Genomic DNA, 144,179 nt, shown 5'->3' on the forward strand with positions numbered 1-144,179 from the left:
ATTGGAGGGAGCATGGTAGACTTACCAGAGGATACATTCTTCATGAAAACTGACACTTCTTACTTGGCAGCAACTAAGAACTACTGACAGCTCCTTGGCTAGGGGTGGAAGTATGTGTCTCTCTTCATGATGGGATTTGGTCTTGCATGGGTCTTATGCATGTTGCAACAACTGTGAGGAGTACATATGTGAATCTCCCCTGCTGTGTCCAGAAGACACTGTTTTCTGTACTTGATCACAACCTCTGTCTCTTACACTCTTTCTACTCCCTCTTTCAAACTGATCCCAGAGCCTTTGAAGGAGGGGGTGTACTGTATGCCATATTTACGGATGAACATTCTGTAGTTTCTTATTCTCTGCATCTTGGTCAGTTGTAGGGTCTCTGTGTTGATAGTCATCTACTACAAAGAGAGCTTTTCTGATAAGGGTTTAGTGCTGCCTTACTCTATGGGTATAATGATAAGTCACTAGTTGTTAGTTTAATACAATGCTTATTTACTAGAATAATAGTAGTAGGTTCCCTCCTAGGGTCAATGATCTGTCTAGCCATAGACTCTTGGTCTGATAATGGTGCAAGGCTTGGAAAACATATGATGAAAAAATAATGAAAATGTATATATTTACACAAGGGAATATTGAACTTTAATAAATGAAATTATGAAATTTCCAGGTAAATAGATGGAGTTGGAGACAATAATTTTGAATAAGGTAACCCAAACAAAAAAGATAAACATTATTTTAACTCATTTGTGGTTGTTATCTTTGAAGCTTTAGATAAATCTAAAATGCCTATAGAGGTCAGAAAATGACTAAGTGGTAATGAGGAGGGACTTTCAAGAGAGGGGAGATAGAATACACTAATCTAAAGGTTTAAAAGGGAATTCTATACACATACATACAGAAAGTATTACTTCCAAGAGTTATTTACTAGGAAGTTCCCAAATACCTCCTACACATTACAGGTTGTTGCCAATATGCATGGTTACTGTCCATCACTTGATGGTAAAAGCCCTTTGTTGAAAACCCCACATATTAGAGACATATGAAGAAATTGAGCTGGTACTGACCTGGAAGCTTTCAGAGTGATGAAAGGTGCTGTATGTGCTACTGGAAGAAAAAAGTAATCATCAACCAACCCAGCTGTGAGCCTTGCAAGTTATACTAATGAGTAGCCTGGCAGGATATTACCCACTGGTACAATAGTGGCATCAATCTTATGGATCAACCAACCACTTTCTGATTGAATTTAAGGCACACTAAAAAAGATAGAATCCTTTTTTTCTTAACAGCTGGAAAATGTTGTGCTGAATATTGTATGATATTTTCATTGTCTATTCATCAGTTGATATTTCTAGGCTGTTTCCATTCCCTGGCTCTTGTGAATAAAGCAGCAATGAACATGGATGGGCAGGTATTTCTATAGTGGAATACAGAGTCATTTGGGAATATGCCCAAGAGTGGTAGAGCCTGATTATGTAGTAGATTTATTTCTAACTTTTAGAGGCACTGCCACACTGATTTCCATAGTGGCTGATCAGTTTTCACTCCCACCAGCTTATTTATTTATTTATTTTAGCCCACTGAGTCCAATTAGTGTTGCTCATATGTTAATGAGTATAGTGTTATCCACTGAGGCATGACCAAACCACCAGTTGTTACCACTATAAGGAAAAGTAACACTGTCCCCCAGCATAGCACCCCTGCCCAATTTCTACTTAGGTTGTTTGATTTCTTGACATCTGGGTTTGTTTGTTTGTTTGTTTGTTTGTTTGTTTGTTTGTTTGTTTTTCCTTTGTACATTCCAGACACTAACCTTTTGTCAGATGTATGGCTGGTAAATATTTTTCCCCAATTATACGGGCTATATCTTCACTTCAATGGTAGTATTCTTTGCTGGACAATATGTTTTAGTTTCACAAGGTCCCATTTAATATTGTTGGTCTTAATACCTGAGCTAAAATGTTCCTGTTCAGAAAGTGCTTTGCTGGGGCTGGAGTGATGGCTTAGTGGTTAAGGACACTTGTTGCCCTATCTCCACTCCTCCCACCCCCACCCCCACTGCAACTCCTCTCTCCCCCAGATCTACTCCTCCTCCATTTCACTTTTTAAAAAAAGAGCAGGCTTCCAGGGATATCCACTGAACATGCCATAACAAGTTACAACAAGGCTAGGCACAAACCCTCATATCAAGACTAGATGAGGTGACAAAGTAGGAGGAAAAGGGTCCCAAGAACAGGCAAAAGAGTCAGAGACACACCCAACTCACATTGTAGGGGTCACACAAGAACACCCAGCTAATAACCATAACACCTATGCAGAGTTCTAGCTCAGACACATACGAGGTCCATGCTTGTCTTTTCAGTCTGTGAACCCCTATGAGTCGCACTTAGTTGATTCTGTAAGCCATGTTTTCATGGTGTCCTCGACCCCTCTGGCTCCTAGAATCCTTCCTCCCCCTCTTCTATGGGGTTCCTTCGGCTCTGCCAGACTATGGGTCTGTATCTGCTCTCATCAGTTGCTAGATGATGCCTCTCTGATGACAACTGGGCTAGGCACTGATCTATGAATATAGCAGGATATCATAAGGAATCATTTCATTGACTTTTTTTTTTCCAGTAGTATAGTAGTATTTGGTTCTGTTCTGGGTCTCCAGGCTGACCAGCCTCTGGTTCCTGGCCATCCACACAGTGTTAGGCATTAGCTCCCTCTTGTGGTGTGGGCCTTAAGTTGTATCAGTTCTTGGTTGGCCACTCCCACAAGTTCTATGCCCCAATTATTCCAGCACATCTTTCAGGTGGGATGTCCTAGTCCCACTGCTGGGAGCCTTGCCTGGTTACAGAAGATGGCCAGTTCGGGCTTTGTATCCCCCATTACTGGAGACTTCACTAGGGTCACTCTCCTAGATTTGAGGGAATTTCCACTGCACCAGGTTTCAACATTGACCCCCAGTTCCAGTCGTCTCTCCCAGTAGACTCTCCCTCCACACCCCCCACCATGAGCCATCTTGTTCCCATACCCACCAGCCCCCAGTCCACCTGCAAAATCTATTCTATTTCCCTTCCCAGGGAGATCTATGTGTTCCTTTCTTGAACCTTCATTTTTACTTAGCCCCTTTGGGTCTGTGGATTGTATCATGATTACCCTTTTCAATAATACCTTTAAGTATTAATGTCCAATCAAAAGTTACAGCTGGCTGGGCAGTGGTGGTGCATGCCTTTAATCCCAGCACTTGGGAGGCAGAGCCAGGAAGATCTCTGTGAGTTCGAGGCCAGCCTGGTCTACAGAGCGAGATCCAGGACAGGCACCAAAACTACACAGAGAAACCCAGTCTTGAAAAAACAAACAAAAAAGCTAGAGCTGGCTGAATGGATTAGGAAACAGAATCCATCATTCTCTTGTCTATAAGAAACTCAGCTTTAAAGACAGACACTACTTTACAGGATGGAAACTGTATCCCAAGCATATGGGTCTAGGTAGCAAACTCAGTTGCCATCCTAACAGCTGGCAAAATAGATTTCAAGCCACTCCTGATCAGAAGAGATCAAGAAAAGCATTTCTTTCTAACCATGGGAACAATTAACCAAGAAGACATTGCTATCCTAAACATGTATGCACCAAATGCTGGTGCACCCATGTGCTAGTTAGTTTTTTTGTCACCTTGAAACAAGCTAGTCATTTGGGAAGAGGGGCTCTCAACTGAGAAAATACCTGCATAAGGTTAGCTGTAGGCAAGTCTGTAGGGTGTTATCTTGATTAGTGATGGGTGTGGAAGGGTCCATGTAATTTGGGGCAGTGCCACCCCTGGCCAGGTGGTTCTGGGTGGCAAAAGAAAGCAGGATGAACAAGACATGAGAACCAAGCCAGTAAGCAGCACTCCTCCATGGCCTGTGCTTCAGTTCCTGCCTCCAGATTCCTGCCCTGGCTTTCTTTGATGATTGACTGTGTTGTGGATATCTAATAAAAATAAACCCTTTTCTTCCCATTTTTTTCGTTACAACAATAGAAACCCTAAATAAGACAACCCAGGTTCATGAAAAGCATAGTTACTGGAATTAAAGAAATAGATGAAGATAAATTCATCAATAGCAGGTGATTTCAATGCTCCATTTTCTCTAGTAAACAGGTCATCTGGAGAAAGAACAGAGAAACATCATAATTGCATGACATCATTAATCAAACGGACCTAATATAGACATAGAATATTCCACCCAAACACCAAAGAACATAAATTCTACTCAGCAGACCACTGAAGCATCTATAAAATAGATGACATCCTAGGACACTAAATGTCAAAGAAAAAAATGAAGAAAGAAATTTAAAAATTTCTGTAAGTATGTGAAAATGAAAACACAACACAACAAAACCTCTGGGACACATTAAAAGAGTTCTACAAGGTAAATTAATAGCTTTAAGTTGTTACATTAAAAAATCAGAAGGAACACAAAAAAAGAAATTAATGATGCAACTCAAGAATTTAGAAAAAAGAATAAATCTAGCTTAATTCTAGCATATGGCAAGAAATAATAAACATCAGAGCAGATTAACAACTAGAAGCAAAACAATGCAAAGAGTCAATGAATGTAAGAGCCAGTTCTTTGAGAAGATAAACGAAATACACCCAATAACCAGGACCTAAATAAACAGAATCAGAAACGAACAGGGAAACATTACAACAGACACCAAAGAAAGAAGGGAATCCTTTAAAAATCTGTACTCTACAAAGTTGAAAACTATAGAAAAAGATTTTAGATTTACATTTTAGATTCATTCAAACCACCAAAGTTAAACTAAATAGACCCATAACAAATAAGAAAATTGAACCAGAAATAAAAAAGTCTTCCAGCCCAAAAAAGGAAAGAAAGAAAAAAGAAAAAGCAAGAAAAAAGCCCAGGCCTAGATGGATTCACAGCAAAATTTCAGCAGACTTTCTGAAATATATAGCCAATACTTCTTATTCAAAAGAAAGGAAGAGGAGGAGGAGGAGGAAGAGGAAGAAGAGGAGGAGGAGGAGAAGGAGGGGGAGAAGAAGAAGAAGAAGAAGAAGAAGAAGAAGAAGAAGAAGAAGAAGAAGAAGAAGAAGAAGAAGAAGAAGAAACTGGAGAAACACTTCTGAAATCTTGCTTCGAAGCCAGAAGCCAATATTACTTTACACACACACACACACACACACACACACACACACACACGCATGCACACACACGCATGCACATGCAGCCACAAAAGGAAGGAAGGGAGGGAGGAAGAGAGAGAAAGACAGACAGAAAGAGAAAGAGAGAGAGAGAAGGAAACAAAGAAACAAAGAAAACTGCAGGCCACTGTCCCGTGTCCCAGTGAACATAAATGCAAGAATACTTAGTAAAACACATGAAAATGAAATACAAGCATACATAAAAAAGATCATCTACCATGATAATTGGTTTGTCCTGGAGATACAGGGATGGTTCAACATGCATAAGTTAATTAATGTAAGAAATCATATAAATGGACTTAAAGATAAAAATCACATGATCTTCTCAATAGATTCAGAAGAAGCCTTTGACAAAAAATGCAACAGACCTTCATGATAAAAATCTCAGAGAGAGTTGGACTGGGGAGAACATACCTCAAAACAATATATGACAAAATCACAGACAACATTACCTTAAATGGAGAAAAACTCAAAGCAATCAATCTCATTAAAACTAGGAACAAAATAGAGATGAACACTCTCCCTATTCCTTTACATTATAGTGTTTAAAGCACAACAGAATGAAATTAATGGGATACAAATAGAAAAAGAAGTTAAATTATCCCTATTTGTTGATGGTATGATATTATACATAAGAGATCCAAAAAATATCCACCAATATCTTATAGAAACAATTAAAATTTAGCATAGTGGCAGGATACAAAATCAACTTATAAAAATGAATAACCTTTCTATAAAATACCAACAACAAACTGAGAAAGGGATCATGTACACATTCCCATTCACAATGGCCTCAAATAAAATATCTAGAAATAAACCTAACCAAGGAGGTGAAAGATCTCTACAATGAAAACCTTAAATCTCTGAAGAAAAAAGATCAAAGAAGACACTAGAAGATGGAAAGACCTCTCATGATCATAGATTTTAGTAAAAGTAATATTGCAAAAATGATCATTCTACCAAAAGCAATTTTCAGATTCCATGCAGTCTCAATCAAAATATCCCCAATCTTCTTCAGAGAAATAGAAAAACACATTCTAAAATACATATGTAACCACAAAAGATTCAAGAGAGCCAACATAATCCTGAGCAAAAAGAACAATGATGGAGGGATTATCATTCCAGATTTCAAGGCACATTATAGAGCTATAGTTCTAAAAACAGCAGTAGGGGGGCTAGAGAGATGGCTCAGAGGTTAAGAGTACTGGCTGCTCTCCCAGAGGTCCTGAGTTCAATTCTCAGCAACCACATGGTGGCTCACAACCATCTGTAATGAGATCTGGTGCCCTTTTCTGGCCTGCAGGCATCCTCACAGGCAGAACATTGCATACATAATAAATAAATCTAAAATAAATAAAATCCCACATCTTTAAAAAAAATGCCTTAAAAAAAACAGCAGTAGGCTGGTGTAAAACAGACCAATGGAACAAAACAGAGTATGCTCAACTACAGCTGCCTATGCCTGATAAACTTGCCAAGAACATACATACACCAAAGAAATGAGCATCTTTAACAAATGATGCTGGGAAAACTGGATGTCAAGAGAAGAATGGAGCCAGCACCAGCCATGGTGTCTTATGCTGTTGCAGGAAATTTGTTTGTATTGTTGCTCCCATACCGTCAAGGGAGTTAAATCTTGATTTGGAGGTGGAGTTCACATTCAGCTGGCAGAAATAAACCATAGAGTTTTCTGATTGACTCAGAGGATGATAGACACAGGGAGGAATAAGAAGGGGCTAGAAAAGATTTGGGGACCCTTTTTCAATCTGGGAAGGTGGAGAGGAAGGTCAGCTGATCATTTCTCCTTGCTCTGTGGATCATGTTTATACCCTCCTAATATTTGACTCCTGAGCTTTATTTATTAATAAAACAATAAAAGTAGCCACTATAACATGCCTTTAATCCCAGCACTTGAGGGGCAGAGGCAAGTGGGTCTCTGTGGGTTCAAGGCCATCCTGGTCTACAGAATGAGTTCCAGGATAGCCAAGGCTACACTATAAGACCTTGTCTCAAAAAAAAAAAAAAAAAAAAAAAAAAAGAAAGAAACCAACCAAACAAACAAACAAAACCCCTGAAAATTAACTCCAAATGGTTCAAAGGCCTTAACATGGAACCTGAAATGGTTAGAAGTAATCAGCCAGTACTCTACAAAATTCAGGTTTAGTAAAGAACTTTCTGAATAGGACTCCATTTTCCCAGGAATCAAGGCCAATGGTCAAGTGGAACTTGATACAACTAAAAAGCTTCTGCACAGCTAAGGAAAAAAAAATCAAGTGATGAGGAAGCTCAGAGAATAGGAGAGAATCTTTGCCAGGTACATATCTGAAAGGAGATAATATCCAGCATATTTAAAGACCAGAAAACACAGGGGCTGAAGAGATGGCTCAGCGGATAAGAGCACTGGCTGTTCTTCCAGAGGACCTGGGTTCAATTCCCAGCATCCACATGGCAGCTCACAATTGGCTGTAACTGGAGTTTGAATCCACCTTGGGCCACATAATGAGATCCTATGTCTTCTGGGAATGGTAGCAGACATCTTTAATCCCAGAAGGCAGAGGTAGGAGGGTCCCTGTGAGTTCAAGGACAGCCTGGTCTATCTATACAGTGATCCAGGCAGCCATGGTTATATAGACCCTATAAAAGGGATTATTTTATTGCCACTAATCTCATAACCCTTTGGTTTTATTTTGATTCTTTAAAACTCTTAAGATATAAATATTATCTAAAAATCTATAAGATTATATATATACATATGATATATATACATACATATATAACCTTCTATTTTGATATTAGTGGTCATACAGAGTACTAATTAATTCTAGAAATACGCTTCATCTAGCTTCCTGTACATGTTTTTGGGTTTGAGTCTGAGGCAGGTAACTAGAACTAAGTTTGTGTACCCTCGATGTATTTAACAAATTGTGGTCCTTTAACCTCTCAGCGATCTGCTGCATATAATATTTAAAATGTTTAAGTTTTCTTCAGTGAACTGAGGTCTCGAAGAAGATGATAGGACCCTGCAATGATGAATCCATCTGGATGGTGGTAATGCCACTCAGCTGACAAACATCACCCAAAGATCAGCTTTGGACTACAAACTGCTCAGGACAACTTTAAAGCAGTTAGCTCCAATGGACTCATAGGGTACTCCATCCAGGACTTCAGATAAGCCCTGCATTTTGCTATCACACACAGACTGGGCAACAAATGATACAGCTAGCTCTCCCAAGGCTTGACCATTATCCCAATTTTCTCAGGGTCCACTAAAGATGCCATTGCCCCCAGACAACAGGCAGTGACTGTAAGAACATAACCCCACATTCCTAAGAGGTGGGGTAGGCGGATTTTGGTCATTCAGTGGGTTATGGATGTTTGTCATCATTTAAGGGGATTAGTTGCAAATTGTTATTGGTTATGATCAGGGAGGAAATTAAGCAAAGGAACTTAGATTTAGGGATCTCTTTCTGAAAAGAAAAAAGGGAAGATATAGAAATGATAGGCTAAAAGGGTAGATTACTGAATGTACTTTAAGACTAAAAAGCAACTACTAATCTCAAAATTTTACACTGGTATGCATTTTTATATATTGATATAAATTTAAGGCTATTTTTGTGGCAACATATTGTAAGGTATTGTACCTATGCAAATCATTTAAAATTGTAATGTAAAGTTCTAGTCCTTGAAAGCTACTATTACAAACTATTTAGGATAATTAAGATTGTAGCTAGAGTTTTCCTGCCTGGCCCACAGTCAGGACAAATCTCTGTCACCCGCCAGTCCCACAGCCGTCAGACCCGACCAAGTAAACACAGAGACTTATATTGCTTACAAACTGTATGGCTGTGGCAGGCTTCTTGCTAACTGTTCTTATAGCTTAAATTAATCCATTTCCACAAATTTATACCTTGCCATGTGGCTCGTGGCTTACCAGCATCTTCACATGATGCTGCTTGTCCTGGCGGCGGCTGGCAGTGACTCCTTCTGCCTTTTCTCCTCTCTGTTAGTCCCGCCTATACTTCCTGCCTAGCTACTGGCCAATCAGTGTTTTATTTATTGACCAATCAGAACAACACATTTGCCATACAGAACATCCCACAGCATTAAGATAACAATCAAACTTTTTAGTAAGGGTTTAGATGTAGACACAAATAAGCTTTATTTAGCCTCATGTATTTTAGATAGGTGGCTTTCAAACATTTCAGTGATCTACAGAATATGGCATTTAAGATGCTTTAACAACACAGGGCTTTTCATGACAGTGAAATATGTCTGTTCCTAGCAGCACCAATCTACTTCAAGAAAAGGATGATGGGCATCAAAGAACCTCCTTATGGAGTTTGCTTTAAATGTAACAAAACTAGCCATTGGACAAGAAACTGCCCTTGCCTCAACTCCTGACAGTATGCTGTCCAAATTGGACAAGCAGGACACAAAGAGGTTGACTGCTGAACTTCGCCAAGACAAGGTAGAAGAGCCCTTCAAAATTACTGCTTCACAGAAAAAAATCTATCAGATATTGTAGGCCTGTAGGTCTAAGAAGGATGCCCCAACATTGCAGAGAAAACTTGGATGACTGTCCAGGCAGCCATCTGTCTTTGTTATTTCTATAGTTTTGGAAGTTGTTTGCTCTGTACTTCCTGTTTACTCAGGAAATATTTTATCCTTCTTGGGTCTCTGATGGTGTTTGAAGACTAGATAGTTATATCATCTTCTTTGTTACTAAATTCAGAAAAGAAACTTACAAAAGAGGCATAAAGTTTGTAAGGTTGAGAAACATAAAAGCTTAAGTTGTTTAAGAAAATGTTTTAAGGCCTAAAAAGATATTTTTATATTGGTAATATAAGTTATGATAGAAAATGGTTTAAGTATAAAACTTTGGACTCACCAAGATAGGATATATAAGAGAGTATTTTCTCCCAATTTGCCAAATACAAATAAACTAGACATTGTGAATATAATTCTTACCTGATAATTGTTCTCATTGTATATAGTTTCAGTTAAGAGTTAAAACTTTTCCTTTTAGCCGGGCGGTGGTGGCACACGCCTTTAATCCCAGCACTCAGGAGGCAGAGCCAGGCGGATCTCTGTGAGTTCGAGGCCAGCCTGGGCTACCAAGTGAGTTCCAGGAAAGGCACAAAGCTACACAAAGAAACCCTGTCTCGAAAAAACCAAAAAAAAACAAAAAAAAAAAAAAACTTTTCCTTTTTATTTAGCCAATACCTGATCATTGTTCTTATTGTATATAGTTTCACCATACTAGAGTCAAATTCTTTCTTTTTTATTTAGATAATACATGGTAATTCTTCTTATTGTATATAGTTGTACTCCATTAGAGTTAAAAATCTTTCCTTTTTATTTAGACAAAAATGGGAAAATGTTATGCAATATTTGATTGCACTGTGACACTCTGAGACTGTGTTAATAAAATTAATCTTGGATCAGGGGCAGAGCCAGTGACTAGTTGAAAAGTATCAGCCATAGAGAGTATGGAGGACCCAGGGAGATGGATAGTGAGGCACAGCAAAAAGTAGGGAGGGATTTAGAGATTCCTGGTCCTTTTTTGTTCTTGGATGTGGGGAGAGGCATGTTTGCTGAATCTCCAGTAAAAAAGGAAAGGTCAGCTGGTTGCTTCTCTACTGCTTCTTTGATCTATCACGTTTTCACCCCAATATCTGACTACTGAGTTTTTATTGGTAATAGAACAACTTAGATAAAAACAAGAGCAAAAATTAATAAAGTGAAACAAAGAAACCAATACTAAGAATCAATGAAACTAAGAGTTGTTCTTTAAGTAGATAAACAAAATCACACAAAAAAGGACAGGCATGACTCAAATTGACAGAATCAGAAATGAACAAGAAAACATCACGAAAAGTAGAGTTTTCCCATCCTGGAAGCTACTTCCAAATTACCACACAGAGGCTTATATTAACTGTAAATGCTTGGCAAATAGCTCAGGCTTGTTACCAGATAACTCTTATACTGAAATTAACCCATAACTCTTATTTATCTTTAGCCACATGGCTTGGCACCTTTTCTCACTATGATATTCTCATCTTGCTTTTCTGCATTTGCCAGCAAATCTCTGACTCCACCTTTCCTACTCCTAGAATTCTCCTAGTCTGGCTCTTGCACTCAATCTCTTTCTGCTCAGCCATTGGCCAATCAGCTTTTTATAAGCAAATGAGAGTAATACACATTCATAGTGTACAAAAAGATTGTTCCCCAGCACATTACAACAGACACCAAAGATTCAGAATGTTATAAAATAAAACTATTCCTATACTTTAAAAACATGTACTCCATTAAATTGGTGTAGTGGTATTTTCTCCGCCCATGACCTTAGGCTATATGGCCCAAAGGAGGCAGTGCTTCCTGCCATTGTACATGACCTCTTATAAGGAGTTGGAGAAGGGTCACATGCCCCTTCTCCCTGCTCCTGCCTGTGAGGTGGATTCACACCCAGTCAAATCAGGGGATGACTTCTGCTGTCTACTCTGTTCTGTAATTGTGAGTGTATTTCCTCAATTTATATCTTAATAAATTCTCTTACCCATTTAATAGATTCCTGTGAATTGATCGTAATAAGTGGCACCCACATGACAAAAAGACCCCACACTCCCTGTAGCTTCTGCCCATAGCCTCTGCAGCAGCCATGACAGTTTGGCTCAGAGGCTTTGTGTGCTTGCTGCATGTCAGCCTTGCTAGCACCCTGGGGCGACTCGGTTCCAACCACATGAATCTGAACCCCTCGTGTCCCCGCTGGGGCTGCTTGCCTGACCAAACCCTAACGCATGCAGGTGAGGGCTGGTGAGTTTATCCACACTGCAGAACTTGTTCAGCCTCAAGCCCCCAGGAAGGTCCTGAACCCTGCTCAGGTGACCAGCTGCATACAGCAGTCCTGTGGGGAGCCTGTAGACCAGGCAGCTCACATAGCATGTGAGTCAATCACTCTCTGGCCAGGCAACTCACAAGGCAGCAGCTCTTGTAACCACTGCCAGAAGCACATGTGTTCTTCAGCAGATAGAGCACCAGAGACAGGTGCCTGCACTAGGTGCCTTTCTAGTTCTGTGCTTTTAGGGGCCGGATCAGATCACAGTTCCCTGCCTGTTTAGAGATTACCAGCAGACTGTTGTTCCTTTACTTTTAAAATTGTTCACTGTAGCAGCTACCAATTCCAGGACACCCTGGGATGCCACCCTTGAGAGTGTGTGCAGCCACCTGCCCACTGGCTTCTATCACTCTGGCTAGTGCCGTTACCAGACCTATAGCATCAACCAGGCAAGTGGCTCCTGCCAGGTGTGTGACTGTGCCTGAGCACTTCCAGGTTATTGGTGTATTGCATCATTATACACAAACTGTTGTGGTGCCAGAAACTCAACCTATTGATCAGGGGTTGCCGGGGTAAGTGCTTAATTCACAGGAGCCATTCAGGGACCTGAGTCATCTTGCACCAGACCTGTTTTGGTGCTACACCTGTGACACCTACTGGCCAAGCAACAATACTACACCCCCAAAAATACCATCACAAGAACTGATATACCAGCAATCAAGGACTTCATCCAAGTTAAGAGTACTTGATACTTTTACACCTTAAAACTGATTAATAAATAAACAAATTAATAAGTTTCTTTACAAATTTTGAGTATTTCTCAAAACATGGTGGAAAATATCACATCATAAAAATTTAAAAACTTTTTTGCTTATATAATGAATGAATTTTTACAGGACATATATGACCTTCCTGGGATGTACATGGTATACACCATTTTAGCATTTAGCATAGTAATTCACATAGCATTGAAAAACTGGTTTAATAATTACAACAAAGATAAGTAATTATTGGAATTGATACAGGCTTCACAAGGTAGCAATGAAGACGTAACTAAAAAGATTCTTTCTCTGGAAACTACTAACCAGGCTTTACAAGGTAGCAATGAAGACTTAAAAAGATTCTTTGTTTGGAATCTGCTAAATTACTACAAGAACTTCAGTTAATTAATAATAAATGTACAACCAGATTTGATTCTATTGATAATAAATATGAATAATTAATGGATAAAACAACTCTCCAGAGTAATGTTGCCACTATTCAGATACTTTATGAGGAAGAAAGATTATCATTAACTGATAAACTAAGGGATATGGAATCATGTGTTTCAGAAGAACATAAAAGGTTGCATGATTTCATGAAATCTCTGAAATCCCTTACAACAGAGGAGGTTCACTCACTGCAAGCAACCCTAGATGCTCGGTTGCAAGTTCTGGAAGAAACTCTCAGAAAAGATGACAAGGGACCTAATAGGCAGAAGGGCAAGGCCATACAAGTCAAACATCTCCAGATGGCTCTCATACAATGGCTTATCCTGTCTTCATCCATGAGAGGCCAGCAGATGATAGACATCCTGAGCTATATGTAGAATATATGTTGCAACCTATTCCTATGAGAGATTTAAAAAACATTAAGGAAGCGGTAGTCACCTATGGTATACACTCAACATATGTAAAACATGATAAATATGTGATCTTCCACAAATAGAATCATACCAGATGACTGGAATCAGTTAATCTCAGCTGTTCTAAATATAGCCAGCAGTTACAGTGGAAAAGCTGGTTGAGAGAGGAAGCAAGAAGCCTGGAACAGCAGAGTAAGATCAGAGGTTTTAAGATCTCCCAAGATCAAATTCTTGGTGAAGGACATTTCATTGATAGAAATGTACAAGCTACTTATGAGTAGCATGAAATATCCTTATGCTGTACAGCAGCTCTAAACGCTTGGAAAAAATTCCAGAACCAGGAAAACCAACAGAGCTATACACAAAAACTTTCCAAGGTCCACAAGAACCACTTATTGATTTTTTTTTTACAAAGGCTGACCACAGTTATAAAAAAGGCAATGTCAGACAAAGAACTAAGACAAGTATTAACTGAATCCTTGGTATTTAATAACACTAAAGCAGGATACAAAAGAATACTTACTCCAATAAAGGTCAGGTCAGCACTTCTGGGAGAACGGATTCAATCTATAAATGGTGTTGAGTCTCTTAACTATGGTAATGAGGCTTGGATAGGAGAGGCAATTTCCAGAGGCAGAAGGAGACCTCGAGGTACCAAATGTTTTAACTGTGGTACACTAGGTCACATGAGCAAAAACTGCGCATGGGATCCTCCTAGAAGTAATACTTCTGCTAGAAATAACCCAAACAGGAGATCCTAACCTTCTGGATTATGCAGAAGATGTGGCAAAGGATGACGTTGGATCAATGAATGTAGATCAACAATAGATATGCAAGGCAATCTTTTACCGGCAGGAAACACCTCAGGGGGCCTTTCACAGGCCCCCAAACCAAACGTAGTCCAAACATTTCCAGCCACTGTGGAGGAAATTCCTCTCCAGGACAATTAAATAACCCAGCATTTAATGCAAAGAACAATACTGCACTGAATGATAGAACAGCTCTGATAGATGAATCAAAAATTCCTAAGAACACAATAAAACGAATATTTTGGCAGACTTCCATAAAGGAACAAAGACCAAAGCTTAGACTTCAATTAATGGCATTGTTCTAGAGGGCCTTTTAGACACAGGTACAGATTTGACTGTAGTTACACCAAGATCATGGCATTCAAATTGGCCTCTTCAAGAGGTAGATGTCCAATTTCTAGGGACTGGAATCCTATTAAAGGTAAAACAAAGTTTGAGATGGGTTGATTGCATAGGGCCAGAAAGAGAGAGGAAGCCTGAGGCCATATGTGGCAAATGTAGCTGTGAATCTTTAGGACCCAGATCTATTAAAGAGGTGGAATACCCATATTAAAATTCCTACAATCTCAGAAAGGGAATACAGACCAATGCATGTTTCTAGGAATAATATTATAACATACTATAAAAAAACAGCCAACAACCATTCAAGCTGTACATAAACAGAGCACAACTGCTACTGAACTCTCAGAAGTACCAACAGCCTACCTTTAAAATGGCTAACTGATAAACCTGTCTGGGTTAGACAATGGACTTTGACAAAAGAGAAGCTACAAACTGTAGAACAGCTGGTTCAAGTGCAGTTAAATGCTCGACACATTGAAGAAACTACCAGCCCTTGGATTCACCTGTATTTGTCTGGTAACTGGAGAATGCTGACAGATCTGAGAGCTATTAATAAAACAAATTAGCCTATGGGTTCTCTACGGGATGCCATTGCCCTCCCTGCTACCCAAAGAATGGTCTATTATAGTTATTGATTTAAAAGACTGGGGTTTTTTTTACCATATCTCTACAAGAAGAGGATAGAGAAAAATTTGCCTTCACAGTACCTAATTATAATAATTCCCAGCCAGTCAAGAGGTATCAATGGAAGGTCCTCCCACAGGGAACGTTAAATAGCCCTACCCTGTACCAATATTTTGTGCAAAACCATAGGAAATAATTCATGTAAAATTTCCACAATCCATAATTTATCATTATATGGATGATATCTTCTTATTAGCTGATCCAAAGTTAGGTACCTTAGAAAGCATATTTGAAGAAGTAAAGAAAGTTTTGCCTCACTGGAGACGACAAATTCCTCCTGAAAAATTTAAAGAGATTCTATTAATTACTTAGAATATAAGATAGTTACAAAAAATTAGACCCCAAAAGGTACAACTCAGAAGAGTTTGTGGACTCTTAATGATGTTCAAAAATTGTTAGGAAGCATTTCCAACTTACAGGCTATAATTGGAATACCTAAAGATAGACTAGTAAATTTAGCTAATATCCTAAAAGGGGACAAGGACTTAAATAGTCCAAAAGAATTATCAGCCAAAGCTGAGAAGAAATTCACTCTAGTAGAAAAGAAAATACAAGAAGCACATGCAGATCATGTGAATCCAGAACTTAAGTGCATTCTGGTCATACTCCCCTCCAGACATTCCCCCACAGGGATTTTGATGCAGAGGGAAGATATTATATTGGAATGGATATTCCTACCACGTAAACCAAATAAGAAGTTAAAGACATGTGGAAAAGATCTCTGATTTGATTCTAAAAGGAAAATGAAGACTTCTCCAGTTGACAGGAATGGACCCAGAAGAAATTGTAGTACCTTTAACTAATGAGGAAATTTCCTCATTATGGAAAGACAATAAATACTGGCAAAGAGCCTGCAGTAATATTTTGGAAGAGATTAATAACTGTTATCCCAAAAGCATGAGAATAGACTTCAGAAAAGAGAATTGAATAGGTCCTTCCTCACATTGTAAGACAAAAGACAATTTGTGGAGTCCTCACATTCTATACTGATGCAAATAAATCAGGGAAAGCAGGATACAAATCAGGAGACTTAAGTAAAGTGGTACAAAGTCCATACAACTCTGTACAAAAGGCAGAACTGTATGCCATTCTTATGGTACTGATGGACTTCACAGAACCCCTCAATATAGTCACTGACTCTCAATATGCAGAGAGAGTTGTTTTACATATTGAAACTGCTGAATTTATTCCTGATAATACAGAATTAACTTCATTATTCATACAATTACAGGAAATCATCAGAAATAGGGAACATCATATATACATCACATATCAGATCCCATACATGTCTGCCAGAACCTCTAGCACAAGGTAATAATGAGTCTGATCAGTTACTAATAGGTGATGTAGTAGAAGCCTCAGAATTTCATAAGAAACACCACACAAATAGCAAGGGTTTGAAGGATTTCTCCAACACTTGGCAACAAGCCAAGAAAATTGTTAAAAAAAAAAAAAAAAAGTCCTACTTGTTCCTTCTATACCCAAACTCCATTACCTGCAGGAAGCAACACAGAAGGTATACAAAGAAATGATGGATGTGTTTTGGCAGATGGACGTGTTTCATTTTGCAGAACTTGGAAGATTAAAATATATACACCATACCATTGACACCTATTCAGGATTTCAATGGACAACACCTATGAGTTCTGAAAAGGCTGATTCTGTGATTATACAACTATTAGAAGTTATGACCATCATGGGAATACCTGTACAAATTAAGACTGACAATGCTCCAGCATATGTCTCCAATAAAATGAGACAGTTTTTTGCTTATTACAATATAAAGCATGTTACAGGTATACCACACAATCCCACAGGCCAAGCAGTCATAGTGTTAGTTATTTGGCGGCGCTCTTACCCTGCAAGGAAATGTCACAAAACATGACAGAATCCACTAACAAGAGTTTTATTAATATAAGAGAGAATCAGGAGTGCTCAGGCCTGTTGAAGGGACACGTGCATAAAGAAGGAAGCCGGGAATATGGCGCCAGCTTATAAAGGCTGGGTCGCGCATGCATACACAGGTTCATGTGGCTACTCCACACATGCGCATAGATCACATGGTTGCATTGCACGCTTTATGCAACTATGCAAAGACATGGGGTCCTGGTCACGCGAGATGTTTTGACTCGGAAATGGCTATTTTGACCCAGAACTGGCTAGGTGGAAGTGTCTAAGGCCGCCGGACATGTGCAACCATGCCCAACCGTGGGGGCGTGTTGTGAATCTATCACATAGAAATATCCAATTGAACTTTAAAGATGTCAGGGACAAGAACAGAATCTCTAGTTAATGGAAAAATACAGACTCCCAATAAGACAGGGAACTAGATCATCTTACAGTCAGGTTGCCTAGCAACAGGACATTGAGTCAGAGCCCTTGACCTTTTCACCCTGTAAAGATCCTATACAAACATCCTGTTAGCTTGCCCCACCTTATGCAGATGACAGCTTCTTGCTCCCCCCACCCTGCAGGAACTATATAAACCCTCCCGGAGAAAAATAAAGTTGCACCTTGATCAGAATCTTGACTTGGTGTATTTCCTTTGTGTCTCCTGTCCCTACTCCGTCCTTAGGGTGGTCGAGTACCCGTTGAAGCCCTGCTGGCCGGGACATAAAGGATATGCTAAATAAACAGCAACAGTTAACAATGACTAGAGCCCGAAGGAGGTGGTGCTTCCTGCCATTGTGCATAACCTCTTATAAGGAGTTGGAGAAGGATCAAATGCCCTTTCTCCCCACTCCTGCCAGTGAGGTGGATTCACTTCCAGTCAGATCAGAGGCGACTTCTGCTGTCTACTCCATTCTGCAATTGTGAGTGTATTTCCTCAATTTATATCTTAATAAATTCTGTTACCCATTTAATAGACTCACATGGACTGATCATAATAAGTTGGGAAATCTAAAAGAAATGGACGAATTTCTGGATTTATCCAAACTACTAAAGTTAATCTAAGAAGAGATCAACAACTTAAATGGACCCATATCAAAGGAAAAGATTGAAACAAGAATAAAAAAGTCTTCCAACTATAAACCCATCCAGGCCCAGATGGATTCACCGAAGAATTCTGTCATACTTTCAAAGAAGATCTAAAGCTGATACTCTTAGAATATTTAAAAAGTGAAAGAAAGAAAGAGAGAAAGAAAGAAAGAAAGAAAGAAAGAAAGAAAGAAAGGAAGGAAGGAAGGAAGGAAGGAAGGAAGGAAGGAAGGAAGGAGAAAGAAAGAAAGGAAGGAAGGAAGGAAGGAAGGAAGGAAGGAAGGAAGGAAGAAAGAAAGGGAGGAAGGAGGGAAGGAATGAAGGAAGCAATGGAGTACTTCCAAACTCTTTCTATGAAGCCACTATTACTCTAACACCAAAACCAGGTAACAATACAACAAAAAATAAAAACCACAAACCAATATCCCTGATGAATATAAATGAAAAAATATTCAATAAAATGGTAGCAAACCAAACATAAGCACACATCACAAAGATCATCCATCACAATCAAGTTTGTTTTGTCCTGGAAATGCAGAGTTTGAAATGCAACATACTTACATCAATAAATATAATAAGTCAGATAAATGGATTTAAGAAAAAATCACATGATCATCCCAACAGATGCAGAAAAAACCTTTGACAAATCCAACATACTTCCATGATAAAAGTCCTCGAGAGAGAAGGACTGGAGGGAACATATGTCAGCATAATCAAGGCTATACATGACAAACATCATTCTAAATGAAGAAAACTTGGAGCCATCTCATTACAATAAAAAAATGAGAGGGCTGTCCACTATCCCATTCCTTTTCAAAATAGTTCTCAAAGCACTAGCTGGAACAATAAGGCAAGAGAAAGAAAGTAAAGGGATAGTAATAATAAAAAGAAGTCAAATTATCCCTATTTGCAGATGACTTAATATTATTCATAAGAGATCCCAAACATTTCATAAGAAAACTTCTAGAAACAATTAACAATTTCAGCAAAGTGACAGGGCACAAAACCAATATACAAAAAAATCAGGAGCTTTTCTATACACCAACAACAAATACACTGAGAAAGAGATAATGGACATACTACCATTGTCAATATCCTCAAAGAAAATAAATTATGTAGGAATAAACCTAAGGAGATAAAAGACTTCTACAATAAAAATGTTAAGTCTCTGAAGAGACTGAAGACATTAGAAAATGGAAAGGCATCCTTTGTTCATGGAATGGTAGAATTAATATTATGAAAATTATCATCCTATCAAAAACAATTATAGATTCAGTATAATCCCAATCAAAATACCCACAACACTTTTCACAGAAATAGAAAAAAATATCCTAAAACTCATATGGAACCAGAAAATATCTCAGATAGCCAAAGAACAACATTTGAGGGATTGCCAATTCAGATTTCAGGATACATATTACAGAGCTATAGTTGTAAGGCCCTTGAGGCAGAAGCTGTTAGGCCCTTCACCACCATCACTACCACCACCACCACCACTCCCCCCACACAGACTTCTCTAATGGCCATATCAACCATTCCCAGACCCTTGAGGCCAGTGAGTGGCTAGGTTCTGCCCCTAGACTACTTTAACAGCTCAAACCTCAGTTTCCAGCCCCTTAAGGTAGGAGAGTGGCCAGGCCTGGCCCTAAGAAAAAAGCCCAAGATCAGGCCACAAAATCTCTCCAATCCCAGGCCACCCTGGACAGCTCCACCCTCCAAGAAACTCTTTTATATAAAGCCTGCCTCCTGCTCAGTTCTTTGCTGCTTCTCTTCCAAGTAGAGGTAGACATCCTCTTGTGTCTTTCCCAATAAATCGCTTCTGTGAGGTCTGTTGTGTGGTGTGGCTTTGTAGTATTCCTTGGCTCATGACTGCCAGAATATCTTTCCCTGCCGAGCTGTAACCCACAGTAGTAATAAAAACAATAGGGTACTGGCATAAAAACAGACATGGAGATCAATGGAATAAAACAGACCCAAATATGAATACTCACAACTTCAGTCATATGATATTTTACAAGGAGGCCAAAAACATACACTGGAGAAAAGACAGTATCTTCACAAATAGTGCTGGGAGAACTGGGTGGTGTCCATATGTACAAGAATGAAATTAGACCTGTATCTATCACCTTGCACAAAAATTAGATCCAAGTGGATCAAAGACCTCATTTTGAAACCAGAAATGCTAAAAAGCTAAAAGAAAAAATAGGCAGTACCCTACAGGATATAGGCTCAGGAAAGGAGTTTCTGAATAGGACTCTATTTGCCCAATAATTGAGACCAACAACTGACAAGTGGAACCTCATAAAACTAGAAAGCTTTTGATGAAGAACCAAAGAATAGAAGAGAATCTTTGTCAGCTATACATTTGACAGAGGATTAATATCCAGAATATACAAAACACTAAAAATCAGGAGTCAAGAAATGAATGATTTTTTTAAAAAAATAGGCTAGGGATCTGAACAGAGTTCTCAAAAGAAGAACCAAAAATGGCTAAGAAATACATCAAAAAGTGTTCATTACTCTTAGCAGTTAGGGGAATGTAAATTAAAACAACTTTGAGATTTCATCTTGACACAGCCAGAATGACAAAAGATTGAAAAAAAAAATTCCAAACTAGTAACAAATACTAGGTAGATGTAGAGAAAAGAAACCTTAATTCACCATCACTGGGAATGCAAACTGGTGCAGCCACTCTGGAAACCATATTCCTCAAACCAAAACCCTCAAAGAGCTGGGAAAAAACCATATGACCAGCTATACTACTTCTTTGCATATGGCCAAAGGACTCCACAGACATCCTACTCCACAGATACTTAACAAATAGTCACTGCCACACTATACAATACCTAGCAAATAAAAACAACATAAGTATCTTTCTGATGAATGGATAGTGAAAATGTAGTACATATACACAATGGAATACTATTCAGCTATAAGAAAATAAAATAAAGAAATTTACAGGTAAATAGATAAAATTAGAAAATATATTGATTCAAGTGACCCTGCTTATTTTATAAAGCCTCAGAGAATATTATTTTGTATTTACCTACAATTATATATAATACATAAAGGTGTAGTGAACACACACACACATGCACACACACACACACACATGCACGCACGCACGCACGCGCGCACACACACACACACACACCTCTTAAATGAAGTTATGCCACCTGGGCTGACAATACTCCTCATAAGAGCCATGAACTAACTATTTAACAAAACCCCCAGCATCCGGCATAAGAAACCTCCATTATAGTTGTTGGCCAGGGTAGTCTAAGTGACTCCTAAGTTAACAGGTTATTGTTGTTTCCCTTGGTTGCCTCTCAGAGATTGAAGGTAGATCTCCATGGCTGAAGACACCAGATACTTATGACAAAGAACTTAGATGATATGAATGGTATATAACCTGAAAGCTTTCTTCCTGTAGTCTTGCTTCCATAAAACCATAAAGTAGGCTGGAGAGATGGCTCAGAGGTTAAGAGCACTGGCTTCTCTTCTTGATGTTCTGAGTTCAATTCCCAGCAACCACATGGTGGCTCACAACCATCTATAGTGAGAGCTGGTGCCCTCTTCTGGCCTGCAGGCATACATGCAAGCAGAACACTGTATACATAATAAATAAATAAATCTTAAAAAAAAAAAACAAAAACACAAAGTACTATGCACACTGTCAAGGGAGGGAAGCAATCTGTAATCCTACCCAGCTGTGATGCCTATGAAAAACAGTAACGAACAGCATCGTAAGACATCCCTAAGGATGCAATAGTGGTACTCATCTGAGTTGTAACCAATAGCTGTCTAATTGAACTTAAGGCCTGTTCAGCAAGAGGAAATGAGCCAGCTACTTAGGGATAGTGTGTGGGTGGTTTTGTGTGTCAACTTGATACAAGCTAGAGTCATGAGAGGAAGGGGCCTCAGCTGAGGAAATGCCTCCTTGAGATCCAGCTGTAAAGCACGTTCTCATTTAGTGATTAATGGGGTAGGGCCCAGCCCACAGTGAGTGGTGCCATCCCTGGGCTGCTGGTCCTGGATTCTATAAAAAGGTGGGCTGAGCAAGACATGGGAAGCAAGCCAGTAAGCAGTATCCTCCGTGGCCTCTGCATCACCTCCTACATCCGGGATCCTGCCCTCTTTGAGTTCCTGTCCTGAGTTCCTTCCTGACTTCCCTCAGTGGTAAACAGCAATCTGAAATGTAAGCCTAATAAACCCTTTCCTCCCCAACTTGCTTTTTGGTCATGGTGTTTCATCACAGCAATAGAAATCCTAACTAAGACAGATAGCAATGTCATGGATCTTAGAGGAGAACCTACTACTGCCACTTTACTAGACCTGTATAATTTCTAAATGAATTGTTATCCTTATAACTGCAGATAAGTATAGCTCTCAACCTTCACCAAAGATGCTTCTCTTTGGAACAGACAGAGATAGTTACAGAAAACCATAGCTGGTTAAAATAAAGAGAACAACTGATCATGAATACACCTATTAACACAATTCCTACATCTCAGGCTCAGGACACTTCTAGGATGAGGGGGAAGAAAGACTGTAAGAACCAGAGGACCAGGAAGTCTGCTGTCAAATTGTAGCTCCTAGAAATGACAGGGAAGCATCACTTCTGATACTTCAACAATATGGCTACCTAAACAAGACCTGAACAAGAACACCACCAATCGGCATGCTAATGTGAAAGGAAGAAATCTTATGAGCCATCCCTAGACAAAGAAGAGTAGCCCATAGAGTAGCTCCCTCAATGAATATACAACAGTCTTAATTACTGTTCTACTGCTGTGAAAAGACACCATGACCAAGGCAATTCCCATAAAAGAAAACATTTAACTGGGAACCTGCTTACCTTTTGGACCGTTAGTCCATGATCATCACGGTGGGAAGCAGACAGGCATGGTGCTGTAGCAGTAGCTGAGAACTTTATATCCTATCTGCAGGTAGAAAGGGGCAGGGGAAGTGGGTCCCTGTTCCCAATCAGCTGTTGTGCTCCAGAGGTCTCAGGATGAGGAGCAGGGGAGCAGAGTCTAGGGGAGTGAGGGGTATTGAAGTAACAGGGTTAGCTTACATAGTTTGAGTCAGGGTGGAGGGATGACAAAGGAACAAGAAAGGAAATGCACCTAATTTGCATATGCAGACATGATTGAAGGCAGGTCAATGTTAATGATGCACCAAAACAAATACCAAAGCACATGGAAGGAAGTACTACAGTGCAGCAGGGCCTTTCCAAGCATATCAGTTAGGTTAGCAGACTGCCAGTCACATGGTTTTTGGTGAGCCAGTTCTCTGGTGGTGAAACAGCTTAACTGACTCTAACATGACATGGCCTTTGTCTCCATGGAGTTGAGTGGGTCCAGGCCTAATTTGAGTAGAGAGTGGCCCCACTCCTGCCATGTTCTCTGAGAGATGTCCAGGTATGGACAATGCTCTACTATCCCCCATCTGTCCTGGGAGACCACAGGGGGACAAAGAGAAAGACAGAGACACCAGGAATCACCAAGAATGGAGGACATTTTCAGCCAAGTCACAGGCTACTAAATTAACACACAGAGATCAGTAGCCTTCCTGCATACCAAGGACAAAGATAGTGAGAGGAAATCAGGGCAACAAATACATTCACAAGAGGGGAAAGCAAAACAACAACCACCCTTAGAAAAACTCTAACTAAGGATGTGAAAGATCTCCACAATGAAAACTTGAAAACGCTGAAGAGACAGAAACAGTTTGTACGCACAGACTGGCAGGGCTGACGTGGTGAAAATGGCCATCCTGTGAAGGCCAACTACAAATTTAGTGCCCTCCCAATCAAAATGCTACTTCAATTCCTCACAGAAACAGAATTTACATGGAAGGGCAAAAGACCCCACAAAGCCAAAGCAATAATGAGCAAAAACAACATAGCAAGAGGCGTCATAATGGCTGATTTCAATATACTACAGAGTCACTAATAGAAACAGCATGAAACTGGTACAACAACAGATTAACGCAATAGACAAGGAAGTACAGCTACAGCCACCTGGCTTTTTACAAAGATGTCAAAATACACATTGGAGGATAGAATCTTAACCAAGGGTATTGGGAAAACTGTATCGACATAAAACCAGATCCTTACCACTCACCGCATACAAAACTCAACTCCAAATGGGTCAAGGACCTTAGCATAATATCTGGAAGTATAGAACTGCGAGAGCAGAAACAGGGAGTATTCAAGACATAGCCATATGGGCCAGCAAGATGGCTCAGTAGGCAAGGGTAAGCTCAGCAGTTAAGTGACAACCTGCGTTGGTTCCTCAGGACCCACGTGGTGGAAGAAGAGAGCTGACTCCCATAAAGAGCTGACTCCTGTAAATTACCCTCTAGCCTCTAGACATTCACCATGGTATACGTAAGTTCTCTCTCTCTCTCTCTCTCTCTCTCTCTCTCTCACACACACACACACACACACACACACACACACACACATTTTTTTTTTTGGTTTAAGATATAGCTATAGATAAGGACTTTCTGAATTACACATGAAATAAAGTCAAGAATTTACAAATGGGACCTTCAGAAATTAAAAGGCTTCTACACAGCAAAAACAAACAAACAAAAAAAACCTGTCAAGCAAGTGAAGAGGCAGCCTAGAGAATGGGAGAAAATATTTTCCAGTTATACATCTGATAGATTAGTATCCAGAAGACACAAACAAATTCAAGAAACTAAACACCAAAAAAACAACTCACACAAATAAATGAAGGCAGAAAAGAAGGAAGGAGGGAGGGAAGGAAGGAAGGAAGGAAGGAAGGAAGGAAGGAAGGAAGGAAGGAAGGGAGAGAGGGAGGGAGGGAAGAAAGGAGGGAGGGAAGGAAGACAGACTATGGTTAGGGTTGGAGAGAAAAGGCAATGAAGCACACTTGTTACTCTCATAGAAGAGACAGGTTCACCTCCCAGCACCTACATGGCGGCTCACAACCATCTGTAACTCAGGTTTTAGGGGATCTAACACCCTCTTGTGACTTTTGAAGGCACCAAGCACACACATCCATACACAAAAATAATTTTTAAGGCCTATGAAACTGAACAGAAATTTCTCAAAAGAAATACAAATGGCCAGTGAACATCATCATTAGACATCAGGGAAATGCTATTAAAAATAAACTATTTTGAGCTGGGCGGTGGTAGCACATGACTTTAATTCCAGTATTTAGGAGGCAGAGGAAGGAGAATCTCTATGAATTCGAGGACATCCTGTCTACAAAGTGAGTTCCAGGACAGCCAAGGCTACACAGAGAAACCCTGTCTCAACAAAACAAAACAACAAAACAAAAACAAAAACAAACTATTATTTTGAAATTTCACCTCATCCCAATCAGAACCAGTATCAAGAAAATAAATGCAAATTCACAGCTGGTGGGGGTGTAAATTTGTGCAGCCACTATGGAAATCAACATGGAAGGTCATCAAATACTAGAAATTGATCTGTCACATTATCCAGCTGTACCACTCCTGGACTCGTATCCAAAGGACTTTTTTTTTTTTTTTTTTTTTGGTTTTTCGAGACAAGGTTTCTCTGTGTAGTTTTAGTACCTGTCCTGGATCTCACTCTGTAGACCAGGCTGGCCTCGAACTCACAGAGATCCACCTAGCTCGGCCTCCCGAGTGCTGAGCTTAAAGGGGTGCGACACCACCGCCCGGCCCAAGGGCCTTTATATCCTACTAGAGCAGTAGTTTTCACCTAGGAGTCACGACACCTTTGGGGGCAAGTGACCCTTTCACAGGGGTCACCTAAGAGTATTCTGCATATCAGATATTTATAATGATTCATGTAATGTAAAATTAGTTATGAAGTAGCAAAATTACAGTTATGAAGTAACAACAAAAATAATTTTATGGTTGGGTGCCACCACAACATAAGGAACTATATTAAAGATTGCAGCATTAGGAAGGCTGAGAACCACTGTACTAGAAACAGTGGCACATCTATGGTCATTGTGCTCTATTCACAATAGCCAGGAAATGTAAGCCTAGATATAACCAATCTAATGAGTAGAAAATGAAAATACGCTACATCTATTTATTTACTTTTATTGAGTCATAAAGTAAAATAAAACTATGAAATTTGCAGGCAAATGGACAAACAAAAGAAATTATACTGAGATATCCCAGGCTCCAAAGAACAAATGCCCTCAAGTTCTCTCTCATATGTGGACCCGCCTGAGCATCAAACTCTTAGATTTGTGTGTTTAGCTTTGAATGTCTGCACAAGTAAGGAAAACAGGAAGGGTCCCTGAAAGGGCAGAGTAAGAAGCTTTAATTGGGGGCTAGAATACATGTTCATGTGATATTAAAGTAGAGGGAGGTATAATGGTGGTTAATGGTTTAAGTGAGAATGGGGGTAGGAGAATGAGAGTTAACTAAAACTAAAGATGAAAGGAGAAGGCTTATGGAAACCCATTACTTTGCAAACTAACTTAGAGATATTTTAAATTTTATATACATGTGTGTACATATATAATTAAATATATACACATAAATATATATATATAATTTTAAAAAGGAACCTCAAGTGGTACCTTGCATGTGTGAACAATGCTGTTCCCCGAAGACATGATTATTAAATGAAAATCTTAGTGCCAGACATGCAATGCTTCCCTGCAAGTTATTTGTCGGGGGGCCGAGGCACCCTAAACAACATAGGCTACCGCCACTGCTCTTGCCCACCACAGCTGGATGATAACACCCTACTGATGAACACACAACACACTTTGTTTCCAAGATAGAATAATTAAGCTGGAACTGACCTGAAAATTTCCTCCTTAGTGGCTAGCTTCTACAATGCTGGAGTGCTTGCCCCTGGGGGAAGGCAAGGGGTGTTTAAAAAAATGGACTTACCCAGCAATGGACCCTGCATGCTACAATACCAACCTGCCAGGCAAGGAGTGCCTACCGTGCAATAATGACATGACTGTTAAGGTGTTAACCATTTCCAGATCAGGTTTCAGGCTTGCTACTACTATAAGCCTTGTTAGAAGCTCATAGCTACGGAAGTAGTAAGTCCTAGGTGTAAAACTACTACTGTTGTTTTGCTAAATGACACACTAGCAAGTGCCTTCCAAATATTTGTGTTTATACCCAAAGTAGCACTGCACAGAAGCTTCTTTTTTTTTTTTTTTTTTTTTTTTTTTTTAATGGTTTTTCAAGACAGGGTTTCTCCATGTAGTTTTGGTGCCTGTCCTGGATCTCACTCTATAGACCAGGCTGGCCTCAAACTCACAGAGATCCACCTGCCTCTGCTTCCCAAGTGCTGGGATTAAAGGCATGCACCACCACCACCGCCCGGCCAGAAACTTCTTTTTATGGTGGAAAAAATAACGCAAATTTGTAAGTGGTCAAAGTGCCAAGACATGTCTATCAACTTCCCACCTCATCCCCCTCACCCCAAGGCTCAGGGAGCATTGCAAAAAAAGGGGGCCAGGAGAATACAGTAGTTGGAGGATGTGAAGCACTGTCTTTTGAATGTGACTGGGAAATGCACTCGTGAACTCCCATCAACTGCTAGTACATAAGATGATTAAGCCAGTCAGCAATTCCAGCATGGTGCAGGTCTCATGAGGTCCCACTCCTAGCTGAGGAGCTGTTGGCAGTTGATGGCTGCTGGGGAATGGGGACTTTTCTTCTAGGGTGTGGGCACTAGTAAGTTACCCTTGCTCTAGTGTATTGTTCCATACCCATAAACATGCAGGCAGCACTTACCACTCAGTGGGTTAACGGGAAAAAAAAAAAAAAAAAAAAAAAGAGAGAACATGAAGAGGAGGAAGTAGATATCTGTGTGTGCTTAAGATATATTGTATAGTTGTATGAAATCCCCAAAGCATAATTTTAAAAAATTCTTAAAAATAAAATCAGAGGAGCACATGGTGGAAGAGGCCTGTAATCCTAACACTGAGGAAGAAGATGCAGAAGGTCACAAGATTGAAGCCATCTTGTGCTATAGAAGGAAAACCTATCTAAAGAAAGACAAAAGTTGGAGCATAATTCTTTTTAGTATGGGAAATTTAGATTTCCAAGATCAGGTCATCAAAAGGTATTGTGGTATCCCCCTTGTTCTTTCTGGGGTTTGTCCTGGAGAGGCCAGCTGCCATGTTAAAAGGATTCTTAATGCCTGTGGAAAGGGCCATGGGACAGGAACTAAAACCTCCCGCTAACAGTCATGTGAGTGCACTCAGAAGTCAGTCATAACCAAATCTTCGGAGGACAGACTGCTGCCAAAAATGTGATAAAACATGCTGACCTAGAACCCAAGCTAAGCTGTCCCCAAATTTCTAATCCAGACTACCATGACCTACCAGCTAAGGTCATGACAAGGGGAGGCAAGGAAATAAAGGAAGGCCAGACAGAAACAGGTACAGGAAAGCTACCAGCCCAAGCAACCCCCAGCCTCATAGTCATGACTAGGTGCAGTACAGGGAGAGGAGGCAGTCTCTGCAAGTGAAAGACAGACACCAAGGAGGAGGAGGATGCAGGTGGCAACTGTCCACACACACTCAGATTGTAGGGGAAAGCTTTGCTAGCCCTCATGAGACTCACTCAGGTAAGGTTTACCATGCTCGTGGGGATGAGGCACTGCAGTCCTGGGCATTGGGGTCCCTATGTAAACAATCCATATTCACTCAGGACTTCACTCACTCAGGCCTTCCTCCACTCCCTACACTGGACAATAGTGACGTGGGTGTTTTTAGGCAGTTTCAGGAGTATCTTTTACACAATGATTAACTACACAGGGAAAGAGCCTTTAGAGATGTTATGGTAACTCATCATGCCCTAAAAAAAGCAGGTGTGCTTGAAAAAGGCGATTAGCTGTAAATGTTTGAAATAACAGATGGTACCTCGTTCACTAAGTACTTAAAACTAGAGTTAAATAAGAGAATTCCATAAGTATACATGGCACGCCACAGGTAATCTACTAGAGTTCCCTTCATCAATTGTACAAAAAGCAAGAAAGACCCAAAATTGTTAACAGCAACTTTATTATTTCACTGATGAAAAAGTTGTAATTGTGATGCATTTCACATAAATTTACAATAGTGGAGGTTATACATAAATTACATTAAGTCACAAAATTTCTATTTTATAGAATCAAATTACTTTGATGTGTCCAGTTGACGACATAGTTCTTAATGGATAGCTGAGTCCAAATATGCAAAATATAGCTTCTGCTTTTGACCATGGTGCTTTAAAATTCTTCAACATGCATTAATATATTCTAGTTGTAGGGATATATTACACATAGGCTTTATCTTGCATTCAGGGAAAGCCCAAGCTGAATTTCACACACGGTACTCCTGTCCTTTAAAGTAATCTCAAATAGGACCAGAGAACAAATAAACAAGTATGTTTGGGTTAGTACTCCCCATTAATAAAGAAAATACACAATCAACAATGCAACAAAATAAAATAAGGAAAGAGAGCTCCATTAGTAGCCAGGTTAAGTGGGTTTTGTTTTCAATTTTCACAGATCACAATAAGTTTAAAGAGCAGATCAGTCATGCTACTTGGGGTGATCAGACAGACTTAAACAATTATGAAGTGAGTTAAGGTCCTCAAGGTGTCTGGAGGTGCTGGGTAAACACATCACAGGTAAGGAATGGGAAACCTACCTCAGCATTTCTGAAAGGCACAATCTATGGAAGGGAGACCTAGTAAAGCCCTTTCTGGTGGGTAGAAAGGAGGAGTTGCTGAGCTGTCTTCTTTTAAAGGATGAGACCTTCATAGATTGGCCCCTCAGACTCTGGTGATTCCCGCCTTGAGCGTAAATGCTCCAACGTGTTATGAAAATGCTTGTTAATTTGCTCTGTTTCTTCACTGGACTCAAGATTTGGGAGATCTTCTCGAATCTTTTGAATAAGTTGGTTCAAGACCTGAATTGTTACCTACAAAAAGAATAATTGTGTAGCAGGCATGTGTCACAAAAAACAACTTAGGAGCACTGTTGTGAGGAACTTGTATTACTTTCATCAAATACCTGAATAATTATGAAAAAGATATGAGGATATGATTCCAAGTTTAAGCAACAACTATGAGCTATTCATTCAAGACAGAATGAGAATTTAAAAAATTCAAAATACAGAGTAACATCAACTGGCAAAAGAACAGAAATCAAAATTGTATTTAACCTAAAAATCTTAATGAATACTATAATGCTACAAATAGACAATGCCTTTAGGACTGACGCTGAAAGGCTACATGATGATAAATGAAGCTTACTTAGTAATGTATACTTGGTATTTTTTTACTTGCACAGTCTGTGCAGACAGAAAAAGATTCTGGAGAATGGAAGAAGGTCGCAGGTAAACTAAGCAAAGTCAAACTTTCATAAATTAAACAAAGTATCAAATCTGTAGAAAGAGAGAGCTATTTCACTTACCGCATCATTTTCTTTCTCATAGAAATAGATGTACCTGTTCAGGATCTCTATAAAGAGCTGAACTTGTAGTGAGGGGTCCATGCACTGATTTGCTATTTTTAGAGCCTTCTTTAGGCACTCCATGACCCTTTTGCCTCCATGAAGCTACAATAAAGGGCAGGAAAATATGGAACGGATTAATAAGGAGAACCGTCCCATTTTCTCACCATCAAAGAAACACAATGCTTTAAGACTCTTTTATGCTGTAATTGGACACAACAAAATGAAACCCTAAAACAAAGCAGACAACTATATATTTAAAAACAAAACTGGTGCCAGGTATTGTGGCACATACCTAACTTTAACCCCAGCATTCAGGAAGCAAAGGCAGGTAGATGGGTCTCTGTGAGTTCAAGGCCAGCCTGTCTACAGAGTGAGCTCCAGAACAGCCAAAGCTACATACGGAGATCCCCATCTCAAAACAAAAAAAAAAAAACCCAAAGAAATGCTAACTAATGGTAAACAAGTTGCTGTAACCACATCCTTAAAGTAGACTCTACCACAGGTGAGATGCTGACATCACTACCCATTCATTTCCTCTATACAGCAATTGTCAATGCCAGATTTCCAAGCACCCAATGTTTCACTTCCAAAGCACAAGGCCAAGCGACCAATTCCCGTTACCAGTTCTGTCTTGTAACAGCCAGGTGAAACCTTACCTCCTCCCCGTTTTTGTCTGTGTTTCGGCCAGACCAAAAGAGATGTGCACATGTGCTCACAGCTCGGCCTTGATCTGGTTTCTTCAGAAGTTTTGATGCAGCAAGTGCACACTGAGTTCTCAAGGGCTCATGATTCTCTTCACTGAAGCACTTCATCCTCTCAAAAGTACCAATGATCAAGGTGATAGCAGCCAGCTGTGCTTTAGAATCGCTGATTTCATCCTCATAGAGAGAAAATGCCTGACCACATAGAACAAAGAATATTCAGGGAGCATCCATCAACAGGAGCATTTTCCAAAATTCTTCAGAACAAACCCACTCTGTGAGATGGCCTATGGACATTCACACCAGGGCATGCTTTACGTTCTGGTGAAGCGGCATAAGCTGCAGCCAAGATGGAAGACAGCTAACAGGTTACAATTAAGAAGCCTATTCCAACTTTGTTGAGCTCAGACTTGCCAACTAAACTAACCACAAGAACTTCTGTCCATGAAACATTTTCTACAGGGACAACATAACTACTGTAAGAAAGACTTCCACATGGTCAGATAATGTTAATTACATATTGAAAGGTTAAGAGTGCCAGGCATGGTGGAGCATGCCTTTAATCCCAGCAGTCAGGAGGCAGAGGCAGGTGGGTCTCTCTGAGTTCCAGATCAGCCTGGTCTACAGAGTGAGACCTTGTCCAAAAAAAAAAAAAAGTAAACCAGGAACACCAAGTGCATTACCTCAAAAATAACAGACAGTGACTGAACCCAACCAACTGGACCAAACAAGCCATGAAGGAAAACAGCTCACCTGGGACATAAATTCATACGCCACTGTTTCATGATTTTCAAAGCCAATTTCCCCAGCAGCTAGTGCTCCTTGAAGAAAAAGTCTCAGTGGTAATTCAGCCAGCTCTGCTTTGATCAAAGCACTAATAGTCTGGTGAGCAAATGAAAAAATCTTCTGGCATTTCTTTTCCCACTTGTCATCCTAAAACAGAAAAAACAATCACATCAAGTTCAAGATTAATTTGTTCATTATACTGAAAAATTCTAATGGAGCCTCTAAGCAAAAGCCCTGAAGTTAAGTCCAGTTTTATGTCCTTTTTCTTCTCTCTCATTTATGGAACACACAAGTAAACCAAGCAGGACGTCTCCTTAAAAACTAAACCCAATGCTGGGTGGTGGTGGCGCACGCCTTTAATCCCAGCACTCGGGAGGCAGAGGCAGGCAGATCTCTGTGAGTTTGAGGCCAGCCTGGGCTACAGAGCGAGATCCAGAACAGGCACCAAAACTACACAGAGAAACCCTGTCTCAAAGAAAAAAAAAAAAAAAAAAAACTAAACCCATCTAAAGCTGCTGCTTCTCTAATTTATAGAGATCTAACATTTATTTTTTGATCAGAAAAGAAACACATCCCTAAGTTGAGGAAAATACACAAAAGAAGCTGAAAACAAAATCATCCCTGGTAGCACAGTTGCTAATATCTTCCTGTCCATTTTTCTGTGTAAATATAATGGAGATATCTGTGTAGTTTTGTGTTGTTTGCTTTAAAGGAGATCACTGAAAAAAAGTTAAAATTTGGCTCATACTATAATTTGTATGTAACTTCTTGTCAAAACAAGTTTCCTCATAATACTAAGTTATTTAATAATATTTTAACAGGAAATTATTCTATCAACTCATTTATAGTTCTAATTGGTTATAATGATCCCCTTTAAAAGCATCTTTAAAAACATAATGAATGGTCAGTATACACAAAGCTTTAAGACCCTAATTATGTGCCCACTGCTATGAAGAAAGGTACAAACACTTGCCACACAAGCCAGACAGCCTGAGCTCAACCCTGGAACTCCTGTAAGGTAGAGGGAGAAAACCAATTTCATAGACTCATCCTTCACCCCCTGACATGCACACCATACATGAGGGTTTCTCAACCCATCATACACACACTAATAAAAAATGTAACTAAGTTTAAAAAAATTCCCTGATTATTTCCTTAGTGTAAAATCTTATAAGAGGAATTACTGTGTTTTAACACTATAGTTACACATTGGCAGTTTACTAAAAATATTTTACCACTATTCCATTCTCAATATAACATTGCCATTGCTGAAAATTATTTTTCTTTTCCCTTTGCTACTCTAATTTCTAGAAAGTTCTAAATACCACTGTTACACCATCCAAACTTCTGTAAAACCATTAAGTTCTCTTTACTTTTAAAAGATGACAGTCTTGTTACAAAGATCAAATGTATAATCCAAGTACATAGTCCTTGTTACAATATAAATACTCGTTGCTATTTCGGGAGTGTGTCTCAAATCCTTGTTTCCCTCTTTTTTTTGTTGGTCTCCCAATTTTTTCATCTGATAACACTCGGTAGAATTTGTCAGCCACTGGTCTACTACTAACAGTTTTTGATTAGACATGTGAGGTCCTAAGTATTATCTTTTGCTAACAGGTTTATTTTACTCAGCATACTGTCTTCCAGGACCACCTATGTTATCACAAATGGCAGGGTTTCTTTTATTTTAGGGCTGAATAATGTTCCAGTATATTTATGCACACATATGTATGCGCACACACACTGTATTTTCATTATTCATCATTGATGTGTTTGGCCATTCATGGCCACTGTAAATAATGCTGCAATGAACATGGGAGTGTAGATTTCTCGTCAACAAAAACTGATTTCATCTCCTTTGGATATTTATCCAATAATGGTACTCTGGGATTGTATTAAAGTTCTATTAGAGGGGATGAGTTGCTGGAAAGCAAACTGCATACCTGGGACATGCTAAGTATGCCCTCTACTAATTTTTGGAGTAGTCCCATATTGTTTTCTACAGTGGCTGTACTACCTTATATTCTCACCAACTGTGTTCCCTTTTCACCACACATGAGTTTTTTGTTTGTTTGTTTGTCTGTGATGCCAAAGACTAATCCTAAAGCCTTGTACATGGAGAGCAGATAATCTATCAATGGGGCTACATTCCCAGCCATTCTCCTGTCTCTTTGATAATAGCCCACTAAAGATGAGTCATATATCACTGTACTTTTTATTCGCACTTCCTTCATGATTAATAATATTCAGCATTTCAGTGACCCATCTGCCATCTGTATGTACTCCTTGAAAAAAATTTGTACTCAGATCCTTTGTCCATTTTTGTTTATTTGTTGTTTTGGAGACAGGGTTCTATTCTACAGCCCAGGCTGGCATCCTTCCCATTTTTAAATCAAGTTATTTATTTTCTTACTGTTGAACTGAGTTCCTCATTCTTTTTTAATGGGGTGTTTTAAAGATTTATTTTTATTTTATGTGTGTGAGTGCTTTGCTTGCATGAATGTTAAGTATACTATGTGCATGCTTGGTGCTCACAGAGGTCAAAAGAGGGAGCTAGATAACTCAAAACTGGAGTTAAAGATAGCTGTAATCCCCCACGTGGGTGCTAGGAATCAAATCCAGGTCCTCTACAAGAGCAACAAACTCTTAACCACTGAACCGTCTCTCCAGTTCAGGGTTCCTTATTTTGGATCTAGCCCCCTGTCAAATGTATGGTTTACAAACTTTTGTTACCACTCTGTACACTATCTCATTACACTGTTCATTCTTTGCTATGCAAACTTTTTAGTTCTATATAACCCATTTGTCTATCTTTGCTTTTGTTGCCTATGCTCTTAGTACTCTCACCTGAAAAAACAAACAAACAAACAAACAAAATCAATGACAAGACCAACGTTTGGTTTCTTAATCCATTTTGAGGGGTTTTTTTTTTTGTCATGATGTAAGATAAAGATCTAATTCTATTCCATTAAGAGTGGACATCCAATTTTCCTATCCCATTTATTAAAGACAGTCTTTTTTGTTGGAGCCCACTAGGTTTCCTAGTGGCTGTACCCAGCAGAACTGCATAAGAGGTTGATTGGACCACGGGCCTGGGGACCAGGTGACTGTAACTAGCAAGGGGGAGGTCTTTTGCTCCACCCCTTGGCATTGTTATAAATAGACCTTTGGAATAAAGCTCTGGGCTGGTGGATAAGGATCTAGGTCCACCTGAGTCTATCCTGTGTTTTCTCTCTCTCTATATATATATATATATATTTCTAACTAAGTCTCTTATTCCTCAATCCTCAAGTGTTCCTGGGTAAGTAAGTATGGGGGCTGCTCTCCCACAGATGGCACCAGGAACAGGAACCAGGGACTTGGGGAAAGGATTGTAGTGGGCGTTGCGAGTGTAGGCATGCCGATAAGGAATTGAAAAATGAAGGCAATGGTATTTTATTCTCGAGTGTATAGGCTAGGCGGTGAAGGAAATCCTGCAACGCTGCAGCATTAGGATCTCTTTCGATCTCTCTCTCTCTCTCTCTCTCTCTCTCTCTCTCTCTCTCTCTCTCTCCTATTTATAAAAAATAAGGAAGGTAGAATGTAATATAGTGCAGGAATAAATTTAGAGTTAGGTAGGAAACAGAAATATAATGTAGGAATATAGAAAAGAAAAAGCTTAGGGTAGAGTAGGATAAGATAAGCCTAACTGGGGCTATGAACACGAAATCCTGGAGAAAAATCTATCTTCTTTGAGCTTTACGGGCAGAGAAAAGCTCTTCTTTGAGCTTCTTGGATAGAAAAAAGATTCCTATGGAAGCTTCTGGCCTAGGGACAGTTAAAATGCTAAAAAAGCAGCAGAGGAAAGAGATTTCCCCTGAGAAAAGCTCTTCTTTGAGCTTCTTGGGTAGAAAAAAGATTCCTATGGAAGCTTTTGGCCTGGGGACAGTTAAAATGCTAAAAAAGCAGCAGAGGAAAGAGATTTCCCCTGCAGCGGGTGCGGAGGGAAACAAAAATCCTCTGCTCCGTCAGCAGTGCAACACCTTACCCTCAGAATTAGTTTCCTCTGGGCCATGAAGCCAAAAGTGTAGAGAACGGAGTTTTGGGAAAGCTTGGTAATCTTTCTTTCTTTTGGGAAAAACTTACTCTCTTTAAAAGGCCTTTCAGAACTTTCTCAGTTTAAAACTTAGTTTCACCTGGATGAAAAAAATCCCAAGGCAAGGGCCTGATGAAGCAGGAAAGCCAAGCGTCAGAGACACTATCTGGGGAAGGAGCCTGCCAGCCAGGACAGGACAGGGAGCTATCCAGGGGAGAAGTTTTCTTTTCTCTCAGAGAAAGTATCTTTTTGAGGAAAAGCTTCTGTTTTGATGACTCCCGGTGAGATGACAGAGTGTTCCCCTAAGAGGTGGTTGCCTTTGGCGATAAACTCTGCTGAGCTGGTGGACAAATGGAAGCAAAACCACACAGAAACTGGGTCAGATAAAAGATCTAATTAGAGAGATATACCTGTTAAACGGTAGCCCTATAGAGAGTTTGCTAAGAGATTCTTCCTAATTTAAGAGTAAGAAGTAACATATCTCTTTTAGATGTTTGCTAAGTAGATATTTGAAAAGTCAGTCAGAGAAATACAGGCTTAGAATATATAGTCCTTAGGTTTAAGGATATGGTGAAAAAAGTACTTTAGACTAGGTTTTCCCAACCTGGGACTCGAGAGCAATGTCCATGGAGGATTGCGGACTTGGCAGCTCCAGAAACCACCAATAATAGCAAGAAGCAGCTCCAGAAACTGCTAGCTTCAGAAAGGAGCAGCAGAAAGGAGTGTCCACTGCTGAGACCTGTAGACAGTCATAGCTTCTCAAGCAGCAGACACCAAGAGCCAGCGAAAGCAGAGCCAGCAAGTAGCGGCGAGGGTCCACAGGCTTTCGGCTGTGAAGCTAAGCCACGAGAGAGGCTAACGACAAGCAGCAGTTTGGAAAACTCTGTAGAGATGCCGCGCTGCAGGAAAGGTGAACAGCAAGATTCTGCAACCTCTGATTGCAGAATCAATACACCGATACACCGCGGGAAAGGCAATGGTGGAGAGAGCCCAGCGGTTTACATCACCTCGGGAAAGTGAACAGTGGAGATGGCAGAGACCAGACTGCTTCCAGGACCAGAGAACGGTGTTAGTGCGGGACAAACAACTGAGACATGCGGAACGAACTGCCGAGTGCTCCCAGCTCAACAGCCAGCCTTGAGGGGAACTGCTGAGCCTGACTGCGGCCCGAGCTCCCAGCAGCGAGGCAGCCGTACAACTGGACAACGTAACAGCCTATGGAGGATTCCCGGCTTGCTGAGCACTTGGACCGTCAGCAGTGCAGGTAATGGAGCTTGCTCCCAAAGCCAGGGCTGCCGTGGGAAGGCCACAGTTTCAGCTCATGGCAGCTGAAGGAGCCTTGAGCTCTCGTGGCTATGAGGTGAAGCTCTCTAGCCTGTTCTGGGACTGGTTACGGAAGACTGCAAAGTGCAGCAGCAGCTGAAAGCGAAAGTTTCAGAGAGACTTGCTTGAACTGAAAAGTCTTGGTTATGGAACTTTTCGTATTTGGAACTGTTTGCTTCAGTCATTACGATTCTGACAGCTATACACAGACTGAAGGGCAGCTGACAAGCCAGGTCTACGAGTGCTCAAAGGAACTTTTAGGAATGGCACCAGAACTCTTTTTGAACTTTTGAATTGAAGAAATAAAACAGACAGTAATGATTTCATTACAATGAGACAGTTTGAATTTACTTATGCATATAGACTCTATCAACAGTGATGACTTACAGACTGCTTATGGAACTGTTTATGTAAAAATGGAACTGTTTAAATAGAGAAGTTTGGTGGGTTTTTTTTTTTTGTTTTTTTTTTTTTAAGGAAAGGGGGAGTGTTAATATTCCTCAGTAAATATTTAATTTAAAAAATATTTTTGTGGCCGGGCGGTGGTGGCACACGCCTTTAATCCAGCACTTGGGAGGCAGAGCCAGGCAGATCTCTGTTGAGTTCGAAGCCAGCCTGGGCTACCAAGTGAGTTCCAGGAAAATGTGCAAAGCTACACAGAGAAACCCTGTCTCGAAAGACCAAAAAAAAAAAAAAAAAAAAAAAAAAACAAAAAACTGTTACTTGAGTGAATTAATGTTATCTTTTGTATAGTTCTAAATTGTAGGTTGAGAGTAGGTTTGCAGGTTGAGAGTAGGGTTGTAGAAATTATTATCTTAACCTATTGATATTGATATACCAAGGTTTGCTGAAGTTAAGAAAGTATTTAAGATGTATACATCAGAAGTTTATGTTAGCAAGAAATATTAAGAGTTTGTTTTAAGATGTAAGATTGAGAAAATTTTAACTATGCATAGCAATATTTATATCAGAATTATGTTAACCTGTTTGTCTTTAAGATTGATGCAGTTGCATCAAGAGTTTTTCTTTTAAAATATAAAAAAGAGGGACCTGTTGGAGCCCACTAGGTTTCTTAGTGGCTGTACCCAGCAGAACTGTATAAGAGGTTGATTGGACCACAGGCCTGGGGACCAGGTGACTGTAACTAGCAAGGGGGAGGTCTTTTGCTCCACCCCTTGGCATTGCTATAAATACACCTTTGGAATAAAGCTCTGGGCCCATTTGGATAAGGATCCAGGCCCACCTGTGTTTTCTCTCTATATATATTTCTAACTAAGTCTCTTTCCCCCAATCCTCAAGAGTTCCTGGGGTAAATAATAGTGGGAGCTGGTCTCCCACACTTTCCCCCTATGTTTCTGGCATGGTGATCAGGATTAAGAGAAGCTGATCCACTAGCTGGGCCATGGTGGTGCATGCCTTTAATTCCAACACTCCAGAGGCAGAGGTAGGCAGATCTGAGTTCGAGGCCAGCCTGGTCTACAGAGAGAAATCTTGTCTTGAAAAAGCCAAAAACAAAAAAACAATAAGCTGATCACACACTTGGTTTTCTGGATCACTCCTCAGCTCCACTGGTCTATTTGGATGTATTTCTATTAGTATTATATCGCTTTGATCATTATAGCTTCATAAACGACCACTTTTATTAATAGTGATAAATACCTAGTCATAAATGCAGAAAAATAGAATAGAAACTATCCTAACAAAAACCCAGTATGCAAGCTGGTAAGAATGTTAAGGGGGAAAAAAAACTTGTTTTAGAAATTATCAGAAAAACGGGCTGGAGAGATGGCTCAGCGGTTAAGAGCACTGACTGCTCTTCCAGAGGTCCTGAGTTCAATTCCCAGCAACCACATGGTGGCTCACCACCATCTGTAATGAGATCTGGTGCCCTCTTCTGGCTTGCAGTCATACATGCTGTATACATAATAAATAAATAAATCTTTTAAAAAAAAAAAAAAAAGAAAGAAATTATCAGAAAATTAATTTTACTGAGTTTTATTCCTTAACATAAACTTGGATGTTCCAACTTTCATGTATATGAGACTGAGGTATTTTCTTTAAAATTATACCATTGAAGACAAGCCACGATTCTGCTTTAGAAAGAAATGAACTCACAAGGAAGCTGCACACAATTCATAATATTATTCAGTTGCAGGCTTTTTGAAAGTGATTAAGCAACAGTAGACCCCTCACTGGGCACAGTTAACCTGGTTCAGAACCTAAGAAGTTGTTTTAGCATCAATCTGAATTGCCTGAGTCACATAATTCCTAGTGTTGTTATGTATGCGATTCCTCAGCCAGTGTCTGGTTTACCAGTGTCAGGACAGCAAAGAGTGAGTAATGAATGAACCAGGAGTTCCTGAAATGGGGTCTGATATCATTATCACTTATTTCTGTGTGTGCTTGGGCTTTCTACAACTTAGAAGATACAGGAAGGAAAAAGCAAAGAATATAGTGATATATTTCAAAGTAAACCCACCACTTGAGAATTCTCTTTGTATCGAAAAGCCAGCTGGTAAGCTGCAAATACCAAAGGTGGCAGTGTGAAGCGAATCCGTTGATTTCCACCAGCTCCAAAGTGTTTTCGTGCTGTATTCAAAATCTGACAAAGAAAAAAATTTAAACATTATTTTTTCCATACTAGGATCAGTTTATTACAAAATTACATGGGAGCTCTAAACCTTGCTGTTACTGTTTTGTGACAGACCAGCCTTTATAGAGATAAACACTTCCTACATTAACCACTCTAAAATACTAACCCATTTTATATATGGGTAAGCTAGAAGCTTACACAGGTTGTATAACTAGCTTAGGTAACTAGTCAATGCAGTCTCATACACATGTGTACAAACTATACTGTGTTAATAAGAACGTAGGCTGATGAAGCATATCAGACTTACATGTAAAAGTAGATCCTAGTACTCTCTACTCTATTGCTGCTGTGCAGCAATCTGTTGAAACATTCCACTCTGGAGGGAAGTTCCTATGATTTAGCAAGTAAATAATTTTACAAGTCCCAGATAACTGCAACTTACAAGACTAACAAGGCCCCTCCCAAAGATTGTGGAAGTAGTAAACCATGCTGCTGGAGGAGACTGACCAGCAGGGCTGTGCTGTGGGATGGTCTGTATGTCAAGTGTGTTGCTGATTGGTCAGTAAATAAATCACTGATTGGCCATTGGCTAGGCAGGAAGTATAGGCGGGACAAGGAAAAGAATTCTGGGAGGTGGAAGGCGGAGAGGGAGACACTGCCAGCCGCCATGAGGACAAGGAAGATGTAAGGTACCAGTAAGCCATTAGCCATGTGGCAAAGTAAAGATTAATAGAAATGGGCTAAATATAAGAGTAAGAGCTAGACAATAACAGGCCTGAGCTAATGGCCAAGCAGTTTAAATAATGTAAGAGTCTGTGTGTTTATTTTATAAGTGGGCTCTGGGACTGGTGGGACTTGGTGGCGGGAGCTGGAGAAAAATTCTCCAGCTACAGGGCTGCCTGGAGGAGCTTCTCCAACCTGCAAGGCACCTGCAAGCCACACAGAGCTCCAGGACTGCAGCTTTGGTAAGTTGTCATCAGCACTGGAGTGGGATTTTCAGTTATGCCATGCCTTTGAGACAGCCTATTCCTGTGAGTAACCCCACCCTCCCACTGCCCATACTCCTGTACGTAATCCCAATAAACTCATTGGAGCCGGGCGGTGGTGGCGGCGCACGCCTTTAATCCCAGCACTCGGGAGGCAGAGCCAGGCGGATCTCTGTGAGTTCGAGGCCAGCCTGGACTACCAAGTGAGTCCCAGGAAAGGCGCAAAGCTACACAGAGAAACCCTGCCTCGAAAAACCAAAAAAAAAAAAACAAAAAAACCAATAAACTCATTGGTTGGCCAAATTGGACAATGGTATAATCATTATCTGGGTTTCTCATTTGTTCCCTAGAGGAGTGAACAGATGTCTCCCAGGGAGATGTATCATACAACTGCCCTCCTCTTAGCCCAATTTCACTTGAAAAATGAGGTGGCATACTCCTGTAACTCTTGAAAAGATTAAATGACACATCATTTCAACTGTGTCATCAATACCTTGCACAAGGTATGTGCCCAAAAAATATTGGCCACTATGGGAATAAAACAGCTGTGGGGTGTGTGGGGATGTGTGTGTGTTTGTGTGTGTATTACCAGTAGTAGAAGAATCACTCCCCAAAGCCAAGGCCCTAAACTGGCTCATAGCTCCAGAAAGCCAGCTATTTGGGGACTGCAGAAGCAAAATAGCTGCCTCAGACACCCTGTGGTTGCAGGAAGAGATAACAGAACCTACAGCCTAAAACACAGGTTTATCTAAGGAAAACAGTTAACTTCCCCATTCTGCCTTCCCTATCCTGAGCTTAAAAAAACCCAGCCCCAGCTTAAAGCATGTAATCTGCATTCTCTTGAACTCTGATCACTGAGTGACTGGGTCCTATGCCCCATTTATGGCCAGAATTAGAGAAACCACCGTCTGGCATTAAATAAAGCCTGTTATACCTGTTGGAGGTTGTCTAAATTCTGGTCCTTTAGTTTTTCCTATAAACTTAATTCTTATTTATCTTTACAGGTAGATCAAACTTTCCAAGCCATTTAAATTAGGAAAAATACCAATATACTTTAAAAATCCATCTTGTGAAACAGATGGCTCAGAAAAAAACAGAAAGCCAAAGGACTGGGCGGATGGTTCAGTCAGTAAAACGCTTCCTGCATAAGCTTGAGGACCTGAGTTCAGATCCCCAACATCTAAGGATAAAAGGCCAGGTGTGCCCATGAGACTACAATCCCAGCACTGGGAAGGCAGAAGAAGCTCCATGGAGTTCACTAGCTGGTCGTCATAGCCAAATAGGTAAGCTCTAAGTTCGGTGAGGAACCTAGCCTAGAAAAATAAAGTGGAGAGCACCTGAGGAAGACACCTGATGCTGACCTCTGACCCCAGATGCACCTACACGCACAAACATAAACACGCAAATACACACACTGAAGATAACCAAAGAATTCATGAGATAAACATCTAAATATGTAAAACACAATATGTAATATATTTGGGTCTTTATATGGAAACACACAAGCATTAACAGTCACAAATCCTAACTATCACATGTGGCAGCAATAGAAAATCAAAGCAACCTCCCTCCTTCTCTCTCTCCCTCCCCCCCTCCTCTCCCTCTCCCTCCTCTCCCTCTCCTCCCTCTCCTCCCTCTCCCTCTCCTCCCCCTCCCCCTCTCCCTCTTTCTCTCACCCCTCCCACCGCCCCACACACACACACACACACACACACACACACACACACACACACACGGGAAAGGGGAACCACTTAAAATACTTCAGCATTCACATACTGTACTGATCACAGTGCTCAGAGTGTAACACGGTGCTTAGAACATCTGTCCCTAAGCCAAATCAAAAACTACCATGCTACTAACAGAAATCACCCTCTTCACATCAATCATGCACCATCAGATGTCAATATACCTACTTAGATCACATTTAAATCTTCATAAAGTTTAACTGAGGACTATGACAAAAGAGAAAGTTTCTTCTAATTATAAAAAAATAATATTAAGGGGAAAGCATACTAAATTTTAAAGGTTTTCATACATTTTCATCTGACAAATACATCTATCAGACTTTATGTCTCATGAAGTATATTATCAAAAGCAACTAAACATTCTAAAAGCAACATGTGGTTGAAAAAGAAACAGAACACAGAATAATTATGGAATATCCAACTAAAAGAAGGCAAACTTTTCTGCAATTCTCAGGTTTTCAAAAGAAGCCAGAATGGCTTGTTCCTCAAGAGCTCCAATAGTTTAGTTACTCATTTACATACAAGTAAAATCCCAGCTGGGCATGGTGGTACATAACTAAAATCCCAGCACTCAGGAAGCTAAGGCAGAAGGATCATGATTTAGAGGCCAACTTGGCTACATTAAGATATAAATAGAACTAAATAAGTAATTTTTTTTAATTCCATGGAGGCCATGAATTTTAACTTAGCAAGTTTTTCAATTGTGGAGACCCAAAAAGGTTTCCTAGGGAGAACTTACTCAGGGTTCGAGAATCTGAGCTTGCTTTACTCAGCAGGGGATGATTTGACCATGGGAGTGGTTACCAGCTGTTTGGAAGGGTCTACACTTGGCTGTGCGGTGTGCTTTATGCTTTGATCTAGCAAGGCTGAGGTCTTTTGCCCCATCCCTTGGCATTGTTATAAAAAGCCCTTTTGAATAAACGGAAAAGGCCGCTGGGTATAGACCCAGGTCCTTCCAAAGCTATCCTGTGTTTCTGTCTTTCTCCTCTTCAGTATCTTTCTATCTATTATTTTCTTATTCATCTCTCCTCCTCATAAGAACCCTGGAAAAGGTAGGAGCTGGCCTCCCACGTTCAACACCTTAAACTAAGACCAAAAAGGGCATTAAAGCATTTTAAACACTTCTCTGCTCATTATGAGTGATGAAAGGTTATAGTAAGAGATAACCATACCAAGTACTGCTGATCGGGATCATCAGACCGTAGAAGATGAATGAATCGACCAACGAGGCTCTGTTCATCAGCAAAATCTTCTGGATCAGGGTCTTCCACAGGTTGATCTGGCTGATCCTGAATCAACGTTGACACCAAATTCATTATGGAATCTACCTGCAACATAGGAAATAGAAAATATTAGTGTGAAACCATCAACAAAAAAGGTAACCGTTTCTAAGTGTATACACTGAACAGTAAAATAATTCAGTTGTTTGTAAGAAGTTGTTATGAACAGTCTGGGCCAGCTGTGAACCCTTGAAGCTACAGTAACAACCAGTCTGTTGGCAAGGTTAGCCCATTGATACAATATTGGAATAAATGTTATGGGAACAACCAAGGGCTTGCTACTTGGACTTAAAGTTTGTTCCACAGAGTGGAATTCATGCCTGGTACTGTAAACCTGGCAAAGGATTAGGAAGTAAGAAGCCTAGGGAAGAACCTATTACTACTATTTTGCTAAATAGATGTAGTATCAAACTGCCTTCTAAATACTTATCCTTATTATAGCTCTTACTCTCTCATTAAAGACATTTCTTGCCGGGCAGTGGTGGCGCACGCCTTTAATCCCAGCAGTCGGGAGGCAGAGGCAGGTGGATCTCTGTGAGTTCGAGGCCGGCCTGGACTACAGAGTGAGTTCCAGGAAAGGCACAGAGAAACCCTGTCTCGAAAAACAAAACAAAAACAAAAACAAAAACAAAAAAAAAAAGACATTTCTTTTTGCAGTGGTTAACAGTTAATACAAACTCAAAGGGTAGAAAATAAATGACTATGGAGTATTAAGCCCTAAACAGGATATCTCTATCACACCTCCTCCCCTACAAGGCTCAGGGAGCACTGAAGAAGGGACAAAAGACTGTAAGAACCAGAGGCCAAGGAGAGACTGCTACAAAATAGCATCTTCTCACAGCAGCTGTGACTGCCCACACAGGATCAAGCTAGTCAGCATTCATCCTGGATAGGAAGGAGGCTCCCAAGGATCCACCCCTAGCTGAGGAGCTATTGGCAAATGCTGGCTGAGAAGGAGGGAAAGTCACTTTCTTTGGGGTATGGCCACTGGCAAGTTGCTCATACTCCAGATGATCCTCCACCCATGCACATACAGGCAGCGGTGATTGAACTCAGTGAGTTAAAAAAAAAAAAAAGAGAGGACATAAAACTGGGAGGAGGTAGAGGGGTTGTTCCAGAGGCACTGAAAAGAAATAGGTCAATGTATACATTTATGGATGAAAGTTTGAAAAGAGATATGCCAAATGCTAATCAACTGTAGTTATTTTAGTGAAATCAGAGGTGTTTAATAATTCTTTTATTAATTCTATGTACATCTCTAGTTTTTTAACTTCTATAACAAATAAGCTATTTATGGTTTTTATTAATACATTACCTCCCCCATTTAGTGTCTAGCACTCACTATCTAAACCCTAAAAACCATATCCTCTATTTCTCTAAAATATTGTGTCTGTATTCTTACCTGGTCCTGAGAGACGATTTCTGTATTATAATCCAGAACATTACTAAGCACATAACAGCTCATGCTCTTTCTGGACTCGTAGTCAAAGTATTCAAAGAGTGGGTGGAAATGTTTTAGCTTTAAGACTGTTAAGATATTGTTGTAAGTATCAACAGGTATCTTCAGAAGTCTCGTAAGTTCCTTTGAAACTGCACTACTGGTAGCAATACTATGAAGAGAAAACAGCAACCCTTCCATGAATAATATTGACCTTGTATACAGACACATAGCACTTGTTTCACATATTTAAAAAAAAAATCTTCATTTAGTCAGGTGGTAATGGTGCACACCTTTAATCCCAGCACTCCAGAGGCAGAGGCAGGCGGATCTCTGTGAGTTTGAGGCCAGCCTGGGCTACAGAGCAAGTTCCAGGACAGCCAGGGCTACACAGTAAAACCCTGTCTCAAAAAAACTACAACCAAACAACAAAACAAACAAAAATTTCATTTACACATTAAAAGAAATAGGTCAAGTGAATTGAGAAAATGAGCAATACATTCAATCTCTTCTATTTCAAAATGACCTCCTCTCAAGATAAATACAGCCAGGACTGGTGGCCCACTCTGTAATTCTAGCATTCAGGAGGATAATGGAAGTTCTAAGCTAGCCTGAACTACACAGTAAGATTGCATCTTAAAACAAAAAAATAAAAACAAAACAAATCAAAAAGAGGATAAAGATGCCTATTTAAATATACTATACTTCTTTATCCACTGCAGTTCTATTGATAATAGTTTCCAATTCATGAGCAGGAGTTTGTAAAAGGACAATTAAGGCAATTGTCTACAATTTGGTGTTTCTCAGAAAATTGTTTTAAGGGCGGCAGTGGTGCACACTTTTAATCCCAGGACTTGGGAGGCAGAGCCAGGCAGATCTCTCTGAGTTTGAGGCCAGCCTGGTCTACAGAGCAAGATCCAGGACAGACACCAAAACTACACAGAGAAATTCTGTCTCAAAAAAACAAAAACAAAAAACAAGAAAGAAAGAAAACTGTTTTAAGTGATTCTGTGGTCCCTCAGAGAGCCAAGTATTTTGCATTTATGAGTAAAGTAAGTACGAGAAAAACCCATGCAAAAACCATCCAAAAGAAAGATCTGTATGTGGTGACTCCAGGAGAACAAGTTGAATTTAAGGTAGCATCTTATAAAGGAGCATTCTCTGGAGGCTGAGACATATTTTAACATTTACAAGACCTTTAGACAGTGGGATTTCCAGCTACTTTATTAACTTTTACTTTAAAGCTCATTTTCTAGGGGTAGTGGGAATAAAGACACATCACTTAATTTTCTCTCATACATATTGTTAAAGATCTGTACTGTTTTTCAGATCGCAAGAATATGGGAATGACTTAAAAACAAAACATAATAAAAGGGAGTAAAAGGGAAAGAAATTTTCCTGATGTAGCTGAACCAATGGGTGGGAAATAGAAAAGAAAGAAATTGTACATTAGCACCCCAAAAATACAAATAACTTACAGAAAAGAAGGAAGCCTACCTAAGGGACTCAAGAGACAACTTTTGGGGAAAAGGTAACAGCATCAAACTTGCCCAAAGTGGTCCCTGTAAGGTACCACAGGTCTAGGGCAGTAAGAATGAGGAAGCATCCAGCAGGAAACATTATTCTTTCCCTAACAGTATCAAAACCAAAGTTCAAATAAGAAAAATATTTCAATCAATTTGTTACACTTCAAATATATACTTATGTTTCTAATTTTTCAGCCTAAATTTACATATGCCCTTGTTTTTCACAACTTACTCAACTATAGAAAACCTTTTTCTTTTTTGGGGGGGAAAATACTGTTTGATATTGTTTCCCTACTAGTTTAAAAACTGGCTCACTCCTGAGGCTGAACAGAGAGCTTAACAGGTAAGACCACTGGCTGTTCTTAAAGAAGACCCAGGTTCAGTTCCCAACATCCACATGGTGGCTCATAACTATCTGTAACTTCCGTTTCAGGGGGATCCAACCCCCTCCTTCTGGCCTCTGCAGGCACCAGGTACACACATGGAACACATACATCTATACACATAGAATAAAACAGTAAAGACAAAACAAAACAAAAACTAGTTCATTCATATATAGGAAGGATCTGAATGGGAGACACTGAACTTTGAAGACTGCCTGCAAACCACATGGGCCACTACTTCACTACAGTATAAAACCAAGTAAGTAGCTAACAAAACTCCCTACCCTGTTTAGCACCACACAGGACAATCTCAGCACATACTTCAAACAAGACAAATGCTAACATTTCAAAGAAGAACTGACAAAGAAAAACAAACCCAAGACAAAAATAGTGCCAAGAATTTTTTCAAAGTTGTAACACTGGGGCTTAGCAGGTACAGGCACTTGCCACCAAGGCTACCAACCCACGTTCTGCCTACAGAACCGGCCTGAAAGAAGAGAGAAACAACTGCAGCGGGTCCATCCCCCGCCCCACGTCCACAAGTGGCATTTTCTACCCCTCCCCCGAAAGAAATGCAATTTAATTTCGACTTACTGTTCAAGGTTAAGCTTATTGAATATCTCCACAGTTGTTTCAAGAACTTTATCAACATAGTCCACACGATCAGGGTAACATTTCATAGCAAGATTAATGAGAGAGACTTGCAAAGATACAACATCCTCTGATGGCATGTCTTGTCTGGACTGCAATGTTTAAAAAGTCATATAATTTACAATTACAAAAAGATATACCAATAGAATCTCAAAGTTGAGAACTTAGAGAAAATGCTATACAAACCTGTATTACTGTAGCCACCTGTTGTGAAAATATGTCAAAAAGTTTAATCTCAGCTGGAATTCCAGGTCCATCTTCACGATGAGCAAATAAAGCTAATCTAAAAAACAACAACAACAACAACAAAAACACATTAATTTTGAGCAGTGGGATCATTTTTTCCTTATTGCTTTTCTGTATTTTCTGAGTTGATTTCTCTTAAAACATATATAAGAATGATTTTTAAAACAAGAGCTACAATGTATGAATCATTTTTTTTTCAATCCCTTAACTAAAGTTTTGTTAATGATGCCTTATTCCACTGGCAGTCTGATGTTTACTTATTTATCCAGTTTATGTAGCACAGCCTAGTCTAGAATTCATGGTACTCCTGCCTCTACTTCCTAAATGCTAGGGTTACAGGCATGTGCTACCACACCCAGATTAAATAAATGATCTTTAAGGGCTGTAGAGACAGCTCAGTGGTAAGAGTGCTTACTTACTATTCTTGTAGAGAACTCAAGTTCAGTTCCCAGCACCTATATGGAACCACTAGAAATAATAAAATTAATGTTCATAACCTACATAAGATATTCAAAATTATATCTATTACATTATCTGTCAAGGTCAGAACTGCATCTACATTTTGTTACGCAGAAAAAAACAGACTGGGATTGCTAAATGATATTATTCCTACAAAGGAAAATATGGCTAACCAGCTTTAAGAGTGGGCACAGTAAGCATGCAATGTATACTATTCAGGATAATATGGAGACCTCTGCTATATTAATTCTTTTTTTTTTTTTTTTTTTTTTTTTGGTTTTTCGAGACAGGGTTTCTCTGTGTAGCTTTGCGCCTTTCCTGGAACTCACTTGGTAGCCCAGGCTGGCCTTGAACTCACAGAGATCCGCCTAGCTCTGCCTCCCGAGTGCTGGGATTAAAGGCGTGCGCCACCACCGCCCGGCTATATTAATTCTTAGACCTTAATTAGTTAGCTTAAAAATAACAAAAAATGAAAATGTTTGCTGAAATGTTTGGTGTTATTTTTAGTGTCATAATATACGCCCACAAGCAAGATAAATTATGTATTATTGCTGGGCAGTGGTAGTGCACGCCATTAATTCCAGCACTTGGGAGGCAGAGCCAGGCAGATCTCTGTGAGTTCAAGGCCAGCCTGGTCTACAGAGTGAGTTCCAGGACAGCTAAGACTGTTATACAGAGAAACCTTGTCTTGGGATAAAAGAAAAAAAAAAAAGTTATTATTTATCATGTGGCAGGGCTAACAAGCATTAACTACAGACAATATCAAAAGCCAAGTTATACATACATACATACACACACATTTAAAAACATTTTATTTTTAAAATCTGGGTATAGATGTGTACTTGTAAATGCAAGTGTCTATGGAATCCGAAAGTGAGTGTCAGGTGTCTTAGAACTATAGTCACAGGCAATTGTGAGCCACCCAATGTGGGTGCTGGGAACTGAACTCGGGTCATCTTCAAGAGTAATATGCGCTCTTAACTACTGTTCTATCTTCAATTTTTATATTTTTTATGAACTAAGACCACCAATTGCTAAAATACCCAAAGGGGATTTACTAAAATGTGATTCTTAAAAACTCTTCCTTACGAAAATGTGATAGCAGAATGATTATTTGAGCATTCTTAATCATTCATATGTTGTTGCTACTTTAAAAAACAAAATCAAGTAAGTTACTACTCAAAGATAATTTTAAAATTTTGTTCTTCAATGGACTTTGGATTCATAAGATTCAAGGAAAGGTCTATACAATAATGTTTACATATCAGTTAAACAAATTAAAGATACTCATTGTAAACCAGATATGGTGGCTCTTGTCTAATCACAGCACTTGAATTAGACAAGAGAATCAGAAATTCAAGGTCATCCTCAAGTACACAGTAAGTGTGAGGCAGCCTGGGCCACATCAAAAAACTTAAAAAAACAGCACCTCCATACACCTTCAAACAAAAAGTTAAGTCTGCACACCTAAGTCAGGCAAACACTAACAAGATAGTAAAAGCTAAATTACTTATAGCAAAATCACATTAAAGTAACAAAAAGCACAATAAAAACAATTCACGAAAATGTTGTAAATTACTTATTTCCATTTCAGAGCATTTACCTTCCAGTGCTCAAGGGTCTTACCTGTCAATTAAAGCAATGATTATGTTCTTCACATTTACATTTTGGTGTAACTCAGCACAAGCTCTAAGAAAAGGATTCAAAGTCTGGAGATGGAACTCATCAGGAAAAACCTAAAAAAATTAGATAATGCTATATCGATACAGGAAAAAAAATACTTCACAAAATATTCTGATCTTATGAATGGTATATAGTCATTATTTATAGAAAAAATAATCCAATCTTAGATAAAATCAAACCCAGAAATATTCCATTACCAGCATACAACTAAATTAAATCTACTGAGACCTAGAAAACTCAGGATTATTTTCCTACATTTTTGAGAAACAAAACAAAACAAATTGTTAGTACAAAGACCAAGTTTGAAAATGGAAATTTCTGAAGGAAATTTTTTTATTCAGGAGAAGTTTCTTTTAAGTTTTCTGAGACATGGTCTAGGCACACTGTCAAGCTGGCCTTGAACTCAGGGCTCCATCCCTGTAAGCAGCTAACACTACAGGAGTGGGCCTCCACTTGGGCCTACAATTCTTCCCCCAATGAAAATTAATAATCCTTTTAAGAAATGAATATTCTTACTTACCTGAATAATACACTCCATGAGATATTCTTGAGCCAAAGCATCTCTACAATTCACAACTTGCTCTAAAATGCCTGTTAAAACAATCTGAAAATCAAACAAAAAACCCATGTAAGCTAAAAATCATTTTGAAAATCCCAAATTACTCTTCTAGTAACACACTGAACTTGCAAACTGTATTTTACATTGCTCTCATCTGTACTTTAATGCTCAACTTTAAAAACTAGTTTATTTTTAAATATAAAAAATTGGTTATATAAAAAATAAGATTTTTTTAAAGTTTGTGCTTTTTTGTGTGTATCCTAACAAGTCTTCATGCAATCCCAGATGATGAAGATTTCCCTTGTGCTCTCTTCAAGAACTTTTAGATTGTATAAAAGTCTCTGATCAACTTTTCTAGAGTTTCTATAGTGTGAGCAAATGGCTCAAGACTTAAGTGTCTTTGTTTACACATATTAAGTGTATATTCAATTGTTCCGGAATCATTTATTTTTTGGGTTTTTTTTTTTTTTTGAGACAAGGTTTCTGTGTAGTTTTGGTGCCTGTCCTGGATCTTGCTCTGTAGACCAGGCTGGCCTCGAACTCACAGAGATCCTCCTGGCTCTGCCTTCTGAGTGCTGGGATTAAAGGTGTGCGCCACCACCGCCCAGCCCAGAGTCATTTATTAAGAAGGTTGTCCTGGCAGTCATAGCAGCATATGCCTTTAATCCCAACACTCAGGAGGCAGATCTCTGTGAGTTTGAGGCCATCCTGGTCTACATAGTAAGCTCCAGGACAGCCAGGGCTACAGAGAGACCAACCCTGCCTTAAAAAACCAATATGTAAATAGTAAATAATAAGAAGGCTGCTGTTGAACCTTCATAAAAGTTAACTGGAGTGCAGGACTAAAGATGTAGATCAGTTGGCACAGTGAATTTCTAGCATGCATAAATCCCTGGATTTGATAACACAGCACCACAGGGACCAAATGTGATGGTAATCCCAACACTCAAGTACACTTAGGAGGGTCAGAAGTTCAAGGCCATCCTTGACCACATAGTGACTGGAGGACAGTCTGAACTACTTAAGATTGTCAGGGGACAGGGAGAGAGAAAAAGAAAAGAGGTCAATATGTGAAATCTATAATGGACTATCTAATCCAGGGATTGACAAATCTAACTGCCTGCCTATATTCTGGGGGTTTTGTTTGTATTTTTGTTGTTATGGCTCCAAATCCAGAACCTTGAGCATGTTAAATAACAGCCATACCACTGAGCTATACTCTAAAATTTCAATGAGACCAAGCCCCGCCCTACTCATTTTCTTAAATGTTTTGGCTGCTTTTGGCCTATAGCCATCTAGTTTACTATTTATAACTAATAACTTTCAAAGCTCGAAAGTACTATCTAACCTTTCACAGGAAAAGCTTTCTGGGAGCTGTTAAAATCACTGACTGCTCTTCCAGAGAACCTGGGTTTGATCCCCAGCACCCACATGGTGACTCTCAACCATCTCTAACTCCAGCTCCAGGGGTTTTGACACCCCCTTTGGCTTCCTTGGGCACAGACACACATGAGGCACACAGACATACATGCAGGTAAAAAATCCACACATGAATTTTTAAAGTTTAGAAAAGTTTGCTGATCCCTACTTTACTGCCCTTCAGTGACTTGTGTCTGTCCCTTCTGTCACTTTTCTTCTATGGATCTCTCCAGTGGAATGTGTCAATACCACAAACTACCTCCACACTTCAGTCAAAAGGCATTTAGGTCCTTTGTCCTATGCTTTCAAAACTGCTATAGGTCTTAGAGGTTCTCTGCTCTTTCTCACATATTTTAAAACTAGTTTGTTGACTTTTAAAACAAATAAACAGAGAGGTAGGTATGACTGAGATTGCATTAAATCTATAGTTGGATTTAAGAAAAACTGCTACCTTGACAATACTGAATCTTCAACCCATACATGTAGTACTTTTAAGTAGGTCTTTCTAAGTAAAACAGTTAAAAATATTTTTCAATCTAACACTTAACAAAAATATTCTTAAGATAAGATTTCAGTTTATATTGCTGCACACTGTAAGAAAAGGTGACAAGGAGAAAGGTAAGGACCTGTTTGTAACGTTCCACATTTACACCTTCCAACTGACTGAGGCGCACCAAATTTGTCCCCACTAAAATCCTCAGTTCCTGTCGCTCTCGTTCTCTTTTTTCTCTGTCTCGACTATGTCCTTGGTGTTGCATTCGCACCCAGAGTTTGTTCATCTCTGCAAAGTTGAGTAGTACAAAATCCATGGAATCGCTGATATCACCAGTTGTTTCCTCACTGCCAAGAAAAAGTGAGAAAAATCTTTATACATGCCAGGATCGATTTACTACTCCTCCATTCATTTCCTCATTCCTGCAAATACTCCTGCTTCAAAAAGCCAATTTCAACTTCATTTCATTGGCTTAGTGTTAAATTTCAAGAACAGATTCTAGCATAAAAAATAAATACTAGGAGGGGAACACAATACATTTGAAGAGCACAAATCACTTTCCATGACTCCCTATTCTGAGCTTGTTGAACTTGATCTTACAGCAACTCACTCACTAAAATACAAAAAGATGTGCTCAGTTTTTGGCAGTGCACACTCTAAAAGTAGCATAGTACAGAGGTTAGCATGGCCCCTGCAAAGACAAGCAAATCTGTGGAGCATCCCATATTTTTAAGGGAGCATTACAAGGCTTAACTTGGTGCTGGCAGCTTATGTTACTCTTTAGCGACTGCATTTCTTAGAAAGAAATCAAACATGAGTGGTGACATAAATCCACTGAAGAGGGGTCAGTATAGAGGGCACTGCACTCCTGAACATGACTGCTTCTCAGCTCCCACCATAGAGAATTCAACTACAGTGGGGGGGGGGGGGCGCCGCGGGCGCGCACGCCTTTAATCCTAGCACTTAGGAGGCAGAGGCAGGAGGATCTCCTTGAGTTAAGAGGCCAGCCTGGTCTACAGAGTTCCAGGACACCCAAGGCTACACAGAAAAACTATTGGAAAAGAAACAAAAAAACTCACACCCAGACAGAACCAATGTCCAATAAAAGCTAACTGGTTAAAAATATAAATAAAAATAAATAAAACACAAAAAGACCCAAAAATTTGACATTTAGGGTATACTAATAACTGCCGTTTTATTGTTGAATATTTTGGCTTCAAATGAAATACAAGCTTTATGAAGAAAGACACCATAACCTTATTTTCCTGCATTTTCCAAGACAGGGAACTTCGTTTTCAAATATTTACTGACTGCCTAATATTTAAAATTCAGAGTCTATTTATTTATTTATTTTTGGTTTTTCGAGACAAGGTTTCTCTGTATAGCTTTGTGCCTTTCCTGGAACTCACTCTGTCACCCAGGCTGGCCTCGAACTCACAGAGATCTACCTGCCTCTGCCTCCTGATTGCTGGTATTAAAGGCATGCACCACCACTGCCTGGCCAGACTCAATTTATAATAAAGCAAAAATAGCAGCATCCTCTCTGTATATCATTAAATCTTTTCTGTAGGGTTTTACTTTGCTGTCACACATTGCTTTTATTATTATTATTATTATTATTATTATTATTAAAAGTAAATGATCCTTGGCATGGTGACATATACCTGTAATATGGGCATTTGGGAGGCAAAGGCAAGAAGATTACATGCTCAAGGCAAGCATGTATTATATAGTGAGAATCTGTTTCCAAATAAAGAACGGAAAGGGTGTGAGGTGGTTCAGAGGGTAGAGGCACTTGTCATGCAAGCCTAGTGGTTTGAATTGGGTTCCCCAGAACTCATGTTAAAGGTAGAAAGAAAGAACCAACCCCATAAAGTTATTCTCTGACCTCCGTCCGCACACCATGGCGCACATTCCCACACACACACATCATTACACACACAGTAACATATTGTTTAAGGGACTGAGGCAGACACTAAAAACTACTGATTTGTCTTAGAAATTTAAAAAAACAGATAAACTGTAAATAAAAGGAACTTATTGGTTCTTCAATCCAGGGACCCATCACATAAAAAGTTCACTACACCTAGCTGACTATCTGCCATTGCTGTGAGAAAAAAGTGTCATGGATTTTAAAGCTACAATAGAGACCACAAAAGAAACAGAGGTATCCATAAATTATTATTTTTAAATAGTTAACACCTTTAAAAGTCATACTTACAAAGATTATATAATGTAATGGGTAAATATTATAAACTATGTTAGATGCCTGTAATCCCACCACTTAAGAGACCAGCCTGGGCTACATAGTGAGAACCAGCTACTCAAGGATACATAGCAAAATCCTGTGTCAAGACAAAATAAATATTAAATTTAAAAAAGCAGATTCTAGCCAGGTGGTGGTGGCGCACAACTTTAATCCCAGCACTTGGAAGGCAAAGCCAGGCAGATCCCTGTGAGTTCAAGGCCAACCGCAGAGCAAGATCCAGGACAGGCACCAAAACTACACAGAGAAACCGTGTCTTGAAAAACCAAAAAAAAAAAAAAAAAAAAAAAAAAAAGCAGGTTCCAAATATATATTTGAATATGAGTACATTTTGCCTCATACCATACATACTGAATTAGTTCTATATCTCAATGAAAATCTAGATACAAAAATGCTATATTCTTACTTCTGTATAGTTTTCTACAATTTTTGGATATTTTATTATGGGGGAAAAAACAACAACAACACTACAACTAAACCAAGATTACTTACTCTGTTGGCTCTCCTTCATCGGGTAAAATGTTTCTAGTACACTGAAGAAGATAATTTCGAAGAAACAAACCCCTCAATGGATGCTGCACACCACGGCACATTTCTACCAAATCTTTCAAAATATCTTTCCTGGATTGAGGAAATGATTTGACATATACAACTCCAACTGTGATCAACAGATAACTAGGAGAGGTAAGAAAACATATTGATTAGAGACAATATTTGAAAACTTGATTGTCCAAATATACTACACACATTATTAAATAATCAAGACAGAACCTATGTTGTCTTCAACAGTACTGTTTATGGAGAGAAAATCATCTGACTTTTAATGTAACTACTAAAAATATTTGAAAAAAAATAGTATCACTGACTGATCCCAGTGGTCAGTCCATGAAGAATATAACCCAAGATACCTAGTTGATAACTGAAAGTGAAGCTAATGTGTATCATTATTTTCCCCTGTACAGACACACTTATGACTTTATTAGTCACGGTGACAAGCCACAGTGACTAACACGACAGCTATGCAGTATGTTTATTACAAAAGGTAACTTCAGTGAATACCCCTCCTCTAGCTTACTATGCTGCACACACCATTCTGGCAATGATGTGAGATGACACATGACTATGGACTGAGAGTGGAGTAGGTGAGTGAAGCTGAGGTAGCACTGGCTAGCTCAGCAGCACAGTTGTTCCAACAAGATAGCTCCTAAGTGACTAAAGGGTGGATAACATACACTGTGCTCAACAAGGGATGATTTGCACCCCAAGTGAACAATGAAAAGTTTTAGCAGGCTACTTAGAATAGTGCACAATTTTAAACTAAATTACTTCTAGGATTTTCCTATTTGATATTCTTAGACTATGGTAACCATGGTTGCTTGTGAGAACTACTACTGATTTTTTTTTCTTTTTTGATTCTCCCATACACACACCCGCTCTTTCCCACTATGTAGCTCCAGCAGACTTGGATACTTGCTATGTAAACCAGGCTGCCTTTCAACTTCCAACAATGCCTCTGCCTCCAAGCACTGGATTTACAAGCATATGCCATCATGTCTGTCTTTTTAATAAAGCCAATGTTAGCTAGTCATGGTATTTCACACCTATATTCCCAGCATCTGGGAGACTGAGCCAGAAGGATCATGAATTCAAGGTTAATGAGATGCTGTCTAAAAAAAAAGACATTTCCAAAAAGAAAAAAAAGATACTACTTAAGGCAAGAAATGCAAAGATGCGTATTCAACAGTAACTGTTCATCAGATGAGACTTCACTGACTACTATACTGCCCAACACAAAGCCTCAAAAGTGTAGATATAAAAGACCTTAATTACTTACAGCCTTGGAATAATGTTTCCAGCATACTGTACAAGTTCATAGAGATCTGCCACTTTTCTTCCTTTAGCAAACTCATCAGTCAGATAGACCTCCAAGTAGTGCAGTTCATCAGAAATAGCCATATCTTTTAATTATGATTAAGGATTAAGAATAAAGGTAAATCAATAAAAAACAACTCCACAACTACTTGTCGGAATTATTAAAACTATTGGGCAGGGCTAATGATGTAGCTCAGCAGTGCTAACATTTACCTCACAAGGAAAACCTTGTGTTCAATTCCCACCACCGTCAAACACAGTAAAATGCACACACTTCTGGACTCCTGGCATCGAGGTACATGCCTATAATCCCAGCTACTCATGAGGTTACAGCTACAGGATCACGAGTTCAAAAAAAACCCACTGGGAAGGTATTTTACGTTCAGGCTTGCAATAAGAATAAATGTTTAAAAGGAAGATAGAATTTCAGTTGGCTTTTATTACTTTAAAATAAAGATTTGCTGGGCTGTAGAGATGGTTCAGCAGCTTAAAACACCTGTTGCTCTTGCAGAGGACTGGGTTCAATTCCCAGTACCCACATGATGGCTCACAACCATACCTAACTCCAGTTCCAGGGAATCGAATACCCTCTTCGGACCACCCTGGGTACTAGCATGCATGTGATGCACATACATACATATTGGCAAATAGTCATACACATAAAAAATAAATTTAAAAAAATTTCAAGCTGGTGTAGTAGCACATGTCTGAAACCAGCACTCAGGCAGGAGGATAGAGAGTTCAAAACCAGTCTGAGCTATACCATAATATACTGTCTCAAAAAAACAAAACTAAACTCCCAGCTACTTGGGAGGCTGAAGACAAGATCAGTTGAACCCAAGACTTTAAGACCAGTCTCATCACCTTAAAAAGGGGGCAGCAGGGGCACTGCCAGGCATGGTGGCATGCATCTATAATCCCAGCACACAACAGGCAGATGCAGGAGGATCACTGTGAATTAAGAGGCCAAGCAAGGCTACACAGTAAGAGCTTACCTCAAAACTAACAACAAACAACAAAATCCAGAAAACAATTAATAGCCTCAATATTTTTCAAAAATTGAGATATAAGAGCAATCTATTTAGAGAAACTTAAGCATATAGGGATGGATTGAGTTCAATTGGAAGACTGCCTGCCTAACAGTAAAAAAAAGTTGGGGAGAGATTAATGCTTATAAAAAAAGGGTACTCTGAAAGCAACTTTTCCTTTTCTCATTTAGAGTATCTGCCTGGAGGAGGACTATTTTGTCTAAAAAGTAATAGAATAATTGACTCCAGGAGGTTGAGGCAGGAGGACTGCTTTGAGTTTGAGGTTAGGTTGGGCTAAGAAATAAGAAACCGTTTTTAAAAAGAAGAGGAGGAGCAGCAACAGCAGCCCTGGTTGCTCCTCTAGAGGTCCTGGGTTCGAGTTCCAGTATTCACACAGTGGTTTATAACCATCTGTGACTCCAGTTCCAGGGGATCTGATGCTTCTTCTGGCCTATGCAGGCACTAGTCATGAGTGTGGTGCAGATACATACACACATGCAGTCAAAACAGTCATACGTAAAAAGGAAAATAAATCTTAAAAAATAAATTAAAACTATAGGGTATTCTTCCTTGGAGGCCTTCCCACTCTCAAGAGTTCTTCTCTCACTTTTCCTTAATAAATCTGTATTGGTTCTACTTTAAAAAAAAAAAAAAATCCAGCAACTACAACAGAATTGGCCTTATCAAGAAACAATTATGGTCCAAATATTTATCCTTCAACATTCAAAAGATACAAAGTTCATAGTAACTCTTTGGTGACAACATAGAAGTCCGAAGTTCTCCAAGCATATTAGAGGCATGTTTCAGAGCATCCATCAGCTTGTTTTTGTCCTACAGAAATAGCAAGAGAATTGATGAGAATGCTTAATTTAACTAAACATTTATCTTGGTTCTATTTAACCAAAGATCTGTTACATAGTTTTAAGAGTCTACCACACTTATTTTAGTTACACAAGAATCAACTTCACAAGTCTCTCCTTACTGAAAAAGAAAAAAGAAAAAAGAAAAAAAAGCCTAATTCCTCACCAGGGCCCCAAAGCTTACAAGGCTTCCATAACTAAGACTGTATGTTTCATAGAGTTGCTAAGTTTCTTCAGCAAGATAAGTATCCTAACAATGGCTTTGTCACAGAACTTCAGGCTCTTTGCAGCTTCTGTAGTGACTATCCATGTAACTAAGTCTTTGTGTTTTTCAAAGCTTTAATAACCACCATATGCCGCCCCACTTCACTCACAGATACTGTTTTTGAGATACAGTAAGAAACATTATCCATGCTCAGAAAGGGAAACAAGCAAGAGAAAACCCATTTTCTATTCCAAGACATTTACTTTTCTTTCTGAATTTACCCATAAGAAAGCCAAAACAGTAAGACATAAGAGAATATTGAGCTTTAGAACACATAAGAAACAGGGCCAGGGAGATAGCTCAGAGAGTACAGTGCTTCCTGTGCAAATGTAAGAGTCCCCCATCACCCAGGTGAAAGCTGGTATGGCAGCCCACATCTGTAATCCACCCTAAGGAGGAAGACACAGCAGATCTCTGGAGCTCACAGGCAGTCTAGCCTAATGAATTGAGCTCCAGCATCAGTTAGAGACTCCACCTCAAAAAGTAAGACGGAAAGAGAGGTGAGGAAGGGCCACTGGTACTTAGGACCCTGCTGCTGTTGGTCACACTCTGAGATCAGAGAGGAAAATCATGACTTAGGGTCCCAGCAGCTGTCATAATCTGAAGCCAGGTAGTGTGCAAAGACTTAGGAACTCACTGCCAGTCATGATCTAAGGACACAGATGGTTCCAGGACTTATGTTCCCGTTACTGGTTATACTCTGAGATCAGAAAAAGTATGGAGACTTAGAATCCCACTGCCAGTAACATACTCTGAGGTCAAGAAGAGAACAAAGGGCTAGAGGAATGGCTCAGAAGGTAAGAACACTTGCTGCTCTTCCAAGGTTCAATTCCCAGTATCCACATGACAGCTCACAAATGTCTATAATTCCAGTTCTGGAAAATCCCACATCCTCTTCTGGCCTCCGAGGGCACCAGGTACACATGTGGCACACAAATAAATATACATGCAGGCAAATGCCCATACACAAAAATAGTAAGACATATAGATAGGCCCAAAACTTCAACCCCTACACCAGATCACCCTGTAAGTTCATAAAGCTTGCTGAGACTCCTGCCAAAGCTGGTCTCCACTTAGCTCTATTTCCTTTCTGATGAGTGGATAATGAAAATGTGGCACATATATGCACAGTAGAATTTTATTCAGCTTATGTAAAGAAGGATGAAGTTTGCAGGTAAAAAGATGGAACTGGAAAAAAATAAGTCATGCCGAAAAAGGTAACAACACCCAGAAAGACAAAAAACATTGCATGTTATTTCTCATATGTGGATCCTAGATTTGAATCTTTAGATTTATGTGTTAACTAGGAATACCTATAGAAGCTAAGAAATTAGAAAGGGGCTTTATGGTGGTGGTGAGGGGGGAGTGAAGGGAGTAGAAGGCAGAAAGGCCTCAAGGAAAGGGGAACAATAGAATAAAGAGATATGAAAGTATAAAGAGAATAATGGGGGTAGGGAAGATTTATATAAGGCAGTAGTTCTCAACCTTCCTAATGCTGCGACCTTTTAAAACAGTTCATGTTGCGGTGACCCCCCCCACCATAAAATTATTTTTGTTGCTACTACATAACTGTGATTTTGTGACTGTTATGAATCATAATGTAAATATCTGTGTTTTCTGATGGTCTTAGGACACCCCCATGAAAGGGTTGTTCAATCCCCAAAGAGTTGTGACCCACAGGTTGAGAACCACTGAGGAAAGGGATGGGACAGGAGGGAAGGGTGAAGAAGGAAGCAATAGAGGAATAGCTAACACTAAGGATATATGGAGAAGCCACATGGTAACCTATTATTTATAAGCTTATTTAAGAATATGTAGGGGGTATTTTGGTTTGTTTGGTTGGTTGGTTTTTGGTTTTTCCAGACAGGGTTTCTCTGTGTAGTTTTGGTGCCTGTTCTGGATCTCGCTCTGTAGACCAGGCTGGCCTTGAACTCACAGAGCTCCGCCGGGCTCTGCCTCCCGAGTGCTGGGATTAAAGGTGTGAGTCACTACCGCCCGGCTAAGAGTATGTAGTTTTTATGAAGAGTTTAACTGAGGTATACTACACGGGGAGATAATGCTCCTCCCAGAAGCCACAGATTACTAAACAAAAATCCTAAGCTAGGTATAGGAGATCTTCCTATGAATGTTGGTCAGGGAGGTCCCAGATGCCCCCAAAACAATATAAGCTATTACCACTGTTTGTGTTTTTCCCACCAGAATTTGATGATAAGACCCTACTGCTGAAGAGACCACACACTCCTGTTGCAGTACTTGGGAAAACCAAGCTATACCTGAACAGAAAGCTTCCTCTCAACTGGCTACCTTTCCTAGTACCAGAGGGTGTGATACTAGGAGAAGAAAGTCATCAACAGTCTTACCCAGATGGAAACCTTAGAAGCTACGATAACAACTATTCTGGCAAGATGTACCCACTGGCATAAGAGAAACCATGAATGCTATAGGTGTAACTAACTACCTCTTAATTGAATTTAAGGCCCTCTCCACAGTACTATAACCTCGAGAACTCATGACTGCAGCTGTTAAGAGCACTGTGCTTGTACAGAACCTGGGTTCAGTCCCTAGCACCTACATGGCAGCTCACAATCATCTGTAACTCCAGTTTCAGGGGATCAGATATCCTCTTCTCATCTCCACAAGCACCAGGTACACACAGGTACATATACACACAGGCAGATAAAGCACTCATACACATAAAAAAATAAATCTTAAAGAAATAAGGCAGCTGGAAGGGCACAGGTTCTTAAGGAAAACCTACTACTACTATTTTGCTCAACATAATCAAATAAATATATTTATATTTATATATATATACATTTATAACTATACTTAACAGATTAATACAGCTCTCTACCTTCATCAGAGAAACTTCATTTAATGGTGAGGGAGGTTAATACAGAGACTCACAACTGGCCAAAGTGACTGTGAGTGCTCCACCCTGTCCCCAAGGCTCACAGAACATCTCAAAAGAGGGTGAAAAGAATGTAAGAGCCAGAAGTTGGCGAGGAGTGCTAAAACTGTTGTCTTGTGACCCTGATATGGCCATTACACTCATTGGAGCTGTGGATACCTGTGAAATATTGGATCTGTCTGTTTCACCCCATATGGGGAAGGGCTCATAATGCTCACTGAGGGACCTTGGGTTTTTAATGGGTCCTGGGAGAGAGTATACCATTTTCTTCAGTAGTGTAGCTGACAAGTTGCTCTTGTTCTGGGATACAACCCCACACTCACAGTCAGGCAAATCTACATAATTAAACTCAGTGGGTCAAAAAAAAAAAGGACACCAAAATAGAAGAGAAAGAAAGATTTCAGTGGGCGAGAAGGTAGGGTAAGAATGGGTAATGGGTCACAAAAATAACCAAAACTAAGTTTAGTGTATATATGTGTGAAATTGAAATTGTCAATGAGATGGAGAGCAACTGAAGATAACAGCTGGCATCAATCTCTGGACTTCATACACATGCACAAATACACACATACCATATACATCCATGGAAAACATAAGACACTTTAAAGTATCACTCTAACAATTTATAGCTTAAAGTACCTGACTATTTGGTTCAATTCTTTAATCATTATCACACAGGATCTATGCAGAGTATTCCTATCTTTAGACTATAAAAACCTATAAACAGGTTGTGTAATTTCTGTCTTCATTTTTTAAGGATCTCATATGTAAACCAGAAGTGGCTTCAAGTTCTTGTTCCTCTTCTGCTTCCAGAGTCAACACCACCACATGTATCTTTAAGTATAGTTTTTAAGCTAGTTCCTACAATAAAAGTACATATTCAAAAGTTCTCAGGCTACTCAGGCAAAAAAAAAACCATAATTGAATAATTCAAATTGAGGCATTCAAATACATTCACTCATGAAGTATTTACTGAACACCCATTATATGTTAAGTTTTCCTCAAGTCTAAGGTACAAAACCGAAGAGGGTCAGATATTTGGATTAGATGCTAATGTGGCAAGGTGTAACTAAAAGTCAGGATCTCTCCTTCCCCTGAGTTTACAGTCACTAGGCATGCACACAATTTGGAGAAGCAGGGCTCTCTGTTTAAAAGTATGTACAATGCTAAGCACAGATGAATTTGAGACAGTTACTGGTGGTGATTAGATGGACCAAAAAGCAGTAGTGATACTTAATTTTAGAAATGGAGATGCTTGCTTAGGAATCTGCAGTATACCATTGTATCTCTCCCATTTTCACTCTTACCAGGCATCTTTTCATCTGGAATGATTGAACTTTCACAGCCTGGATGGCTTCATCCAAGAGTTTTTCCTGCTCATCCTGGGGTGACTGCTGTGTTGTAGGCTGAAATGAACATTTAAAAATACTTCCATTAGTGGCTCATAAGCACTTTCTCCTAGTCAAAAAAATAAAAAATAAAAAGTTATTTCTGTAGTTCTAGTCATAGTCCTTTTCCAAAATCTTTACATAAGGTTCATTTTAGCTCTCTATCTAATTTGTCAGTTGAACTGACGACCCAAAATTCTGGCCTCAGCCCAGTGTGGTGACACACACCTTTAACCCCAGCACTCAGGAGGCAGAGGCAGGTGGATCTCAGTGAGTTCGAGGCCAGCCTGGTCTACATAATGAGTACCAGGACAGCAAGTGCTGCATGGTGAGACCCTGTCCCAAAATGACCAAAAAAAAATCCAAAATAAAAATTATCTGGCATCAAAAAAACCCAGGGTGGTAATTTATGGCTATGTTCTGCTAATAGTGCTCTAAACTCAACTGGAACATAGCTGTTTACCCAAGCTATTTCTTATAATAAGTCTAGTACAATCCAAAATGTTAAGAACTTCTCTTTCCCTCTCAACTACTTTCATCTACATTTTAACTACTTTTACATCAAGAAATAAGTTTATAAGAACACATCCCTGGGGTTGGGGATTTAGCTCAGCGGTAGACCATTTGTTTGCCTAGCAAGCGCAAGGCCCTGGGTTCGGTCCTCAGCTCCGGGGGGGGGGGGGGGGGGGGGGACATGGACGGGACGACATGACACACACCACATCCCTCTCCCTCTTAACAAAAACCAAACAACTTGGAATAAAATAGCTGAAATTGTTAGTGACTTACAATAGAAAATGGTAAAGATAGTCTCCTCAAATATCTACTTCAAAAACACAGATAAACAGCAAAAGAACAAAGTAAATCTATTCCTCCATGCCATCAGCAAAACTGCTTGCAAAATGAACTCATTCTCCCTGTCAAGTAGAATTAACCAATATTTCATGTTAAATAACACCATATTTACATTACCACCACAGCATGCCTAACATGTAATTATATATAATCATGTGTTTGAGATCCAGTATACACAACGTGTGTTTCATAAATGTTCACTACACAGATTAGCTGATTCTAGACCTTTCTGATCATACATCTGATTTAAAATATAACTAACCAGAGTAATGGATAAGCAGTAAATATGCACAATAGGCTATTGTTAAGCCACAGTAAGGTCTCTAGTATTGAAACATGCATATTTTTTAATAAACCTAGAAAACATTATACCAAAATAAAAGAAGTCTGACATAAATGCATGCTGTAAGATTCCATTCATATGAAATACCTTAAACAGATCTACTAATTTAAAGGAGGAAAGGTAAGCAAATCACCAATTAATGAGTACAAAACTTTCTTTTGAGGTAATGAAAATATTTTGGAACAAAAGGGAATGTATCAAAAGCCACAGACTTGTTTACTTTATATAAATTTCATTTAAAAATTTTAAGCTGACTAGAGGAAAAGCACCTCTCTACATAATGAATTAGAAAAGGTAGAAGGATTTACACATAAACATGAAAGTAAAATTTCATGTTTCAAATCCAAGACAATAAAAAAACTTCAGATTAAACAGAAAAAAAAAATCCACTTCTGAAATACATTGGTTTATAAAACCTAAAAGCTTTGTCTTGGTTTAATTTTGGATTAAAAACTTGGTCTTGATTTTGAATAAAGAAAAAAAACTGAGTAATGAGCAATGTCATCCACCTCTTTGTACTGTTTTTGCTAATAAACTAGTAAAATGAGTTTTCCCACAACTGTTTCTTTTCCAAAATCATAAACAAGGGGCTGAACGGATAGCCCAGTAGTTAAGAGTGCTCAGTGCTCCGGCAGAAGACCTGAGTTCAATTCTTAGTCCCCACATACTAGGTGGCTCACAAACAATTATAACCGGCTCCAGGGAACCCAACACCTCTGGCCTCCTCAGGCACCTGCATTCACATGCACATAGTAACACACATACACATCATTAATTTTCTAATCAAAATACTTATTTTAATTATAAATGAATTTCAAAGAAAACAAATGTCTTAACTTTAAAGAAACATTAATTTATATAGGAGAAACATTAGCATAAAATGCTTTTTCCAGAAGTAGAAAGGAAATAGCATTTAAGGATTTAGACTTAAACTAGGCATGATAGCTCATGCCTATAGCCTCAGCATCCAGGAGGTTGAAGATTACAAGTTCAAGGCCAGCCCCAGCTACAGAGTAAAACCCTGTTAAAAAGAAAAAGAAAGCGGGGCGGTGGTGGCACACGCCTTTAATCCCAGCACTCGGGAGCAGAGGCAGGCGGATCTCTGTGAGTTCGAGGCCAGCCTGGTCTACAGAGCGAGATCCAGGAAAGGCATAAAGCTACACAGAGAAACCTTGTCTCGAAAAAACCAAAAAGAAAGAAAAGAAAGACCAAAAAAACAAAACAAGGCTAAAAAAGATTCCAAATGAATGAAAAACGGTTTTTTCTTGTGTCAGAGTCTGACGTAGCCCAGGCTAGCCTTGAACTCACTTTGTAGCTGAGGATGGCCCTGAACTTCTGATCTTCCCATCTCTATGTCCCTAGTGCTGGGACTACAAGCACATGCTACTCTGTCCGGGTTTATATGATTCTGTGGCTACAACCTGAGGGCTTCACATATGCTAGGCAGAACTCCAATTGAGCCACATCCCTAGACTCAAACTCCATGAAATTTACTACACACTGGCTAGTCCTCCAAGTAAATCAGTCTCCATATATGTATATATGTATGTAAATATGTATGTATATGTATATATGTATATACGTGTGTGTATATATATATATATGTTCTTTGCATCTAAATGCAAAAGCTCAAGGTCAACTTAAAAGTAATGATATAGGATTTTTAAGAGTTGTCATTTTTAATTGTATGTATCTATATACGTATGTATATCTCTGTATTGGGGCATGTGCAAGTGAGTGCCCACAGAAACCAGAACAGTATGTAGGATCACAGAGAGCTGGAGTTTAGGGCAGCTGTGAGCTACCCAACAAGGGTACTGAACTTGGGTCTCCAGCAAGAGTAAATGCTTGTAACTGCTGAGCATCTCTCCATTCCTAGCACAATTTTATAACAGTAAGATTTACTACACACAGTGCATTGTACAGTAATCATCACCTTCCATCTCCAAAACATTTTCATCTTTCCAAATGGAAACTAAGCCCACTGAACTTAGCAACACTCCCATATATTCCAATGTCCCTCAAATAAGCAATTTTACTACTACAGGTACCTTATATACATGGAATTACAGTATTTTTCCTATTGTGTCTGGCTTATTTCATTTAGAGTTATGTCCAAAGTTCATCTGTATGAAAGCATTTGTCAGAATTTCCCTCTTTTTAAAGACTGTATGTGTGTGTATATGTATATGCATGTATGTCTATATGTGTATATATATATTTACATATATACATGTATTGATTCACTCACCTATAGAGATATAGACTGTTTTTCAGCTTTGGTTACTGTATGCAAATACGCTTTATTATACAGCTATAAAATGGGCTATACGAGGTCACACATTTTTGGTAAAGACTAGAAAAATAAAATAGCACACATAAAGTTCTGAATGTGTAACTTAGTAATAAAAACTTCATAAGTATTAGAATATTCTTTAGATGAAAGCAATTACCTCTACTGGTTATGGGAACCTATTTGTTGGTCAATTTTCCCACTTATAAGTGCAGATGTAATATGACAATACAACATAAAGCAATAGGAAAATGAAAACTAATCCCTTAAAGACACTGAATTTTTTTTTTTCTTTTTGGTTTTTCAAGACAGGGTTTCTCTGTGTAGTTTTGGTGCCTGTCCTGGATCTCGCTCTGTAGACTCACAGAGATCCACCTGGCTCTGCCTCCCAAGTGTTAGGATTAAAGGCATGTGTAACCACCGCCTGGCTAAGACACTGAATTTGATCATGTTGATGAAAATGGTATTTAAAACTGGTGATAAGGACAAATTAATACTTTAAAGAGAATTAAGGATGAGTGGACAGTCTAGCAGGCTGAGGACCTTGGGTCCAATCCCCAGAACTGCAAAAAGAAAACAGCAAACAACAAAAACCCCTCCACTTTGAATTCCATACACACACTAATGTAGCAATACCCCGAAAGTCTTATGATGGAGCACACCATGAACATTAAATAGCAATATTCTCTTTTCTCCTTGTTGAGAATCCAAGCCCATTCTCCTCAGAATCTGTTCACATTACCTCCCAAGGTTGTCCTCAATCTCCTGACACAAGTCTTTCCCATCATAACCCCAAAGCACTATACTACAGTATGTTTCAAAAGCATGTCTCCTCCACCAGATGTGTGGTTAGTTGAACTGGACTCTGGATTTCTAGGAATAAAGTGCCAATGAGATCAACACTTGTTTCTAGATGCCAAAGTGAGACTGAGAGACTACCTGGCTCAACTCCTAAAAACTGCCTACGACAGAACTGATACCTAGGTTTCGTTGTCCAGTAAAATTTACATAAAAAATTGTGATCCAACCTGGTTCGCCCAGCACATAAATGGACTCTGTCGGGTATCCTCAAATGCTTTGTGTAATTAAACACGATGCCAACTTGTAAGTGTTGAAAAAACAAATTTTAAAGTTAAAACGTCATACTGGTTATGTACAAAATCCGGACTGTAAACTTCTGAGGGAAAAAAAAATCATCTTGTAAGCCAAAGTATTATATTAAATAGTATACATCAAAGATTTAGCAAATTATGGGAGCAAAAGTTCAGAACTCAACAAGCTGGAACAGAGGACGCTGACCATGAATAGTAAGCTGGTCCGAGACTAGCAAGATCATCTCCAACCCCCACTCCAAAAAAATCAACAACAAAAAAATTTAATACTGGTTTTTTTCTATTAACACACTTGAAGTGAAATAGTGAAATATAGAATTCTGAATACAAAGAATGGATACCGAAATAATTAAAACGGATGTAAGCATACCAGCATCCAAAAACATTATCTGTTCAGAGCAGATTACACCAAATGCTAGTAGGATGCAAGCGACAACCTGCCCTGTGGAAAACAGACAGGATTCAAATTTTGAGGAAGTTCATGTTCATAAGGCTAGCGCCACACCACGACGTGCTACCATCACAGAGAAACCCAAAGGAGAATGATTGCTCCCAGCAAGTGAGCTAGAGTCCTCAGTGAACAAATGAGAAAGGAAAAGTGGTCTCCTTTCTGGTGGTTGGGTTCAGTGAAAGAAAGCATGATGAGTCCTTCGGGAAATTCACGCGCACAGGTCCCTAGGATTCGCTGACAGACACTACAAGATCAGGGGGCTATGCGGCCACGGAAGGCCGGGGGACCACTGCGGCCCCACTGAAAGATAACGCCTAGCAGAGAAAAGCCGTGGGGCCCGCGAGCACAGCCGAGCACAAAGGTGGAAATGCACCATCTGGGCGCGTCCCAGCTACAGTAGCGCCAGCCCAAAGCTCAGCCGCTCCTCACATCCTCAACTCCACATTTGGGGCCGCAGACCTGGGACTCCGACTCTGAGGGAAGGCGGCCATTCCATACAAGAGGCTGCTGCAGGTCTCCACCGACACCCCCAACCTCCAGCCCAAGACACTCCTCAGAGCGGCCGCCGGGTCTCAGGGCAAAGAGCAAATCCAGCGCCACCGCCCACCGCAACCCACCGCAGCCTACTCGCGGCCTGCCCCAGCCCGTGCCCCAGCCCGCAGGCCCAGCCCCGCTAGGACGGGCCTCGATCGGAACGCAGGGGCCCTACTCTGCCCGCGAGGCTCCGGTCCGCTGGGAGAAGCGAGCACTGCGACAGGGGCAACCCACGGGCCCACGGCTGCCTCTCACTCACCATGGTGACTCGGGGACCCGCAAGCAGCCGAGCCTACTCTGCCGGAGCCGCCCGCCGTCAGGTGACGCGGCCTTCCGAGCCCCGCCCTCTCTAGCCCCGCCCTCAGCTGGTAGCGGCTTTTCGATTGGTCCACTTCAAGTCTCGCGTGGTTTGGGAAGAGAAGCCGAGGGCGGTGTGTAGTGGACGGGGCGGGGCGAGACTAGCACGGCGCAGCGGCGGGCTACGGACAGCAGGAAGGGAAGCCGTAGTTGTGGGGTTCGCGGCCGTAGAAGGGCTGCGCTAAAGCTCTGGGCTCGTTCACGTCTCCCGGACCGGCGCACCCGCGTGTGCACTTGCGCAGAAGGGAGACCAGGATTGGTTGTGGGACGGTCTCATTTTTCTTGTGACCAATCTGGACGCGCCGGGGGTGGGTCTTAGCGCTCTGACAGTCTGAGTTTCGGCGCGCATTTCTTGGAGCCATGGAGTCGGAGCTGGTCCGGCGCCTCGCCCCGCGCCTCGGCCTTGCGGAGCCGGGTGTCCTGAGGTGAGTGCGGCCGTGCGTGCTGGGATACGTCCTCCCAAGGCGACGCCGGAGGCACTGGCGGTGCGGGAAGGACCGCACGCTGGTCTGGGCGAGACTCGGGCGGCCCTTCGCGGAGAAAAGCCTTCGGGCTGTGGGCTTGCGGGAGATGACTTCAGAGGGCGTTCGCAGTCGTCTAGCTCTGTGGGATGCACTGTGGTCGGAAAAGGAGCCAGTCAGGGTGAACCTCTGGTCATTTCTCAGGCTCGAGAACCTGTCTAGACGGTGAGCCGGACACGCAGGACGGACCCCGTGGAAATGACTGTAAATGGCAAGAGTAAGGTAGAATATAGTACAGAGTGGAGAGCTGGAGTGACGAGTAGGGCATAGGAATTCAGGAAAGGCCCCATTGGCTTTGAGGCTGGTTTGTTAGGAGTGCCACGCTTGGGAAAAGGTGGCAAGAGTGGCCCAGATAGCCTCAGTTTTCAGAAGCCTTTGAGATTGGGGGGATAATTGTATGATCTGTCGATGGAGTGACGCTATTGCAGGCAAGCGTACAGCACCCCGTGATGTGAGGGAAGGGAAAGAAAGGCTTTCTAAATAGATTTGAAGATAGGACTCGTGATTATTAAAATAGCGGTTCGTTAAATGTGGTCCTGAATCCGCCACAGCAACAGTGTCATCTTGTTAGAAATAAAAAGTCCGTAAGCTTCATCCCAGGGCTACTGACCAGAAGTGGGATGGGACTCAGAACGGTTTTCACAAGCCTCCAAAACTGAGAACCACTCATTTAAGAAAGAGAAAGAAAGGATTTGATTTGCTCGAACTGCCTGCCTTCACCTCTTTACACTTCTTCAAGTAGTGTTAGAAGGAGGAGGATTGTTTGGGGAGACTTGAATTCACTTTTCTTTTTTTTTTTTTTTTTTTTTTTTTTTTTTTTTTTTTTTGGTTTTTCGAGACAGGGTTTCTCTGTGTAGCTTTGCGCCTTTTCCTGGAACTCACTTGGTAGCCCAGGCTGGCCTCGAACTCACAGAGATCCGCCTGGCTCTGCCTCCTGAGTGCTGGGATTAAAGGCGTGCGCCACCACCGCCCTTTTCTTTAAAAGCGCTTGGACACGGCTAAGTCTAGAGTCATTTTGGTCCCACCTAGAGAACTTTACCTCTCCAAAGGATGTGAATTCTAGGCCCCATATGAACTTGCACAAAAGTTAGGTGGGATATGAGTCCATCGTCCTGCCTTCAGTTCTTTGCCTAAGTGTTGGACAAAGGTCTGGAACAATTTTAGTGAACGTATTGCCTTTATAACCAGGAAAGCAGAGGAGTACCTACGGCTGTCTAAGGTGAGGTGCACCGGTCTCTCTGCACACAGCTCAGAAACCAGCAGTGCTGTCATATGCCTGGACCTTGCAGCTTCCTGCATGAAGTGCCCCTTGGATAGAGTAAGTAGGTTCCATCATCTGAATGACCTGATGTGACACTCAGGCTTCTTTGTTTCATTTTAATCTTCTTGTGGTCGGCTCTGTTTCTTTTCATTTTGCTGTGATAAATTACCCCGATTAAAGCAGCTCACAGGAGAGGGTTTCTAGCTGACGATTCAAGGGTACAATCTATCCTGGCACAGAAATCAAAGCAACTTGAAGAATCTACATGGCAGCTACAGTTAGGAAGTCATTGTACTCAGTTCACTTTCTCCTTTTCAGACAGTCCAGGATCCTGTGGCAGGAAAGTATGCCACCCACAGTGAGCAAGTCTATCTTCCCACCCCTACTAATCCAATCGACATAATCCCCCATAGGCATGCCCAGAGGCTCTTCTTCCAAGTGAATCTAGACCTCAAATTGAAAGTTGAGATTAACTCTCACAGCTGGACCAGGCCTTCTCAAAATCCTAATGTTTTAGAATTTTAGAGTCAGGAAGAGTCACGCATTTGAAACCAAATGTTAGTACTATTTATTAACTCTGTGAGCTGCCAGTTTCTTCATCCATAAAATGAGGATAAAAAATGTCTTTCATTGGATTATTATGACTAGAGTTGATATCCTTATGTAATGTATCTAACAGTACTTGTGTCATAATTGATGTATTCATTAAAGCTCTGTTAACTTTCTGTTGCTATCCATCTCTTCAGTCTCTTTTACCCTGACCTCAAGCTATAATCACTTAGTGACTTGTAATTTTGTAACTACAACACTCCCCTCTCCTCTGCCAACAACAACATTCTCCTCTGCCAAGTTCCCTTTTGTCTTAGTGTAACTCTGCTTTGTTGTCATATCCTTTATGAAGCCCCAGCTTCCCCCAGATGGAGTTGGTTCCCTACTGTGGTGGAGTGTCCCGCTTTTCTCCCCTTTCTTCCAGACACACACCTTCCTCACACTACTCTCAATACTTATTTTTTCCAGTAATTTGCACATTGCCTCTAAAATCACATATATGTGTCTCCCTCTGGATATTTGCAAAGCTGAGTGAGACAAGCAATACTGTTTAAACATTTTTAAAGTTCTTAGAAATAGTAGACTGCTTGGCATGATTGTTGATTTTTGAGTTAAATAAAGTTAGCACATAATTAATACCATATCGGGGACTATTGGGGTCCAGCCCCTTGATAGTCCCCTCCCAGGGTCCGGGAAGAATCTACAACCAGCTGATAATTAATCTTTGATGAAAAGAAATGAATCTATGTACACTAAATTCTTTAGTCAATACATTTTATCCTGTCAGTTTTCTCTCTACAAGCTTATACTCTGCTTTTATTTTTAGCTCCTTTCTTGACCAATATCTCTTTACATTTATCTGTTGTCCCCTCCAGGTTCTATCTTAATTCCTTCATCTAGTTCTGTCACTTCTAGGTTCTCATCTATCTAGTTCTTTCCCCTATCAGCTCCTCTCTCATCTGGCTCTTCCTCATCTTGTTCTTCCACATCTGGCTCTTCCTCATCTCCCATCTCGTTCCTCTAATCCTCTCTTCTAGCCCTTCAGTCTAGTTCTTCCCCATCTCAAGTTTGTTCCTCTCAAGTTCTTAACCCATCTATTCTCTTTTCCTCTTCTCCCTGCTGTTCTCTTCCTGTCTACTGAAAATACCTGCCTTTTCTTTCCTTGGGCACGTGGTTCCCTGCCTCCTCAGGAATGTTGTTTTATCTCTCACCTTGATATGTAAAACCTCTTTTGTTCTCAGTCAAAGTGCTCTGGAGAACCACTAGGCCTCCTCTAGGCCAGGGGATGGTCTGAGCTTCATTAGCACAGGAAACAAAGCTAGGCATCTCCCTTCTCCCGCCAGCTTGTCTTCTAAGCTCAGCAGGGCTGTTAGTAACTTAGGTTCAGCAGGTCTGGGGAGCTGAACTGTTTACCAATTGGTCTGGACACACAAGGATTTCATAGCAGAAGACAGCTGGAATATTAAAGGCTGGGTAACACCAAATATTCATAATAAATGGCTTGCTTTTTGACAGGCCCTTGGCCGGTCAAAGTTCAGCTTTAATACACAGCTAAATCTCTATGATATATTCTTGAGGCCCGCAAGAATACCACTTAATAAATGTTTAAGGATAATAATATATTGAACTTAAAATTTGTATGTTTTTCCTTTCAAAGGCTTATTTAATTAAGCTCTCTGGCTTGAACAAGAAGATGTATCAGAGCTGTCTTAAATCTTTTGAGTGTTTACTGGGATTAAATTCAAATATTGGAATAAGAGACCTAGCTGTACAGTTCAGCTGTACAGAAGCAGTGACCATGGCTTCAAAGATACTGCAAAGGTATGTATAATTTTTAAAGATTTATTTATTTTATGTGTATAAGTGTTTGCCTGCATGTATGTCTGCACCACATGCATGCCTGGTGCCCTCAGGTCAGAAGAGAGCATCAGGTCCCTTGGACTGGAGTTATGGATGGTTGTGAGCCACTGTGTGAACGCTGGGAACTGAACCCAGGTGCTCTGCAAGAGCAACAAGTGCTCTTAGCCACTGAACTGTTTCTCTAGCTCCTAAATAAATATTAAAAAAAAAAAAAAAATCCTGAGTCAGTTGTTATAGCACAGTCAAAAAACAAATGCTAGCAGTAGCTCAGGACAATTCAAGTTGGAAGCCAGATGAGACTACAGGTAAGTTTTGTTTTGTTTTCTAAATTGTTTCATTGCATTTTCAGCTCCTTTGAAATAATACTTTATTTTTTTTTTCATTTTTATTTATTTATTATCAGCTTGATACAGTATAAATCCTTATCGTAATAGTGAAATGTTTCATTGAGGCTTGCCCAGTAATTGAGTAAAACCAAAACTTATACTTTATGACAAATAATTCCACAAACATTGCTGTCTTCTAGCTATGAGTCTAGTCTTACTGAAACACAGCGAACAGATCTGGACTTGTCCAGGCCACTTTTCACCACTGCTGCACTACTTTCAGCGTGCAAGTAAGTGTTGCTTTGTTTTGTTTTTCCAGGGGCTGAGGGTGTGTTTTTTTAAGACAGAATTTTGCTGTGTAGTCTGTGCTGGCCTGAAAGTCACTGTGTATCTTAGGATAGCCTTAAACTCGTGGTAATCCTTCTGCCTCAGACTCCAAAATTCTGAGATTTCAAGTGTGTGTGCACCTGAACGCCTGAATCTAGTCTAGTGTTCTTTTACCATTGGAAAATTTTGCCCATATGTGAGTTTTTCATTCCTAAAGAATACTTCTGAGCCGGGCGGTGGTGGTGCATGCCCTTAATCCCAGCACTCAGGAGGCAGAGGCAGGTGGATCTCTGTGAGTTCAAGGCCAGCCTGGGCTGCAGAGTGAGATCCAGGAAAGGTGCAAAGCTACACAGAGAAACCCTGTCTCGAAAAACCAAAAAAAAAAAAAAAAAAAAAAAAAAAAACACACACACACACACACAAATGTGCTGCCTGTGGAGGCCAAAAGAGGGCATTAGAGTTACAGGTGGTTGTGAGTTACAATGAGCTACAGTGTGGGTGTTGGAATTGAACCCAAGCCCTCCTAAAGAGTAGCTAGTGCTCTTAACCACTGAGCCATCTCTTCAGCCTCAGTTGGTTTGTTTTATTTTTAATTGATTGCTCTAGAGGAATATGAGCAGAGTTTTGGGCTTTGGGAGTGGGTCAAAGAGAGACGACTCTCCTTTATAAGTAGAATCATTCTCAAAGCAAGTTCTGCAAACTGGTAATGTCTAAGAGGCATGACACTCTACAACAGATGGCTTTAGTTGCCCCATTTATTGCAGAACAGATGCATTTTAGCTCCCAGTTCAATAAGAGCAAATTTACAAGCTTCTAGCTAAAATAAAGGAAAATCTAGACAGCTGGAGAATCTTAGTAAAGTGTGGGCAAAAAGTAAGAAGTTTATAATCTGGTTAACTTGCTAAGAAACTTGGTGATATTGAAAAAAGCAAATTTATGAAATTGTTTTTTAGAATTCTGAAGCTAAAAGTGGATAAAACCAAAATGATAACTACATCTGGTGTGAAAAAAGCAATATTTGATCGGCTGTGTAAGCAGTTAGAGAAGATTGGGCAGCAGATTAACAGTAAGTATTCTGTAGTTGAAAATGCTGACTTACTAATTCTTAAATGAGAAAATTGACAGGTCAGTTCTTCAAACATGGTGGTTTAGTACCTTAGAAAATACAAATCCATGCCTAGAAAATATATTCTTTAAAAAACATCAGTGTCAGCCAGGCAGTTAGTTATCCTAGCACTTAGGATGCAGAGGCAGACAGAACTCTGTGTTTGAGTCCAGCCTGGTCTGCAGATTGAATTCCAGGTCAGCCAGCACTACATAATGAAACTCTGTCTCAAAACAAAGAGACTCCAGTGTTCTGTGTACATAAGCTTCTTCTGTGTACATAAGCTAGGGTGGAAGTGATTCTCATGTCTAACAAGAGAAACACCCAGAAAAGAGAGTGGCAAGATTATCTGCCTTTCCTTCATCTCGTTTTGCTCCCCTGGGTTTGAATTTCTGTGATCCACCTAAGGACCTATATGAATAAATAATAAAATTGAATAAAAAAAAAAATAACCTTGAAACCACTTTTTCCTTTTCTGAAAGGAGACTCTGGAGATTTAGCTAGTCCAGCACTGAAGAAAAAGAAGTCTGTGGTTGAACCACCAGCAAAAGGTAGGTAGGACATCCTAGCTGTCCTGGTGCTGAAATTGGTGCAGTATGATTTATGCAATGAGCAATACTATGGCACTCCCAACAGTTTGCATGACAAGAACCAGCACTAGAGAAAAGTCTGACCACTGACTCTGGATAAGTCCTATTTTTCAAGCCAGGTGTGGTTGTACACACCTGTAATCCAAGCACTCAAAGGATTGACACAAGGGGGTTGCTATAAATTGAAGGTCAGTTTGTCTATATAGTGAATTCCAGCATGGGCTACACGTTGATATCATCTCACAACAACAAAAACAGCCTTTTAAGCAATAATTAAATGGAAGTCAACAGAAGTGTAAGTAAAAATATATCTAAGTGGCCAAAAATAAAAATATTCCTAATTTTTGAAAGTGTGTGCAGTACAAGCATGGTGATACACATCTTTAATCCCAGCACTCAGTTATTCCTTTACTACCAGCACTCAAAGAGTTCAAGGCCGCCGGGCGGTGGTGGCGCACGCCTTTAATCCCATTACTTGGGAGGCAGAGGCAGGCGGATCTCTGTGAGTTCCAGGAAAGGTGCAAAGCTATACAGAAAAACCCTGCCTCCAAAAACAAACAAACAAAAAAAAAGTTCAAGGCCAGCCTGGTCTACAAAGCAAGTTCTAGACCAGTCAGGTCCACACAGTGAGACCTTGTCAAAGGAGTGTATGTGAGTGTGGGTAGCTGAGCTGCCAGGATTCGTATCCTGCTTTGTCACAATTAACATCCTTAGGCAAACCAAATAGAATTCAGAGACCCAAACATAAATTGGGCAAACTCAGAACTGGTTCAGAGAACTCCACCTAGTATTTGAACAGCAAGTCCTAATAGATTGAACCTAAAAGAATAGAAAAGATCCGATCGAATCAAACTACTCATTTGCTTTAAGTATGGTCTACTGTGAGGTCCCCGTTTGGATAACCAGAAAAGTAACTTGTGATTGACTACTTTTTTCCCCTAAAAATATATTTTCAAATTAAGTTCTAGTTACTTATATAGGAACTCTAACTATAAAGACAGTCTGATGCTAACAGCTTCAGTTTTCTAATCTGTAAGACCTGATTAATGTTAGCACCTACTTCATAATGTTTGTGATGGGATTACTTGAGATACAGACTGTTGTTCAGTATCTTAGAACACTTAGCATGTAAGAGAAAGAAAAGCAAAATTCGTCATGTTACATTTCACTTAGTCTTATTCTTTTACCTTAATTGAAGTAGATTTAATTTTTACTTTTATGCCATTTGTAAACATAAGTTGGAAATTACTTTTGATAACTTTCCCTTATAGAAATAGAAGAAGTAATAGAAACCCCACATAAAGCACTGAAAGATGAAGGTCTGACACAGGATTATGAAGAATGGAAAAGGAAGATTTTGGAAAATGCTGCCAAAGCTCAGCTACCGCAGAGTCTGTCTGGAAGATGAAGGGCCTGAGGATTCATCTAAACTTGTATACTAGGCATGCTGAGGATTGTCTCAATATGAAAGACACTAGCACTAGGCACCTCATGTGGAAATAGATCAACCATGGTACCTCCGTAGACTCTGGATGGAATTGGGACCATTTTGCTTCTCTGTGTTAAGCTTAAGGAAGTCTCCTGACTTAACCTAGAACATACATTTCAAGCTGAAAGGTGTCTCATACATTTTACTTGTTTTTTGTGTTTTTATTTTATTTCACTAAATCAGTGTTATAGAGCCTAAGTTAATAAATGTTTATTTTTTTAAGATTCATTTGTTTTATGTTTATGAGCATTTTGCCTGCATGTATGTTTGTGTACCACATGTGTGCCTGGTACCAGTGAAGGCCAGAAAAGGGTGCTGGGTCCACTTAGACTAGAGTTACAGACAGTCTGAGCTGTCAGTTGGTGCTGCGACTCAAACCCTAGTGCTCTTAACCACTGAACCATCTCTCCAACCCAATAAATGTTACTTTTATATGCATTTGAGTTGTAGTTCTCAGCATTGAGTAATTTTTATTAAGCCAAAATCTGTATCTACTCAAATGAAGAAAAAGCCCATGTGTACTGAGCCCTACTACTCCCTAGAACCCAGACTCTATTTATTAACCCACTCTACTTTGCCACTTGAACAAATACAATTAACTTCTGTGTGCTCTATCTATAAAGTGGAAATTAAAAGGTACTGCTTTGGCTATGAATGTGGCTCAGTTGCTAGAATGACTGTCATGCTCGAAGGCCTGAGTTTGGTTACCAGTGCTACATAAAACCAGGCATAGTGCACCCTAATAATCCCAGCACTTAGGAAGAGAAGGCAGAATCAGAAGTTGACAGTCATCCTCAACTACATAATGGGTTTAAAGCCAGTGTAGGATACATGAAAACCTGTCTCACTGCTGCCTAGAATAGCTGGGAGGCATATCAGACCCCAGTGCATTTTCATGCATGTAGTACAATATCTGCTGTGAAGAAATAATGAATAAATTTAAACTTTACAGAGGCCTGACATAATTACATATTAGCACCATGTTATGCATTTAGACAATGCACCAAAGTTTATTTCTTTGATATCCATACACTAAAAAAAAAAAAAAAATTAACCTTAGTAAACCCTTTAACATGAAAGAAGCTATGTAAATTTATTCTTTTTATTGAAAATAACTTTTTTCATACAATATATTCTGATCACGTTTCCCTTCATCTCCCAGATCTTCCCCATCTTCCCACCCATCCAGCTCCACACCTTCCTTCTCGCTACAGAAAGCAAAAATAAAAACAGAAAAAGCACAAGAAATGAAGACACACAAAGCCCATAAAAACAAGTCAGAAACCGGAATATACAAGCAAAATACCAGTAAGATAAAATGTCCAAACAAAGCATTATGAGACAAAAGAAGATGTATAAAAATAACATGGTGTTAGATTTGTGTTGGCCATCTCCTGGGCATGGGGTCCCCCTTTATGTGCAGATAGTGAGACTCCATTGGAGAAAACTAATTTTTCCTTTGCAGTTGTCAAATTGAAATAGTTTTTTTGTTGTTATGAATGGGAGCTTATGCCCACCTTGCCCTCAACACTAGGACCCCATCTGGCTTAAACCTGCAGGCTGTGCATGCTGCCATAGTCTCTGTGAGTTCATATTACATCAGTCCTGTTGTGTCTGTAAGACACCATTCCTTGGTGTCATCCATCTCTGGCACTTAAAATTTCTGACACGCAAATTCGTGAAGTGTTCCATATTTTAAAAAAAAAAAAAAAAAATCTCTGCCTCCTTTTCCTCATAGCTCCCTGAGCCCTGAGGGGAGGGGTTGAATGAAAACAGCCCATTTAGGACAGTGTTCCAAGGTCTCTCTCTCTCTGCACATTGTCTAGTTGTGGGTCTCTACTAATTCCCATATACTGCAGGAGGAAGCTTCTCTGATGATGGCTGAATGGGATACTGATCCATGAGTGTAGCAGAATATTGTTAGCAGTCATTTTATTGCTCTGTTCCTTTAGCAGAGCAATAGTATTTGGTTTTCCCCTAGGCCCATGGTCTATCTGGCCTCAGATTCTTGGTCACCTGGACAGTGTGAGGCATGGGTTCTATGTCATAGAGTGGGCCTTAAATTCAATCAGACGGGTTGGTTACTCCACAACATTTGTGCCACTATTACACCCATGTATCATGCAGGCAGGTCACCATTGTGGAATGAGGGGTGTAGCTGGGTTGGTATTCACTGTGGTGGTATTGGGTTCCCCAAAATATTGTGCACCCTAGTAAACTTAACTGGGGTCAGAGAACAGAACAGCCATTAGATATAGAGGCCAGAAAATGGTGGCACACACGCCTTTAATCCTAGCATTCCAGAGGCAGAAATCCATCTGGATCTCTGTGAGTTCTAAGCCACACGAAACAGCCAGGCATGGTGACTCACACCTTTAATCCTAGGAAGTGATGTCAGAAAGCAGAAAGGTAATTTAAGGCATGAGGACCAGGAACTTAGAGCTTGGTTAAGCTTTTAATCTTTTGAATAGTGGTACAGCTGAGACCCATTCAGATGAGAACTCAGAGGCTTCCAGTCTGAGGAAACAGGATCAGCTGAGGAATTGGCAAGGTGAGGTGGCTGTGGCTTGTTCTGCTTCTCTGATCTTTCAGCATTCACCCCAGTACCTGGCTTCAGGTTTGATTTTTATTAATAAGAACTTTTAAGATTCGTGCTACATCTCTGTGTGTTCAAGGATACAGCCAGCATGGAGACACATGCCTTTAATCTCAAAATCAACCATAGAGACCTAGATGTCTGTATAGACAGGCAGTGACGAGGAGGTCATGTGGTTGGGTTTACAACCAATAAGAAGGCAGAACAGAAAGTCAAAAAAAAAAAAAAAACAGACACACAGGAAGTAGGCCTCTTTCTGAGGGGAAGGACAGCAGTGGCAGGAAGGGTAAGAAGACGGTTTTAAGTCTCAGCTTTTAGCTACTGCTCTGACCTCTTGGGCTTTTAACTCTGAGGGGAAAAATATATATATATTCTGCAGGGAACCGTGACCACGCCTAACAGCAACCTTGAAATTTTCAAAAAGATGACAGGATCCCGCAATGACAAATCCACATGGACTATGGTAAAGCCATTAAGCTGATTAACACCACGGAAAGATCAACTTTGGACTACAAACTGTTCAGGACAATTTCAAGATGGCCAGCTGAAATGATCCAGATTCATAGACTACTCGAACAAGGACTTGAGACAAGTCCTGCACTTTCTCATTATGCAGATACTGGACAAATGATACAACTAATTCTCTCAGGACTTGACAATTAACCCAAAAATTTTCTTTTCAGGATTCCCTAAAGATGTCTTCACCCCCAGAAAGCAGGAAGTAATTTTAAGGAAACAACGCCCACATTCGCAAGAGGTGGGATGGGAGGTTTTTGGTTGTTTAATGAGTTATGGATATTGTCATTGTTTATGATGGTTGGTTACAAGGTGTTAATTGTTAATGGTCAGGAAAAAAAGCTGAATAAGGAGATTAGATTCAGAGTTTTTGCTTAAAAAGAAAAAAAAGAGAATATAGATATAAGGTATGTCATTGAATCTGAGAAAAAAAGATAAAGAAATAATAGGATAAATGGGTAGATCATGGAATCTACTCTAAAAAGAAAAGGGGGAAGATGTAAAAATGACAAAAGGTGGGTTATTGAATCTATTATGAAAATAAAAAAGAATATGGATATGATAAGATAAAAAGTTCAATTTTTGAATCTACTTCTAAAAAGGAACTACTTGTTTTAAATAGAATAAGTAATGAAATTTTTTGTCTGAGTTTATCAAATGTTACTAGACTGGACATTGTTTATATATATAATGGAATTTTTTGTCTGAATCTGTCAAATGTTAATGGACTAGACATCGTTAATGTAATTCTTGACTGTATATATTGTATATATTTATTGGATATAGTTTTTCTTGTATTAGTTATAAGCTTTTTTAATTTTAGACAAAAAAGAGGAAATGTGGTGGTATTGTGTTCCCCAAAATATTGTGCACCCTAGTAAACTTATCTGGGGTCAAAGAACAGAACAGCCATTAGATATAGAGGCCAGAAAATGGTGGCACACACGCCTTTAATCCTAGCATTCCAGAGGCAGAAATCCATCTGGATCTCTGTGAGTTCTAAGCCACACTGGAAACAGCCAGGCATGGTGACTCACACCTTTAATCCTAGGAAGTGATGTCAGAAAGCAGAAAGATATTTAAGGCATGAGGACCAGGAACTAGAACCTGGTTAAGCTTTTAGTCTTTTGAATAGTGGTACAGCTGAGACCCATTCAGATGAGAACTCAGAGGCTTCCAGTCTGAGGAAACAGGATCAGCTAAGTAATTGGCAAGGTGAGGAAGCTGTAGCTTGTTCTGCTTCTCTGATCTTCCAGCGTTCACCCCAATACCTGGCTCCAGGTGTGTTCTTATGAATAAGACCATTTAAGATTCCTGCTACAATTCACCTTTCTCCTGTGGTAGTGCACAGAGTATTTTCCAGTAGCATGAACATTAGTCAGAAGTTTGACTTCTACATAATGAGATATGAGTTGTCTTCAGAAATAAGGCCTTACCATCAGTTTGTGGAGAGCAACCAATAGCATTGGCAATAGCCCAAGTTGTTTAGGGGTTTCAATGGGGCACCTTTGGCCAATAACTCAATTAGATGTAGCTCATTCTTGGTACTAGAGGTTTCACTTGGTGGGAAAAGATGTCTAGTTGGGGCATTGTCTTTCCCATTATTTGGTGACTCCATTTAGATTTTTTATATATATGTATATATTTTAAGAAGCTTTTACTGTGGTAGGTTTCCATATGACCCCTCAAAAGGCCCTTAGTGTTAGTTGTTCCTTCTTTTACTCCCTCCCTAGCCTCTCTTCACTCTTTCCCTCCCCATTTAATCCTCCCATTCTAATCTCCCCCGTCTCTCCATAACTATATATTTCCCCTTTGTTGGGAAATACTCTCCTCCCTCCTAGTCCCTTACTCTATATCTAAGCTCTGTGATTATAAGGATTGTAGCATGCTTATGAAAGGCTTAAGCACTAACATCTACATATAAAAGAAAACATATTTGCCTTTTTCAGTCTGGCTACCTCACTCAGGGTGATTTTTTTTTTTTTTTGCCCTTAGTCCATCCATTTACCTGTGAATTTCACAATTTTGGTTATTTGGTTTTAATAGCTGAATAATATTCCACTGTGCAAATGTATCATGTTTTTATCATCTGTTGATGGACATGTAGGCTGTTTCTAATTTCTGGCTATTATGAACAGAGCAGCAATGAATATGGATGAACAAGTGTCTCTGTAACGGGAGGTAGAGTCCTTTGCATATATACCAAGAGTGGTATAGCTGAATCTTGATCTGGATCTATTCCCAGCTTCCTGAGAAACTGCCACACTGATTTCCATAGTGGGTGTACAAGTTTGCACTCCCACCAGCAATGAATGAGTGTTCCCCTTACCACACATCTTTACCAGCATGAGCTGTTATTTGTTTTATTGATCTTAGCCATACTGACTGGTGTAAGGTAAAATCTCAAAAGTAGTTTTGATTTGCATTTCCCTATAACTAAGGATGATGAACATTTCTTTCAGTGTTTCTCAGCCATTTGTTTTTCATCTTTTGAGGAACTTTCTGTTTAATATCCCTTTTTTAATTGGGTTATTTTTTCTTGATGCCCAATTTTTTTAGTTCTTTATATATTTTAGATATTAACTCCGGTGGTTTGAAAGAAAATGGCCCCCAAAGGGAATGGCACTATTAGGGGGTATGGCCTTGTTGGAGGAAGTATGTTACTGTGGGAGTGGGCTTTGAGGTCTCCTATGCTCAAGCTTTGCCCAGTGAGACAAAAGGTTACTTACTGTTGCCTTCAGCTTCTTCTCCAGTACCCTGTCTGCCTACACACTGCCATGCTCCCTGCAATGATAATGAACTAAACCTCTGAACTGTAAGCAGCCACCGCAATTAAATGTTTTCCTTTATAAGAGTTGTGCTCATGGTGTCTCTTCCCTGCAATAGAAACCCTAACTAAAAAAGTTAATGTATTATTTAGGACTTCTATTGCAGGGAAGATACACCATGAGCACAACTCTTATAAAGGAAAACATTTAATTGGGGTGGCTGCTTACAGTTTCAGAAGTTCAGTCCATTATCATCATGACAGAGAGCATGGTCTGCAGGTGGACATGGTGCTGGAGAAGTAGCTGAGAGTCCTACATCTTGCAGGCAACAGGAAGTGAACTGTAACACTGATCGAAAGTTAAGCAAAAGAGACCTCAAAGCCTGCCTCCACAGCGACACACTTCCTCCAACAAGGCCATCCCTACTCCAACAAAGTCACACCTTCCAATAGTGCTTCTCTCTTTGGAGGCCATTTTCTTTCAAACCACCACATTCCACTCCCTAGCCCCCAAAGGCTTATAGCCATATCCTAATGCAAAAAATGCATTTATTCCAACTTCAAAAGTCCTCATAGTCTATAACAGTCTCAAACTTGTTTCGAAGTCCAAAGTATAAGAATTCTATATACGTGCAGCAGCTCAGCTGCTCGGGAGTCTCATCTGGCACCTTATTACTTCATCAGCAGGCAACTGCGTCCCAGCCTAAAAGCGACGTACACTCCCATGAGTTCTCTCTGTACTCTCCCTCCACGTGGTCTCTCTGTCTCTGTCTCTGTTTTTCTCTCCTTCTAATAAAGCTCTAAAAGGTACCATGGCTCTTGATTCCTCCACTCTCTTCTCCATATACCCGAGGTATCCAGTGCCAACCAAACCTTGGCCAATGCAGTAGCCACAGTCAGCCACGAGCACCACTCCATACCCTTCACAAAGTCTCTTCTGAGACTCATGGCAGTCTCTTAACTGTAATCCCCTGTAAAATTAAAATCAAAAGGCAGATCCCATACATCCAACATATAATGGCACAGGATATACACTACCATTCCAAAACATAGAGAAGGGAGCATAGTGAGGAAATACTGGACCAAAGCAAGACTGAAAAGCAGCTGGGCAAAGTCCAAACACTGCATCTTCATGTCTGATGTCAAAATGCTTTTCAGATCTCCAACTCCTTTTAGCTCTGTTCACTGCAACACACTTCTCTCTCTTGGGCTGGTTCCACTCCCTGGTAGGAGCTTCCCTTGGCAGGTATCCCATGACTCTGGCATCTCCAATATCTTAGGTTCACTAAGGCAATTCAGGCTTCAACTTCATAGCTTCATGCAATGGCCTCTCTAGGTCTCTATTCAGGGACACCCTTGACACATGCCTGCTCAATGCCTTTCCTTAGTCTCAGGAGCAAATTCTATAGCCCGTTTCTTCTGTCCTTAACTCCAGAACCACGTGGCTGAAGCTGCCAAGTTCTGCTACTTGCTGGAGCTGGCCCATGTTAGGCCTAGATGGCAGGAATCCCCAAAAGACCACCATGGAGACAGAATCCTGTATGTAAAAGCGAAGAGCCTTTCTTTATTCAAGCAAGTTCAAGCTTGGACCCTCTATATGTCAGGCCCAGTAGTATGATCAGAGAGTGCTAAGCCGGGGCAGGTTGGGGTTTTTATCACAGTAGAGATTTCCAGGGTTCAGGACCCTAATTGGCTAGGGGCATCTTGGTAAAAGGGAAATGGGTGTGTGCTTGAGCTAAAGGACACCTGGTGATATCTTATAATGGTTGGAATGGAATGCTGGAATGTCAGGTATTTCCCTTTAGATGCTGGCCCTCCCTCAGTGGGATCAGCTTATGACTTTTCCTGGGGACCAGGTGGTACCTGCCTGTAAGCCTGTCATGACAGCTATGTGGTCAAGTTGTTTTGGGCTCCCCACAGTATTATTTATTATCAATGTTGTTTATTAAGCAATGCTGTTTACCATATGAGAGAAGCCACAAGGGATAACAAAGCCCACTATAAGAGTTAATTAAGGGAAGGGAATAGAAGGGGTGTGCATAGGCCTATGGAATGATCATGTAGGAGGAGAGGGGAGGAATAGATGGAACCTGCTTTCATAGGTTTCCCCCCCCCACATGCACATATGGGCTTATGTAGCTATACCACACATGCTCATAGATTGAGTGACCATGCTGCCCACAGATTACATGATCACGCAGCTCACGGATTACGTAAGACGTAAGGTCCTAGGATGACTTAGCATCTTGCCTGGCTACTGGACAGCACACAGGTGGTCATGTAGCTGGGGGAGTGGCTAGGAATTCTAACACAGAGACCCCTTGTTCAATTACATCTTCACCAGCTTTCTTTCCTTTACTGCCTAAGCATGGCTGTCCTGAAACTAGACCTCTAGACCAGGTATCCACTAGCCTCTGCTTTTCCAGTGCTAGGATTAAAGGTGTGCCTCACCACACCTGGCTCTAAGCTTTTCTTTTCTTTCTTTCCTTTTTTTTTTTTTTTAAGAGAAGGAAGGGTTTATTTCACTTACATTTCCAGGTGACAGTCCATCATTGAGGGAAGTCAGGACAAGAACTTGAAGAGGGCAGGAACATGGAGGCAGGAGCTGATGCAGAGGCTAGGGAGCTTTTCTTTAATTCCTTTTTACAAATTGGAAACTTAGCTGGGTGGAATCTTGCCCTGAGGTCACCACTCCCTTTATTCTATTTCTTAATCCGTTTATCTTCTTGAACACAGGACAAGGCTCCATTTTACTTCCTGGTGCTCTTTTTCTCCTCAAAATTTACATTTGTAATTTACCCTGCTCAGCTTGCTCCTTTTCATTATGAATCTTCACTAGAGTTAATGCTAACAACCACACAACAGAATCTATACTATGCTGGGCTGAAGGTGAGAATAGAGAGATCATAATGGAGAATAGGAAGGACAGTGTGACTCACCCACCTGTGTCCCTGTCAGATGTGGCCACTGGGAGTTCCAGGTAGAAAGTGTTTTAGGTGTTGTGGGCTGACATAAAGGATGGGAATGGATTAGACGGGAGGGCTGAGAGGGTCCATAGGAAGGAAGGAAGCTGGGTCCACACCAAGGTTTGGTGAAGTCCCCAGGGAATGGAGGTAGAGTGGGAGGAGAGGTACCTACAAGCAGGGTGATACAGGGCTGATGACGACTCTGGAGAGATTGTGTAGGCTTTGTAGATGTTAAGAAGCTGCTAGGAGCATCATGTCATGGATGATTTTAAGTAAAATTAAAAATGGTTGATTATGTACTACCTATAGCTCTGGGATATGACTAGACTAGCCAATGAGTTTCAGGGATCTTCCTGTTTCAGCCACCTTCACCCCCAACCCTGTAGTTACAGAGGTAGCACCACCATTCTTCAATTCTTGGGTGGGTGCTGGGGATCTCAACTCAGGTTCTCAAGCTTTCCCTGCAGGCACTTTACTAAGTGTAGGCAGAAGTTTCCTGTCCAGACCTCCTGCTCCCAAATAACTGGCAGCTGCTTCCCAAATAACTGACTCAGAGACCTAATATAAATTATAAATGCTTGGCCAATAGCTCAAGCTTGTTACTAACTAGCTCTTACAACTTAACCTATTTCTATTCATTGACATGCTGCCCTGAGGCTTGTGGGTTTTGCCTCTATCTTATTTTGTGTGTCCAACTTGTTCTCTGACTGGCTGGTGACTCCTCTGACTCTGCCCTTCCTTATCTCATCATTCTTAGTTTGGCTTTCCCAACTGACTCTATCCTGTTCAGCTATTGGCCAGTCAACTTGTTTATTAAACCAATCATAGTGACATATATTCACACAGTGTACAGAAGAATTATTCCACAGCAACTAAACCATCTTCCCAGCTCCATTTATTGTTAATGAAAATAGTAGGCACTCTGTTTAGTTTGTAGAGAATGTGTGAACTTTTTCAAAGACTAATTTCAAAAGGTATTATATGCAAAAGCATACTGCCAAACCCAGTGCCTATCAAGGATTGTGTCCAAGACATACTAGCAAAACTGAGAAAATATCTTCTCAACAACCACAACAACAAATTTTGAATTTCAACTCAAATTGTAGTCTGTGGTAGAGCACTATCTTAGTCAGGGTTACTATTGCTGTGATGAAACACTATGACCAAAAGCAAGGAGAAAAGGGTTTATTTGGCTTACACTTCCATATCACACAGTTCATCATTGAAGACAGTCAGGGCAGGGACTCAAACCAGGGCAGGAGTTGATGCAGAGGCCATGGAAGAGTTCTGCTTACTGTCTTGCTCCTCATGGATTGCTCAGCCTGCTTTCTTATAGAACCCAGGACCACCAGCCCTGGGGTGGCCCAGTTCATGGTGGATAGGGCCCTTCCACATCAATCACTAATTAAAATGCCCGACAAGGTTGCCTACAGCGCAATCTTATGGAAGCAGTTTCTCAATTGAGGTCCCCTCCTCACAGATGACTTTAGCTTATGTCATGTTGACATAAAACTAGCCATAACAATTGACCCCTTGTCAACTTGACACACCAATACATTATTTAACAATAACCTTTCCTTTTTGTTGTTTATCCCCAAGATCTCACATTAATACATATCATAATATAAACATGTTACAAACTTAAAAGTATCAATCTTTACAAATTCAAGCACTTTAAAACTCCAGTTTATAAAGTATACAAAATCTCTTTTAAAATCAAAAGTAAAATCCAAAATTTTTTTTAAAAGTTCACAGTTACTCAACTATGGGCAATTATTATAGGGATCTCTACAAATGCCACAGCTAGCAGAGTAACAATCCTCATGAGGCGAAAAGGAAATCTGGTTCAACAGGACATAGTTAGCCAGTGTTGGTTCAAACTTCTAGAGTCTGACCCAGGGCAGTTTATTTTAGACATATTTAAGTATAGTAAAATTTGGAAAAATGTTTCTTGGTATAACACAATCCTATGTGCACAAGGAGGCATAATTATACTGAAACTCTCCTCAAAGTGCAAGACTTCTTCCATGAAGATGGATTCTATAGATAGGCTACATGTGTTATCCTAGGCGAGGATCTGGTGTGGTCTCGGTCATACAGATAGCACAAAGGTCCTCTAGAATGTTAGCCACCTCAGTCCTGGTTGTGGGAGCATGAAGGAGACCCTGGCCATACAGATAGCACAGAGGTTACTTAGACTATTAATTATCTCTGGTCCTGCTTGCGGGAGCCTGGGAGAGTCCCTGGCCCTACAGGTAATACAAGGGTCACCTAAGCTATTTGCTATCTCCATTCCCAGCCTTCTAGGCAGAAAACAGGTTATACATCTTTTCCCTTAAAAAGACAACCCTGTGTATTTAATATTCCTGGCTTTCCTAGTGCTATCCATGGAAGTAAGGACCTTCGTGTTCCCAACATCCCCTCCTTTCTAATTTTTTAAAGAAAAATAGTGGCTGTTATAGAGGCCAAGGTTGAATGCCTTGCCTGTATTGCTACTCTAATTAATATAGGCAAACATAAGAGAATTACACAGATCATTAATTTGACTATCAATAGTATGAGAAAAATCTAACACATTAAAGCAACGCATACCAGGAAATTGTAGACAATCAAGATTATGTTTAAGTAGCAAATAATCTATAGTAGCTCTAATTTGTAAAACTGTGGCCCTCAGTTCGCCATCTCTTGATTATAAAAAAATATTGCTAATATTTTTTTTTCCTTACGTTGTCAACATGTCTGGTACAACTAAAACAGTGCCCTGGTAATGGTAGGTAAAAGAAAGGGACTTGTAAAATTAGAAAGCAATGTAATTTCCAGCCTAAACTCAAGTTTATTAAACACCACTGCATAGCTATCAAGAATACTTAGGTATTATCAAAACAGCTAACTGTGCAAATCATTATCAAGACACAGTTTCATCGGGGCAGAGGGATTAGATCATCTGAGGTCCCAGGAATGCCTCAAAGTGTTGATGCTGACTATGATGATGATGTTTACTCTCTGGAGTAAAATGGCTAAATTGAGGCCAAATGTTGAAAAGACTTAATTTTTATGTTATTATTCAGTTATGAAATAATTTGAAACATGATTTCAGGATTTCTGGTACTCCTACTGACTAGTTTTCATGGTACTAGAAGGTACTCTGCTCTGTACCAGAGGAGAAAGGTGAACACCAACCCAGCTACAAACCCTTGGATCTAAAATGGTGAGCTGCTACATGATATGCTGGTGTGATAGTGGCACACACATTGTAGAAACCACTGTCTGACTGGATTTAAGTCCACTCCTTGAGATGCAGCCCATGTCTGACACTGCCCGGGTGGCCAAGAACCTGAGAGTAGACAAGCCATGGATCTAGGGGAAAACCAAATACTATTGTTCTGCTAAAGAAACATAGGAACAAAATGACTCCTAACTACATCCTGCTATACTCATAGACCAGTGTCTCACTCAACCATCATCAGAAAAGCTTCCTCTTGCAGTAGATGGGAACAAATACAGAGATCCACAACTGGACACTGTGGGGGGGGGGAGATTGGAACACTAAGTCCTATATGAGATGTCTCCATCAAACCCCTCCCCTCAGGGGTCAGGGAGCTATGAGGAAGAGGAGGAAGAAAGATCATGGGAGCCAGTGAGGATGGAGGACACCAAGGCCTTTTAGACGAAACAGGACTGACGCACATATGAACTCACAGAAACTGTGGCAACATGCACAGGGCCTGCACCGGTCCAAGCTGCATAGGGTCCGAGCACTTAGAAAGGAAGGAGACATGAGCACCCATCCCTAACCGAGAAGCTATCTCCAAATGACAACTGCTTACAAAGGAAAAATTAGTTTTCTCTAATGGTGTCTTACTGGGTATACGAACCACATTTGGGCAGGCCCATGCCCAGCAGTAGGTGGCCAACACAAAATGGACTCATTGGTATTTTTGGAGTTTTGTTTCTATTTTGCAATGCTTTGTCTGGGCCTTTCATTTTAAACCTTACTAGTCTTTTGCTTATATAATATGGTTTCTGAAGTTTGTTTTCATGGGTCCTCTCTCTCTCTCTCTTTCTCTCTCTCTCTCTCTCTCTCTCTCTCTCTCTCTCTCTCTCTCTCTCTCTCTCTCTCTCTCTCTGTGTGTGTGTGTGTGTGTGTGTGTGTGTGTGTGTGTGTGTTTCTTGTGTTCCTTCTTTGTTATTTGTTATTTCTATTCTGGTTTGTATGTTTATTTTATTTGCCTGTTTGTTTTTGAAAAGAGAAAGAATGTGTGGAGTGAGGTGGGTGGGGAGGTAGGGAGGATCTGGGAGAAGATGAATGAGGGAAACTATGATCAGAATATATTGTTTGAAAAAATCTATTTCAATTAAAAAAAAAACTTCCTGGTGACCTGCCATTCAACATAGAGAAAAATTGGATCATGTCTCCTTATTAGACTTTGTTTGGTTTGAGATTTTTGTTTGTTTATTGCCATTATTGTTTTTGAGACAGGGTCTCTCTACGTAGCCCTGGCTGTCCTGGAACCTCGCTCTGTAGACCAGGCTGACTTTGAACTCACAGAGATCCGCCTGCCTCTGTCTCCCAGTGCTGGGACTAAAGATGTGTGCCACCATGCCCACCTTCTTTACTACACTATAGAATCCTGTCTTTCCAGGGACAAATATCCTTTGGTTCACAACACGACTTATTCATGTCATTACTTTCTGATGGCACTCATATTTGTGAGCAACTGCTTTGAAGAATGAAATTCAGCAAGAGTAAAATTAAAACCAAAATACAGGATAAGCAGCCGCAGCTACAAGCACCGGTGAGTTCATCTTGCAAATTCGACATCAATATCCCACTAGTTTTGTTATTCTTTTTTCACTTTTATAGCAAAAAAATAAAAATTGATGAAGTTGTGTTACTTAGGTGTAGTCGTTTTAGTAATTGATCTCAAACTTGGGACCTGCTCAGCAATTAAAAAGACTCTCTAAAATTTAGAATCTAAATGGAGTACCATATAATTATGACTATTACATGAGGAAACGTTTGCTTATCTGTGGAGGCAGATATCATAAAATTATACACGAACTTTTTCTCACCAGCTTTTACTGGTGTTTCTGTGTTTAATATGTGGTCCAAAATAATCCTTTACTCAACATGGCCCATGAGAAGCCAAAAAGTGGAGTACCACTACCTAGATCTAGATGTCACTTATGCTGTTTCCTTTGCTGCTATGACTGTGGGCCAAGGTTTCCCATAGGTCACCTTCTTAACACCTTTGCTTCAAGACATCAATGACCACATAAGGCCAAGAGAAAATAACTATACCCCACTCCACCTTTTCTTCCAGTTTTTACATTTTCCTGCTCTTCTGTAGGGTTTCCTGAACCTTGATATGCATGTATGATTATGTTTTTCTCTGACATTGGGATGCTGTGCCAAATCAATAATGAAGACCACCATAACAGCCACTTGCTCCTAGTGCTTTGACCAGGTAGACACCAACTGTAACAAGAACTTCTCAAGGCTGAAAGCAGCAACGGTACATGGGTATGAGCACAAATGTTTAGAGGGCAATCTAATAGGGACCATCATTTCCATCTAACCAAACAACAGAATCCTCACTGGGACCCAAGTCTTTCCAAGACACAGGATTTAGCCCTGTTTTACAAGAGGAAGAATGTGGTGCCTCCTGTGAAGGGGGCTTTAATCCTATTGAAAAACTTGGTTGTACCTTCAAGAGTTGTATCACTACAAGGTCACTGGGCACATCTTACCTGGCATGGTGCTAGCCTAACAGGTAGATTCCATAGCTAAGCAAGACTGTTGGTGACAATTCGGCAGCTTATAGAGCCCCTTCCAGCATTAGGAATTCCAGTCAGTTAGAGCTCAGGACCCCCTTGATTTCTCCACTTCCTGCAACTAAAATACGAGGGTGTTCAGTAACAGAGGCTTTTGAGAAAAAATATTTCTTAGGCAAAGACATAGGGAAAGAAATGCAGAAATAAAAGAGACGCAAGATTCTCTCTAGACCTGCCCAGCCCAATACAAAAGCCATTAAAACAGGCTTAGTAAATATTAAATGCAGCTAATCCAGTGACTAATTTTCTTTTTCTAAATGTATTTTTATTTCTTGTGCACTGATATTTTGCCAGGATTTACGTCTGTGTGAGGGTGTTGGATCCCCTGGAACTAGAGTTACAGATAGTTGTGAACTTCCATGTGGGTGCTGGGAACTGAACCCGGGTCCTCTGGAAGAACAGATGGTGCTCTTAGCCGCTGAGCCATCTCTCCAGCCCCTAAACTAATTTTCTAATTTTAATTAAGTGTAAAAATGGACACCTCACTTGATTATTATGAAAAGTTTTAAGTATGTTCCAAAGTATTTGACTATATGCATACATTCTCTACAGTATAGTTTATGAACTCCAGGTACAGAGTCTATCTAATAAAAGCATAGCATCTGAATTGGCATGTGTTTATAAGTCTAAATTATACACAAGATTTTGGAGCTTTAATCCGAACAGAAACAATACAAATATTTGGCACCTTGTCAGTATCTAACAACTTGGTTAAATTACTGAAGTTAATTTAAATGGATGTTTTAGAGGAGTGATGAGAAAATTCAAACTGTGTGCATGGCTTGTTTTGCATTTGGACAAGCTTCTCCAGATCAGTGCAACAACCTGTGTGTGTTTCCAGGAAGACTCAGCATCCACCAAGGGTCCTAAGTCTCAGGAGGGTAAGGACCAATCTCCTAGATGGAGCTCAGAAGGTCAGTTCTAGTCCTTTCCAGGCTCTGGAGACTGCCCTTACATCCTTCCCCAGGAAGATAACTGACACTCTGACAGATCACTGTCTCTCTAAGATGGCACCCACAACCTTGCTTCAGATGTTCATTTGTGGTCATTTTGGAGCAGACTTTTACATGATGGTTCTGGAAACCTCAGCATCCTGACAAGGGCTAGCATTGCTGAGAAATGTTGCAATTTGAGAACTACAGCAGCAGAATGAGTCCTTGTCTGTACTCAGGCTCTCTGCAAGAAAGTCTTGAGAGTGTGTGTGTGTGTGTGTGTGTGTGTGTGTGTGTGTGTGTGTGTGTGTTGGGGGTGGGTATAAGAAAGCTGTGAAACTGATGCACATCTAACTAAAATCTAAAAGTCACTACAGTGACTGGAAGTGCTGGATGAAAAGGGATCTGGAGGCTGGAGAGATGGCTCAGGGGATAAACTGTTTGCCATACAAGCATTAGGACCTGAACTTAACCCCCAGCACCCATGTCAAAGCCTGTAATCCAGTACTAAGCATCAGAGACAGGAGCACCCCAGGGGCTTGCTGGCTAGCTGATCTAGCCAAAGTAGGAAGCATAGAACAATTGCGGAAGACACTCAACACTGACCTCTGGCCCCATGGGAACATGCACACATGTGTGAATACACACTGACACACACAAAGTATTAGAGATATTACAAATAAATAAGAAACAAGGAAATTAGAATGATTTAGTTTTAAATCACTTCACAAGTTGGCAAAATATTCAAATGCACATGAGAAGTTTGCAATGTGTTAGTTGCTCACCACATTGAGAACAGTCTTCTCTGTGGACAAAAGGCAGCGCATACCACAGTGGCTTCATAGATCGGCATCTAGAAATGTCTATTTAAACTATGCACAGGCTAGAGGAAAGCAATTTCCCTTCACTGCTCTGCGATGGGTCATTTCTGAGTTTCCATCAGAAAGCTAGACATTACAGTCATCTTTTTCTTCCATACAGTGTACACCAGTGTCCAGACTTAAGAGACTAGAAATTCATAACCAAGAAAGAAGATATCAGTGTGGGTAAGAATTAGAAGAGAAGCTGGGGTTGCATATCAAGTTTTAAAAGCACATTCAAAATAATCAAATTTGGTCATGAAGGCTGGTAGGCTATAAAATTTCAAATAATACTAAAGAAATGTAGGTTAATGTTGGTTCTTGTTTTTTGTTTTCTACTTAATTGGAAGGGTTTTTTTCTCAGTGTCTCAGCATGTAGCTCAGCTGGCCTCAAACTTGAAATCCTCCTGCCTCAAACTTTTGAGGTTGGATTACAGGTGTAGTCACTATACCTGGCTGATTTTTTTTCCTTTCTTTTTGTTTTTTTGAGACAAGGTTTCTCTGTGTAGTCCTGGCTGTCCTGGAACTCACTCTGTAGACCAGGCTGGCCTTGAACCCAGAGATCCTCTGGCCTTTGCCCCGCCCCGCTCCAAATGCTGGGATTAAAGGAGTGTACCACCACCACCTGGCCAATGTTGATTCTTAAAAGAGATGTTAAAACATTTGAGGGTTCTTCTCAGATATCCTGAGAGCAGAGTGGAGCAGTATGAGATTGTTGGCCTTAAGTCAGTCATAATTCTAGGAATTCTTGACACTGGAGGTCTTTGTACTGGGAGAAACATTGACATGCCTTTCTTTGCAAAGGATCTACTGGGTTCTTTTTTAAATTATATTGTTTATTCTTTGAACACTCCATACAGTAGTACAATGCATATTGATCATATCCATCTACCTGCCTCTAATTTTCCCTAACGTCCTCCCACCCCATCTCTCTCCTAGCTTCACGGCCTCTTTTCATTTATTTTGTGCTATTAGTAATATCCCAAGTCTAACTAGTACCGCCCATGTGCACATAGGTATGTAGTATCCACTGGGGCATGAACAACCACTACTAGAGGCTGAAGGAGAATGATTCTCCCTACCTCATCAGCTACTGATTACCAATAGCTCCACCAATAGGGGTGAGCCTCAGGAGTTCCCTTCCATCCATGTTTGAATTTTGACCGACTTGATCTTGTAGCTACAAATGCTGTGAGTTGGATGCCTGTAAAGGCCATGTCATGTCTAGAAAACAGCATTTCATAGCACTCACTTACCTCCTCTCCAACTCTTAGATTCTTTCTGCCCTCTCTTCTGGGGCTCTCCCTGAGCCTTGGATGGTGGGAGGTAAATAAGATGACTCACCCAGAGCTGAGCCTCCCAGTCACTTACTCTGCACTTGACTAGCTCCAAGTCTTTGCACTAATTGCTACCCACTGCAGAAAGGAGCTTTTCTGACCAGTTGCAAGCAGCTCAAATCTACTGATTCCCCTTTTAAAATATATTTTATTAATTCTTTGAGAATTTCATACAATATGTTCTGATCATATTCATTCCCCGTTCTTGCTCCTAACCCTTTCCAGATCCATACTTCCCTTCCTGAGTTCTTTAATCATGACAAGTTTGGAATTCTAATTTGACAAAAGCCAAGTAGGACTTCCCTTGCCCATCGTGAGCATGCCTTCTCTTATTCCTAAAAGTAAGGGTACTGGGGAGGTAGCAGTGTATTGGATCTGTTGATCTTACAAGGCAGAGAAATGTTCCTAAGGCTTAAAAAAAAAAAAAAAAAAAAAAAAAAACACTTTTCATCCACAAGGAAGGCAGCAGCAATCTTTTTTCCTCCCTTGCTTTCTTCCTTTTCCTTTTCTTTTTTTCTTCTTTCTCTCTCTTTCTTCCATCATTCTTTGTAAACCAATAAGAATCAATAATAGCAAAAGGCCAGACTACATAAAATCTTGAATAATCTCTTCATATTACCACCTCATGTTGCCTCAAAAATTCCTGGGCCCAATGGAGCAGCAGAGTTGAAGATTAGGGACACGTTGGAAATTTCCTTAACCTGTTGACTGCAGTCACCACGTGGAAATGTTTCTTGAAGTAAAGGAGGGAGGGGAATAAAAGAAGAAAGATGTATCTTTAGATTGAGTACTTAAGAGGAAATGATGAAAAAACTTAGACAAGTCTAGACTTGTAGGCATATTCAAAACTGGTACTCTAGTAGTGAGTAAGTGAGTCTCTGACTCTTGTGCCGTCTCTCAGGCTCTTTTCCTTCTGTTTTTGTCCAATTCCAAAGTGTCAGTCCTTGTTTTGTCTTATCTTATCTTATATTATATTACATTATATTATTATCCTTTAGAAGCCTGTTTGTTTCTAATGAGAGACAGAAAGGGAGTGGAAAACCATAATCAGAATATATTATGTAAGAGAAAAAAATCTATTTTCAATAAAAGGAAAAACAAATAAAATTGGTACTCTAAAGGAGGCCAGGTTTTCAGAATAGTCAACAGTCATATTCTAGGCCATGATTGAGAAGAAAATTATTCTGTCCTTTCAAGCAGAAAATAGAGCTCTCTGGAACACGTTTTCAAAATTGTGACTCCTAAATCACCAACAGGCCATCAAATCCAACCTGTGCAGCCTGCAGCCTTCTTTTTTTCTTAAGCAAATGGCACAGAACAGAAAATAGGCTGTCCTACACTGTTGGAGTAGTGTAAAACAAACATTTTACACATGGCTGTGTGCATATTTATGCTTAAGGTCTGACTCCAGGGAAAGGGATTTTGCTTTCATTGTCTATTTCTAAGTTGGGGGAGGGAGTTTTGTGGGGGCTTCTTGTTGTTTGTTTGTTTGTTTGTTTGTTTGTTTGTTAGATGCTGAGATTTGAACTGAGAGCCTCAGACATGCCGAGCCCAGCACAAAATCCTGTTGTTGTTTTTCCCCATGGGGATCTAAGTCAACAACAACACTTTGGGAAGCTAGTTCCCTGGAAAACAACTGCTGTTAAGATAGGTTCTGTGTCAATGGTAACAAACAGATCTGTGGTGAATAACACTTAAAATATGGCTTTCCCATCTCACATTTCTGAAATGTGATAGGATCAAGCCTCAAGCTGCACACAGCTAAGCCAGGATCCTCCCTACTATCACTGCTGAGAATATGCACTTAATTTCATCCTGGTACTTCAAGAATTCAGATAACTAAGGGCTAACATCACTTTTATACCAGTGGTTTCTTTTCTTTTTTTTCTTCTTTTTTTTTGGTTTTTTGAGACAGGGTTTCTCTGTGTAGCTTTGCGCCTTTCCTGTAACTCGCTTTGGAGACCAAGCTGGCCTTGAACTCACAGAGATCAGCCTGCCTCTGCCTCCCAAGTGCTAGGATTAAAGGTGTGTGCCACCACCACCTGGCACCAGTGATTTCTAATCTGTAGCATTTTCATTAGTTTTTTTGTTTGTCTTGGAATCTGGTCTCACTATGTAACCCTGGCTGTCCTGGAACTTGATATATAGACTACGCTAGCCTTGAACTCAGTGATCTGCATGCCTCTTGCTCTGCCTCTCAGACTGTTGAGATTAAAGGCGTGCACCATCATGCCCAGCCCTGTGGCATCTTTTAATCCAGCTAGCATCTATGACAGGAGAGAAAAGTTTTTCCTTTAAATAATCCTTATACTTAGAATTCATGTATTAGTTAAAACTTGGCTGTAATTCTTTCAAAGGACAGAAGACAAAATACCTTCCATTTACTCTGGGCGATATATTTCTGCAGCAACAGTTGGGATCTGAGACGAACATTGGATCCCAAGGCTTTGGCGGGCAGATGGTTTAACCACTCATGTTTCAGACACTGTGTGGCGCTCATCCTGCAACTGTGGAGTCAAACACAGTAGAAACTTTGAGTTGCACTAACCTTTTATAGTTGTCCAAAAGTCTGTTCTGTTGGATAGGAGGTCTGAGTCAATGGAACAGGTTCATCACTCAGGCAGATTCACACCATGTGCCCAACACACCCCTCCTTACAAGAGCCAGGAAGCTGTCAGTGGAAGTGTCCTGACATCCTGGTAAGCTTTCATCCAGCTGACTCACACCACCTCCCGAGGGCTGGGAAGCTAAGGCAGAGCAAAGGAAAGCCTGCTTGGATTGCTTTTAGGAGAATGTGATGCTTAAACAAAACCCATTTCTCCTGGCAGAGTCTTTAAAGCATCAGCCAGCTCATCTGCATTATAGGTTTGGGGTTTTCACCTAGAAAGTTTTTATAGCAGGAAACTCTGAAGATCAGAGAGCAGTGAGCTTTCCTAAAGACTGGACTCTTGGACCTTTCTCCTGGGAGTGTACTTTTGTTGTCATTGGTTATTTTCAATTATTTTATGTCTGAGTATCAAAAAACTCAATGGCTCAATCTATGACCTTGGTTGAGCTGCTTGTGCTGGCTAATTTTAAGTCAATTTGACACAAGCAAAGGTCATCTGAGAGGAGGGGGATCCTCAACTGAGAAAATGCCTTCATAAGATGGGGCTGTAGGCAAACCTGTAGAGCATTTTGTTGATTAGTGATTAATGGAGGAGGGCCCAGCCCATTGTGGGTGATGTCATCCCTTGGCTGGTGGTCCTGAGTTCTATAAGAAAAAAGACTGAGCAAGTCATGAGGAGCAAGCCAGTAAGTAGCACTCCTCCATGGTCTCGGCATCAGCTCTGGCCTCCAGGTTCCTGCCCTGCTTGAGTGTTCCTTCCCTCACTGCTTTGGATAACAAACTGTTACATGGAACTGTGAGTGAAATAAACCCTTTCTTACCCAAGTTTGTTTTTGGTCATGGTGTTTCATCACAACAGTAGTCACCCTAAGGTACTGCTGAAGTCTAAAAAGGCCTTTGTGGCCAAGAAATGAAGTACTCAGACTTGTATTCTGAAGGATTACATCTTCATATATTGTTGTGAAATATTAGTTTAACTATGTAAAGATATGTTACATTTGTTTATGTTGTGGAATATTAGTTTAATTACATAAATATGTGTTTGTTGCATTTGTTTATGTTATAGAATATTAGTTTAATTATGTAAAGATGTGTTACATTTGTTTACAGAATATTTGTTTAACTATGTAAAGATGTGTGTATTTGTTTACCTTGCCTGCCTAAGGTACCTGATTGGTCTAATAAAAAGCTAAATGGCCAATAGCTAGGCAGGAGGTATAAGTGGGACTTCTGGGCAAGGAGAGTAAGTAGGAAGAGGAATCTAGGCCCAAGAGAGACAGAGGGAAACAGAAAGAAAAAAAGATATGGGGGATATGCCAGGGACCAACCAGACAGACATAGAGGAAGCAAGATAGTAGGATATACAGAATGAAAAAAAGGTAAAAAGCCCCAAGGCAAAATGTAGATGAATAGAAGCAGGTTAAATTAACTTAAACGAGCTAGTAGGACAAGCCTAAGCTAAGGCCGAGCATTTGTAATTAATAGTAAGTCTCAGTGCCATTATTTGGGAGCTGGCTGGTGGGACAGAGAAAGAGCTAGGCTACAATATCTCAACTTTCTTTTCAACGTTAGCTTATTGTAAGTAATAACTTGGAAATAGGACTCACTTGTAATATATACCTCTGTCTAAGACTCTGTCTGCCTAGTTGTTTTTAGAGTAATTCCCTTTCTCCTGCTGCTGCCCCTTTTAATGTCCCACCAAGTAATGGACTAAGAAATTCCCCAAGAAGAAAGAATTCAGCATCCCAGCTCAGCACACAGATCAGGGTCCATTATAATGGCCACCAAGTGACCAGCAACTAAAAATACCTCTTCTCTTTGACCAGCAACCGGGAAACAAAGTCCTTGGCTTCCTCTGACAGTCCTTTGAAGGTATCAGCATCAAAATCCCAGCTACAGTTCACAATAAAATTCATGGTCTCTGCATCTGTTTCCCCTAGAAATGGGGACAAACCACTGAGTCTGTGGAGGAGAGAAAGGACCACGAGTGTGTCACAAGCTCAGTGTATCACATGCTCATTACATATGGCTCCACATGTTCACGTGAAGGAGGTGGATGAGGAGAGGATGTTCTCAACAATCTATAACATGCAACCCTTCCCTTATCTCTAAGTAACTGTAAAATGGAGTCTAATACAATGTGTCCACTTACCAAGTAAGTGGTTATTTATTTTTGTTATTGTCTTTGTTTTTTGAGACTGTGTCTCTCTAGTTAGCCTTGGCCATCCTGTAACTCACTATGTAGACCAGGCTATCCTTGAACTCACAGAGATCTGCCTGCCTATGTCTCTTGAGTGTTGGGATTAAAGGTGTGCACCACTATGCCAAGTATGTGTATTTATTTAAAAATAGCTTTCTATTTCTCTGGGACAGCCAGGCTCTAATAGATATTATTGTCCTTCGAGCCAATGAAATATTGGCTTTACTATGCTCAGGCTAAGGCAGGGAGAAAGATAATCTAACTGACTGACTTTAAGACTTCAAGCTTCCTTAGCCTGGTACAGCGGACACAAAGTGCAGGAACATATGGTATAGGACAGTAAGAATAAGATAAGAAGCCAAATATGATATTGGCCCCTGTATTAGTTAGCTTTAGCTGTCAGCTTAACACAGCCCAGAGTCACCTGAAAAGGGAATCTCAATTGAATGATCCCCCAGATCAGATTGGCCTGTAGGGACTGTCTTGATTGTTAAATTGATGTGGGAGGACCCCGCCCACTATGGACAGTACCATTCCCCAGGCTAGAAAAGAAAGCTAGCTAAGCATAAGTGTATGAATGAGCTACAAGCAGCATTCCTCTACGGTTTCTGCCTTGAGCTCCTGCCCTGACTTCCCTCAGTGTTGGCAGTAATCTGAAACTCTGTCCTCCCCAAAACTGTGTCCATCTGAGTTTCATCACAGCAACAAGAATGAAACCAGATAAGGCTTAAGGAAAAGCTGAGGAAATCTAGTTAGAGAGAGAAAAGAGGCTACTTTTACAGAAGTGACACAGTTACACAATCCTGTAATGCACAACTTCCCTGGCTGGTACCCAGCACATGCATTTCTTTGCTCGACATCTTTCCAACTGAAGCTTCTTTTCACTACCCAGAAATATCAGGAAATTAACTCGGGCCCTGCACTTAAGAACAACCCACAAATAAGAACTAGTAAGAGCAGAGACAGGCAGATCTCTGTGAGTTCGAGGCCAGCCTGGGCTACTGAGTGAGATCTAGGAAAGGCTCCAAAGCTTCACAGAGAAACCCTGTCTCAAAAAACCAAAACAAACAAACAAACAAACAAAAAACAAAACTAGTAAGAGCTGTGGTTGTAAACATTCAACTCTTTTACTCCTCTGATAAAATAGCTCTGAGGGGTGTCCCACAGTTGATTCAAGAGTTTCCCAACCTTGCACAGGTGTTACTTTACTTCTGTGCTATTGATACATTGAGTCACTTTTAGTTGTTAATGTTAGATCTCAAAGAAACCCAGGAGAAGTCTCACTCTGTACCTGTGGCTCCTCCCAGCACCTCTCATCTCACCCCCTTACCCTAAACTCTTCCTCCCAGGGGCGGGGCTTTGCTTCTCCCAGCTTCCCTTCCTTATAGAACTCAGCCGTTTTGACTGAAGCTCTCTTGGCTTCGTTCCTTGCTCCTGGTTCTCCTCTTGGCTCTCTTGGCTTGCTCTTGGCCTCTTGGTGCACAGCTCCTCTCTCTCTCTCTCTCTCTCTCTCTCTCTCTCTCTCTCTCTCTCTCTCTCTCTCTCTCTCGAATTTAAGCAAGCTTTTATTAAAAATACTAAACACTGACCAAGATGGAATATGGCAAGGATCATCATCAACTGGAAACTTTCCAGGTTGGTCCTAAGACACTGTTGGTGGAGCTTAATATGGGCAAAACCCACAGGTCACCATACTTTCCCATGAGGCTTTGTTGTCAGTTTCCAAGAACTACAGTTCCTAGAATCTCAGGAAGTTACCTGGTCCTTGGGCAGGTGGGGCTTAATTTTGAATCTAACATTGACTAAGACCATCGGAATATCAGATATTTATATTACAATTCATAACAGTGGCAAAATTATGTCAGAGACCAAACATGGACCATGGAAAAGTACTAGCTAAGCCAGAGAACAAGCCCCTACCCTAAACCAAAGATAAGGAACAGGTCAGGCAGGTCAGGTAGCATAGCAACAGAACAATGGGCCTTGGCCAGTGACCTTACCACCTAGCAGCCTCACGACTTGCACGACTTGCACGACTTGCACGTAGCCCTTCACCTGCACGTCCCCCTTCACCTGCACGTACTGCACGTCGTGCACCCCTTCCCTCCTTCCCTCCCCCTCCCATGCTATATAAGCCTTGCTGAGGAGAATAAAATTTGCAGCTTGATCAGAACACACTGTCTTGCTGTCTTCTCTCGTGTCTCCCATCCCTCTCATTCTCCCCCACAGGTGGGTCGCCCCCCTTGACACCCCGCTGGCCGGGGCAAAATTACAGTTATGAGTAGCAATGAAAATAATTATATGCACAGCTCCTCTCTTGATCCACTTCTCCTTCCTTTCCTCTCTCCCCCGCCACCCCCACCCCCACCCCCAACAGTCCAGTTCAGTCTGGACCCTTCCAGGTGCCTCTGGCTGTTCTCTTCCTCATATCTACATTACAACCCTTTTCCTCAACCATTCCCAGCAGTGGGCAAGCCTCATTTTCATTCTTCTAGTGCCTAAACCACAGGATTGGCGTAAATGAGATCCCTTCCACGGGACCAAGCTGCTGACCAGACTCTACCGAGGTATGTGGGATCATTTGTTTCTGCCAGCTTCTGCCATCCACCAGATTTGACTCCAAATTCTAGAGTCCTCCTCTTCATAGCTTCTTCCTTCTACCTGCTCTAACCATCCGCCTTTCCTCACCTACTCGGTAAGTGGCCTCTCTCTGGCTCCTGGAGCCTTCTAAATCCTCATCTCTCTACTAAGAAGCTTCCTACGCCCTCTGGGGCCCCACCATGTAAGCAACCCTTACACATCATCTCCCTCTATCAGAACCCTCCCTTTTTCCAGAGGCCTCTCCCAGTGCACCTCCCCAGCTGTTTATCCTCTACCTGCTCTAACCGCTCATCTCTCCTCTTCTACTGGGTGTTACCCCGGAGCTGCCTGCTTTGTCTACTATTACTACAAAAGCCTCACCAGTGTGCCAGGAAGCTCCTCTCGCCCTACTCGGCCCCTCTCACCTCTGCTCTGTGTTGGGACATTTCTCTCTGACAAGCCTCTCAGTGTGCATGGGGATCCCCTGGATTGAAATTCTTGTCACCACAACACTTACCTCCTCTGCTCCCTTCGTGGTCAGCTCTTTCCTGGGAGCATCCTTGCCTCCCCTGAGGAGCCGCAGTCCCTCAGCTTCTCTACACCCTTGTGGCCTCTATGAGTCTTCCCGCAGGCAAAGTTCCTATTTTGAACCCTGTCCCTCCTGGCTACACTGGAGCTTAGAGGAACCCTCTCTTTGGTGGAGTTCATTTTTCAGCTCTCTCTCCTTTCATGCTTGGACTCAGAGATTTTATTAAAACCTCACTGTCTTGCTGCAAATGGTGTGGCCTCAGTGATAGGAATTCCAGCCATGCCCCCATGATCACGCATGCCACTTAGTCATTTCCACGTAGCCATTGCCGGGTCATACATGCTATGTAACCCATACTCTGCGTGGTCACATAAATCGTGCATGGTTTGACCACATGATCTATGCAAATGCATGGAGTAGCCAAGTGGAGTAGCCACATGGGCCTTTGTGTGTATGCGCAAGGTGATCCTTAAAAGGCAGGCCCCGGGTGGTGTTGGCGCACGCTTTTAAACCCAGCACTCGGGAGGCAGAGGCAGGCGGATCTCTGTGAGTTCGAGGCCTGCCTGGGCTACAGAGTGAGTTCCAGGACAGGCTCCAAAGCTACACAGAGAGACCCTGTCTCAAAAAACAGAAGAAAAAAAAAAAAGGGCAGGCCCCATGTCCCCCTTCCCCCTTCCCTCACGCATCCTTCCACAGGCCTGATCACATCTATCTCTTCTCCCTTCCTTAATAAAACTCTTGCTAGTGGGTTCTGTCATGTTTCGTGACTTTTCCTCGCAGGGTAAGAGTGCCACTAAAAACCATCATTGGTGCCATGCACAACAGGCCCTCCTGGTGCTTTGTGCCTGGGAACCTGTACCTGGGGAATCTGCTCCGTCCACGACAGCCCACTGTCCATTTGCCTGGCTGCTGGATCCTGCACACACCACCAGCTACTTCGATTGGTAAGCCCCCCACTTTTCAGCCAGCGTAAACAGTTTCCTGGACCCGTGGGAATGACTGTCGAGTATCCGGCATCCCTCTGAAGTACCTGAGACTGAGGGTATCCCTGACCACGGTCTTAACTGGCTATGGTCAGTCCCTATTGCAGGTTAAAATTTCTAGCCATCTCCCATGTCTGCAGTTTGAGATATAATTCTCCCATCAGTCCCACCTCTCCCCTAGGATGCCTTCTGGAAGCTCTAAAGCCTCTCACCTTAATGCCTTGCTTAAAGATTCCTAAGCTTGTCCGCCTCTGTACTGAGAGATGGTCCAAATATGCCTTAGAAAACAACAAAAAAATGGCCACCCAGCAGTTCCTTAGACCACAATATATTATGGGAATTATCTTACTTCTGCCAGTAAATAGGCAAATGGAAGGAGTTGCCTTATATTATAGCTTTTTTCTGTCTAAGCTCTAAACCTTCTCTTCTCGATTTCTTCTCTCCTGCCCATATGTTCTTAGCTATGCCTGAACCGGACGAATCTCTGACTCCGGAGCCTTTAACTCTGGATCCTGCAAATGAACCTCTGCCTATCTGACTTGTCACTCCCACTCTTGCTCCCAGGGCACCTGTCCCTTTGGCTCCTCCTCTGGCTTCCTCCTCCTCTTCAACAGCTGCTGTTTCAGCTCTGGCTCCAACCTTCACACCTACCACTACCCGCTCTTGGACTGCTAAAGGGTCTGACCCCAACCATTCTCCTTTTGTAAGAGATGGCCAGAGTGGATGGACTGGTTAAGGTCCATGTCCCATTCTCTCTCGCAGAACTCTCTCAGATAGAAAAGAAACTGGGTTCTTATACCTCTAATTCTGCTTCCTTTATTAAACAATTTTAATATATTACTCAATCTTATAGTCTTACCTTTCATGATATATATATGATACTTGCTAAAAACCTACTTCCTAAGGAGCTCAGGTGGATTTGGGAGCAGGCTAGAACACATGCAGATGAGGTTCACCAAACTAACCCTGTATACCCTCCAGGGGCTGAGGCAGTTCCTGATCAGGACCCACATTGGGATTATTACACCCAGGGTGGGTCTCTAGCCAGGGATAGGTTTATTACCTGCCTCCTGGCAGGCCTCCATAAGGCTGCCCTAAAACCAGTAAACTATGAAAAGCTAAAAATTATAATTCAAGATAAGGATGAAAATCCATCTCATTTCTTAGAACAGCTCACTAAGGCCCCTCTTCAATATACTAGCCCAGATCCTGAAAGCTCAGAGGGAAGGCAGCTCCTTATGACCCACTTTGTCTCACAGAGCTTCCCTGACATAAGGGTGAAACTTAAATTCTTAGAGAGAGGCCCTTTGACCCCATAGGCAGAAGTGTTAGCAGTGGCATTTAAGGTGTACCAGAGATGAAAAAGCCCAAAAAAGGAACTGCCAAATGCTGGCACATGCTGTCCGACCAGCTCCCCGAAAGCCACTGGGTCCCTGTTTCAAGTGCAGGAAAGATGGTCATTGGACCCAGGCTTGCACCACCGCCCCATGGGTGGGGGACTGATAAGGCCTTGTCCAAAATGCTGCCAAAAGGACCACTGGTCAGCTGACTGTCCCAATGCACCTAGCGGCATGGGGACTCCACATCAGGACCACCTTCTGGCTGACTTCCTAGGCTTGGCCTTCAGCAACGACTGAAGCTGCACGGGTCCCACCCGGCCACTCCCATGCAGGGAACCCAGGGTAGTAATAATAATACCTGGGTGACCCATCTCCTTCCTTCTGGATACTGGAGCCACTTACTCAGTCCTCAGGGAGTTTTGGGGTCCCACCTCTCCTTGTCTCCTTATTGTCGGGGTAGGGGGACAGCTTTACCTACCTCACCAGACCCTACCACTTAATTGTATTTTCAGAGGCATCCCTCTTACACACACATTCTTAGTGGTGCTGACCTGCCCCATGCCTCTCATGGGAAGGGATTTTCTAGCTAAGGTAGGAGCATCCATTTCATTTGTTCCCCATATTTGCCTCACCCCAGACTCGCCAGCAACTCATCTCCTTCTTCTCCTAGCCACCCACCCTACTGACTCTAACAGTTCCTTTCCCTTGCCAGCCTCTCAGGTAGACCCAAAAGTCTGGGACACCCAGAACCCTTCTATTGCTAGACACCATCTGCCTATTACTATCCAGTTACAGGACCCTACCAGATATATTACCCAAGCTCAGTGCCCTCTCTCACTCCAGAGCTTATACCTATCATTTCTGACCTTCTCAGGAAAAAGCTGCTCCATCCACCCTCTTCGCCTTTTAACACCCTCATACTTGTAGTTAAGAAGTCTAATGGAACCTACCATCTGGTTCAAGACCTCCGGCTCATTAACTCTGCAGTGGTCCCTCTCCATCTGGTAGTGCCTAACCCTTATACTCTCATGTCCACTATCCTCCAGGAACCTCTGACTTCTCAATTCTAGACCTTAAGGATGACTTCTTTTCTATTCCTCTCAGCCCTCAGTCTCAAAAAATTAAATATCTCCTCATGATGGTGGACTCATTTTCAAATTCGGTGGAGGCATACCCTGCTTCTAATAAGAGGGTTCAAACAGTTGCAGATCTCCTTCTCCGATAAATTATTCCTCGGTTTGGGGTTCCTGCTTCCCTTCAGTCTGACAATGGCCCAGAGTTCACTTCTCAGATTTCTCAGACACTACCTAAGGCTCCTAACATTCCTTGGCATTTTCATATCTCATACCGTCTTCAATCCTCAGGAAAGGTGGAGCGTACCAACTGGTCTTTAAAATCTATTCTTACTAAGATGTCACAGTAACTTCACCTCAACTGGGTAAGATTATTGCCTCTAGCTCTTTTCAGGCTCAGGGCTCTTCCTAAGAAGCCTCTTTCAATTTCTGTTTGATCTAATATATGGGAGACCAGTTCTAATGCTGGATCTTCTATCCAAACCTTCAACCATTCCAGATAGCCTGTTAACTCCCCTGCTCTGTCACCTAAAGTCTATCCTGTGGAACTTCACAGACCATTCCTTACCTCAGCCATGTAACAGTCCTTGCCTACCCCCAATCCACATTCCTCTTTCCCCTCCAGACCAGTGCCCTTCATCCCTTTCCCCTAAAGGCAGGGACCCTTCAAGGTAATTCTTGTAACCCCCACAGCTGCTAAACTCGAGGGCTTTCCTCACTGGGTCCACCTGTCTCATCTGGAACCTTTTATCTCACCCAGAAAAATCTCTCTTCATACACAGCGACTCAGACAGAGCCCTGCTCTCTCAAGTTCCAGAGGACACCAGGATCCACTGCCTTGTCACCAATTCCAGAGGAATAAGGTATCACCCCACAAGCTCTCCCTTTCCTAATTAACTACTCAGCTGATTGTTATGGGACCACCACAGAGCTGGAGACAAAGGACCATCAGATGTATCCAGATGGTAAGGAAAAAAAAGTAACAATCAAAAGGTATTTACACTCCCAGACCCAAAGTGTCTGGGCTCTGCAAAAACAGACTTTAATATAACAGTCTATTACTATTGAATGCTCTCAGCAATTGATCACCTGTGTCTCCTAAATGCTAAACTAATAAAGAAAACAAGTGCCGTAAAATAATCTATCTCTAATAAAGCTTATCTCAAATAAAAATTAAGCATAGTACTAAACACTACAATGGTCACCAGCCCAAGGCTTTAATTTTCTCATGGCTGTTTCTTTCTTTTTTTTTTTAAGATTTATTTATTATGTATATAAGTTTCTACCTGCATGTATGCAGGCAGGCCAGAAGAGGGCACCAGTTCTAACTACAGATGGTTGTGAGCCACCATGTGGTTGCTGGGAAATGAACTCAGGACCTTTACAAGAGCAGCCACCACTCCTAACCTTTGAGCCATCTCTCTAGCCCCATAAAATATAACTTTCTGCCTGGCGGAGGTAGTGTGTGCCTTTTTTAAAAAAATTATTATTGATATGTATAGTGTTCTATATGCATGTATACCTGCAGGCCAGAAGAAGGGACCAGTATGGTGATATTTTATTTTGTACTAAAATGTTATTTGTATGTTAATAAATAAAGTTGCCCGGGGGTCAGAGCTATTAGCAAGCCATAGGAAAGCCGTGTGGTGGTGGCATACGCCTTTAATCCCAGCACTTGGTAGGCAGAGCTAGGTAGATCTCTGTGTGTTCAGGGATACAGCCAGCATTGGAGACACACGCCTTTAATCTCAATACCAACCATAGAAGACCTGGAGGTCTGTACAGACAGGCAGTGATGAGGCGGTCATGTGGTTGGGTTTACAACCAATGAGAAGGCAGAACTGAAAGTCTTTATAAAGACTTTAACACAGGAAGTAGCTCTCTTTCGGAGAGGTAGGACCACCGCAGGAGGACGGGTAAGGTTTTAGCTCTTAGCTCTGACCTCTTGGCTTTCTTCTTTGCATTGGTTCTGTGTTTCTTATTTAATAAGACAGTTGGTTACATCTACAGACCAGATCTCATTATTGATGGTTGTGAGTCACCATATTGGAAATTGAACTCAGGACCTCTAGAAGAGCAGCCAGTGCTCTTAATCACTGAGCCATCTCTCCAGCCTGGCTGTTTCTTAATATGTTTAAAATTTTTCCCAAGCTCCAGAAACCAGATTAATCCCTTCTGGACAGGTCAGATCTACTTCAGATAAGTGCCAAACCCAAATTTTCCTGGTCTGGGAACACTCCAAAGAAAAAAGTAAAATAATAATGATTATTTTTCCTAAGCTTTTCTGTCTCACCAGTATCCTGTCAGACATGAACAGCCAAAGAGTTCTGCTGTGGGATGGTCTGTATGTCAAATGTCTTGCTCTGATTGGTCAATAAATAACACACCGATTGGCCAGTAGCCAGGCAGGAAGTATAGGCGGGACTAACAGAGAGGAGAATTGAGAGAACAGGAAGGGGCGGAGGGAGACACTGCCAGCCGTTGCCATGACAAGCAGCATGTGAAGATGCCGGTAAGCCAGATGGCAAGGTATAGATTTATAGAAATGGACTAATTTAAGATATAAGAACAGTTAGCAAGAAGCCTGGCATGGCCATACAGTTTGTAATCAATGTAAGTCTCTGTGTTTACTTGGTTGGGTCTGAGCGGCTGTGGGACTAGCAGGTGACAGAGATTTGTCCTGACTGTGGGTCAGGCAGGAAAACTCTAGCTACAGAGTTCCAAGCCAGGAATGATGGACAACTCCAGGGCAGCAGACGACAGCCCCACCATCCCAGAACACCTGTCTACTTCAGAAGCCCCCTTCCCTATCCCATCCAAGAGCCAACCGATGCCAACCAAGTCAGCTGGAAGCAGTTTTTGGGAGAAACAATGCCCCATACCCACTCATCCACCATCTTTTATGAAAACAAAGAGTCCAGGATGATAGGAATTCCAGCCACGACCTCATGATCACACATGCCCCAGTGGGACACTTAGTCATTTCTGCCTAGCCATTTCCAGGTCATACATCCTACATAACCCATGCACTGAGCGGTCACATAGATAGCACATGGCGTGATCATGTGATCTATGCACATGTGTGGAGTAGCCATTTGGGCCTGTGTGCACATGGGTGGGTGGTCCTTAAAAAGTTGGACCCTATTTCCACCCCACCCTGCCCCGTCCCTTTCCTCACATGTCCTTTTATCAGGCCTGAACACAACTATCCCTTCTCCCTTCCTCAATAAAACTCTCGCTAGTGGGTTCTGTCATGTTTTGTGACTTTTCCTTGCAGGGTAAGAGAGCTGCTAAAAAACCATCACTTAGTACAGTTCAAAGGCCAAAAATTGGTATACTCAATTTTCAAATTCTCCCAAAACATAACAGCTTCTGCCACCATACAAACAAATGATCCCCAAATCTCTGTATCTAAACTTTCTCTGCTCTATAATCCCCAAAGTCTCTACTTTTCACTCTTCAAAATCCTTTATTTCTACAATTTCTCTGCATTCTGCTCTCAAGAAATCTTCCAAGACTATTGTATAAACACTCTTATCTCAGGATTTGTAAATTCATTGGGTGTGGTTAAAGAATCTGTAAAGTCTGCAACAAAAAAAATAAGCATAAAACTTGTAACAAAAGGTTTAATATTAATTTGCTGTAAGTGATTCAACACTTATTTGGGAAACTAGATCTACTCACTGTACATGTAACTTGAATTCAACTCGTGTTTGGGAAAATAGATGTTTTAAACAGCAACATGAGGCTCGCCTCCATCTTGGCTGACGATCTCATTAGGACAGAAGCAACCACATGGCTGGCAGCCATCTTTACTAAGGTTACAGGGTACATACCATGTAACTTCACCACCATCTTGAGTAAGATGACCACGTGGTATAAAATAACTAAAGCAACAATCATAAAACTTCTTAGTCCTACTAGGCCCTCTCATTATCATTGTATCTCCTTTTAGACTAAGGAGGCAACAACAGGTCTCCAAAACATCTCAGTTTAGGATGGATGATAAATTACTAAGGTTATAAAGGTCTACTCAGGTTAACAGAAACTTATTTAGAGATGTATGTGTAACTACGTATGTCTTTGCTAATTGTGTTCAACACCAGGCTTCTAGAAAATTTAAATTAGGAATAACATGTTCGATAAATAAGATTTATAAATTCCCATGGTCTACTTGGGTTGATAGTAACTGACTATATGTTATGTCTAGCCTCTTTGTCTTTGTTAACTTTGTTAAGCTTTAGCTATCTGGATAAACTGAGCCATAAAAGAAACTGTGATATTCTGTAATCATGCACTATAAAAGGATCAAGAAAATAAGATCCCCAATCCCTTTGTGGATTTCATTTAAAGTTTCCAGTCTCTCTATAAACTGTATTTATGGTCTAAAGTTTTATTTTGATGGTAAAGAATCTTCAATTCAAATTTTTAAGGCTCAAACTTAATAGGAATAAAACTAAAATCCTAATCTTATGAGAGCTACTGACTTGTAAACTGTTAAAAATAATTAAGACATGCAAGTTAGGTCAGTCACCTTATAAAAATGATCAAATTCTTTAATGTGCTCAGAACTAGGCTCATAGTCATGCTAAGTACAAATGTAACTCATTTAGTGACAAGCTTTATTTAGCCTCCTGTGTATGTTTTTAAGGTCAAGCCTAAAGCAAGTAACTAAAAGCAAGTAAGGTTTGTTTAGATCAGGTATACAAATAGATAATGGTCCTCGAATTCTTCAGAAATCTACTGAATGTGGCATTTAAAGTGTTTAATGAAAAAAGCTTCCCATGATAGAAATGCCAGCTCCTAGCAACGACCCTACAGTCTCCAAAGAAGACAATGGGGCATAGACAACTCTACATGGATTGTGGTCACTGTGATAAAAGAACTGCCCCATGCCTCACCTGCTGCCAAGACCTTGCCCAAACTGTGGACCCTGTTGGGTTGATTACCCTACTCTGCCTTGACATGGTATATCAGTTTTCTCAGGCTCCTCCTCCACAGGAAAATCTCTGAGACCTTCTGGGTCTAGCAGCTAAAGATGCTATGCTGTCTTATGTGACCTATGACCACTGCCCCCAATGAAGCCATCAAGACCCAGGGAGGCTAGGGAAACCATCCAGGTAGAGGTAAGTCATTATCATTTTAATTGATGCATAGGCCATTTGGATTATACTTCCTGCTAGAATTTATCCTTCTGAGATCTCTGATAATATTGGCAGCTAACTGTGGCCTTATGTTAACAGCAGCAAACACCCAGCTCCTCCCGCTAAGGCTGTAGCTGCCTGTCCCACTCATTTCATATGTAAAATTAGGCTTCACTTTTCTAGAGCTACTAGGTCTCCAGCTGAGAAAGGCAGGCACAGTTTACCTTGCTGACAGACTTCACACTGAGAGATATAAACTCACAAAACAGGCTTCAGTATACTTTTTTTTTTTTTAACTTTTCCTTTATTTAAAAGAACTTGCTTTGCAATGACTGCTCTCAGTAATCAACCACCTGTGTCTCACGGTAAATGATTAGATGGAAAAAGAAAATGTTTAAAATTTATGTAAGTTGTGAGTCTAAGAAAGTCAATGCAAGCTGTAAAGGTCTGAGGTATGCAAAAAGTGAGAAATGTTTCCGACGTCTTTTCCTGTCTATGCTATTGTCACACTAAGACTTCAAAAGTTCAGAGTTCTAACATGAATCAATGGAGTTCTGCCAAGCTACTAATCTAGCTCTAGTGAGCACAGCTCACAATTCTAGATTCCCTTTGGTTGTCTTCTAAGCATAGACTTAAAAGTGCTTCTCATCATGCTGAAATCATCTCTGTTCAATCTGTACACCCAGCCCTCTGGACAGAGGGAAGAGTATTAATGCTTTTAACCCAGAGTCATTTCTTTGGATCCCCAAGCTTTTACTATGACTCAAAGGCATGAATCGACTCTGGATGTTCACTCCCTCATATCTGCACTAACACCTTCTCCTCAACCATACCTAGGAACAGCTATGTCCTCACTTTCCTTCAGTATCTAGAAGTAAGATCCAGTTGTGGCACACCCTTAGCTGACTGCCTTTCTTCAGTCTCACTCCCCTGCTTCTCTATGAATGTTCCTGAGAACACTTCCCAAATTGTGATTTTCTGCTTCTAAAAGTAAGATGGCTAACCCAAGCCCCGCCCAGAACGAGGCCCCTGAGTACTCACAGCATGTAGGTGATAACTCCCACACTCCACATGTCTGTTGGGAATGAGACAAACTCATAGTTAACAACTTCTGGGGCCAGGAACTCCGGAGTACCAAAGTTCACCTTTAGCTTCTCCCGAGGCTTGTACCTGAGAAAAAAGGAGAGAAGGCAATGCACCATGGGAGAGAATGTGTGGGGGCAGATGCTGATTCTAAAAGGCAACATTTCCCCACCCTACCTATCAAGTATGTTGCCTGAACTCAACACTCATACTACATACAAAGTTTCCTAGGGAATAACTGGACCCTCAGACATGCCTTCCAGCCTTTTTAAGTTAGTGGTAGACCAGAAAACTACAGTCCTTCTAGCCACTTACAATCTGAAGAGGAGAGGAGACCAATATATCTTACTTGGCATGCAGAATCACAGTTCAAGACACCAACAGTGTCTGCTCCACTTCACATTCCTTACATTCCATAAAGGATCAGAATTCTCTACATTCTAGTCAACACTTGCTATAGTTTTTCTCCCTCTCCTGTATGTATGTGTGTGTGTGTGTGTTTTAGTACTGTAGACATTTATATAGGTACATATGGAACCACATTGTACTTTCGGTTTGTATTTCTCTAATGAGAAATTTTCCCAGGCTAGTGTTAAGGTACCATAATGAAGTTACTGAGTGGTAAGATTCAGTGGCCTTTCAAACTTTTGAGCCTAACATTCCAGTTCCTTCTTTCCTTCTTTAGTGTTCTCTTCTTCTTCTTCTTTTTCTTCTTCTTCTTCTTCTTCTTCTTCTTCTTCTTCTTCTTCTTCTTCCTCTCCTTCTCTTTCTTCGTGTGTGTGTGTGTGTGTGTGTGTGTGTGTGTGTGTGTGTGTGTGTGTTCATCTTCTACTGTGTCCTCCTTAGTTTAGCATACACAGGAAGAAAAGAACCAGCTCCCGGAAGCTGTCCTCTGATCTCCACACAGAATCTACAGCATGCACTGTGCCTCCTTGCTCCCACATAAATAAATGTAACAAAAATTTAAATTGTAAACAATATCCATTTAATGTACTGAAACTTGAGGACCTAACAGAATTTGCACTACCCATATAAGATCCCATTTAGGCCTCGTGACTCTCTCCATATGAGCAAGAATGTCATTATGCCACCACTGTACTAAATTCCAATCTAGTCTTCAACGGCTCCAGATCTACTTATCATGGCACCACCCTGTTCACATTCGTGTTTTCATTTTAAGCTAGAGATTTCTCCGAGTGCAAGGATGGCAGTGAATGTACTACCTAGCTTGGCCCCTAGCAGAATGGAGAACTGATGGAATCCAGTCTGCCTTGAACCCTGGTCAGCAGTCCCCGGTAACTACGGTCTTCTGCTCACACAGGTGGTTTGAAGTACAGTTAATTCTACAGTCTTTTAGGACAAATGGAGCCTGTACTATAACCCCACTGCAATTGGGGTTAACAGCAAGCCAGAGGCCACCAGTCTCTGTGTGAGAATTTCTTACATCCACCTCCAAACTAAAAAAAAATGGCTAGATCTCAGACAGGTAAGTACATTCCAGAGAGCTGTAGGTGCCACTGAAGAAGGGATTTTGTCAAAATATCAGGAGCCTTACCTTCTAGCCAGCCCAAAGTCAATGATCTTAATTTGATGTCCCATCTGGTTGACACACAGTATGTTTTCTGGCTGGAAGAGAGAAGGAGGGGGGAGACATTTTAGCCTTATTACCCTGGCTAAGGAAACCTACAACTCTCACACTTATTTGTTCATAGGCCTCCTTCTCTCAGAATCCAAGGAAAGCAAATGGCTTAGGGTAGTCATACGGGGCTAGACATAATAAAAATAAATGAGCTGCACTAACGGAACAGTTGTTGGCATAGGGGGCTGGAGAAATGGCTCAGTGGTTAAGAGCATGTGATGCTCTTGCAGAGGACCTGAGTTCTTCCCACACCCATGTTAGACAGCTCACAACCACCTATAACTCTAGTGTATCTGACACCATCTTTTTTGTCTCCATGGAAAACTGCACTCACCTGTACACTCTCACACAGACAGACAGACGGACACGGACACACACACACACACACACACACACACACACACACACACAAAGAATTAAAAACAAATTCTTGGGGAGGGCAATGTCTGCAAGTCAGCAGTAATAACTATGACCCATAGGGTTGAAATTGTGGTCTTGACAAATTTTTCTTTTTAAGTCTTTCAGAGCCAGGCGGTGGTGGCACATGCCTTTAATCCCAGCACTCGGGAGGCAGAGCCTGGTGAATCTCTGTGAGTTCGAGTCCAGCCTGGTCTACAGAGTGAGATCCAGGACAGACTCCAAAACTACACAGAGAAACCCTGTCTTGAAAAACAAAAAAAGAAAAAGAAATAAGACACAAGCCTACTGAAATGGCTCAGCTGGTCAAGGCATATGCCACCCGGCCTGATGCCCAGCTTTGACTCTGGAAACTACATGGTGAAGGACAGAACTAACTCCTGAAAGTTGCTCTCTGACTTCTACACAATGCATTGTGGCATATGTGTATCATGGAATATGCACATCTATGCACACACACACTCACACACCACAATGTAAATCAGGATGTATCCTATGACCCTTTGTAGGTGTTCCTGTGTAATGCTAAGTCACTCATACAGAAGGCCTATGTTCATGAAGACTGGTTGGGAAAAACATATTTTACACATTTTTATGTTACCCATACTTGTTACCACAAGCTTTTAAACTGTGTGTGCGCATGAATGTATATATGTGCGGTATATGCATGTATGTACATATCTGTGTGTGGGTGTGTATGATCATATGTGTAGTGGACGGAGGTCAACAATGAGTGTAATCCTCTATTGCTCTTCACCTTATTTTTGAGACAGGGTCTTTCACTGAACCTGGAGCTCACCTATTGGCTAAACTGGCTGACCCTAGAATCTTCTGTCTCTAGTGAGATTACAGACACAAGATACTACATGATACTCTTTACCCAGGTACTGGAATTCTGAGCTCAGGTCCTCACGTTTTCACAGCAAGCGCTTTACCCACTGAGCCGTCTCCTCAACCCATTGAACTTTAAAAATAATACTTTCATGTACTTATTTGTGTGTGAGTGTATGCATGCTCCTGAGCACATGCACTGAGCTGGAAGAGGGCATTGGATAGCCTTCTCTATCACTCTACCTGTCTTCATTTAAAGCAGGGTCTCTCCCTGAAACTGGGACTCCTGTTTCCCCAGTTATTCTGGGAGCAGGTAACCCCAGCAATCCTGTTTCCACTCATCTTAGTACTGGGGTTACAGGCATATACTCTAGGGTGTGCTGTATGGGACACTCAGCTTGTTATGTGGATGCTGGGACCTGAACTCTGATCCTCATGATTGTGTGGCAATCTCTCCAGCCACTCCAAGGATCTTTATTTATTCTTTCATAATTTTATACATGTTTATAATGTATTTTGATCATATTCACTTCCTACTCCTCTCCCACTTCCTCTAGAACTCTCCCTTTGAACTTTATTTTTTAAATTACATTGTTTATTTATTTGACTGTGGGGGGGGGGGGTGTATGGGTATGGGTGTGTCTGGGGGGTGGGACAGGGATGCATGTGCATTCATGTGCTGTGATATATGTATGGAAGTTACGGGATCCCTTGCTGGAGTCAGTTCTCTCTTTTTACTATGTGGGACCTGGGGGTTAAACTCAGATCATCAAGCTTGGCAACATTTCTTCCAAGAATCTCACAGGCCCACCCCTTGAGGTTTTTAAAAAGCAATTTTAAAGGTTTATTTTTATGGAAGTGTGTCTGTGTGAGTGTATGCCATGTGTATGTGGGTGCCTGTGGAGACCAGAGGAGGGTATCAAACCCCTTGGAGCTGTAGTTACAGATGGTTGTGAGCTGCCCAATGTGGATGTTAGGAACTGAACTTAGGTCCCTGGGGAAAGCAGCAAGTGCTCTTAAGTCATCTCTCCAGACCAAAAAATTAATTTTAAGACACTTCGAAAGAAAAAGGCTACTGTATTATTTAATATTCAAACAACACTTAAAGAGGCACAATTATCTATAAGTCCCAAACAGGAATAGAGAGGCAAAATAACAGGTCTGTTCTAGATGCCAGAACTAGGAAATGGCAGAGCCAGGAAGGGAAGCCCCAGAGGCCCCGGTGATCTGGGCCGGCACACCACTGACCTTGAGGTCCAGGTGCAGGATGTAGTGCTGGTGCAGGTAATGCACACCCTCACAGATCTGCTTCGTGAACAGGACCACATCCAGTTCCGTCAGGTGGTACTTCTCATCCGTGATCCGGTCAAAGAGTTCCCCTCCATCCACACTGCCAGACACAAGTAAGAAGCGAGGGTCAAACTGAGTGCCGCTCTCAGAGGGCCTGGGAGCATCCAGTCTCGGTATGCCTGAAGTCGCCTAGGCCCCCGAATGCCAAGGCTGGTTACCAAGGGCTCCTGACACTGCCACATGGGGTTGGCTTGGGTTCTTTGTTCTGACACATATGCCACAGAAGGTTTTCCTTGAACCTGGATAATCTAAATTAGGGTTTCAAATTCAGCTGCTTGGGAGTGCCAGGTAGCACCCACATGGCAAGAAGCCTAAGCGAGCATGGCACGGTGACCCACAGCTACTATCCTAGCACTTGGGAAGTGGAGAAAAGACAGTCAAGAGTTCAGGATCATTCACAGCTACACAATGATTCCAGACATGTGCTACATGAAACCCTGTCTCAAAAAACAAATTAATAAGTTAATTAACTGAAAAGCTAAAAAGAAGTCTAAATAGGCAAATTAGACCACATGTGAGACAAAAGTTTTCTCTGTTTTCCCAAATATTTTGGCCAGTACTAGTGATTGAACCCCAGGTCTCAGACATGCCTGGCAAGCACTCTACCACTGAGACCACTGTTTTTCCTACTTTCATTATGACAAATGTTTTACTCTCATTACCCCTGTCTGAGGTAAACAACAACACAAGCACAAAGATAAAAATGGCCCCTAGTCTGCGGCTTCAGCGCCAAGAGTTAGTTTCTGGCCTAAGAGAAGGCTCAACTCCACTGAGGTACAGTACACCAGTAAGCTGTAGTACGCAAGTACACAGAGTGAGCTGTAGTACACCCACACACAGAGTGAGCTGCAGTATACCTCTACACAGAGTGAGCTGCAGTACACCTCTACACAGAGTGAGCTGCAGTACACCCACACACAGAGTGAGCTGTAGTACACCTCTACACACAGAGTGAGCTGCAGTACACCTCTACACAGAGTGAGCTGCAGTACACCACACACAGAGTGAGCTGCAGTACACCACACACAGAGTGAGCTGCAGTACACCACACACAGAGTGAGCTGCAGTACACCTCTACACACAGAGTGAGCTGCAGTACACCTCTACACACAGAGTGAGCTGCAGTACACCACACACAGAGTGAGCTGCAGTACACCTCTACACACAGAGTGAACTGCAGTACACCTCTACACAGAGTGAGCTGCAGTACACCACACACAGAGTGAGCTGCTGTACACCCACACACAGAGTGAGCTGCAGTACACACACACACAGAGTGAGCTGCAGTACACCTCTACACACAGAGTGAGCTGCAGTACACCCCTACACAGAGTGAGCTGCAGTACACCTCTACACACAGAGTGAGCTGCAGTATACCACATACAGAGTGAGCTGCAGTACACCTCTACACAGAGTGAGCTGCAGTACACCCACACACAGAGTGAGCTGCAGTACACCACACACAGAGTGAGCTGCAGTACACCTCTACACACAGAGTGAGCTGCAGTACACCACACACAGAGTGAGCTGCAGTACACCCACACACAGAGTGAGCTGCAGTACACCTCTACACACAGAGTGAGCTGCAGTACACCACACACAGAGTGAGCTGCAGTACACCTCTACACACAGAGTGAGCTGCAGTACACCTCTACACAGAGTGAGCTGCAGTACACCACACACAGAGTGAGCTGCTGTACACCCACACACAGAGTGAGCTGCAGTACACACACACACATAGTGAGCTGCAGTACACCTCTACACACAGAGTGAGCTGCAGTACACCTCTACACAGAGTGAGCTGCAGTACACCTCTACACACAGAGTGAGCTGCAGTATACCACATACAGAGTGAGCTGCAGTACACCTCTACACACAGAGTGAGCTGCAGTACACCTCTACACAGAGTAAGCTGCAGTACACCTCTACACAGAGTGAGCTGCAGTACACCACACACAGAGTGAGCTGCAGTACACTCACACACAGAGTAAGCTGCAGTACACCACACACAGAGTGAGCTGCTGTACACCCACACACAGAGTAAGCTGCAGTACACCTTTACACACAGAGTGAGCTGCAGTACGCCTCTACACAGAGTAAGCTGCAGTACACCTCTACACAGAGTGGGCTGCAGTACACCACATACAGAGTGAGCTGCAGTACACCACACACAGAGTGAGCTGCAGTACACCACACACAGAGTGAGCTGCAGTACACCACACACAGAGTGAGCTGCAGTACACCTCTACACAGAGTGAGCTGCAGTACACCACACACAGAGTGAGCTGCAGTACACCTCTACACAGAGTGAGCTGCAGTACACCACACACAAAGTGAGCTGCAGTACACCCACACACAGAGTGAGCTGCAGTACACCTCTACACACAGAGTGAGCTGCAGTACACCCACACACAGAGTGAGCTGCAGTACACCCACACACAGAGTGAGCTGCAGTACACCTCTACACAGAGTGAGCTGCAGTACACCTCTACAGACATAGATGTGGGTCCAATCGATATTGTTTATGTTTTCATGAAAACCAGATAGAAAAAATTTCCAATTTCTGTCTATGTTTTCCAATTTCTATCAATTAATCATTCATACATAATCATTAACAACTATTTAGACCAAACTGGCATAATATCTTCAGATCAGATCAGACATGCTGACTACTGGTTTGTGACAAAAATACTTTGTCCTCCAACTTCCACACTCAGGTTTTAAGCACTAAACCAGAGAGGGTGGCATGGTTTGGGCATGGCTGTGAGGAGCAGAGCCAGGGAGTTTTGTGTAGACTGAAGTTTTCCCGTCCCTGCCATGAGGCCCTTGATAGAAGCTAGCACCCTACCCCTGAGATACTCACTACTCCATGATCAGGGTGAAGCTGTTCTTGCTCTCAAAGGCATCGTAAAGTTGGATCAAGTTCACATGATTGAGCTGATTCATGATGTTGATCTCATTCTTCACGTCCTCCTTGTGGGACCAGAGGAAAAATGGTTTTCCAAGAAAATAGGTCAGGAAGAGAAGCCACTTGCATCTCCCAATATGTGTGCATGTGTGCCCAGTTGCACGCACGCACACACACACACACACACACTCATATTCACACATATTTACACACTTACACATACACTCACACACATACACACATTCACACATATATACCCTCACACATACAGTCACACATTCATACACACACACACACACACACACACACACACACACACACACACATCTTATGCTTCTTCCAACTTCTGCTGTCACACCAGGTCTCCTCAACTCATCACTCAAACTGTATTCTTATAACAGAAGGGACCTTGGTTCAATCCACCCACTCACACCACAGACAGGAGGTCCAAGAAGAAAGAGCCCTTGGTGTCCAAGGTCCTGCAAGCATGTTGGCAGAGCCATGCCAGGCCATCCACATCAATGAGGTCTGGAGTAAGGAATGTGGTTGACTGACTGGTGTGTGAGAGCCAAGGTAAAGAGGGAGGGAATACATCAAGGTTCCTGCTTGGAATGGAGGGAGCTGGAGCAGGTTGCTAGGGAGGAAATGGAAGCTTCTGGGTCTTGGCTAGAGGATCTGGCTGGCCTGGGGCACATGTCTTACCCGGTCTTTGATGTTCTTCACTTTGATGATCTTGGCTGCCAATGCAAGGCCTGTGGACCTCTCTGTACATCTGTGCACTTGGCCAAACCGGCCCCTACAGAGACACAGGTACACAGGAAGCTGAGAATATGAAAAGCCTACCAAACTCATGAGGGCCACCGTTCTTCTCCTCATACACACCGTATGGACTGTCTGTCCTACACCTCAGGCTATTGTCTTAGTCATCACTCACCCCTGGGCTAACCCGAAGTCTAGAAAATCACATCTTCACCACTCACAATCATACGATCATCTCTGTAACCTAGGGGAAAACCTCCTGGCCTTACCATGGTCTATTCTGGATATGGGAATATCCATTCTACATCATATCAGCCTACTTACCGCTCCCATGCCTGGCACTCCTGCTACCTCAGGAATGTTTCCCTTGTCCTACTTTGAGAATCTCCTACACCTCTCCCCCCTCGTATGCACAGCCACCGGCATTCCAGGGAGACCTCTGTTCATTCTCTGTGCAGGTCAGCCTCCATGCTCCAGTCTCTGCCCCTCACCCAGATGGATGCTGCACTTACCCTCCCAAGACTTCGTGTTGGGATACTGTGTAGCCTGCTGAGATCGAGGTATCCTTGACACTCACTACCCGATGTTCAAAAGGGGCTGGGGGTGCTGCACTGTCATCTGTAGAGAGACAACAGAGAACCCATGAGTCTCCTACAAGTACCCTCCCCTCCTAAACCCACTAAACGTCACTTGGATTACCAGGTGGCAAGCTCACTGCCCTTCTTACAGCCCCCCCACATCAGAGCCCTGTCTCTAGAGTTACCCCATGGAGCTACACATTTGGCAGGAGAGGAAGCTGAGCACACGACATTTTCATGAGGTGGCTATGTTCAAAGGCAATGGGGCTATGGGAACTAGTCAAGGGAGTGTGAGAGGGGGACAGCTAGAAAAACAAACACACCATCCTCACTGCTCAGCCTTTACCCTGATAGCTGGTCTCAACTAGATCCCAGAGGACAAGAGAGCCTGTGGTGGAGCCCACGGTGAGCATCTCTTAGGGCATGGGTTGCTGAGGAGGGATAATGGATCTAGAAAGGAAGCAAAGAGCAGCTAGCACTTGGGAAGACTGTAGGGAGACATTTAGGATTGTTTTTTTTTTCTTTTTAATTTTATTACTCTGTGTGTGTGTATGTGTGTGTGTGTGTGTGTGTGTGTGTGTGTGTGTATGTGTGTGTGTGTACGTGCCGTGCCATGGCACACATATACACATGGAGGTCAGAGGATAATTTTCAGGAGTTGGTTCAGCTTTCACCATACGGGTCCCAGGAACTGAACTCAGGCTTGGCAGCAAATGCCTTTACCTGTGAACTGGCCCTCGGTATTCATTTTAATTGGGTAATGTGAATGTTTAATTGGGTAATATAGTGACACCTAGAAACGTCACATGAAATTATTTTTTTAAAAAGGAAACATGCAATAGTCACAACACTACAAAGCGGTTCTTGCACAAATGGCTGGAAGATGCTGAGGCTGGGTCATTGTCTGTTCTCGCCTGTCCTGAAGCATCCTGCGTGTTCCCTGAGTGTAGAGAGTGCTCCGCAGACAATTCTCCCACCAGGAGGGAGACTCCTGAACTGTTGGAGCTGAAGGTCTTTGTGGCAGAAGAACACAGAGACACCTAACACCCCTCAGGAATGACAAGTAGGTCAAAATCTCACCACTTCCACCCCATTGCAAATGGCAGTGGAAATGGCTCACTGTGTCTTACACATATCAGTCAGTGTCTTTTCTCTACTTTTCTTTTCTTCTCCACCCCCTCTCTGAGAGGAGAGCATCCTATGGAATCTAGGCTGACCTCAAACTCATTATGTAGCTATGGACTACCTTGAACTTATCCTCACGCCTCCATTTCCCACATGCTTGGATTGGAGACGTGCCATACCACGTTCGGTTTTATGCAACATTGGGGATCAAACCCAGAGCTTCTGCTTTGCGCATACTAGGCAAACACCCCAGCAACTGAGCTACATCCTTAGCCCTTGTGTTTTTTGCATTCTTGTCTGCTCTCATTTAAAATGGTGCCAGTGGTGGAACCCTCAGGCGGGGAAGTTGCTTTGAGAAATCTACCCAGTTGGCTCCAGAGGTTCCCACTTCCCAACCATCAAAGCCATTTCAAGACCTGAGTCTAATCCTTCACATTTCTGTATCTTGGACTCTAGCACCAAGACTTAACTCTCCAGAACCTTAGGCTTCCTCAGAACCACATAATCTATGGAAGGTGTAGGAAGGCTCCCAGCCACTCACCTCAAGGCCGTTTTAAGCTGAGCCACGGCCCCACTTACCGAGAACCGTGACGGCAGCCTCGGCAGGAGCAGGCATCCCCCTTCCAGCTTCTGTTCCCCCTGAGCCCTTGGCTGCAGGGTCCTTCCCTGGCTCAGGCTTCCCTGCTCCTGGGCCTGTGTCTTGCTGCAGGCCTGTGGTCCCAACAGCCTCATTTCCACAGTCCCTTGTAGCCAAGCTTGGTCCTGTGAGAGGCTCAGCCCCAGGCCCCTCCTCCTCCTCTGCGCTCACTCCTCCATTGTCGCTACCCCTCTTTGGCAGGGGTAGAGATGGTCTGGCTCCCTTAGGGATCTGCTCTTCCAGCTCATTTCCAGGGCCTTTGGGATGTGGGTCCTGCTCATCAGGCTGGGTAACTGCTGGTGCTTCTGCAGAGGCCACGGGAATGCCCCTTTGTGTCTCAAGCAGCTCCCCAGCAGTATCCATCTCTTGCACATGGCTAGAGATCCTGGGCAGAGAGAAATATGGCCCTGAGGTTCCGAACAAGGAATTCCAGGGGATGAAACTCAGCAGCAAAGCATTGCTTAGTGTCATAGTTAGCTTCAGCTGTCAACTTGACACAAACTTCGAGTCACCTGGAAATAGGAAACCCCCAACTGAAGGATTGTCCAGATCAAACTGGCCTGTGTCCATATCAAGGAAGCATTTTCTTAATTGCTAATTGATGTGTCAGGGCCTAGCCTATTATAGTCAGCACTCTGCCCAGACAGATGGGCCTGGGCTAGATAAGAAAAAGGTAGCGGAGCTGCAGAGACCCTCAGTCCATACATTAGGCAGAGCTCAGGGAATCCTGCAGAAGAGGGGGAGGAAGGATTGTAGGATCCAGAGAGGTCAAGGACACCACAAGAATATGGACCACAGAATAAATTAAGCAGGGCTCCTAGGGGCTCCTAGCAACTGAAGGGATGATCAGGGAGCTTGTATGGTCTGACCTAGGCCCTGTGCATATACCTTATGGTTGTATAGCTTGGTGTGCTTGTGAGACTCCTAACTGTGAGAGCAGGTGCTGTCTCTGACTCTTTTGTCTGCTTTTGGGACCCTTTTCCTCCTACCGGGTTCCTCATCCAGCCTTGATATGAAGGTTTATGCAACTGGTTATGCCATGTTTGGTTGATATCCCTGGGAGGCCTGCTCTTTTCTGAAGGGAAACGGAGGAGAAGTGGATCTGGTGAAGAAGGGTGGTGGGGAGATGGACTGGGAAGAGAGGAGGGAGGGGAAAATGCAATCAGGATGTAATATATGAACAAAGAATAAATAAATTAATAAAGAGAAAAGGGAAAGAGAGCTGAGCAAGCCACAAGGAGCAAACCTCATGACCTCCAGGTCCCTGCCTTGAGTTTCTGCCTTGGCTTCCCTTGATGGTAGACTATAACCTATAAGTCAAATAAAGCTTTCTTCCCTAAGCTGCTTTTGGTCACAGCGTTTTATCACAGCAACAGAAAGCAAACTAAGACATTTAGCATGTGCAAGTTCCTGGCTTCAATCACTGCCTTGTCAGAACTGTGTATTCTACAGAATATCTCTCCATCATGGTAGTCCAGTGTCCTAATAATTTTGTCTTTTTTTTTTTAAGCCAATTGATGAAAGGATTTGTTAAGATTTTAAAAGTGCTAGTAAAAATAAAATACTTAGAGATTTACAAATACAAATGACAAAATTGCTTCAATAGCATTCATATTATAGTATTTGTGATAATAAGATACTAAATTATGTTTTTTGGTTTTTTTTGGGGGGAGGTTTGGTTTTTCGAGACAGGGTTTCTCTGTGTAGCTTTGCACCTTTCCTGTAACTCACTCTGTAGTCCAGGCTGGCCTCAAACTCACAGAGATCCGCCTGGCTCTGCCTCCTGACTGCTGGGATTAAAGGCGTGTGCCACCAATGCTCAGCCTAAATTATGTTTTCTAGCCATCATTTGTGCAACATTAGGCATGATTGCTTTATTTTTATTTAATTAAAATATAGTTACATTGTTCCCCCTTCACTAATAATCTTTAATGGGCTATGGAAGATAAAAATTTGAGTTTGTAGTGTACATGATATAAAATCATAAGTTAAGTAAAGATTAACAATATTTTAGTTCTTCATTTATCCTCTTGTGGAAAATTAGCCTCCAACTTTGAAGCTCTGAAAATGTTGGGGTTGGAGAAATGGCTGCCAATCAAAGACTGGAGTTCAAATCTTACAGCACCCATGTAACAATCTGGGCATCTCATGAGTTTATAACTGCAGCTGTGACAGGGGGAGAGACAGGATGACTGGGGCTTCCAGCCTAGCAAGAATAAAACAACAACAAAAACAAAAAACAAACAACAATGACAACAAAATACCCCATGAGCCCTAGACTCAAGGACAGAGTCTGCCACAAAAGAATAGACAGAAAGAAGTAGAGGAAGATCCTTGATGCCTTCTTCTGACATCATGCACATGGGCACATATACCTGCAAATATAAGTGTGCATGCTCTCATAGACATGTATACACATAAACAAATAGATAAAGAAATACATCTTTGTTTAAAAATGTTTACAAAAATAAACACAAATATGGCTCTTTTAGATTTTTAAGAAGAAATAAAAAATGGTTAAGATGAGCCGGGGTGAAATGGTAGAGCCTTCATCTAGCATACACAATGCCCTTCATTCCATCCCCAGCTAAACACACACACACACACACACACACACACACACACGTACATTAGGATTCTGCCCTTACTCTAGCTCGTGACCGCACATGCGCAGTTCAGGAGTTAAGCAAAAGGTCTTGCGTCTTACGTCATCAATGTGCGCTGATGACTAGGTACGTGCCTTAAAAAGATGGACACAGACCCCATGCTCTCTCTGCTCTCTCTCTGCTCTGCTCTGCTCCCCACCATCACCATCTTTCTCTCTCTCCAGGCCTGGCTTTCCTCCTCCCTCCTTTTCCCTCCTAATAAAGCTCTAAAAACTAACACTGGGTTTTGTCGTGCTTGTAACCTTTCCATGCAGTAACCAGTGCCGCCAACAGCGCCATTTATCATCCTTTCAACAGACTAAGATAGATGGTAAATTCTATGTTACATGTCATTTGTCATAATAACAAGAACAAAGAAGAATACAAGACCTTCCTCCAGCAGCTGAAAGCCTAGGCTGCTCTCTGAGGTTTAGGCTTTTGAGAATGGAAGCTGCCCTAAGTGGTGCAGTTGAGAGACCTGGCAGACTGTCTACAGTTAAGCACTGGCAGGAGTGCTTGGGACTAGATAGGCATCAGTGACCACAGTGGATGAAAGGTGATATCCAAGCTGAGTCACATGAGCCTACCTCAGACCAAAGGGTCCACAAAACTTGACAAGCCAATTGCTGGAGGAGTATCCAGGTGGTCAATGGAAAAGGCCATTGGCCACTTCTGCCCTTTCTGGCCTTCTCTTCCAGTGGGGTAGGAGGTGACCCCAGTGTCACACAGCTCTGTGTCGTGTTTGGTGTCCAGAGCTTCCTTACCTACCACATAGCATGCCTACCACAGACATTGCCAATTAACCATAAGCTCCATGCTGCCAAGTTCAGGAATGGTCTCAGGATACCCATACAAGCAGTCCCTTCTGGTCAGAACTAACACTTAATTTTCAATCTACTTTCCTCAAAAAACACATTCTAGGTGGGGAAGGGCAGGTGGTGACCTCCCCACTTCCAGAGACCTGCTTCTAGTCTGATGTGTCTGAAATTCAGCACAGGGCTATGACTGGGGTGGACAGTGCTCCTCACTGAGAGGTTTTTAGGGATCCCTAACACCTTACAGGAAGTTTATGCCTACCATGGTCGCTACATTCAGAGCTTTGGCCTGGATCCAAGCACATCTACCAGGTATCCCTCCTTCCAGCCTGTCAAGGCCCCTGGGTCAGAGTGTGTGGGGTGCCAGTGGGGTCCCATTTCCTTCCAGAACCCATCACCACAGCAAAAAGAGGCTAGATAATCTCCCAGCGCCAGGTCCTGTGGTCTCTGCAATAGGTTAAGGGAGTTGGGGCAGGTGCGGCCAGCATCAAGTAACTGAGAAAAGCCTAGAAAGGCAGGGCCCTCAGAGTCTGTGCCGATACGATACAGCAGGGCTGCACCATGACACTGAATACAGACTGGATACAGCCAGCCAGCTCTCTTTTCTACAGTTTCTACTGAGCACAGCTCCCAAAGCTATGTCCCAGGCATCACTGCCTTGCTGTGGGATGTTCTGTATGGCAAATGTGTTGCTGATTAGTCAATAAATAAAACACTGATTGGCCATTAGCTAGGCAGGAAGTGTAGGTGGGACAAGGAGGAGAATAAAGCTGGGAAGTGGAAGGCTGAGTCAGAGAGACACTGCCAGCCGCCATGATGAGAAACAGCATGTGAAGATGCCGGTAAGCCACGAACCATGTGGCAAGGTATAGATTTATAGAAATGGATTAATTTAAGCTGTAAGAACAGTTAGCAAGAAGCCTGCCACGGCCATACAGTTTGTAACCAATATAAGTCTCCTTGTTTACTTGGTCAGTTCTGAGAGGCCGTGAGACTGGCAGGTGAGAGAGATTTGTCCTGACTGTGGACCAGGCAGGAAAACTCTAGCTACACTACCTCTCCAGAACGTCTGACATAAATCTCCCAAAAGCCCCTAGAATGACTCCACCTGTCTGCCCCACCCTTCTTCATCACCATATTGTTTGGGACTTAAATGCTGGCCCAAGGGAGTAGGTGTGTGGTTAAGCACATAGATTTGGTAGCTTTGTGTGATGGTAGCACTCAGCCCAAATTTCACCACCAGTAAAATAATATGACAATCAACTTCACATGCTGGGAATACTGGGAGAATAAAATGAGATGGCTGCAGAAGTCTATACCAGTGCTTGGCATGTGACAGAGTGCTCTGTGAAACCCATTTGCTGAAGTAACTATTTATCTAAAAGTTAGTCATTCTCAATCCTATTCCCCATTAGAATGAAAAACAAAAATCCAAGAATGGTACCTGAGAATCACTCCAGACCAAAGGAAACAGAATCTCTGGGCATGGATATTTCTTTTTAAACTCCACTCCCTATCTCCAGGTAATTTTCATGGCCAGGAAGATTCCAGTACCCCCAGGATCCCAAACATAAGACCTTCCCCTTTGAGCCTAGAGCAGCTCTACATATGCAGCGGTCACCCAGCATGTGCCGCTGGCCCGCTGGCCGTGCTGCATGTCAAGGGGTGCAGCTAATTCCACCCATGGCCAACAAAGAAGAGCATCCCTTACCTGGGGAGTGCTTCACCACTGTGAACTTCACTGGCTGGAGTCAGTGGCCCTAAGGGCTGAGAGCTAGGCCCTGAACTCAGTCTCACACCCTCTTCTGAGAGCCAACAGTCGGACTTGCTGGATGAGTTTCCTTGTCCCACACTTTGTGACATCTTGAGGCTGGTGAGGACCTCGCTGATTCTGTCCAGTGCTACAGACAATTCCAGGGTCGTCCCAGTATTCTCAATGGATGTTTCGGGAAGCCTGGATTCTGCTTCTGTGGGTGGGGCTACTTGGCCTGGGCCAAGAACTTCAACTCCCTGCCTCGGTGAGGCTCCTGCCTGGGTGCAGTCAGCTCCCTTCAGTGAAGTATTGATGATGAGAGGCAGCCTCTCCACTCTCCCCACTGGTCCGTCCTCCTTCTGGCTCTCTAGAAGGTAACAGGAGGGGTGAAATGCACTCTAAGAGAAATGGATCACAAAGGAAAGATGGGCATATATGTGTCATTTCATATACCACATCGATAAAAGCCAAAACTGGACATAACCCACACATGGGAGATGTGTCTGGGTGACAGAATAGCCACCCAATGGAGTGTTGTACAGCCATTTTTAAAATGAGAAAATAGGGCCTGGAGAGGTGGCTCACCAGTTAAAGGCACTGCCTGCTCTTCCAGGGGATCCAGGTTTGATCCCCAGCACCTACAAGGTAGCTCACAATTGTCTGTAACCCCAGTTCCAGGACATCTAATGCCCTCTTCTGGTCTCCACAGACAATGTGCACACAAGTGGTGCACAGACACATGCAGACCAATACACACTGAGAGAAGAAGGGAGGGTGTTTGTGAGTGTGCACATGTGTAAATATATAACTACTTACAAGTGCTTTGCATAGACTGGACCTGGCAGACAAGATAAGAACCTTTTAAATTATCACAAATAAAGGCCTGAGGGAGGAAGGACATAGCCAGACTTCTCTTAGCATACCTTGTTTTGTCAATCTGACCTTAGATCCCTAAAAACATTATTCAAAAAAAAATTTGTCTTCTTGAGACAGGGTCTCACTGTGTAGCCCTGGCTGGCCTGAAACTCACAGAGATCTGCCTACCTCTGCCTTCTGTGTGCCAGGATCAAAGGTGTGCACCACCATGCCAACACGTAAAGTTTGAAGAGAGAATTAACTTCTATAAAAGCAATCCAGCCAAACCCTTAATTCTGGCACTCTGGAGATGGAGGCAGGAGGACCAGAAGTTCAAGGTCATCTCAGCTACATGGTGGAGTTTGAGACCAGCCTGGGCTACATGAGATCCTGTCTGAAAAAGCCAAACAAAACTAAAACAACCATGCCACAGGTGATGCACTTGGTACTTGATTCTGAACCCTTATGTGTGCAGTAGAAACAAGCAGGTGCAGCAGCTCACCTTCCCACAGCCCCCTGGGGGGATCAGCTTGCTCACCTCGGGGGCTCAGCACATGCTTCGACTTTACTCCCGTAATTTCTGCTTGTTCCTTGTTCTGAAATAACCACATAAAAACACATCATTCAGACATCCGTGGACCACCTACCACACACTTTGATGTAGTTGGTTTATTTCAGATGATCCACAGCAGTGTTAGGGGATGCACAGTACTATCACTTTGGGGATAAAGACACTGAGGCCGGCCGGGCGGTGGTGGCGCACGCCTTTAATCCCAGCACTCGGGAGGCAGAGGCAGGCGGATCTCTGTGAGTTCGAGGCCAGCCTGGGCTACCAAGTGAGTTCCAGGAAAAGGCGCAAAGCTACACAGAGAAACCCTGTCTCAAAAAAAAAAAACAAAAAACAAAAACAAACAAACAAAAAAAAAAACACAAGACACTGAGGCCGGATGAGCCTAGTCTCAAACCCAGAACCCACATCCTTCCCAGTGCTTCACTGAACAGCTAGGGCGCTGGGCCTCCTGAGAGAAGGTTCTAAACACACTGCAGTACAAGGCTCTTAGGCCAGGAATGGGAAAAACAGCTCGATCCTAAATCATCAACTCAGCTCTACTATTCATGCTGCTATAGTTCTGGTTGAGAGTGGATTCCAAAGTCAAATCCATGATTAGGGGATGGGGCACCACAGTCAATGGCTAACCTCAGCCTTGGAGCTGAGGAACGACCTCCACCTGAGCTTTATCATTTGGGCCTAGAGTTGCCAGATCTTCTTTGTTTTACAAGAGAAACTGGAATTAGATTTTTGTTTAAATCAGACTTATTAAAACATAAAATTAAATAAAAAATAATTTATTAAAGCATCATTTGTATACAATAAATTACACATATAAACTATAAACCTTTTTGTGAGACAGTGTCTCACCATGTAGCCCTGACTGATCTAGAACTTCCTCTAAAGACCAGACTCACAGAAATCCTCCTGCTTCTGCCTCCTGAGTACTGAGCTTAAAGATGTGCACCACCATACCAGATCAACAAATGTACAAGATATAGGACAGTTCTGCTACCCTCAAAGGGATCCCTAGAGTTTTAATCCAAAGATTTAAATCTTCAGTGTTGGAAATCAATTAAAATCTTTTTAATGCTGCAGACAAAATGTGTCTTCAGCTGTTTTGTATCTCTGGGTTCCCCATTAAGGAACTCTGTGACTGGGGTCGGAGAGAGGCCTGTTACTGGTGAATCATATCCCCTGGTGTACAGGGGACCAAGGGTATGTTAACCAGAGCTATTTCTGTGACTTAACACCAGGAGCCACATTTGGGACTACACTGGTCAAAGGTTCAAAACCCCTGAGGGTCCCAGCAAGAGATGGAAACCTTTTCTGGAGAGCTCCCTGACACTCACAGAGTGATCAGGACCAGTATAGGGCTCTGAGCATGTCTATCAGGCCCTGGTCTCTAGCAGACCTTTTAGGTTTAAAGGAGAACTGCCCGGCATGTCTCTGGACCAGTGTTCAGCATCCTTACACAGTGGTTCCTTGACACTGGTCACTGTTTCAAAAGAGCTGTAGCTGTTGGTTAACTTTGGTGTGCTGGACACACTTTTGAAACATTTCACAGATTAGTGCCCACTCTTCCTGCCCACCCTTTGAGGCAGATAGTATTTACTAATAATGGGATGATTCCCGGTTCCTGTCCATTCTTTGAGGTAGATAATATTTACTAATGGGATGATTCCTGGTTCACAGAGAGAAAGTGAGAAGCGGTGAAGCGGAGGGTCGTCCAGGTGCTGAGAGCAGAGTTCAAAGCAGCAAGTTTGACTGAGAGGCCAGGTCCCTGCCACACTGCTGCACTGGGAAGGCTGAAGTGGGGTCCCCACCCGGCTCCCAGGCTGGGGTTAGACACTGACTGGGGTGCCCCATCCCCCAAGCATGATTTGACTTCAGAATTCAATCTCAACCAGAACCATAGCAGTTTGAATGTTGATCTGACTTAGAGTAGAGTTTGTTTTTCCATTCCTGGCCTGAATCCTTGGTTCATCCTCCAGGGCAGTTCCCCAAAGTCCTCCCATCTCCCAAACTCCCCTCCAGTTTTCCTTTGCTTCACTCACTTCTCAGTCCTGTTCCCTTCTCACTCTTTTGTGGTCCCAGAGCATCAAGTATTGCATTCATTCATTCATTCATTCATTCATTCAGTGTGTGTGTGTGTGTGTGTGTGTGTGTGTGTGTGTAAGCATGAGCCCCACCCTTGGAGATCACAAGACAACTTGCAGGAATTCATTCCCCTCCTTCTGCCACTGGTTTTTAACTCAGGCTTTCAGACTTTGCAGCAAGCGTCTTTACCCACTGAACCATCTTGCAAGACCAAGGACATTAAGCTTTACTCCCACCTCAGTTTGCAGAGTTCTCTGAACTCCAAGTTCATCCCTGACAGCAGAAGCATGTCATGATCCAATTAACAATTGACAATGTAATGGAAAGACAAGACCCAACACAGCAGAACGTCAATGATACATAAATTAAGCACAAAACCAGAGGGAGATGCAGTGGGGCCGCAAAGACAGGGAATCATGCAAGAATGAAATGACAGTCTCTGACTTCCCCACTCTGCAATGCCTATATATAACAACACGGGCATCAGTTAGTCCCATTATCCCACAAACAGCTCTTATAAATAAATAAGGAAGGGAATGAAATAGGAAAGAGGAGGAAAGTTTGTGAACAGGTCGTTCACTGAAAATGCAAAAAGGTTTTAAACAATGCTCCACCCTTTAGTGAAAGACGTCAAAGCTTTAGGATATGTCATTCTGTCTGCTTGTGGTTATGTTTGAGGCTTTCCTTATTAAAAAGACAGATTTTTATGAGTTCAAAAGAAAAATCAGCTTTATAAGACATCACCAATTGCTTCATTTAGGTCTAATTTAACAAGAAAACTGTAAGAATTTTAAGAAGTTTAAGACATTCGGGGATGCTTGAATACTATCTTCAAATAGTAGCAAAGCTGTTTACTTCGGGGATACTCTAACAGCGATACAATTGTGTGTCTGAGGTAGCCCTTGTCCTTTAGACACAAATGCTAAATTCTTCTTGTTGTTTGTTTACTGTAGTGCTGGGTTTGAAACGTGGGCCTCGGGTGTGCTGGGTAAGAGCCCCCTTTGAGCAACACCACTCATTCCAACTTAGTTCTCTGCCTTATATAAATGTGAGACCACTGCCTCTAAAAAGCACATTATCCAACATTTTAATCCTCTTCCACTACTCTTTTCATTCTGATGGATAGAAAATGGGATCTCATGTGCATTTTTAATATTTCAATACGATAAACTTCAAAATCATAAGCAAAACAAAACAACCTCTTCAAGAACATTCACCCCATAGCATCCAGGACACACAGGAGACTTAGTGTTTGCCTCCAGCCCCGATATTCCTGTGGACTTCAAATCCTCTGTACATTATACACTATAAGGTATACTTCCTAATGTGATGTGCTATGTAAATAGTTACTATCTTGTTGCAGAAATATCCCCCAGGAGGGGGTAGAATTCACTCCCTACACTCAGAAAACCAAGGAGAAATTTCTTTACTGAAGGCATAATGAACCTCCACCCACAGCCCCTGGAATGACCTTTTATTTTTTTAGACAAGACCCCATATAGCCCAGACTGGCCCTAAGCTCCTCATCATCCTACAAGCAAGTGCTGCTACACCTCCCCTTAAATGACATTTTTAAAAGGCTAGCTAGGCTTTACCCACATAATGTGCTTTTAGTTACAAAACCTTTACCTGGATAGCTCACAGGAACCTGGAAACTGAGTCTCCTGGGGACCCAGGGGTGGAATTGGAAGGAGACAATTTTCATGAGTTTTTCTTGGATTTATATTTGCTTGAATGCCCCCCCCACACACACACACACTCACTTTGGTGTTGGAGATTAAACCTAGGGCCTCCTATAGCAAAAATGTTTTTCTTTTATCATGTTAAATTATCAAATTAAAAGCATTTTAGATTTTAGTTTAATTTTCTTTTTAAGGCCATTAATTCGATTTATTTTAGGAGTGTAATTAGATTCTTTTTCTTTCACAAAATCCAGGCTGGTTATCAGTAGCCAGAGCCATGTGTCCCATTTTCTTTGCAGGCCAGCATTTCCAGGGCTGCAGAGCAGGGATCAGAGAGCTGAGGGAGAGGTGTGCTCCAGGAGGAAGGAGCTTCAGACAGGAAGAAGAGGGACAGCTGGGTGGCTGAGGACCTGCTGGGCTGGGAAGGAAGGCATCCTCTTCAAGCACAGACCTCATTAGACCCCAATCCATTCCCTGCCAGGGGCAAGTGATAATCACAGAATCTTAAATGGTGGCTCCAGGCTATCTGGTGTTGCTAAGTGGCTGGTCCTCAGCTGTTCTCAAACAGGGTGTTCCCTATACACACACACACACACACACACACACACACACACACACACACACACACACCCTTGACCATTGGGCAAGCTTCTATTAGCCAGAGGGTGTGATTATACAACCCTCGGGAACAGCCACTCCCAGAAATGCCATCTTTCACCTTGGGGGAGGGTCAGGCTTCTGCTTGTCCCCCGTGAGTCACTGTCAACACTCATTTGCCCACAGGCGGCTACACACTTTGCCTACTCTGGGACAAAGCACAGTGTCGGGCACAGAGAGGGTTGGGTTGTTGAGTAAGGGCTGTTGGGTAAATTGACCATGTCTCTTATTCCAGGTATAAAGGGACAGAAAGGGGACAGAGAAGTCCCAGGAATGTTAAGTGCAACACCCTCCTCTTCCTCACAGCTAGTTTGTCCCTCACATCTAGGTGGCCCAGGAGTTGCCCAAGGACCTACCTTCTGACTGGACCATTCACTACCTCATCCTTTTTTAGAGAGAGCGGGGATCAGTGGACTGCATGGAAATCCGTCTATAGTCCCTAAGTTTCTATCTTTCATTTCCCCATCAACAGGACACAGAATGCATGATGAGGAAACAATGTCCCCAGTTCTTCTAAAAATAATTTCCTGGCCAGTCTCCCCACCAGGGTCCCGGAACCCCCTCCCGCCAGGGCAGGGAATCCAGAACCAACCTCCTCAGGGCGGTCAGCTAGGCTGCCTTTCCTCCAGGGCACGTTCCCTTGGGTGACGACATCACCCACCTTTGAGTGCTGGAAAGTGGTCCCTACCAAAGCAATAGCCCTGTCCACAGCCACCACCATCTTGAAGAGGGCTTCGAGCCTGGCACCATGCTGAGCACCCTCCTGCTGCACAGCCCTCACCAGCTCCAGGACTTCAGGCCATGCAGCCTGAGCAGTGGCCGGAGGAGGACTGTCAGGCCCTGCCAGACCAAACTCCCGGGAGGCCTCCAGCCGATGAAGACCTTGTTCCAGGTGGTCCATGCCTCGGCACACACACTGCAGCTTCTCTGTAACATCTTCTTGGAAATGCAAGAGTCTGTCAACCTTCTCACTTAACGCATTAAGTTTTTTGTCCACGGTGGTTAAGCAAGCTCTGCTCAACGCTGGCAGACCCAGGGGGCCCAGACCCTCGGGATCCTCCTCCGAAACTCCTGACATCCCAATTCCGGCTTGGTAAGGGCAGAGACAAGGAAACAAGCACCCCAGGCCTGCTTCTCACTTAGGTGGTCGTCTGGAAGACCATCGTCCTGGTAAGAACCTTGCTGCACAGCACCAGCCTGCCCTGCTGCCTGGGCTGTTTGGGGAACTGAGAGGACCAGGTTTCCTGTGTGTCTGTTTTGTCTATCTCCCACTCAGCCACTGCCAGAGAGTGACAGGCTGAGTTTGGCCCAGGCCCTTCTCTTGGGGCCTCTTTGACATCACGGTAACAATTAACATTCCCCTTTGAGAGGCTGCTGACGGCAGATATTTTAAGAATCTGCCCGGAGAAGGCTGGGGTTCATATAGCTGATGTTAAAGGTTGGGAGAAAAATGTCTTTTAGCATGCAGACTGGGAAGGGGGAATCCACAGCACCCCACCTCTAGACAAAGAATTATAGGCAACTAAGGAGAGCTGAGAGCAGGAGAATTAGTCTTCCCTAGGGGATGAGCTCCCTAATTGGTTATCCACTACCAGGTGGTGAGTCCTGAAATCATATACAAGTAACACTAAACAAACTCGGTAGGTTGTAGTGATAAATTCATGTGTTTGTATACATATAATAATAACAATAAAGAAAAAAGACATGAATTTGAGTGGGGGGGACATAGAAGGGGTTGGATGGAGGAAAAGGAAGGGAGAAACGCTGTAATTGTAATTTAATTAAAAATAAAAATACCTGGGCAGTGGTGGCACACGCCTTTAATCCCAGCACTTTCGAGGCAGGTGGATCTCTGAGTTCCAGGCCAGCCTGGTCTACAGAGAGAGTTCCAGAAGAGCCAGGGCTACACAGAGAAACCCTGTCTCAAAAATCCAAAATAAAATAAACATAAAATACAGAAAAGCATGTTCTCATTTAACATACAAATTCACTTTGGTCTTTTTAAATGATAAAATTGTATGTATACCAACAAATTGTCTTAAAATAAATTTCTTTGTGATTTATTATTAGCAAAAAAAAAAAAAATCCCTAAGAGAGTGTATCTGTCAGCTGGACTCCGTAAGGTGGTTTTCAGACTCCCAGATGCTGAAGAGATGGTGTCCCACAGGCACACGTGCATTTAATTCACAGCAAAAGGCAGAGTGAACTGAGAGACTGCTCCGTCATGTTCTGTCTTTTACCATCATGAAAATTTTAATGTTTCTGCAAGCTAAAAACAAACTTTCTGTTGTTTCCTACTTGGATGATACATGAAATGTGGATTTGAACTACCTGTGGGGAGAGTCTACAGGTCTTGTCCCTACCAAACATGCACGTGGGTCCCTGCTTGTAACTAAAAATAGATCTGAGGAAACAACAACCTAGGCTGCTCACCAAGTGCAACCCCACGGGTTGTGTTCCTTCAAAAAGCCTCTGGAGACTCTGCTCAGTGACCCTCTGGAGACTCTGCTCAGTGACCCTCTGGAGACTCTGCTCAGTGACCCTCTGGAGACTCTGCTCAGTGACCCTCTAGAGACTCTGCTCAGTGACCCTCTGGCTCCCAGTAATGACGATGAACACATCAGAAGACAGATATCTAAGTTTCCAGGCTCTGGAGTGTCACAGAGAACAATAAGGCCTGTGTTCCTGTGGTTTGCAAACACTTTATCTTCAATAATTCTTAGCTCTAATCAGACCCTTACAGAAGCATCGATGTCTGAAGTAGACACATTCAGGTCGCCACTGGGGTGGGACACAAAGGTGAATTTGCACCTCAGAGTGCCAAGGATGTCTGACAACTTTCATCCAGTCCCTTGTGGGAAAGAGCAGAGCCCAGAAAAGAAAATATGTCCAGAGCACACAGGTACATGGGCTCAGAAGGTGGTTTTGCCACAGACAGAGAGGCATCAAGGGGGCTTTAGTGCCCCCCAGGTCCCCTTTACTGAACACAGCAATTTCGATAAACCAGCCTGGAAATTTAGCATCTGCAGGCACCATCAATCCATTTTGCTATTTTAAGCCCATAGGTGGCCTTTCAATAGTGTCCTTGCTATGCTTGACCACACCACTTCCTCTTCAGGACTCTCCTTCCTCTTCAGGACACCTGTCCCTCTGCATGGGAGGATCCACACTCATTTCTAGGAGCAGTCCTGAGTGTTGGTGATGAAATGATCAGCAAGCTCAAAAGGAGCTTGGTCTGTCCTATTAGTGAGATTAAAGGCAGACGCATAGAGTGGGGATGCGCTCGGCTGGTAGAGTAATTACCCAGTGTGCACAGAGCCCTGGACTCAGTTCCTGGCATTACATAAACCAGGTATGGTAGTGCATCTGTCTGGCAAGGATGAAGATTTCTTACAAAAACTCTTGTGTCCCCTCACTTCAGCTCTCAGACTATTGAAATGACAGACCTGTGACCCACAGTTCCCGAAAAGAAGCTGTGTGCAAGGGCTGACCGCCTTAAGCTCCAGGATTGGAGTTTGGAAAGTTGAAGTTTCAAGGCTAAATTACAATTTATTTTGGGTGATCTTTAGCCTACCAAACAGCTAGCCTCACTTACCTGTATCAGCCCTAACATCCTGACAAACAGATAAAAATGCATTAACTTAGCAAAACCCTCCCCTCCACCACTGGAAGAGCTAGGAATGCTATCTCAGGGCTGGAGAGATAGCTCAAGACGGCCCAGCAGCTTAGCTGCCAGTGCTCACAGGGTGACTGACGACTGTTTGTAACTCCAGCTCCAGGGGATTTGATACCCTCTTCTGACATCTCCTGACACCATGAGTCATGTCATACATGCGTATATGCAGACAAAACACTCATACACATAAAATAAATAAATCTAAAATAAAATTCTTTTTTCAAAGAGCATTATCAGAAAAAAACCTGAGGCCTGTTGAGATTCTACCATCTTGCTGTAACTACCTCTCTGATGTGTACACCAAATGTATTTTGAAAATTCCTTGATTTATGGCTTTCTTTGTCTTGTTCCCGTAAAAACTATTTTCATGTTGGAACACTGTATTTGGGAAGACCTAAAGCTATGTTCTAGGGACCATGGTCATGTGTATCTTAGCTCTAAAGGAATCTATCTCTTGCTTCCTCTGAGTTGAGAGATGTATTTTTGTGTTAACCTCAAATTAGAGTGCCCCCAGGCATCACATGCCTAAAAAAGAAAAGGGCCAAAGCCAGGGCCAGCTGGATGAAACATCTCCAAGAGAGAGAATGCTGTTTCCAGATTACCTTGAGGGAGTGTAGAGCCAAAGCAGTGATAAATCATTGCCGTGCAGGAACAACACATCTTGACCAGGACTGCTTAGTGATGTATAGTTCTGACCTCTACCTAATCCTAAACCTCAGGACCCTGAAGGCAGACTTGGGTGGGGCTCGCTGGATCTATTTGTTCCCTTTCCCAAAATGGCCACATTGAATAAATCTCCTTTTTCTGATTTTTGCTTTAATTTGGTTCTTTTAATCGGTTCATTGAGGGCAGATGAATGATTCTACCTCCAGGCTGTGACTCCATCTGGTAACAATCATAGACACAATGAAGGGACCAAAAGGCACATTTAGGGGTGGCTGACACCCACAGAAAGTTGTCTTTGAATGGAGAAGAAAGACTGGAAGGTTCTAGTAGTTGCTAGTGTCATGTTATTTCAAGGACATTTTTCTATCTTATGACTTCAGGAGGCACCAGCTGCTTTTTACACCATAAGACTTTACATCACTTCTGTTGAATTATTGCTATGTTTTGTCCTCATGATAACATACAAGTGGTAAGTATAAGATTTTTATTGATGCTTGTTGTGGAATAATCTTTTTATACATTGTGAAGATTTGTCACTCAGATTGGTTTAATAAAAAGCTAAATGGTCAATAGCTAGGCAGGATTTTCGGGCCAGAGAGGCTCTGGGAAGGACCAGTCAGATAGAGAGGAAGCAGAATGGGCAGTATAGAGTAGAGGTAATAAAGACATGAGACAAAAAGCAAATTAATAGAAATGGGTTCATTTAAGTTGTAAGAGCTAGTTTGTAACAAGCCTAAGCTATTGGCCAAGCTTTCATAATTAATAAGAAGTCTCCATGTGGTTATTTGGGAGCTAGCAGGAGGGACAGAAAAACTCACCTACAGAGGCTGTGATATAAAATGCTGGATATGCATGTTTGTAAAAATTCCTTGGTAAGTTTCCTTTTTTTCAGGGGCTGGAGAGATGGCTCCACAGTTAAGAGCATCAGCTACTCTGGTGAGGATCCAAGTTCAGTTCCCAGACCCCATTCTTTCATTGTAATGCAGAGAATAAGCACCCCATTCTCCATCTGCACACGAGTTTTCTTCCATTTGTCCCTTTGTTCAAATAATTCTGTTTCCTGGAACCTGTCTGATAGGAAGCTTGGTGCTACAGTGACTATGCTGAGTATTCCGTACTCGAATCTTGGCTGGGGTGTATCTCAGTGGGTAGACGATCACCTAGGGTACCAGAGGCTCTGGGTTTGATCCCCAGTACTGCCCAAAATGGGGTAGTGAAGGCATATAGGCCTATGATTCCAGGGGTGAAGGATCAGGACCTCAAAAACATGCCTAGCCTAAGCCAGCTCCAGGCCCACCTGGGCTATTAGACCCTGTCTCAAAACAAGAGAAAACTGTATTGCATATTGAAAACTGTAAGGCTATCTTCTCTTTTCTGCTATGACTCTGCTTATTGAGCTATTACATGAGTGTGGTGGTTTGAACGAGATGCCTCCCCATAAGACTGCCATTTGAATGCTTGGTTTTCAGTTGGGAGCCCTGTTTGGGGAGGCTTAGGAGGTGTGACCTTGCTAGAGGAAGTATGCCTCTGGGGGCAAGCTTAGAGGTTTCAAAAGACTCCCTCCATTTCCGGTTCAGTCTCCTGACAGTTCAAGATGCAAGCTCCAGCTTTCCCTGCCTCCATGCTATGGTGCTGGTGCCATGCTTCCCCACTGTGATGGCGATGGACTCCTGTCCCTCTGGATCCAGGACCGTGAGCCCAGCAGGAGCCCTCCCTTCTGCAAGTACTTTATCACAGCAACAAAAAAGTAAGACAGACAAGGAGCTATAAGAGGACTTAATAAAAGAGCCTATATTTAAAGAACAAAAGCATTCCTAAAAATCCAGCATGTTTCCACTACCTTGCACCCTTTATCTGGTCTTTAAAAATCTACAGTTTAACATGAATTCATCAGTTTTCCTTTCTAAATGACACAATGGGCAGGCCTAAGAAACAGCTGAAGCTTCCTTTTCCTCTTTGCACCGTCTGTTTTAAAAGACATGTCCCCTCGTAACCAGACGTTGACACGATTTAGGAGATTTCAATAGAGGAAATAAGCCCATTGTGCATGTTTTCATTCTGCCAAACTATATAAAAGTTTTTACTCAATTGAGAAGTTCATCTAGTTACTGTTACAGAAAAAAATATACTATTGTTAACACTTTGAAATTTGTAAAGGTCTTTAAAAAAATACTTGTGAGTTAAAAATTAGATGTAATTCAATCTTTCAAGATTTAAAGTGGGCATCTATTGATGCCCAAAATATATTTAAATTTTGTTTTTCCTTTCTAGTTATCCATTGACTATGTCATCAACCGTTTAGAATCACGAGAATGCTGAGGAAGCAGACTGTGCTGTTTCTTGGCTCTTACAATGTGGGCGATTATTTTAAAATAATTTGGGTGCTGGCTCGTACAGCATTTGTTTGTTGGAGACCTGGGAAAATCACAAGGCAGTCTGCAGCATAGATAGTTATGCCATCTTAGGACATTTGAAACCTGAAGTCCATTGTTCTGTTCTTAATAACATTTTATATTTAACCTAAAAGATAAGATTTGATGTTTTGTTAAAAAAAAATTACTTATGCTTCAGACTTGGGCTGCTTGGGAAATTACCTTACCAATAGCTGCAGCCACGGTCAACCCAAGCAGTGGGCACATCAGGCCAGAGTGGGGTCCTGTTTCCCCTCGGCCTGCAGCCAAGCTAAGCTAAGCATGGAGAAATGCAAGGCAGCCCACAGCGGCACCCCAGGTGAGAACGAGTGACAGAACATGAGGGTTGTGGATTATGGAGGACTGACAGTGTCTCCCATCCACAAGCTCTACCTAACTTGGCTCTTTAAAGGGAATACTGGTACATTCTGTGTTGTACCTTCCTAATGGTTTTCTTTACTTCCTGTAATTCCCTACTGACTCCTGAAACCGAGTCAGCTCCTGCTTAAAATGGATAATGATGAGCCTGGGGAGATCCTACCCACCCTCTGTGAAAAAGGCTTCATCGTACATGTAATGCTGCCCTCTTAGGAAGCTTAAACAACATCTGAGAAAAATCTTCCACCTGGACAACCTTGCTGCTTGAAACCCTGGTGAATAGCTGCTTGTCCTGACAGTGTTTTTTATTTTATGAGACAGGCACTTGTACATGATCTATTTGTAACAACTAACCCTGTCCCATAAGCCTGTAAGAGATCTAAAATTTTAGTCAGTGTTGTAGCCCCCATTGCCCTGCTGAAAGAAAAATTCTGAATCTCACTTCCATTGGAGAAGCTGGCTTCATATATTAAAAAAGACTCCGTATAACTCTTCTATGTCATGGAGCTAGTTGTTCTGGCTGTCTTATATACGTACTCTATAAGCAGTCTACGATACAAAGCTTTAGGAAGCACCTTACAAAGATGATAGTCTATAAAATAGAATTGTTAGGGATGCTAACCTTATCCGGACTTTGTGTATTCCTGTGCTGACTAGTTTTATGTCAGCTTGACACAAGCTAGAGTCATCTGAGAGGAGGGAAACTCAATTGAGAAAATGCCTCCTTAAGAACTGACTGTAAGGAATTTTCTTGATTAATGATTGTTTGAGGAGGGCCCAGTCCACTGTTGGTGATGTGTGGGAGCCCGTTTTCAGGTTCCTCGTGGCTTTACCCAGGAGGTCTGCATAGAGGATGATTAGGACCATGGGCATCAGTGCAGGTGTCTGAGATGGTCTGCACTTGGCTGTGCTGCGGGGAGGTCTTTTGCTCCACTCCTTGGCATCTCTATAAATACCCTGGGGCACAGACAGTCAGGGCCCATTAGAAAAGGTTCCAGGCCCTCTTGAGGCTATCCTTTATTTTCTGTTTATCTCCACAAACTAAATCCTTCTAATATTTTCTGCTGCTCACACTCAAGAAAACTCTGGGCAACTGTGGGGTTGGTGGGTAAACACCCCGCAGTGATGCCACCCCTGGGCAGGTATTCCTGGGTTCTATAAGAAAGCAGGCTGAGCAAGCCATGAGGAACAAGCAAGTAAGCAGCATCCCTCCATGGTCTCTGCATCAGCTCCTGCCTTCAGGTTCCTGCCCTGTGCAAGTTCCTGTCTTGACTTCCTTCAGTGATGAACAGTGAATGGACATGTAAACTAATAAACAGTTTCCTTCCTAACTTGCTTTTTGGTCACGGTGTTTCATGGCAGCAATAGAAACCCTAACTAAAATAATTCATACCTGTATTAAGAATATGTTTCTCAGCAAAGGCAAGCACACGGGCCCTAACATTGGCCCCCACACAGTGCCTCCTGGTGATTAAAAGATAATGAACACTTATAACTCTACCAACAGTACTTAATATTCAAGTTAGTTTTACTCTTGGTGGTTTCTGTAAATTTCACACCTGTTGTCTGTTAATGTTCTGAGAAAACATTTGCTCTTGATCACTGTGTTCTTGTTAAGCTTTTTTTTTCTAACTTAAGATCTGTAGGAAAGAAGATATGTGTGCTTGGATACAGATGTTGGTGGAGGCCAGAGGTGTCAGATTCCCTGGAGCTGGAGTTACAGTTGCTTGTGAACCATTTGACTTGAACTCAGATCCTCTACAAGAGCAGGATGTACTGCTCTTCACCACTGAGCTGCCTATCTGGCCCTGTGGCTAAGCTTTATAACTATTGTATATGAACCGTCTGCAGAACTATTTGCTCTTCATGGTGGTGTTTCTAGAAAGTTTTGTGGCTAATTATTGTCCTTTATCATGCTGCAGAAGTACAACTTCTGACAAAGGAACGTCAATGGTATTTCTGAGACACTAGAACGTCATTCACAATGCCAACAGCTTGGACTCCAGGTATAGTCGACCTAAGAACCACTCCTTTTATATCACTTAGTTGCTTAAAATTGGCCACCAAGGGTTTATCGGCACTAACTTCCTGGCATCTGTCACCCCACATTGTGGAATCAAATCAGACCAACTCTGAGCCTTGAGCCACTGATACCCATCAGTGTAAACAGCGGCACCAAGAGATTCCTTCACGGTTCACTGTTCCCCACATCTCTGCACAGAGAAGGCACAGCTAGGAGACTGTAGCCCCGACAATGAGCCTACTTCTAGGGACATGCAAGGGTCTACAGCACAAGAATTCTAGGCACTGAAGTAGAGAGGGCCCCTTGGAAACCACCCCCAGATGATCTTCAGCAAAACAGAGCAAGGCCTCAGCCACTCAGTTTTTAGTGCCATGTTCTGAAATACACAGAGACAAAAAAGATCACCAGGTATTCAAAGAAAACTTCCCAATGAAAATAGGCAATTAACAAATAAAGAAATAAAATCAAGGACGAAACAAAGAATATGAGAAACAACAATTCTAAAAGGCTGTCATTTATAGTCAAACATGAGGAAGGCTGTCTGCTCT

At 41.8% G+C, this 144,179-nt stretch overlaps 3 protein-coding genes across 4 annotated transcripts in view; 1 reads left to right on the forward strand and 2 right to left on the reverse strand.

Moving 5' to 3' along the window:
• Positions 1 to 29,462: 29,462 nt before the first annotated feature.
• Vps35 (VPS35 retromer complex component) lies at positions 29,463 to 69,815 on the reverse strand. Its single transcript, XM_059264488.1, has 17 exons — positions 69,702 to 69,815; positions 63,774 to 63,872; positions 59,165 to 59,261; positions 57,365 to 57,488; positions 56,023 to 56,205; positions 53,398 to 53,611; positions 51,314 to 51,397; positions 50,737 to 50,846; positions 48,592 to 48,688; positions 48,349 to 48,497; positions 45,810 to 46,017; positions 44,300 to 44,455; positions 40,283 to 40,405; positions 32,373 to 32,552; positions 31,575 to 31,814; positions 30,877 to 31,020; positions 29,463 to 30,382 (listed from the first exon to the last, which is right to left on the reverse strand). The coding sequence occupies exons 1-17, from the start codon at positions 69,702 to 69,704 to the stop codon at positions 30,203 to 30,205; spliced, it is 2,391 nt and encodes a 796-aa protein (XP_059120471.1). The 5' UTR covers positions 69,705 to 69,815; the 3' UTR covers positions 29,463 to 30,202.
• A 74-nt stretch (positions 69,816 to 69,889) lies between these two features.
• Positions 69,890 to 78,055, forward strand: Orc6 (origin recognition complex subunit 6). Its single transcript, XM_059264489.1, has 7 exons — positions 69,890 to 70,224; positions 71,509 to 71,638; positions 73,788 to 73,951; positions 74,517 to 74,606; positions 75,597 to 75,709; positions 76,231 to 76,299; positions 77,610 to 78,055. Exons 1-7 carry the CDS (start codon positions 70,160 to 70,162, stop codon positions 77,744 to 77,746), a joined length of 768 nt encoding a protein of 255 aa, XP_059120472.1. The 5' UTR covers positions 69,890 to 70,159; the 3' UTR covers positions 77,747 to 78,055.
• An 18,015-nt stretch (positions 78,056 to 96,070) lies between these two features.
• The window catches only part of Mylk3 (myosin light chain kinase 3), a 52,639-nt gene continuing 4,530 nt past the window's right edge, over positions 96,071 to 144,179 (reverse strand). Inside the window, exons 1-13 of one of the 2 annotated variants that reach the window (XM_059262664.1) lie at positions 135,070 to 135,555; positions 129,991 to 130,084; positions 128,592 to 129,000; positions 123,363 to 123,805; positions 121,593 to 121,698; positions 121,024 to 121,117; positions 120,277 to 120,386; positions 117,312 to 117,453; positions 114,732 to 114,802; positions 113,135 to 113,263; positions 100,054 to 100,206; positions 98,011 to 98,143; positions 96,071 to 96,369 (exon numbers count right to left, since the gene is read on the reverse strand). In XM_059262664.1, the coding sequence (XP_059118647.1) occupies positions 96,310 to 96,369; positions 98,011 to 98,143; positions 100,054 to 100,206; positions 113,135 to 113,263; positions 114,732 to 114,802; positions 117,312 to 117,453; positions 120,277 to 120,386; positions 121,024 to 121,117; positions 121,593 to 121,698; positions 123,363 to 123,805; positions 128,592 to 129,000; positions 129,991 to 130,084; positions 135,070 to 135,555 (2,430 nt within the window). In that variant the 3' untranslated portion in view covers positions 96,071 to 96,309. Of the gene's footprint in view, positions 96,370 to 98,010; positions 98,144 to 100,053; positions 100,207 to 113,134; positions 113,264 to 114,731; positions 114,803 to 117,311; positions 117,454 to 120,276; positions 120,387 to 121,023; positions 121,118 to 121,592; positions 121,699 to 123,362; positions 123,806 to 128,591; positions 129,001 to 129,990; positions 130,085 to 135,069; positions 135,556 to 144,179 lie in introns of those variants that run through there. The other variant, XM_059262665.1, reaches the window with a different exon arrangement.

This window comes from Peromyscus eremicus, chromosome 5, assembly GCF_949786415.1.
Source record: "Peromyscus eremicus chromosome 5, PerEre_H2_v1, whole genome shotgun sequence".
Classification (NCBI taxonomy): Eukaryota; Metazoa; Chordata; class Mammalia; order Rodentia; family Cricetidae; genus Peromyscus; species Peromyscus eremicus.

Coding starts and splice junctions, on each gene's coding strand:
- Vps35 (XM_059264488.1), bottom strand. Junction 46,018..48,348: donor AATAAGCTTAACCTTGAACA/GTAAGTCGAAAT, acceptor TTCTCTTCATAG/TATTGCTACCAGTAGTGCAG. Junction 30,383..30,876: donor ATGAGAAAGAAAATGATGCG/GTAAGTGAAATA, acceptor TTCTTTTTGTAG/GTAACAATTCAGGTCTTGAA.
- Orc6 (XM_059264489.1), top strand. CDS start 70,160: ATGGAGTCGGAGCTGGTCCGGCGCCTCGCCCCGCGCCTCGGCCTTGCG. Junction 71,639..73,787: donor TGAAGTGCCCCTTGGATAGA/GTAAGTAGGTTC, acceptor TTCCTTTCAAAG/GCTTATTTAATTAAGCTCTC. Junction 75,710..76,230: donor GATTGGGCAGCAGATTAACA/GTAAGTATTCTG, acceptor CTTTTCTGAAAG/GAGACTCTGGAGATTTAGCT.